Source organism: Nyctibius grandis, chromosome 1, assembly GCF_013368605.1.
Source record: "Nyctibius grandis isolate bNycGra1 chromosome 1, bNycGra1.pri, whole genome shotgun sequence".
In the NCBI taxonomy this organism is placed as follows: Eukaryota; Metazoa; Chordata; class Aves; order Nyctibiiformes; family Nyctibiidae; genus Nyctibius; species Nyctibius grandis.
Window position 1 is genome coordinate 49,929,603 of NC_090658.1, and position 144,179 is coordinate 50,073,781.

At 40.3% G+C, this 144,179-nt stretch overlaps 2 protein-coding genes across 12 annotated transcripts; one reads left to right on the forward strand and one right to left on the reverse strand.

The window, feature by feature from the left end:
* Positions 1-3,247: 3,247 nt before the first annotated feature.
* CEP43 (centrosomal protein 43) lies at positions 3,248-27,643 on the reverse strand. 8 transcript variants are annotated; one of them, XR_011048132.1, is made up of 14 exons: positions 27,403-27,643; positions 26,871-27,039; positions 21,031-21,084; positions 18,513-18,601; positions 16,505-16,639; positions 15,628-15,711; positions 11,071-11,276; positions 8,568-8,648; positions 8,240-8,349; positions 7,561-7,629; positions 6,776-6,815; positions 6,015-6,108; positions 5,181-5,557; positions 3,248-4,217 (listed from the first exon to the last, which is right to left on the reverse strand). XR_011048132.1 is itself a non-coding variant. In XM_068400098.1 (13 exons), exons 1-13 carry the CDS (start codon positions 27,490-27,492, stop codon positions 5,483-5,485), a joined length of 1,182 nt encoding a protein of 393 aa, XP_068256199.1. In that variant the 5' UTR covers positions 27,493-27,643; the 3' UTR covers positions 3,248-5,482. The 8 variants fall into 8 exon arrangements, 5 of the variants coding, with proteins under 5 accessions (XP_068256199.1, XP_068256174.1, XP_068256212.1 ...); XR_011048131.1 differs by having other exon boundaries at positions 3,248-4,358; XM_068400098.1 differs by lacking the exon at positions 26,871-27,039 and adding an exon at positions 19,236-19,290 and having other exon boundaries at positions 3,248-5,557.
* Positions 27,644-33,695: 6,052 nt separating this feature from the next.
* RNASET2 (ribonuclease T2) lies at positions 33,696-60,572 on the forward strand. Of its 4 annotated transcripts, none has more exons than XM_068405764.1 (10): positions 33,696-33,939; positions 38,043-38,147; positions 41,747-41,813; positions 46,579-46,634; positions 47,549-47,606; positions 48,404-48,474; positions 54,156-54,269; positions 56,544-56,589; positions 56,801-56,875; positions 59,431-60,572. In XM_068405764.1, the coding sequence occupies exons 2-10, from the start codon at positions 38,059-38,061 to the stop codon at positions 59,620-59,622; spliced, it is 768 nt and encodes a 255-aa protein (XP_068261865.1). In that variant the 5' UTR covers positions 33,696-33,939; positions 38,043-38,058; the 3' UTR covers positions 59,623-60,572. The 4 variants fall into 4 exon arrangements, with proteins under 4 accessions (XP_068261865.1, XP_068261874.1, XP_068261883.1 ...); XM_068405773.1 differs by having other exon boundaries at positions 33,696-33,911; XM_068405782.1 differs by lacking the exon at positions 33,696-33,939 and adding an exon at positions 34,059-34,147.
* The last annotated feature ends 83,607 nt before the right edge of the window (positions 60,573-144,179 follow it).

Sequence of the window (144,179 nt, forward strand, 5' to 3'; positions counted from 1 at the left end):
CCTCAGAGGGTCCCATAGCCATAAAAAAAACAAAGCCCTGCCCATGACACCAGCAACATACTAGAGGTGGGCTCAGGCAAGGACCAAACAGTTCTGATGGGAAGGGGGGTGCCTCCATCCCTTTGCAGAAGGAAGTCCCTGACTACTGTTACCTGTCACTTTCAGCCTCACTGGCTCTGACAGCATGGCTAGGTGCATCCCCCCAAAAAACCTACTCCCTGTCTTGTTGTCAGGGCTCTACGGTTCTCTCAGTAAGCACCTGCAGCTGGAGAAAAAGCTTTCTTGTTTTTTCCTCCATGGGAATCCCAGCCCTCCTCAGGTTAAATATTGCCTTTGGCCTCTTGCTCCTTCCATGCAATGGGGGATTGGGGTTCTTGCTTTTACAAAGGCCACAAAGTACCTTTGCTTTCCTGTTGGCATTCCTGATGCCATCCAGCCTGCTTCACCTGGCAGCTCAGTGTCCTGACCAGAGCACAGCTCCTGCAGGTGAGGCTGCTGCCACCCCCAACCTCCGAGAAGCTCCAGGCACTGCCTGCAGCCTGCATCTGGACAGCCACATCCTCCTCAGGATTGTGTTGGGGTTGAGGTCTCCAGTATGCTGTGGCAGTTGCTCTGGCTAGTGCTGAGGGCTGAGTCTTGTGGCTTGTTACCATCATTACTGTGTCCTCTACTGGTCTCAAGCACTGTCTATGGCCTTACTGTTCACTTTCTTCCATTAACTCCTTCCTCTTTGCACAAGCTTGTCCTCAGGTGTTAAGAAAGATGAACACAAGCCTGCTCTGCTCCCCTGTACTCCGTAGGCAGCTTCTCATTCTCTCAGTTCTTAGCTGCATTTCTCCCACCTTATGAATGCTGGCTACTCCCAGGCAGGCTGCTTCGTCCTTGTTAGATTTCCTGCTCAGTGTGCAACTCCTCATACTGCTTTGTGTTCCCAGCTGGGGTTCATTCAGCCCATAAGCATCAGGTCTGCATTTTTTTCTCTTGCACTGTGCTTACAAAGCTTTAAAAAGCTTTTTTTGAGGAGCTTACAAAGCTTTCTGTTCCCCTAGGTTGAATGACACAGGCAAAAAAAACTCAACACTAAAAGCAAACATTCAGCTCACTGAACAAAGCAAGTGTTCCCCAAAATAACCTTTTAATTATATGCTCAGCTTTGTTGTGATCTCGCTACTGTTCCTCAACTACTGTACCAAGACAATGCTTGAAGACTGCACTAGTAAAAAAGAATGAAGTTCCATCCTCTTTCTGTACTTAAAGGCTCGCTATTCATTTATTAATCATTTTTCCCCAAAAGATACAATGGACTTAGCTGACTAAGGCAATTAATTTCAAGGCCTGGGAAAGAATAGTTTGTGGCATTTCTTTGAACAGCAAGTTATATACTTACATTTTGCCCTCTGAAATATTAAAAAGAATAAATGATTTGGAAAAAGTTACACAAGAAGTTTTGAAATGTGATTGACTTTAAGACATCGTGGACATATTCCAAGGACGTGACATATTGTACATGCAAGGACAGCAAACCGTATTTTTTCCTATTATTCTGTATTGGGAAAAAAAACCCGAACCAAAACAAAAAAAACACAGCAACAAATTTTAGTACTCCAGCAGCCTGAAACTAGAAATTATATGCTAGAGGTCATTGGGCTTCCCCCCCCCCCATTTTTATTAGTAAAATTGAGTACTGTTCATGATATATAAACAAAGGAACTGACACTTTTTGATGTTCATTGCAGTTCTGTCAGAGATTCAATCTTTGGGTAACTCAATGACCTTGAATAGCCCAGTTCCTTTTTTTTTTGTAGAAATCGATAGTCACATGTTGCAAGTTATGTTTTTGCAATACTGCATTCATTATGGCTAGTCTGTAGAGGATTTAGCTTCAAGATGAAGGAGATCACTTACAAATCTACCAAAACTGCATCTCTTACAATTCAGTTCAACTTCTCTCTTGGCTCTACTTTACAAGGAAAGCATCAAACCAAAAAGACCTACCAAAAAAGACGCATCTGGCATGTCCTGAAGTGAACATGAAGCACTGTAGTCATCTCGACGAGATTTACTTCCTGCTGCCCAGACAATGCTAAAACTGGAAGTTTGTTAGCGTTTATCTGCAACTGAACTGAACTATTTGAGCTTTGCAGAAAGTATTTCATCAGTGGAAATTACTGTGCTAAAAAGCAAACCAAGTAGTAAACCCCTTCTTTATCATCACCATCCAATCACACTGTCAGTTACAGCAGTTTAAGTTGTCTCAAGAGCTAGATATATTGCTTAAATAAGGACTATACTGTCAAAACAGTCTAAAGCTGAGAATGGTTTTATTACAGTTGGGGAAAACATCACTTATGAGGAAATATTTGATCAGATGTGCCAGGGTTTCTCACTTTGGTTAAAAAAAAAGAAAAAAAAGAAAAAAGAGTGGAATACAGTAACTTCACTACAAAAAAAAAAAAAAGACAGGTATAGTTTTATAATCCGTCCTCATTACCACAGCCATATTAATGGTATGGAACTGTCAGCCATAGCTCAGTCCTTAATTTTTACTTCTGGAAATCACAGGATTTGTTAAACAAATTACAGAGTCTGAGTGTTTAACAGAAAAGCATGTATCTAACCTGACCTAGTTAGTACAGAACTGCACAGACCAGTCATAAGTGCCCCTCTCAGGCACTTCCTTCTCTGTTCAGAGATGTCTGGGACAAGGCAGAACCAATACAGAAGAACATTTAGACAGGAACATTCCCATCTTTTAAGACAGGGCTCTAGTTGTTAATTCTAATAGCAGACGAGGTTCAACTGCATTAGGTCCTTTAGGGAGAAGCCTAATGTAAAATACCAAACAATATGGTTTGGAATGTACAGCAAAGCAAGTATACAAGAAATCTTACCTTGTCAGTCATGTTTAAGTAACTAAAACTAACAACAGTAAACAAAAGAAAATTTTGCCAATCAAGATTGGATTTTTTTTTCCTTTGTCTGTTGAATCATAAACCGTCTGACAACTCGGACTGATACCCCGTAATCCTATTCAGTCTGGTCTTAATCAGACTTTAGGATTCACCATCAGGAACTGCAAGATTCTTTGGGCTTAGAAGAAACCTGAGCATGCACACATTCTCAATTGCAGACAGGACTAGCTCTAAAAAAAAAAAAATCATTTTTCAGGAAATCCCCCAAAACCCACAGGGTTTCCTGAATTTCTTAAATGTTAAGATTTTTGATTCAAGAAGCCTCGAAAAGACAATTTAGCCAGCACAATAGCTTTATTTTGCAATTTGAACTATTATACACCATTCAGTAAAAGCCCACAGGAGGAACAGCATGGAGATTTACCACTTTTTGGCATTTCCTTAAATTAGAGCCAAAGTGCAAGGTCTCCAATTAACCCCCAAGGTAAGAGAACACCACTTTGCCATTAACAAAAGTCACGTTAGCACTTAAAATATCTAATTAGTTACTTAAAAGGCCACATCTTCAAATGCAATTAGAAATAATTTAATAAAGTTTTTGCTTCTTTTGGTATGATAACTTGCCACATATCGTATAGATAACAGGTAACGGAACATCATGTTTTCCCAAGACATGTAAAAAAGCAACCACTACTGTCTCTACATAATTCCATACACCTTAAAAATGAATGCCAGAAATCAATTGTTCCCAGGTAGTCGAGTGGAACTTTATTTCCTTCAGACATGCTGTTGCTCTTCTCCAAAAACGAAAAAAAAAAAAAAAAAAGAAAAAAAAAAGAAAAATGAACAAACCAAACTTTTAATACATAGTATCTTGAGGCACAGATTTCCCCACACTTAAAGGAATTTTTACACAGGGAGTATCATAAGTTACAACATGGTTGCTATTTGAAGCCCATGGCACACTGACTTTTGGGGGTGAAAAAAATTCTCCTCTGTGTTCAGCTGCTACAATATGGCACAAAGTTAGAAGTTAACACCATGACTAAATATTCTGATGCTTTTTTGCTGGCTGTTTTGGGGCGCACATAAATAAAAGGCACACTTTCCCCTCTCTCTTCTCAAATCATTTATGTACTGTACAAGTCTAACTTCCCAGCACTGCTCCATTCCTGCTGGCCCAGTGCAAAAAAACGATTTAAGTCAGCATCCAATGCTAGAGCAGCTCTATATGCTTAACCAATGGCTTTAGTTTAGCATGCTACTTCCACTGTGGTGACCATTGATGAGAGGCCAACAGTGCTCCTGAAAAAAATTACGAAGCCAAAAAGAAAAAAAAAAATAAGTTATTTATATTCACTTACATGTATATTTTCCAAATGTGTTCACAATGTTCAGAAAGTGCACATTTTGAAGTCTTGTTTCAGTATTACAAATGTCCATGACCTATATATTATAGCAGCGCCATGTGAAATGGTATCGTTAAAGAACTGACAATGTTTCCATTATTAACCCTGTTTTGCAAAAGTATAATGAAAATACAAGAATTTGCTCTTAGCGAGAACTTAGTGTCCATAATGTCTTCGGTATGGTATTTTTAAATATTTGGATTTAATTCTGTACAGCAGTTAGAATCTGAAAACAGAAGGTTAGCGGTTTCACTTTTTGGCGCTCATTTATACTTAACAAGGATTTTCAAGACCAAAAGTGAGCTTAGAGCCCTCAATAACAAAAGCTCCACAAACCATTACAACACTGTTAAAAACTTATCAAAACCTAATAAGATTTAGTTAATGATTTGTGGATCCGTACAAAATTACCTTTTGTGATTTAACAACAGATAACATCGACGAAATTACCATATATTAAAACCAGCTCAGGTCTTAATATCAATGGTCTGACAAACATTTAAACAAGAATATTCGGAGTTAAGACTAGTGCTAAATTTAGCTCCTAAATTTAGCTAAACTTAGATTTGAGAGTTTAGAGACTCTCAACTTGATATGCCTTTTTAAAAAAAAAAGTCCAACTTTCAGAAGAGCCTGAAAAACAGCAGTTTCAAGTAAGTCTGGAGCAATTAGGCTAGAGTTACCATAAATATATACTACATGCTGATTTGACAAAATTGTGTTAAAAGAAGCGTGAGTTGAACCACTACCTTACCTCTGAAAGTTCTTGCTTTGGTTATCTTTAAAAAAGGTCAGACTGTTACAATAACAGTGCAAGTTCCTTATAAAGCCACATGCCTCTCTGTAGATGTTGTCTTACCGATTGGTTTTTATTATGCCCACTGCCAGCAATGGACACTCTGCTTGGAAAATCCATGTCCTGCTGTAAAAAGTTTGGCTGAATCAAATGAAGAAAATAATTCTGGTATCAGACTCAAATGGAAATGCACTATTTAACTCAGTTCTTGTTAAGAATATTTAAAAGCCTTCTCCACCTATAGTCTTTTTGAAATACAAGGCACAAATAGGGAGTGGACATTCCAGCAAACAGTGATTGTCTGAAATTAACGGTCCACAGCAGTCTTCTAGTCCAGCACAACGAAACATTTTTGCTGTCCAATTCTATGCCACGTCTTCTAGATAATCTGCAACATCACTTAACTGAGAAATGGTAAGGTCTTGAGTGATGCCTTCAAGCTAGAAAATAAATGAAATTACACACTCAGAAATCACAGAAACAGTAAGTGTTGTTTCTTTCAGTCCTTCATATAGCATCACATCCTTTTGGCCTCAAGCTCTTTCAGTGAGATTTCAACTCATTTAGGAGGTGCTCAAACAGATCTTGAGATACAGGGATAAGACTTTCCTATGCTGGATACTAAACCACTGTCAAATACATTTTACATGCCTAGAAACAGACAGTGAATTGTGCTACCAAAAAATTGTTGTGGGGTTTTTGTTTTGTTTTTTAATCAGTATAGTATCTAACTTGGCAGGAATACGAGGTGTAAAAGTACAGTACACCACAAATAATACAACTTTAACATGTACCCTAGGAACCTATGATAATGGCGCGTTCCTTCACAGAAGGTTAAAAAAAAGTCAAGACAAGATTGGAAGAATGTCAGGAAGAACAACTTTAAAAGAATCATACTTTATCACTGGCATTCGACTCTTCTGTTTCCACAGAAATTTCATCTATTTCTTCACCAATACTGATATCACTTTTTTCTGAGCGATGACTAGTACTAAAGAGAAAGAAAACCATAAACATAGAAATAAGACTTTCTTTTCTAACATCCAGGTATTACTTTCACTTTCACTTCATACCTGACATCTGATTTGGATTTCACTTCCTAGCAAGTTAAATGTGAAGTTACATAAAAACCTGTAACAACTAAAGGCTTTCTAGCTAGATGAAGCCACGATAAATACTGATAAATACTTAAGCCTCAGTCCTGCAGTTTACAACACCAATACCTTCACATCAGAATGATGAGGCTGTTAAATATTTATTACTGACTACTCATGATGCTCTATTTTTCAGTTGAATATTTCAGCATACACCATATTCGCTGTCTAATAGCATTAATTAAAAATGTTAAAACATTGCTAAGTGCATGGTTCAGGGGAAAAAAAAACGCACCTCCCACAAAAGGCAACAACTTATCATCTTAAAGTTAGCACCAAATTTTTAAGGAACTCATGACCCCCTACACAAAAGGGATCTGTTTTTTTTTAACTTTGTAACTATATGTATTAAAATAGCAAGGTGAAGTTTAAAGGAGTTCAGAGATACTGACAGACTCCAGCAACAGTGACTAGCTGAAGTATTATGAAGTAATTCAAATATGCCAATGGATATGCTTATAATGCATGAAATACTATGCTACTGCAATATCATCCTTCTCTTACCTGTTGAAGTCATCAGCATATTCATCATCATCTCCATTTCCTAAATAATTTTTAAAAGGCATTAATCATACAAGTTTTCTCTCCAGGAAATGCAAAAAAAAGAATCTATTCCTGCACCAAAATACATGGTTTGATGGCCAGCAAAAGTGGGAGCAGATCAAATTTCTTGTGCAGATTTAGGAAGAGAAGGTGAGTTTATGTTTGTCATTAATTAACCTCACTTACACAAGCTGTTTTGAAATTGAACATAACATTTTCAAGATGTTGACTACATTGCCGAAGACAAAATTCAAATACTTAGCAGATCTATTTTGAGAGACAGTTGATACTACTTATATCACATCATCTTCACATTGCTCCTAAAGCTTACAAGGCAACTTTCAAAGGTGTGGAGGGCAAGGAAATATGCCACTGGAAACCAGTAAGACAGGTCTGGCTATCTTTTTCTGCAAATATAAAACCCTTTTCTGCTTAGAAACCTAGACAACAAAATTTATCACTTGATATTAACAAACGTATGCATGGAATGAATCAAATTTTTGCTGCACGTGTAAAATACTAATCCACATACAAGTCACCAGTTTTCACTTTTCTGTATTCCTTTAGATCTGAGATTGCTCTTAATTCCAGAAAGTTTCACAATGGTGTTAAATAGAGTGACAGCAGTAAAAGCTGAAGATTTTAGTTCAATATGTGTATTTCAGTTTCTCAGATTCCTCTAAGAAGCTGGGCCAGAACTTACAGCTAAAAATATCAGATCTTACTCATGTTGAGCAGTTACTTGCCTAATTCTAGTGATCCCAGTTTTGCATTCACCAGGCGCAGGTCTTTCAAAACAGAGTTTCTATTCAAATCTGGAAGAAAACAAAAGCATTTATATCAGAAATGTAAGTTGTGACTTTTTAATAAGATCCCGCTTAAACATACCCATCAACCATCTATAACAAGTGTTCTTTTATAATAACATTATTACCATACTATACTATAAAATTATATATTATATCCAATTTTCAGGTCTCAACTCTGCTAACATTTAAAAACATGAGTAGCAAATAGGGACAATCTTCCAGTATTCAGGTCAGGTTTCAGCACGAAAAGTAAATATCCCTAAAGAACTTGTGCAAATAATGTAACATAACAATAAAAAGGAGTAAGTTAATTTCAGTTAAAAAACTGAGCAGTAGAATTTTATACTCCTGAAAACTACTTTAAATATACAAAAAAAGGAGTGTAGGTAAGTATTTCATCCTCCAAAGCATCAGATGCCCCACTGGTAGCATAACATATCAAAATCAGCATGCGATCACTCAGTGAAAAAAGCATTACTATGCAGCACATTACAGCCAGAAGGGGGCCACATACAGGCTACTTAATCATATTTGCATCTGAATGTGTATATCATTCATTACATTACAGGAAATATCTCCTACATTCATCAAAACACAAGAACATGTGAAAACTTACTATCAGACTCTTTTAGCGAAGGTGCACCAGTCAGGGAGCTTAACCCACTTTTTATAGGTGGTGCATCAGAAAGGGATGCTAGACTTCCTGCTTTATTAGCTTCAGTTTTCCTAAAACAAACCAAATAAATAAGTGCTCTGCAGAGCTGTAAAATGTGCGGTGACTTTCTTTTCTATTATTTACTAAATTGTCATAAACCTAGAACAGCAATATTTACAGCAAAAAGAGCAAGGGGAAAGGACTATTCATTCTGCAGTCTTAAAAAAAGTAGGCAGTTTACTAGCACAAGCATCAAGCAAGACATTCAGTAAGAAAGCCACTTTCTCACCTATGCAAAGACTGCTGCCTGCCTTCTTTCATAAACAGAGCTCCTGAACCTTCATCAGCACCACTATTTTTATCACGGGGCCTTTCATTATCCCCACATGTAAACGCAGCCCAAAGAAGAAAGATTCAGATATCAATCAATATTTAAATTAGTTTGGTTTACAACTAAAAGATATTATGTCTGACGAAACTATTAATCTTAAGAGCAGTCAGTTCACAGAATGAAAACCTCTCAGTTATAAGCAAGAAAGATCTCATCATCACATGTTAAAGTTCACTTGGCTACTACCTATTTCATTCATATATTTGAAGTGTTGAGTTCAAATACTACTTGCAAGTATAGGATGAAGAAACACTATTAAAAAGAGATCAAGATTTTCACATTTAGTATTATCAGAACTGTTTGTTACTGTGATTCCATTCCTGTTAGTAATGGACAACATTTGAAACATTCATTGTATCTATATCACCAAAATATCAGGTACACCATCATGTATTAAAACACTTCAAAATTTTGAACAACTGATGAAAGACCTAGGGGCAATGAGAGCTTGGATCATCTCTTACTCTGTCCTTACTAACTGCTTGCTCCCTTCCTCTCTAATGCACGTTTCTTACAGGAACAGGCAAAGCTCCTATAAGAAATTTACCTTTTTGCAAACCAAGCGACGCTGGCGCCTCTCCTACTTACTCATCCCTTGGGACTCAGGCACACCAGCACAACATACCACAAAAGGATTTCACCTGAAGAATATGTTCTTTTTTCTCCTCTAGAGGAGCTGCCAGGAGGGGTAGAAGTGAAAGACTCAGCAGAGACAGCTCAGTTACAATTAGTTTGCTAGCTCATTTATTATTAACATATTCAGCAAACCTTATTATGGAACATTACTATAATATTTACATCACAATAACATTATGAGGTACAAATTACTACTTGGTGGACTGTGACTCTACTACAGGCACACATAATTTGGAAAAAATTTTTTCTCTAGGAAGTTTCTCTACTAGGAAAAAAATCCTTATTTTACTGAATAATTAAGTCTTTTTCTTGGATAGTCTTTTTAAAGAAATCCAGTTTACCCAATTTCAAAGTAAATTTCCCTTTCTGTCATATGAAAATGCTTGAACAATAAGAAATTAGTAAATATTATTATTATTATCTAGAAGTTTTTCCAGCCTTTTCCACTTTTCCCAACTTATCATTTAAACCTATTTTATGGCAACACAACCACTTACTACAATGGTTAGACTTCGGTTAAAGGCTAGTTAAATGAGCTCTTGAGTACGGAGTAAATGCACTCAGATGCAGTTCTACTCTTGTTATTTCCAATAAGAAAAAGAGAAAAGAAATACCATAGTAGGGTCATTTGTAACACAGTATTTTCCAGAGAAAAATCACTGCTCTGAGGACAAAAAAATCTGCTCTTTATATACATCCAACTAAAACTGCATTATAAATAATCTTTCTCAAAGAGTCCATTAATTTACTAGAAAGAGACCTAGTTTACATGACATGATTGCTTTGTGCTGTACCAGAATGAACCCCTTCCAAGAGTAAGCATCTACTGTAGCTATAACACAAAAAAGTTTATACTGTTCTACCCACTATCGATGTAGTTGGGGGAAAAAGCCAACGTGAGGGGAGCTACTGCAAAACTGACTTGCAAACGCTTCTGCAACCTCTTTTGGTAAGCTCTACTAAGCTAGAGCAATTCTCCAATTAGTCGAGCACAGCAGAAGAACACCATAAAATGATCTTGCAGCATTTTTCAATAGGGATATCTTGAAGCTTAGTTTAAATAATGTGACACAACAGTTTTTTTCAGTTTTATAACAAAGCTGTTGTAAAGTCCCTAGTTCTTGTTCCAAATGGTATTTTTCAGTCATCAGACTCCATAGATGAAAAATAAAAAAATCCTTTTCAGAAGTGTCTGCAAAATTGACATATGCAGAAATAACAACACTTCACTGAAAACATAGAACTGCACACAAAAGGTGCTGCAATGAGAAAAGAAAACCCTCAGCTGTGAGAAAACTTTCCTTCTTCTCACATCTTATGGAGCCAGTTTACACATTCACCAGATTTTTTGTACTCCTTACAAAACCATACAGATATCTAAAGCACTATCCCTGTCATTGACTACTTCCTTTAGTACTGATCACCACTGCAGCTCTGCTGGAAGAAAAGACACTGATGTCTGTGCCTCATACATGTTCATTTCACCAAAGAAATAGGCTGTGGACATTATATAGTCTAACTGATGCACCTTAAAGTGATACAGGTTTTTCCACTCATGGTACATCCAAGAGATCCCAGATGACACTGTACATTTCAAAGAATAGAATCGTAGAAATACAAATTTATAAACAAAATGTTCCAGAACTGATCCAAACACTCACATTCACAAAGTGCAAATAATCAAACATCAGCTAGCTCTCAAAGGTCTGCAAGCATACTGAGGACAAAAGAAACCTGTATTAAGTAGAACATACATGCTACTTACCAGCCAAAAGTTCTTTCTGGTTTGGGTATGGGATCATCAAAAAAAGAATCTCCCTCTACATCATCTTCATCCACACCTGGATCACTTTTTTCTTTGGTATTTAAGTCTTTGTTTTCTAGTTGAGGATCATTAGGCAGAAAATGAATGCTTCTTTTGCTTGCTTCCCCTGATGAGATACTTGTATTACTTTCAGTGGTGTCAGCCACCTTGAAAGACAAAGAAAAAAGCCCTCACTGAAAGGAAGAAGTAATTTCTCTTGAAGAAAATCCATATAAACTCAATTTATGTTTTATAATAGTGTAAGTGGTAATATAAACACACGATATATAATATACACCTTACCATCACTTTTTAAAAAGTTAGCTCCAATTTATTAGTACTTCTCAGGAATTTATTAGTATCATCAGGAATCACACAAGAGAAAAAAGTTGTTTTATCACTTTAGAGAGGCAGTGTTCATTATTGTTGCTGTCATTAAAAAATTTTGTTCCATCCTCCGCATTGCTTTGCTATCTAGATCACCTCTATTATAAAAGCAATCAATTTTAAAAGATGTTGGTCATCAAATAAAGAAATCTTCATACAGACTGATTCTCACCTCCTAGCTTTGAATAAAGGAGGGGTTGTTTTACAGCCTGAAAGTTACATGATGCTTTATTAGTATTACTTTGTAACTCTTCTATAAACAAGTGTTGTTAGTTACAGCCATTGTCTTCAAAATAAATCAATTTAAACCCATGCAAATTACTCTAATTGCATATTAAATGGTAATCTCTGCAATATCATATTAGGCTTTAAAGCAGCAAGCATAAGAAGACTGCAGTTAACTACACTTTCTCCCTCCAAATACTAAAACCAAAAATGACACAAACAAGATACTTTAAAAGTACATAACTTTCAGTCTTTGTAACACGCTTATGGCTCAGTCCTGCAGATACTCAGGCTTGTAAGGACTATTCTATAAGACCAAGTAATACAGCTCAAGTTGTATCTTTCCAAAACTTCATGGCCCAAAGGACAATATTCAAATTTACCTAGATAATCAAGCTGTTGTGAAAAATCAGCTTTTTATTTTTAAACTATAGCATTTTGCTACTTAGCAAGCAGTACCGCAATTTTTATCTCCCCCTAGACTTTATAACCTATACATAGGCTGCACTGTCCCAAGTATTTCTTTATTAGTCATTAACTTGCATTCAGAAGGTTGAAGTAAAATTTTCAAACTGTAAGCCACGGAAATTGAAAAAGGTCTACCAAGGTCATTTTATCTCAGCCACAGAATCACAATCAATTGCTGGCAGCAGCTCAGTTCTTCTAGGGCACAAAAAAGTACTTATACCTGTAAGTGGTAGTAACAACAATATTTTAATTTCCTATCCTAGAGGAACAGAATTGTTGAAAATTAAGAGCTTAGTGATACCCTGACTGGAGTAAAAGAGAAATTACAGCTACTTTTCTGTTCTGGGCCCTGAGGGAGTGAGCTGCTGCTACCTCATCTGAGAAACTAGAAGCACAACAGGTAGCCTTTTCTTGAATTCATATGTTGTAAAGTTTTGCTAAACTACTTTAAAATTGTAGTGATTGGTTAACCATGGCTAAGGGTTCAAAGAGCAACATGCCTACATTGGGTTTCAGACTAATGGTGTTAGTAAGATAAGTCAGAGTGTGGTTTCACACTTGCACTTAAGCAAATGTAATTCTTTGCTGCCAAGAGCTGTGGTCTTGGTCTCTCCTAGCACACTCCCTTCTACGTTATGTCTATTGGTTGCCAAGTCACAGTCAGAGCCAGCTCAGCTCACAGGTTTGCTGAAAAAACACCAGAGCATCTCAAGTTTCAATCAGGAAGTCTAGACTTTTCAGGTAACTTCCATCTTGTGCCAGCTGGGACTGGCTAAAATCTCCTCCTCCTGTGTTATTTTTACTCCACGTATGTTGCATGACCAGAATATTCTCCTGTTCTGCCTTTGCCAAGGAGAGAGAGAACAAGGAAAAAAAAAAAATTAAGATCTGTAGTCCCATTAAGATATCTACTACTTATTCTTAGGGGAATATGTAGTCCAACCAACAGCTGTTGCTCTTTCTATGAGGATACATCCATACAGAAACCAATTTTCCCCCATTTCTGAGATAAATATACTTTCACAGAGGATTCTGCAAAACATTATGAAAAGCATTTCCAGAACATGTTCATCTATCTCCTGCTGCAATGGAATTATGATTTGCTTGCCGTAGAAGATGGGTATAAAGAATATAAAAATTATAAATTCCAAGTTTTTGGAAATCATATTCTACTTGCAACCTCATTGCATCGGAAAGAGCACGTAAATGTAAGTGTTCTTATCACCACTTCAGCTGCTGCTGCACACCATAAGTATTCAACTCTTAACTGTGGTGTTCTGACAATGCACAAAACTCTCCTCAAAAAAATGAAACCTGTTTCAATGAATGATCTCTTACCACACTTTAATGCTTCTTGCTCAGAAATATATAGTCCTATCTGGTAGTTTCTCTAAAACTTAGACCTCAGAATAAACCTCAGAATCACTTTCTTGTGTCTATATACTTATTGCAGATCAAGTATATACACACTAAAAAAATGCCACTGTTGACTGGACCAGTAACAAACACTATCATTAAGCTGAAGTCAGTCAATGAGAGAAGCTTTTACATCTATGGACTAGTGCATCTAAATAGTCAATAGCAGCCTGAAAAAGAATTCTGACAACCTCAACACATAGAAGAATACAACAAACTGCAATACAGTATCACTTCTGGAAAACAGCATTAATCTTCGGAAATCATGCAGACAGTTTATTTTCTACACAGTTTAGACAGCACTATTTGAGCTGGGTACGGGAGTTCCTGTTTTGTACAGGCCCAAACAATTGTGATAAAAGAACTAAGACTAATTTATTCTTGTTATAATCTTGAACAACAGGAATGACTGTTACTACTCCATGATACCTTCTCTAAAGCAGAGATTCCAGGCATAACTTAAAACTCATTCTTATTAATCTAGCTTCCTAAGGAAACAAGTCTTAAGATATTATACTCCTCTGTGCTTGTGTCTCTCTATCTTTCCCTAACTAATGTATTTCGGACTGCCTGGCTAAGTTCAACCACTGCAAAAAGCGTGGAAGTTTCAAAAAAAACCCTGCATAACTGCATTGCAAAAAAGCTCTGTCAAAAACAGACATAAAGGAATAAAATTCAAAGCAGACAGAGGTTAGACCAGCCTTCACATGCACACCCAGAAAAAAAACCATATGAAACCCGGTTCAATTTACAAGCTAGTGAAACTACTTTTTTCCTCCTCTAGACAACTATTCTTTTCCTGAGGAAAAGCCATATAACAAACACTTAGCTCTTCTCTTTCTGACCTACTTATTTCAAATAAAGTAATTTAAACCTTAAGATGAAAGGTGGTATATGCAAGGGAGAATGGAATACTTATGACTCCTAACTCATCATGAGTAGTTCTTCCTAGCTAATCTAGAACCACCCTAAGACAAAAGTAGGGGCTCAGGTATGAAGCAACAGTATTAGCAACAGTGATATTTAATCAGCATTCAGATCTTTTTAGTGGATTTGTTTTGTTTTAAAAGCTGGTGCCAAGCGAGAATTATCTTTTCCTAAAGCATGTCTGAAATTATTAGAATTTCCATTCAAAAGTCAGTTACAGAAATGTTAGCTTTTAAGATACTATCAACAAGCACAGCAATTAATGAAGTCACTTAATCTTGAAATGAAGCTTGTTTTTCAAATTTTTTTTTCAAATAGTTTTCTGGTTTTGAATAGCCAAAAACTAAAGAACTGGAATAAAATGAAGCAGATCCAAACTGAGCTGTCATTTTATTTTCTTTTATCCTTATCATTCCCTCTCCCAAATGAACAGACTAACAAAAAAATCCATGCAATGTTATACTTCTCAGCTTTCATTAGTAAGTTGGAAAGCTAAGTTATTTCCAGTAATTTTGAAATAAACTATTAAAACTTTTTATGTGATCAGATTACATCAATAAGTTGGACAAACTTTAGTACTTGAATCAGGGTTGGTTTGCCTTTTCTTTTTTTTTTTTTTTTTTTAAACTGGGTGCATCAGGTAGCTGGTTTCTTGTGGAAAAGAGGCTTAATGGATCATGCCCCTTTCTGTGCCCTACACTTTCCTATAATTCTCAACCTGTTGATCAGTTCCAGTCAAATGTAAAGGAGTATTAGAGGCCTGGAACACGTTAGTTAATACAGATTTTGTGCTAACAGGAAGCCATAGAGAAAAGCAAGCCACAGGCCCCAACACAAAGACAGCTGTATCCTAACACCTTATCAATCCCAAGCAGCAATCAGTCAGCTGCCCAATAAACAGATAAATTAGCTCCAACCTGTCTGTGTCTCACAGAGACACTGTGTATGTGCTTGTCACCTACCCAGTCAAAAAGGTACAGGACTTTGCAGATCATTTAAGTGAATGCCATTGTATCCGCAGTTTCATAGGAGTTCTCTCTTTTACTTATCTCATGTACGTTAAGTAGCTTTTTCATTATATATAAACAATCTTACCTTATTTGGTATAGGGTCTGTACTTGATCTTCCGTCAGATGATTTTGATGTGGGGCACAGGCTATCACTTAGAACTGGAGCCACCTAAGAAGTTTCACATAAACACTTATTAAAAACATACTGATTTTTGTCATAATACCATCAAACAAGAAACAAGGCTACCATCCTCGCTCACACAGTATGCAAACTGCGACACTGTGAGGCTATCTTAGGAAGTCTATGACAACTATTTTTGAATTTAAACTTTCGTTGGGGTACTGAACGCACCTCGGGCACAGAGAATTTTCTTTGGAGCCACAATCAAAACAGAGACTAATCAAATGCTATTGGCTGGATTTCATTCATTTAATTAACAACTTAACTATATATTCCATTAAAATATTACTGTTATTGCCTTCAGGTAGTTCAATACTTTCATATATTTTGTTTTAAATACATATGTTTTCAGAACAGCTTTAAAGCTTTTAACAAAACCAATTCTAGGCTTTTCAAGTCATACTAAAATTAGAAGTAAGCCAAAGAAAATAGGTACAGCTAAAAGGGTTATCAAACCACACTAGAAATTAGAAAATAAGTGACAAAGTGTTTTATATCATTTATCTGGGTTCACTCTGTTACTATGTTGTAGCAGAATATTAGTAAAGAGTACTAGGGTGTCATTAAAAGGAATACAATAGTAATAATCTTTATCTTTCAGCATTGTTTTCTGACAAGTTATGTTGAAGGCCTTTCCTATTATACTAACTGTAATAAAGACCTGAAACAGTATAATACTACAACATAGCCAAGTGCTCTTAATTTCAGTTTATGTTTCATCATTGAAATAAAAATAAATAATTATGAAGAAAGAAATAAATTACATGTTAACACTACTTACTTCTCCACTGCCTGAAATCTTTTTCTGCTGACATTTTCTAACGACCTCCAACAACAGGGGACCACCCACAGTACCTTCTGCTTCTGTAATTCCCAAATCTCGAGCTAAGTTTTCTCGACCATCAAGGCCATTTAGCTGAGTGGGGGCAGGGGACCATATTGAAAAAAAAAAAAAAAATCACAACACAGAAATAACTGTCAGAAAACACAATACATATTTTTTAATATAACTCCTAAAGCCTTTTGGTCTTATTTAACACAGCAATATTCTGAATAAACAGTGATTATTAAGACTTTCTGTTGCATGTGGACTAAAGCAATGACAGCTGATTGCATCAGGTACTTCTGATCTGTACCTGAACTTATCACAGACCATCCAAAGTTGTCTTAAATATGCAAGTATTCATCATTAGCACACTTCAAGATTTATATGGTCAAGTTACTTTAGCCTATCACATTCAAAAGCGGATCCTAGAACACTTAGCCAGTGGTTCCAGCAAATTCATAGATGATGGAGAGTCCCCGTTCCTGTGTATATAGAAATACACCAGCACAGGTCAACACTTACTTTCAGTTTCTGTTTCACTTTAAAAAAAGCCATGGCTTTGGACAGAAACAGGGATGAAAGCAATTCAATATCAGGCAAAAAAAAAGGTAGGAAAAAATTAAAGAAAAATGTACTTTTTAAAACTGAACTTCACATTATAGCAGAAGCAGAATGCTGCAGCAAATCCAGGTTGGTTGGCATAACCTCAGAATGACAATACTGCAAAGGGCACCAGTTCATCTTGAACTCTTATGATTATTTAGTGACACTTCCTATCAAAACACTGGTCAAGCAAATACTGAAGCAAGCCACCACTAGTCAAGCACACTGAAGCATGGAGGATAAAGAGACAATACAACAGACTGCTCAGAGACAGGGGCTCGTACAGGAAGACAAAGTAAAATCCTTCAGCGCTCTACACAGCAGTCTTGGCCAACTTGCTTAACCTTAGCCAGATTTCATATATGCACTACAATAGGTGAAAAAGATGTTTTTACTGGAAAAAGAAAGGGGGCATTTCAAAGAGCATAAGATGCCTTTACAAACATGAACAAAGCACTGCTCCTAAGAGTGAGTGGCAATATGACAGAAAGCATGACTTTCTATTTGGTAGCGTGAACATGAATCTTTGTACAGATGTGTCCTAGTGCAATAAATGCAGCTAAGGACATTTGGCAAAGGACAAGGGTGTATGGGATTTTCTTTGATTACGCCCCTAAAAAGAAACATTAACTTCTGAGAAACAGAAGTCAATTAATTGATTTAACAAAGTTGGATTTTTAATAAATTAACTATTTAAAATTACATTAAGAATAAAAATGAGTTATTGGGATGTAAAGAGAAATTATTCAGTTAAATGGAACTGTTTCAAACTCAGATTTATTATTAAAACCTTTATATCATAAAAAGAGACAAAGGGACAAACATGATAAAAACCTCTAACTCAATATCAAAAGCCTAAAAGCAATCAGTTGGGCTACATGATCATTGTAGGTCCCTTCCAACTGAACTATCCTATTCAATCACTTTTTGTCATGTGCATCTGCACGAAGTCCTTTGTTTCACTGAAATTTCTCCCGGTGTAGATTACTGACATTATTTTAATTTTCATGTAACAATACTAAGTTAATTTCATGACATAGTAAAATTACTGGCAAAAAATGTTGCCAGGAGTATTCTGTCTTATCTACTGTTACATGATTTCACAAAAATTACTAATTTTTTAATTCAAAATTAACATATTATCAAGCATTGATTTTTGATACAGAGAATACTCATATTAGTACACTTTCCTGGAATATGTGTCTTTATGGCAACAAGTACCTTTTACAGACTAAATATAAAAAAATATTTAGAATAAACACAAGCAAGAGACTTAAATAAATCTACTATAGCTTCTGTATTCATTGCCATGCACTCCAAACAATCAGCATAGCATACAGATAAAACCAGTATATCTTACCGTGCTTGATTCAGGCTGAAAAACAGCCAATGTAAAGTCAAGATTGAAAAACCGTAGAAATTCTGCAACAAGACCTGCTACCAAGCGACCTAAAAAGGAAATGAGAAGACTAAAAATACACCAGAGAGAAACAAGTCTTACTTCAGAGATTTAACATCAATATGGCTTCAGTATGAACATCTACATTGATTCAAGTCGTACAAACATGATTTAGACATTCAACAAACTACAACCACATAGCTAATTTGTATACCAATTCTCTAATTTCTAACTCAGTCATTGCATCAAAATTATTTGTCAGCAATACTGCAGGAGACTGCTTACAAAATTCAAGTGTAAGATTAACTTTTTAAACTATTCAGCTGTTTTAAAGACATCATGTTGGCATTTCTCCTGTGTGCATTCACTACTGTACCTCTACGGTGAGTTTTCACTAGTTATTGTTTCTATTGGTCTAGACTGGCTCTGAGTTAGCATAATCATAACTCATCATGAAATATTAATTTAAATGCATTAGCTCAGTTAATAATACAATTTCAGCAATACTAACTTCAGGAATTATAGACTGAATTCTATTCTGAATGAATAGTAAATATGACATTTGACAGGAACAAAAGCATCTTTTATATCATGAAGACTGTATTGTTAATAAAAGATTCAAAGATTTTATCCTTTGTTCCCTATTTTTATTATTTTGAGAAGTATACTAAGCAAAGAACTTACCATCTTTTGTACCTAAAAAACTTTTCAAGCTTTCATTTACAAGAGGTGTTTTGTTCTGTCAAAAAGCAAAAACCAAACAGTAATTAGCATCATCCTTGTACTAGCAAGAAACTGAAAACCATAGCAAGTTGGTGTTTTGGTATAGACTGTTCCACAATGATGCCTGGCACATGTAATTCACTTCTTCAAAAATCTACTTTTGTATTAATTCTACTACCTACAAGTAAAAGCTGCAGAGCCATACATTTACTTAGGCAAATTAAAATTGTCTCAGTATTTCTATTATAAAAGCTACAGAGCTAGAGTAATTTCACCAAAATTCTTAATCGCATACTGATGTTTATTTACTTAATGATTAAAAAGGTAAGTTCATCAGTTACCTTCCCAAATTGCTCCTCTAATATAGTGCCAGGTTTGTTTAAGGAAATTCAGTCCTATTTTTTAAAAAATGCAAATTTACACATCATCTAGACAGAGTGTGGACCGTGCTAATTAGTGGTTCACAAATCTATACTAATCTTCTATTAATTAAAAGACCTTCAAAGATAGCATGAAGATGGGTTTTCTCCCTTGTTAGATTTTCCCTCTTCAACTTTGATTTTTAAACAGAGATAAATCAATGTACTATGTTTGGGTTTGTCAAAATTGTTCAGGGATTTTTCAAACCAAATTCTAAATGCCATTTCTAACATATCAAAATATCCTGGGTAAGAACCCAACTCTAAGAAAAGGTTCTGTTATAGGTATTTATCACTATAGTTGTAAATGCTAACATACACAAGAAAGCGCTGCGTGAAAAAATAAATACATCTTGCTTAATATTTAAGAATTCAGATAGTGATAAGTATTAATATATTTTCAGTGTCTCTACAGAGGAAAATTAAAATACCATGATAAATTTAAGCCTTTTGAAAAAAAGTTGAGCCGAGATCATCTCTCTTCAGCCCTATTACTCTCCAGATAGTCCGGGCGGTTGTTCTCTGGGTACTCTCTAATATGCTGAAGCTTCTCATAAGAGCTGCCACCGTTCTGTTATATCACTCTTCCATTATGTCTTCTTCAGCAATCTTATGTTAGATTTCTGAAATATGGAATCTCATACCATAGAATAACTACTTCCCCTTCTTACTGTCACAATAATGTCTGTTTCAGTTGTGCAATCTTCCAGAAAGAGCACAACCATCTAACCAGTGGAGGAATAGGACAGTTTTCCATTCCTTAATATTATTCTGTTGTCAAGGTATCAGTATATAGTCCACCTCTTAATTCAGAATTCTTCCTTAAATATAACCAAATTATCCTCAAGTAAGCCTACAGCATCCTTCTGAGAAATACCAAAAGCATTAGCATACTTGGCAAGTTACTGCATTAAATCGCTTTCACAATACACTTGTCAAAAAAACCCACTATAATATTTTACATTTCAAAAGATGTTATTCCAATTTGATAAAATCTTGATCAGTCAACTAGATTTTCTTTTTAAAGAAGTATTTGATGGAAAAGGTACTTAGTTATTCTGGTCAACTGGACAGAAGCAATGTAAAACCAGCAGAGATCGTTACTTAAAGCTACAGGTTCAAAAGGCTATGTAACAATTCCTGTTCCTAAACATCAGGAAACACCCTGGTAGTCCTGTTCTTTGTTCTTTAAACTTCATGATCTTATGCAGTAATACATAATTTCTATTATTGCATTTCACAAATAGAAAGTGTTAAAGCTATTATATTTAATTCCACATGAAGAACTATCAGGATACTGATTTTTTTTTTTAAGTTTTTTTTTAAGGTTCTCTTACCTCTACTTTCTCTTGTTCTTCTAATGCCAAAAAAACAGCTGCTCGCAACTCTGCCTGTCAAAGAAAAAAACCCAAACAGTATTTCTACAAGCACCAAATAGAATGCAAAGAGCCAGCAAGTAGCTTAACAGCTATTTGTTTCTCCTCAAGCAACTTGGCATCGACTGTAATCTACATCAGTGCAATTAAGACACTTAAGATTACAGGCAGTATGACTTGAGGCTGAGAAAGAAGAGTTTTCAGCCCGAGAACAAGGCAGTGGGGGGATCTGATACAAGGCTTCCTAAATTATTTCTTCATAAACAAAGAGATTCCAAATTACCTACATTCTCTCCTATTAGTTTCTTCTGAGAGTTAAAAATCCAGCTCTTTCAGGAACTTTGAAACATCTACTCTTCATTTACAATTTGCTCGGGAAACATGAACAAATAGCTTATGATAATACATTTTTAAAAGTTAGTGTTAAGATATACAAATTCCTATGATTTCTTGTCAGATCACACTGAAAGAAACAGATTTTCTCAAGGAAAAGAGCATGATTCCAGTCATTCAAATATTCCTGTACCAGTAAGTACAGGATTACCTAATCAGTTAGGTAATCAGTTTTACCTAACTGATTTTGAATATCTTGATATTAAGGATCAGATTTCCGCTAAGGACTATTTTGATTATTTAAGCTTAAGCCTGGCCTACTTTTTAAATTTTTTTTTTAAACACTACAGTTTCTCTACTTCTTTCATTGAACACATCGAATGGACAACATACATTACATTTGATGAAGGAGTTTGCCACTTTAATCAACTCTTAATCTGACATTTTTAAGTAGCCAGAAGATAACACTGCAGGAATAAACTATAAAAGACAGTGCTACTCTGTATGCCAGTTTTCTCAAGAGCAAAGACGAAAGTTTTTAAAGAAAGACTGATTTGCATAACTAAGAAGAGTATGAAGACTGTCTGGGTTTTCTCATGTATATTACGAAAGGTAACTAAACATGGATTACCCTATAACTGTTCCCTCCCATCAAAAAAAAAATCCTTTCACGGGAAAAATAAAATAAACACTTCCTTTTTAAGCATAACCCTCTTTGGACATATTTTTAAAGGACAAAAAGAAATGCAAAAAAGTTAAAAAAGATTTCCCACCAAAAGTAGTGTAAAATGCTCACCACAATTGTATGCAATGGTCATACTGACACTGCAGTTACATTTTTTCAGGTGCTGGGGTACAGTATTCAAACAGCAAGTCCTCTTACCACCCATTTAATTTAAATATTATTCTTACAAAACCAGTTTACATTTAACTTTCGGACCAACATCTAACAACTTGTTTATTTAGTCTTATGTCACCATGAAAAACTTCAAATGGTTGCAAGGCTGACTTTCTTTTCCACTGATGCCACAGAAATCAAGCATACTTACATAAGAGGACAAGAAGAATAACCAAACATTCCTGAAACAGACTGGCTATTACAACTGTTCAAAATAAAAGACACCAGCCATTACATATGGGTAGGGGCAAACCCCCGTAAGGGTCTTGATCATGAGACTCTAGAACAAAGTTGTCTGAAAGTAGTTGCTATTACATCAGCTGATCCAGTCTGACCTGTTTGAGATTTTGGAACAATATCACAAGTGTCATTCCTTTTCACATAACTGTGATTGTTTGCCTGCTCCACTCCTCTAGGTCCAACCCAGTGGCTTTCAGATATGGACTGAGATGCTTTTCTTCCTCTTCTCATACATTTAATGACACAGTGTCAATTTCTCCCAGATGCTGCCATTCCCCATAAATAGCAGGTTCACCTTATATTTCCATTAGTGCTCAATTAATATCCTTAAGGTCAGGAGCTCATCACCAGAAGATAATGCCACTGCTATTTACTACATCTCCTTTTGGCTTACCTGCATCATCTAGAATACCACCCTGCAGCCTTTCCACAGATACGTAGCCCTCCAACTGGTCCTTCAATCCTGCGAGCATCACAGTAAGTTTGAAGGTAAGCACTCCTGTGCTATCTCCACAAGGAAGGTTCACACTATTCCAACACACTGCCCTTCGTCCTTTGAGGTGAGTACTGCTCAGATCATAGCAAGATATTCTCAAAATATTATCTAAAAAAATTCAGACGTGGAACCATACACTTCAATCTGTGTGAGGTTAAAGCAGTAATTCTCAAGTTCATGAGGAAGAATGTAAAATGCAATAAGAAAGCGGAAGCCAAAGGAAAAATCAACCCAATAGAAAGAGATTAATCATACTACACAGCAGGATGGACGTCATATAGGCTTTTCGGGACCTGAAACAAGTCACAGGAGAATTTGAACACCAGAGACTGAGACCACCATCATCAGGTACGGTCAGAGCAATTTGCTCCCACCAGCAGATATGAAGGCTTATATAACTGCATAGTTTAATCCATTTACAGTGGTGTTCTCCCTGCTCCCCACCTTTTTTTTTTTTTTTTCCAATAACTGTGAAGGGTTTGCATTTGTCTTTGCCCTAGTACCCTTTGGCAACAACCCAGTCTCTGTACATTGTTAGAAACTGCTCTTGCCATCCCCCTGTTCCACACTGCCCCATTCTGCTACCAGTTTTCAACATAATCCAAACACATTTTGAAGAATTTTATTCACAGTCTAGCACAGTAAAGCAGACCAAAGCTTGATATTCATCTTTCCCACCCATATCCTTCCTAAGTCTTCAATAAAACAGGGTTATGCCAATAAAGCCAGATGTTGATGAGTAAGGTGACAGTATGTACCTATCACTCTTGCATCCACCAAACCCACAGGCTTCTTCCTCATCCTGTGGAAGGTGCTCATTCCCTTCTATTCCTAAGAAGTTTTATCAGGCAAGAGCTCATATCAATGAGACAGCAATTTGATTTCACTGAACATAGCTAAAATGAGTAAGGCTAGCATTGTATATGACAATCACTGTCTGTACTCAGTGGGGAAATGTGTGGGCCAGTATTTTGAAACAAAAGTACATTTCCCCTTTTCCTCCCAGGCATTTACGGTTTATCAGACACACTGTCTCTTGGTGATTGCTGTTTCACTGTAAATCAGAAGCTTGTAATGCATGAAAGCATCTTTTCCGCACTGGGCTGTAGTATCCCTCTTCAGAACCTAGGTAAGTTTATCCTGTTCTAAATAACAAAGCCTTTTGCCTGTATCTCAAGTACTGTACAGGAAACCAGCTCCCTCAGTCTGCAGTTCCCTGGGAAGGGGGGAAAACAGTTCTCACTGTCTCAAGAGCTCCCCAAACACACTTTAGGTGGCAACTCAAAAATGCCAATCTGATTTGGCAATATGCTCTTAATAGCAAGATAACGAGCAACTACCTTAAAAAGGTTATCAATCTGATTTAGCACACTTGTAAAAGGCATTCACGGCAGCTTTCATCCAGATACTGGATGAAAAGTAAAAGGATAAGAGACTGTCCAGGACTGAAAGATGACCTGTGGCCTATAACTACCTCTACACACGTATGCAGCATGCCCCTGGAGTTTTCTTTTATTGTGGCATTTGTCTTTTATTGTGCTAGAACACATTTGTCCAGCACTTAAAAGAGAGCTTACTGTCCTAGGACAAAACTTGAGACAATGTTTTCCAAGAGGAAAGCACTTGGGGACTTCAAACTATGCCTCAAAGCATGTAGGCACATCAGTGGCCAAGATGACGTCTTGTAACAGGCGCTAAGCACGAACTGTGGATATGGCTTATTCGTTGCATACTGTTCTCCTTTGCATGGCTACAGAAATCACTTGCAAACATCCTGATATCGTAACACTTTCCAAAGAGATTTCAGCAAAATTATTTTTTCCTATCAAACTTTATTCATACTTTCTGCTCCCGAGGTGATATTTTAGATGAACAAGCAATGGCTTCACAACACTGATCTCAATAAGCTGTGGAATACTAGATCAAAAAGTGGTCACTTTAATTTCATAAAATGCTTTGTACAGGTAGTATAGTTGAGTATGATGTTGTCTGCTAGTTGACAAAGCCTTGCTGTCTGTTTCATGCATCTCTGAAGATCCCTTCTACAAACCCTGAGAGTCCTGCAGCTTTTGCAGAGGAAGTCCTAGGATTTTTTTGCATCAAAAGATCCATTAGCAGACAGCATAATATAAATTTCAGCTTGCCAAATACACATGCTACCACCCTTCTCAACCTGCTTAAGCAGCTGAACACATGCAGTTTTGAAGCCACATACAGGCAACTTTGTGCATTCCCTAGGAAACAAGGGGTTCAGCAAGTGTCAATAAGGGAGACATTCACTTCAGAGATCTGCAACGGGCCAGCTGGAGGTGCAAAACTCTCCTGCCAGTTTGCATTCACAGATCGTTACTAACACATGCATTAGCGGACAGTGTGGTTAATGGACATTTAGGGCAGTGAAATGATTGAAGTAATGCATAAGATTTTGCAGGGTAAAAGAATGCATTGCTGCTGAGACAAACTGTTTACAGATCTTCCAGGCAAAGCACAGGCATGTATAACTGCCATCTGCTCCAGTGCTATGAAACAACCCCATGCATGCACAAGCATAAACAATCTCTTGCATATGTAAAATTTAGTGGCACATGGGCATCTTCCTGCACAGCTTTCAACGTCTCCACTTCCTAACTCCAAAATGACTGTCTTACACCTTGGTAGATACTGAGCAAGACTGGCATAGCAATTAAGGTTTATGGCTAAGAAAAAAAAACACCACGATTTCCTCAGATGAGCAGCCTTAACCATAAGCATACCAATTATTGAACAGTAACTCCTGGTATTAAAGAGACGTAACCCAGTAAGCAGGATGCAGTTTGTATTTTTGTAAGTCACTTGCTATCTTGCCTTAAGGATACCTTATGCCATATTGGATACTACACACTTCTAGAATAGTGAAAATACAATATATTTACACAAAACTCAACGAACTGGCAACCATAGTACAAAAACTTGCATACTACACAAAGGCAGGAATTAAGAAACTACAGATTACATGCTCAATATGACCCAACTGGCTTGTGATTTTTTTATCATTTTATTATCACCATACTTTTATTGGTTAACGCTACCTGAGAGGTTAACAGGTGGCTCAAAAGGCCTGTTTGACACTTAACTAGTAAAAGGTCTCCCTACTCAAAATACAGTTATATGAGCTAGAATCTTCATCTACTTATGGAATTTAAATAAGGATTATCAATTTGAAATGCAAGAACAACATATTTTTAATAACAATATTTTGTTGAGAAGTATGACAACTAGCCCAAAATCCAGTGGACTTCAAAGTACACACATAAAGATGCTCTGGCTTCCATTAACCACTTCAGTTGTTGAACTGTTCCTGAAATATCAGCAATGATCATCCACCTTTTGAACACCTAAAACAGAGCACTGTGGATAAATGCCACCATCCTTCATCTGAAATCCAGGCTTTATTTCTCGTCTACCTTGGAAGGGAATCCAGCAGTTCTTATGCTTCCATATCTGTACAGCGCTCTGCTATACACAATAGTTATTGCTGGAAGCTTCTAACTTTAACACGAATCTATAGAACCAATTTTCATGTCCTTTCTGACACAACGTCAGGCTACACCACAGCCTTGGAAGTAGTGTATGCTCCACTAAAACACTATCTTCCGCCCGTTTTCTTAACACAGCATTATTTGTTCCCTGCAGGCAGGCAGCATCCCCAGTTTCCAGGTTTAGCAAGCCTCCACGACACAGCTCAAGCAATCCACGCTCAAGAAAAACAACGTTTAAACAGCGACCCTCCAGAACTCCTGTTTGAAATTTTCAGTAGGGGCTTTTCGTATCGAAACAGAGAGAAACTTTACCCACCCTGTCCCACACCACCCGGCGGCTGAACGTTTCCAGCAGGTTTGGCAGCAGCAGGAGAGCTCTTGCGGCCACACGGTATCTGAGGGCAAAACCGCACAGCCAGGCGCCGGGCTCCCTGCGGCGGCCGAGCGCTCTCCTCCCTCTCCCCGCCTGGGCGATCTTGCAACTCCTGCGGGCGCCGGGCAGACCTCATGCGGCGGTCAGGCCTCGGGCCCTCGGCTCCGCGTCGAGCACGTACCAGCTCTACCACGCAAGGCAGGCGCTGGACCCGAATCCTCGCCGAGCCCCAGGCCGAGCGGCCGGGGAGCACCACAGGGAAAGCAAGCGCTACCGCCACGCCGTGACGCCGACAGCGGGCCCCAGCCGGGATCACGGGCTGGAAGCGGCAGCGAGAGGGGACGCAGCCCGTGAAGCCGCAGCCCCGCCTCCCCCCCGCGCTCCGCGGGGCCGTTAACCGCCGTCGGCGCCAGCCAGCGCTGTCCCTCCCCGCTGCGCGAGGGGTGCGCGGACGAGAGGTTCTCCTGCACCCCACCTTAATTTTATTGAGCACCCCGCTGCTCTCCAGCGTCTGGACCAGCAGGTCCCGCAGCTCTGTGTCCTCCTCCGTCGCTGCGGCCGCCATCTTGTTTCTCCCTGACAACCGCCCAAACTGCGCTAGCGGTAGGACGAGCCCGGCAGATTCGCCTCCGCCGCCGGGGGAGGCACCAACCCAGCGGCGGACCCGAGGAAACGAGGCGCGGCGGGCCGGCGGCCACCCTCAGTAGCGGCCCAAAACGGGACGCAGCGAGGCCGCAGCCGCCCGCCGCCTCTGCCGTCCGCGGTGCCTGGAAACTGCGGTGGCGAATAGGCAGCGCGGCCGCCGGCGCCGCGACCGGCGGGCGGGAAGTTTAAAACGGGGGCCGAGGCTAACGGCTGAGCCGCGCGGCCGTTCGCCCCTGAGAGCTGCCCCTCAGCCCCTTCCTGTCCTCCTTTCCCCCGCGCTCCAGCCCAGCGGCCGCTAAACCAGCCCCCCTCCCCCGCACCGCTGCTCGCTGTTCGTGCTCTTTCACCCCATAGCGGGGACGTGGGGGGGCACTGAAATGGGTTTAAGGAGCGAACAACCGCCTCTCCGGAGCTGAGCTCTCTCCAGCAGCGAGGAAAACGCCGTCCCCGGCCTCTGAAGGGGGCAACGTCCTCAGGGCGGCAGTGGGCCCCGGGTGAGGTCTGCAGTGCTGCACCCACCTGCCCCGCCGTGCACAAGCGTCGAAAAGTAATAAAAGGGTTTCTAGAGTCCTTGTTTTATAATAAGCATTTTTGTTATGTTAAAAGCATAGGGTGGTGTCGTAGGTGCAGGAGGCTTCAACGTTATACTGCCTCAAAAAAAAGACATAAAGCTTTGTAAGTTGTAAGTTGTTTGTGGTCGCACTCAAAGAGCTGCAGTCAACATCTCGATGTCCAAGTGGATACCAGTGACGAGTGGCGTTCCTCGGGGGTCAGTATTGGGACCGGTTCTGTTTAACGTCTTTGTTGGCGACATGGACAATGGGATTGAGCGCGCCCTCAGCAAGTTTGCCAACGACACCAAGCTGTGTGGTGTGGTTGATACGCTGGAGGGAAGGGATGCCATCCAGAGGGACCTTGACAGGCTTGAGAGCTGGGCCTGTGCAAACCGCATGAAGTTCAACAAGGCCAAGCGCAAGGTCCTGCATGTGGGTCAGGGCAATCTGAAACACAAATACAGGCTGGGTGGAGAATGGATTGAGAGCAGCCCTGAGGAGAAAGACTTGGGGGTGATGGCTGATGAGAAGCTCAACATGAGCCGGCAATGTGTGCTTGCAGCCCAGGCAGCCAACTGTATCATGGGCTGCATCAAAAGCAGCGTGGCCAGCAGGTCAAGGGAGGTGATTCTGCCCCTCTACTCCACTCTCGTGAGACCCCACCTGGAGTAGTGCGTCCAGCTCTGGGGCCCCCAACATAAGAAGAACATGGAGCTGTTGGAGTGAGTCCAGAGGAGGACCACAAAGATGATCAGAGGGCTGGAGCACCTCTCCTAGGAGGACAGGCTGTTCAGCCTATAGAAGAGAAGGCTCCAGGGAGACCTTCTAGCAGCCTTCCTGTACCTGAAGGGGGCCTAAAGGAAAGTGGGAGGAGGGGCTTTTTACAAGGACAAGTAGTGACAGGACAAGGGGTAACGGTTTTAAACTGAAAGAGGGTAGATTTAGATTAGATATTAGGAAGAAATTCTTTACTGTGAGGGTAGTGAGACACTGGAACAGGTTGCCCAGAGAAGTTGTGGCTGCCCCCTTCCTGGCAGTGTTTAAGGCCAGGTTGGATGAGGCTTTGAGCAACCTGCTCTAGTGGAAAGGTGTCCCTGCCTGTGGCAGGGGGGTTGGAACTAGATGATCTTTAAGCTCCCTTCAAACTGAAACCATTCTATGATTCTATAATATTTAATTTGCAGCACTACATGTTGCTTTCAGACCTGTTTTCACGCTGGACTTTCTACGATTTTTCTTGAAGAGAACTAAAATATATACTAAAGAATTTCAGAAGCTACGAATATTCAAAGTGAGCAAGGTGTGTAAGACGTTGCTGGAAGTGGATTTTCAAAACCATGCAGTAGGTGGCACTGATTCTTCAGTGATGCCCTAAAGACTGTCCATCAAGCCTGAGAGGGCAGGTGTCATTCATACCGCTGTGCTTCTGCTTCTACCACGGGAGGTGCTGCTGGGTGTCTGAGCCCATTTCTAGAGCCGCTCAAAGAATTCTAGAGCCGCTTCAAAGTCCTGAAGTTTGGAAACGTTAGCAGTCTTTCACTTTAGTACAAAATTGTGTTAAAGTAAACCCACAACACTGCACTTCTTAAGCAAGACAGAAATAGTTTCCATCTAATTTTTCAAAACCCTATCAGAAACAATAAGTGCAGAAACATAATGTCTGGAATTACAATTACCATTTTTATTTGTCCACTAAATCTCTGAACTTAATGGAAAGACAAAACCCACTTGACAAAATAGAGATTGCAAAGCAAAGGAAAATAAAGCAGTAGACTTAGGAGACAGTTTATAATTTGTAAATTTCATTTTGTAATAATTTGTAAAATTCATTTCAGCATTTCAGCTACAGTGGCTTCCTGCTCTCAAATACATATAGAATACTTCGAAACCAGTTTACAGACAACCCTTTTTGAGCTCTGCAATGTACCAGAACATTACTTATCTAAATATTCATCACCTAGAGGGCAGCAAAACATTCTAATAGTCCAACTTCCCATCCAGCACACGATGTACCCTCTCAAACTGTCTCACGTTTGAAGTAAATGTTTGAATGTATATAATTCCCAAGCCTCCCTTTATGGAAATCATAGAAACTCATTGCAAAAGTTAAATCAAAACTGTTTTTACTGTCTGTACAGCAATGTAAATGTTACCACAGAAAGAAAAAGTGGTTTTCATGGGAAACCCAGTATAGCTTTAAAAGGATTCTGTAAAATTAACACTGCATTATTCAAAAAAAACCAAAAAAAACCCCAAAGAATGCAGTGGTGGCATTGCTATAGGCTCTTAACACAATTTAAATAAAATCTAAGCTTTCAAAATCATGCATGGACCAAGTCTATTGACTTAAAATTAGGACATGGGAATATACATACATTCCAAAATTTGTGCATCCGCTCAGAGTATTTTGTCTTATTAACACACAATAAAGAATAAAGTCTAGCTACATTTGTTTTTTCTATTTGTGCAATGGAAATAATCAAAGCAAAACAGCGCATTGTGTTAGGGAGACAAAATTTGAAAGTCTCTATCTTGACTCTTAAGTTCCAATCTGAATATAAACTGCTGGAAGATGGAAAAATGTATTCTTTTGAAGTGTTTCATACAAAATCTTTAAAGAAGATGAATCATGCCAACCTCATTTTGTGTTGATTTTTTTTCAGACAACACATTTCAGCATATAAACATACAAAAATCTAAGATACAACTAAATTTGTTCAGAAATTTTTAAGGAAAACATTATTTTCATGAAAAATTTAAAATAAACTTTTCAAATGTTCTGACATTCCCTCAGTTTTCCACCAATTTCTAGTCATGATTGTTAATAGGGAGCAATCAGGAGACAAAAGTCAATACTGAAATACATGAGAAATTCCCAAAATGTCTGTTATTTTTCACTACAATCCTCAGATTTAGGAGACCAACCTGTTCTCAGAATTCATTATATAGAGCATTAAAAATCCAGTTTAACTCAGTAGGTGACTGAGGCTCTAGTTCAGGAAAGCACCTCAGTACTTTTTAGTTTTATCGCAATTCAGAAGACTATTCTCAGCTTGTTGGTACATTCTCGTGTCCTAGGATCCGACTATGTGTAACTCCATGGAGCCACATCCCCATAACGCAGGACATGGATATGGTCAGGTACTGAGCTCCAAACTGGGCGGCCAGCCTGTCAGCTGGGGAAATGGCTATAGCAGACCTCGTATATGAGTTAGGATGTTGCCACACTTCTGGAAAAGTCAAAGGTCCCAACAGCTTCCATGGTCTCTATGCAAATATTCATGCATATTAATTTCTTGTCCTTTCATTATGACTTATGTGGTAAATTCTTTCTGCCTTACTCCTAATGAACAGCCTCTTATGTTGTACGTAATTCCAATGAAGTCAGTGGAGGCTACCAGTGGCATAAAGTACAGCCCAAACTGACTGAAGCCCCTAACTCTTTTGATATAACTAAGTGTCAGAACATGGAAGAAATACTAAATTCCAGGCTGTAATTACTAAATGAAGTCTTGGCACCACTTTACATCTTATAAACCTGGATATTTACATGTGCTTGTCAACAATCCCCAATATTCTGAGTTGTATTAAGATGGCCTATCTGCCAAATATTTATGAAAGAAGAATGTGGGTTTTTTTCACAAATGATTATTTGAGAAAGCAGTCTTCTTATGATTGTTTTTATTCTTTAAACAGGTGGCAACAACAGCTGTTCACATTACTGAAGTAATGAACTTCTTAAGAGCAGAACATTTCCTAATCTTAATAAAAAGATGTTGAAAGTAATGAAAGTAAAACCTGACTTTCTTTCTCATTGTAGGTGTCAGCATCCACACCCGACCCAATGTATGATTTAAAATTATTGATTTATTAACGATTCTTTTGTTTCCAGTACATAGATAAATATTAAATGGAAAGTCTTAAGGAGATAGTTATCTGAAGTAGCTCTCCATTGTCTACCTTTCTCATATTCCTCAAAAACATACTCTTTAATAATAGCCTCTATTAACATGCACTATTTTGTAATGATACAATGACATAAAAATATGGCTTCCTTGTCCTGATACCTTAAGAGCCTACATCATTTTAGAGTAGCTTTGAATCTCTCTTTAAAACTAGCTTAATGGGAAACTTGCCTTCGGGCTTAGTTTTCACAAACTGCTAAGCGTTGATTTGGCAGCCTCAGAGTGTAAACCCCTATTGCACCTCAAAACAGAACTAACGTTGGAGCCCAAGACCCTGCAAGCTCTATTATACGTGCAGTACAGCCCACTCGTTTCATCTCCAGTCTGCAGGCAAAGACAAAACCCGAGGCTGAGAGAAGAACTCTGTGTCTGTGCCTACTGACTCCTCACGGGCAGTGACAAAGACTTCAGTGCCAGATGGAGCGGTGATGCCCTCAGCAGCAGGAGGAGGAGGAGCAGCGCTGGATACATGGATCTGGAGAACTTCACTATTCTTAACTCTTCAACAAAATCTCTGAAACTTTTGATACCTCTCCAGCACTGTCAGAGACAATAGCAGATGGATCACTTGTTCCATCCAGCACGACATTTTCATATTTCTACAGAAAGGTGGGCAAAGAGATTAGTTTTGTCTCATCCTTCTTCTCACCGTGTGAATGTGTAAACATAACGAAAAAAATCTTGCCAGTGAATAATACTGTAACTTTGAACAAAGACCTTATTACACAGACTGTAATTAATCTGTTCAAAACAAATGTTTTGCTTGTGGAAGGAGATCTGCCCACATATTTCTCAAGTGTGTTAAAGGAGGATGGTTCTGACATATCCCCCCTAGTTCAAAACTATACAGTAGTAATTAATAACCACACTTCGTATTTATGCTTCATGCATCAGCAGAGAAGGAGGGGTTGGAATCTGTTTCGTGGTTTACCGTAGCGCTGAGAAAACGCGAACCAAGCCCTGCTGGGGACACTTGTGACTCATCCCCTTGGGTTCCTTCTTCCTCAGAAACTTCCTGTTGTTTCCAAACACGAGTGTTAATTTCAAACTTCCCTCATTATTTTGGAGAAGTACATCACAGACCCATGTGTCAGCATTCCTCTGTTCCCCTTACGGGGGAATCTCCATAACAGGAATCTCAATAATCAATAATACGTAAGAGGAATCTCAATAATCTCCTCTATTTGCTATTCGAGTAGATTACTTAAAATAGGGAGCGTCCTTATTGCACTCCTGAAGACCTCCGTGCTGCACAATTTTTCAGTAGGAAATCGACATAATTAAAACCTAGAATATGCTAAAGAAGAACCAACCGCACATTAGAACGAGCAAAACCGTGCCTATAAACGGTCTCCTCGGCGGCTACGCGGTGCTTCTGCCCTGCCCGCGCACGCAGGGGCCCGCTCCCCGGGGCGCCCGCCTCCAGCGGCGCCTGGCGCGGGGAAGCCGAGGAGCGCCATCGTCCACCGAACCACCGGGGCGGCGGGAGTCACCGGCCACGCCGCGGGACACCGCCGGCCTGCCGCCGGCGGGAGGCGGGGCGGCCTTACGGAGGGCCGGGGAGGGCGGGCAGGAAGGCGGGCGGGAGCGGAGGCGCGACCCAGCCACCGCCCCGCGGGGCAGGCCCGCCCTCCTGCCCGCAGGCTGCTCCGAGGCGGGGCTGTGCGAAGTCAGCCCTGCCGGGAGGGCGTCCGTGCGCAGCGCTGAGCCTGGCCCTAGAGAGAGGCCCGGGCCGCGGGGGAGCTCCTGCGGGGCAGGGCCGGCGGAGCGGGCGGAAGGGAACGCGGGTCCCGGGCAGGGCCAAGCAGCGGCGGGCTGAGGTGAGGTCTCGGGTCCGAGGCAGCGGAGGTGAGGTTTGAAAGCTCCCTGCTCCGGCGTCCCTGCTGCGCCCCCTTCCCGCGCCTCGACCCGCGTGTGGCCGCGCTGCGATGGCAGCGGTCGCGCAGGAGGGAGGGAGCGTTCGGCCTGCCCGAGGTGCTGCCGTGTGACCTTCTCTGCCTGCCGCCTCCAGTGACGGTACTGACTTGGAGGAAGTTAGGTGGGGTCTGCAGGACCGGTGAGGGCTCAAACCGTATGAAGTTTCGTTTGTTATGCCTTAAATTCCCTGTGAAGAAAATTGAAAGTCCGCCAAAGAAATTGCAGCATTTCCCAGAGCTGGAAAAACGCTGTTTATAGTTTTCCTCTGTATACTGGTCATCAGCTTTGGCATCTTATGTCACTTGCAGGCATCCTGCTTCGAGTTCTCTACTCTGTTGTATTCTTTACGGTTTATAAAAACACCCTTGTAATGTGACGATTGTTCATCTGGAGCAAGTGCTTGCTTTATGGTGTCAGGAAGTTAAATCTTACAACACTGTGCTAAAAGTAAAGCAATACGTTAATTTGTGCGTGAGGAAAGCAAAGTGCCGTCTTGCTCAAGACTTCTCCAGGAAGCCGACGAAAGCACAGCTTGGAGCCCAGCACAGAGCTCCTGCCAGGCTCACCCTAAAACCACTGCTGCACAAGTTCTGCTTTGAATTGTCCTTTGTGAGAGAAGTAGGGAGAAAGTTCTGCTAAAAAACTTGCTGTGTCAGGGGATGTGAGTATTGCATCTGAAAATCTTTAAGGTGCTTTTTGTAGTTAGGCGGCACTCAGGCTTGGGAAGAACGGTGAGCTGGGAGAGAGAGGGCTGTGGAGTTAAAATTTGCCAGAGCTAAGAGCGTTGTTATAAATTAAATTAATGTTTCGGGTGCACAGTTTTGTAATTTGGCTGTCTGACTCGTGGCAGAGGTAGTGTGCACTGCCTTGTTTGAGACTGCACCAAAACCTTAGGTGTTCATTTTTGTGCTTTTAGATGCCAGGCTACCTGCCCTAATTCTCCTCTGGCCGTTGTTGTCGACACTTACCTGCACGCGTGCTATGCTGTTAGCCGTGGGAGTCCTCTCGCTAATGCTTAAGTGCTCTTCTGGAGCCTCTTCTCTGTTTTCTAAGTCTATATGCCTGAAGTGTAAATGAGGAAATTTTGTATGTGTGGGATTTATTAGTCAAGCTAGTTGTTAAAAGCAAAAAAAAAGAAAATAAGGCAGTAGGATACTGGTAAATAATTGCTAGTGTCCGAAAGAAGCATGTGCTGTGTTGGAGCCCCCTCAACATGGTATATTAGAATTCAAACGATAGTAATGCTAACGTAGTTGAAAGTGACCTTGTGCTGGCGTGGTTACTGACAGACAGACAGACAGACACACACACACACACACACACTCTACGACTTTTTTTAAAACTAACTTTCATAATATGAAATCCCTGTTTCTTCCTATTACAGTAGAATTGCTGTAAGATTTGTTAATCTCCTCTTTCTTATATTCGTGGAATTAGTAATCCAGTGTAATTTTTAGTAAACAGAAGCAATTTTTATGCAAATTGGATATGCTTCATACATCTTAGCTGTTAATACAGTTTTTATTTGGATCTGTATTTCCTCAAATGTGCATCATTTGTGTGCTTTTCAGGTGAGACATGCGCTTTTCACTTCCCACCATCAATGTCACAGACAAATAAAAGGTCAATTTGAGTAAATCAGTCTGTCATAATAGTGTCATGATAGCTGCAATATTGTCTTTATGTATTGTTTATCAGTGGAAAAAAAAAATAATTTGTTACGTAAAAGTTACAGATCAGGGGCTTCCAGATCTGATTATGGTCTCTGTTGTCCCTATGTTCCGGTTCCAGGGTGCAGAGCAATATGGAGAATAAATCAGTACATTCCTCGTCTCTGATAGCAGCATTTTTTGAAGCCCCCTTCTGTGTCTGGTCATTATTTGATCAAACTTAAGAGTCCAATGAGAAAGAGAGATAATTGCCTTTATGCTTTTTTGTAACTTAGTCACTGGAAAAAAATGTTTCTTTGTGCCTGCCATGTTAAGTCATACCAGTTTGCAAAAGAAATGCCGTAACATTTGCTGGCTTATTTTTCTTCCATAATGACTTCCTTAAGATGTTTTTCTAGACCCTTGTACAGTGCAGCTTTTTTGGGTGATGGTGTGTGACATTATCGTCTTTTAAATGGTACTTTCTGCTCTCTGAAGAAAAATGATTTTTATAGGTAGGGCAGAATCTTACCTGAAGACTCCTTACATCTCTCAATGCTTTGTCTTGGGTAGATAGTTTATCATGCAGAAAAAATAAAATCTTGCTTGTTGGTTATCAGTTGAAAATAACAGCAGAGGAAATCATGAACAGATCTATAAGGTTGAATCTCACATCATTAATTCCTACCATTCAAGTGATGAGACTTGAGATCACTTTAAATGCAGAACTCTTGGGGAAATTGGATACCTGGCAGTTAGTTACTTATTTGCAATTTTTTGTACGTTATGTGAATATATAAATTTCTTTGATACAAGATGTACATCTTGCTTTAGCTAGCTTTTGATAAAGATTAGTTCTACATTATCTATTGCTTTTGTATACAAGTAGCACACTCCAAATTATTTGAAATGTTTTGTGGTCGTCTTGCTTGGTAATCCTTCAGGCCTTTTTTAAGAAACCAGATAATTAAATTAACAGTTGCCAGCTAAGATTTATCTAGTAATATGTTCTATTAGGCCAAGCTGTTTACCTTGGTAATATGTCCATGACGAATTAGAGAGACATTAACAGATAAGACAGATGAAGAGCTTAAAGGCCGTAGTTTCTTCACAATTTAGCAAAACCTTGTAATAAATCTAGCTGGTTAACTTTTGCAGCTGTTGCCCAAACCCCTCGCCAGTTTTGAAATCTCAACACGTTTTGCAAGCTGGGAGGCTGCCTCCTGCGTACATCAGCTCTGCCACGGCGTTTGCAGAACTGCAGGGTAGGGTGTCTTGGGGGGGCCTGCAGGCTGAGTCCGGAGCCACACCATAATGGTGGGAAAATGGACTCTCATTTATAATGAGCTGTGGATCAGAATTACACTGAATTTCCTGAAGTTAGCCTTAATGGTTGAATCGGCAATGTCTTTACTGGTGTCAAAACGGGCTTTATGTGACTGTTACAAGAAAGGATTCATTTTAAAATCTTAATAGAAAAAAGAATATGACTTGTGTAGTGAGCGATCTTAGAAGGGGCATATAGGTTACACACAGTATCTTGTAGTGCTTTTTTTTAGGGTTTTCAAAATGAGAAAGTTGGAAAGTAGGTTTGGTGAGGCGTTAATAATTGCATGTAAATACATGCATGTACATCTATTTCTAGCATCTAGGAGATAACATTTGAAATGCTGTGAAATGGCTGGCTGATACAGGAGGCAGCTGGGGTTTTTTGACATGTGCCAAGTGAAAGTCCTCCTGTTGGTGAAAGTTAAGTTGATTTGTGTTTTTCTCCCCTGATTTCTAGGGTTCACGAGGTAGTAGGCAGATCATGTGTGGTTTCATAGAGGCTGTCTCAGGTTTATAAGGAGAACAGAAACTAATCTGGTTTTAGCAGCGTTTTTTTTAACATCAGTTTAGTAGTTGACTGGCATTTAGTGACAATTTCATCCTTGGACATCATACTTCACTTCCAGTGAGTTTCTAATATCAGCCTTAGTCAATCCAACATGAACATTCAACGTTAAGTTCAAAGTTTCTTTAATGAATCACTTTGGGCATTTGAGCTGACCACAAGTAGAGTCTTACATACAGTATGGTTGCGTAGAAGATTTATGTATCTCTGTTTATTGGAAAGTGTCTCTATTGGGCCTGTGTGCAGGTAAAGAGAAAAAAAAGAAACTGTGATCTCATCTTTGATGCCATTAGTTTATGAAAATTAGCATACAAGCTGAGGAATCAGACACAGCCTCGAAAGAGATCCTCATTTTACCCGTGGTTGTAAATGTACTCTAGAGTTGGTATTACCTGCTGTTTCTGAGATAGTTGTGTTTTTCTGCATTTTAACACTTCCAATTTAGTACATTGGATGAGTAACAGATTTCTTCTTTTAATACCTTTTTACAGCTGTTTGATTAACAAAATGGAGCCTACAAAGCTGCACTATTGGATTCTGGGTTGGTTTTCCATGGCATTATGTTGTTGGTGTACTTCAGATAAATTTACTCAAAGGTAAGTTATGCTTTAAGAAGAAGTCTCTGACAGTTCTTTCTTAAGTGCAGAGCATAATAGTTTAACTTATGAGTATAAATTTTCTTGTTTTATTATGTGCTGTTTTTGATGTGTTATTCTTCCCTTAGGGGACTGGTAAAATGAGACATCTACATTAACCGAGAGAGTGGAGGTCATGCCTAAGAAAAGCTTTACATTATTAATGTGTCAGCTTGAAAAAAAAGGGAAACTTAAATTACATTCCTTGCATTTAAAAACTTTGCAATCTTGCTTCAAATGAATCATTTAGACTTGTGATGTAGTAATGACAAAAATCAGAAATAATTTTGGAACCCATAACAAAAAACTGGAGTCATCCCTATGGCATGAATTGCACCGTTACACTGTATACTTTTTTTAATACCTTTTTTTTTCCTTGCTATTTTCTGTTCCATTAATTTTAAATTCCTTTTCATACAGCATCCCAGCTGGGGCTGTATCAATGCAGCGCAGCCTTTTGGTGGTTGTTGCACTTGACAGAATCTGAGCTTGAATACCAATGGGCCGTGGGGGAACCCATGCCCCAAATCACACCTTTCACAGAATCACAGAATCACAGAATGTTAGGGATTGGAAGGGACCTCGAAAGATCATCTAGTCCAATCCCCCTGCCGGGGCAGAATTGCCTAGACCATATCACACAGGAACGCGTCCAGGCGGGTTTTGAATGTCTCCAGAGAAGGAGACTCCACAACCTCTCTGGGCAGCCTGTTCCAGTGTTCGGTCACCCTCACCATAAAGAAGTTTTTCCTCATATTTATGCGGAACCTCCTGTGTTCCAGCTTGCACCCATTGCCCCTTGTCCTGTCAAGGGATGTCACTGAGAAGAGCCTGGCTCCATCCTCATGACACTTGCCCTTTACATATTTATAAACATTAATGAGGTCACCCCTCAGTCTCCTCTTCTCTAAGCTAAAGAGACCCAGCTGCCTCAGCCTCTCCTCATAAGGGAGATGTTCCACCCCCTTAATCATCTTCGTGGCTCTGCGCTGGACTCTCTCTAGCAGTTCCCTGTCCTTCTTGAACTGAGGGGCCCAGAACTGGACACAATATTCCAGATGCGGCCTCACCAGGGCAGAGTAGAGGGGGAGGAGAACCTCTCTTCACCTGCTAACCACACCCCTTCTAATATACCTCAGGATGCCATTGGCCTTCTTGGCCACAAGGGCACACTGCTGGCTCATGGTCATCCTGCTGTCCACTAGGACCCCCAGGTCCCTTTCCCCTACGCTGCTCTCCAACAGGTCTGTCCCCAACTTGTACTCATACCTGGGGTTGTTCTTGCCCAGATGCAGGACTCTACACTTGCCCTTGTTATATTTCATTAAATTTCTCCCCGCTGAACTCTCCAGCCTGTCTAGGTCTCTCTGAAAGGCTGCGCAGCCTTCCGGCGCGTCAGCCACTCCTCCCAGTTTTGTGTCATCAGCGAACTTGCTGACAGTGCACTCTATTCCCTCATCCAAGTCATTAATGAATATATTGAATAGTACTGGTCCCAGTACCGACCCTTGAGGGACTCCGCTAGACACAGGCCTCCAACTGGACTCTGTCCCATTGACCACCACTCTCTCTGGTAAAAGCTCAAATTCCTATTGCATTATATTAGGGAATAAACTTCTCTCCTTTCTTTCAATGTTTTAGCAAGAGAATGGTTAAGGGTGCTCAGTTCAGTGCTGAACTTCATATAATGGCTACATTGCAGCTGGTTGGTACCTTAGACACTATGCTGAGGTATCTCGAATCCCCAGGACTTGGACTATGGCTTGGCTGCAGAGGCAGCTCTAGAGTCACAGTGCTGAACTGCACGGGGCAGGATAACTCAGGTCAAAAAAAGGGGAAGTACCCTGAAGCTGGATAGGTATTGAAAGTGGCTTTCCTTGGATTCCATTTCTGAGCTTAAGTTTATAAAACTTGCTCTATTTAATAACTAAAATTTTCTGACCTATTCTTAGCCAAAAAGTGTGTTCTAGGAGAACTTGTTTTGGCATGATTGTTGCAGAAGTTCAGCTGCTGTTTCAAATACAGATGAAAGATAGTATTTTTCTAAGCAAGGATTTTTTAAAGCAAGGAAGCTAACTGCTTTACAGTATTGGGGATTTCTTCTGTTCAGGTTTCCACAGCAGCAGTAAAGACCAGTTAGAGAGAGGTGTTAATAGTTTTCATTGTGGCTATGCTTGCTTTTTTCCAGAGCTATTCTGCTAAATTATTTAAAAACCACAAGTATATGTGAATGCTTAAGAGAAAATGTGGCCATTGCAAAGTAGCAAAACTAAGGAAAAAACTGAGAAGTGATATAATGTGGGAGCATCCCTACTTCCTCAGGTTGAGAAGAATTAGCTTTCTCATTTTTTTTTTTAATATAACCTCTGGCAAGCACTAATGAAGGACATGTGACTATTAGCTGCCAGAGAATAACAGTTTATTTTGACAGTACTGCATATCGTACTGCCAGTTTGAACAATGTACAGTTCTGGTTTTCTTGATTTTTCCCTGCTTGCTGTTCTATTTAATCACTTAGTGTGGTTGCTTAATAGCTAAATATATCTGCTGTAGTATCTGAAGCAACAGTCTTTTAATCTACTTCTAGTTTATCCAGAATAAGTTTGCTCCAAACTGTTGGCAAATGCCTGTGTAGAAGTGGCAAAGACATGATATAGGCTTCCAACACTTTTTATACAAAATTTTTAATCTTTTTTCTTTTTTTTTTTTTTTTTTCCCCCTGCACAGGAATAAGATAGTACTGATGCCTCTGTGAGTTAGAGATTTATTTATTCTAAGAGGCTTTGAAACACAAGTGTTTGTGTAAAATGTGGGATATTCCTTCTTTAGTTCTTCTTTAGGTAACATTAAGATTGTGCCACAGTTTGATTATTTATTAAATGTTTTAAAATTACTTAATTTATATTAAGCATTTTTAAAATGTAGTGTTTAAATTAAATGTCTATAAAATGATAAAGTCAGCATTTTTGAGATTTATGGTTTTTACTTTACAATCTGATTTTTTTTGGGGGGGTCTAAAAGGTTGGAGACACTTGCAAGATCAAGTTGCATCTCATGCAGTGTCAACTATATTGCTTGTGGTTGGTTGTAGTCTTTCTTTATTAGAAGAGTAGTTAGAGTTCCAAGAATGTTGTATACTTTCTTTTCAGCTAATATACCCATTAAGAAGAATTAGAAGATTCTTAACATCCTAAACAAAGATATCTTTTTTTTTTTAATTGTTATTGTAAAAGCTTGCCAGTAAGCACTCTCCTAAATATAAAATAGAACAACATGTTTCTTTCATATTTAAGAAATGGAAAGCATATGGAGATAGGATGCCAGGAGTGGAATTTGTTTAACAATGGGGGGGTATTAGCAGGTTCTAAATACGGTGTTTCTATGTGATTTATCAGTTTGGTCCTGCTGTATTTGGAGTTCTCAAATATTGCGATAGAAGCTATAAATAATAACCAACTCTAAAATCAATGCGTTATACTAGTAAGCATTGTTCTGCAGGCTGAAGGTGTTGCTCTTTTAAAAATACTTGAGGAAAAATAGGTTTGTCTGTCTTTCTCCAGTGACAGCCACCCTCATACCTGGAAAAAGCTGTATCTTGCTCATCATTGGCCAGTGACTGTATGTAAGGTGAGATTTTGTGTTTTGTTCTCTTTTATCCTGACAAAGGTAGCCTTGGACCATAAATGTTTGAAAACAGAATGAAAGAAGCCCATCAAGCATTTAATCTTGCTTATGCCCTTATATCTTTATAAAGGCTTTTGCCAGTCTTGGTGCAACTTTTGCTACTTCCCCTGCACTCCAGAGCAGCAGTGAATAAGACAGGATTAGGGTATGTTGCAGATATAATAGTCTGTGTAGGACATAGAGTACATTAAGCCTTAATTGCTTGTTATATATTTTGTGATGTCTTGTTAGTTGTAAACTTAGTCCTAGACTTTCACCAGACTCTGTAAGGAGACTTGCCTACCTTGTCTGACTGAAACAGCAGATTACTACTTGAACTGTCTGCTGCACAACAAGTTTTAGCTTTGTAATGTTGGCTCCAGCGTTTTAATGATAAGTCATCAAATATAGATTCATTCAGGAAAAAGCTATAAAGCTGTTACGGCAGGTGTCTCTGAGCATTTCTGTATTTGCGGGGTGGGAACCAAAAATGAACCCAACCTTCTAACATATGTCTGTCGAAAGCTGTCACGGTTTAAAGCTGGGCCGGCTATTAAACCTGCGGCAGATGCTCTCTGTTATCCCCCCCACCCCGCCCCTCCCTCCAAAGGGAAAGGGAAAGGGAAAAGGGAGAGAGACTTCCGGGTTGGAAAGTTAAAACAGTTTTAATAAACTATAATAATGGAAAAGAGTATAATAATAATAATAGAAATAATCAAATATATACAAATATATATACAAAACCAAGACTGAGCTCCCCTGAAGTCAGCCACGTCACCACCGGCACTGCAGGGCAGGCTCCGGGAAGGCCCAGGCTGGGCCTAGCGACGGTCAAGAGCTGGATTCAGGGATGCACGGATCGGGATCGGGGGCAGCAGAAAAACAGATGGAGTCCTCCTTGGACACCGGCCATAGCAGAAAGAGGGCGAGACCCTCGTGATCCCCCCGCTTTATACCGAGAATGACGTGTATGGGATGGAATACCCTCGTTGGTCAATTTTGGGTCACCTGCCCTGTCTGCTCCCCCCTGCAGCTGCGACCCCCCTTCGGCTCTTTACTCGTAAGCAGTGAGGAATTCAGCAGTGACCTTGATTTCTCTAAGACTAAGTACAGCAAGAGCCTTACTGCACAACATCCCTACCAGTGCCTCAGCGATAACTACAAACTTCGAGCGTTATCAGTCCTGGAAGCAGACACTGTCTGCACAACATGCAGTTAGTTTCAGAAAGTGCAGTTACTTAGAGGAGACTTAGCTGAAAGTAAAAATCACTGAAAGGAAAATCGGCCTGGTTTAGGCCAAACCAGGACAAAAGCACAGCTAAGAGGTGTACTACTTGCATCCCTTTTGCTTTTAAATACCTACTACCAACTGGTAAGTAGAATATTTTTGCTATGCTGGAAGTACTTGAAGGCCTATTCTCATACAGCTAAGTTAAAAATATGCTGTACTTCAAAATGGAAGACTTGATCAGATTTACTGACACAAGGATGAAGAACCCTGTGGATAATAGAGAAGCATCAGTTTCAGGCAAATGTCTCTGAAGCCAAAAAGGTCCTGATTCTGGGAGACTGAGGTTTATTACAATATTACAGTCTTATTATTTTGTGCTTTAGGTACTTTTTTATTTCTCATTCCTATTTCTGGAAATACATATAGAAGCAGTAGCAGCAAAAGTCACATACTGCATAAATTTCTGACAAAAAGTAGATGTATTTACATTAGTTAAATGTGGAGAGGAAGTATCAATAGCAAAACTCAGATGTGCGTGACTGAGACTAAGGAGTGGCCACTGTTCTGTTTTTTATTTGTTTGCCTGTTTTTGAGGGGTAATAAGGGCAGATTTGATGCAATTTCTGTCTGATTTTCTGTTGAGTAAACATCACTGTTACTGACTTCAAGCAGAGATGTTGGTGTTCGGGAGTTTGTAGTGCCTGGCACAAGCGGGCGTTCGGAGTCAGTAGCAGTGCAAACCCTTGCTTACATGAATGAGACGCAAACAGTTCATGCTGGCCACTGCTCTTAATTCCAGGGTAGTGCTATTGCTAAATTGACAAACAACCTTTATAAACTTACAGTGAAATTGTAATGAATAGTTGAAGGTATTAAGCATCAGCAAATGTAGGCTTTCTTACACTTTGTTGATTCCTTATGATCTTCTGTGGTAAGAAGTGGACAGAAGCATTGCAAAGGAGTGAAGAAAAAGTGAAATTAAAATCATATTAAGTGACTTTTTGCCCAGTTTCACATCACTGAGTCATATGAAGAAACAGAATCTCAACTGTACTCCCATAACAGCTTTCTTTTTGCTAATGTTAACGTAAGAGGAGTTCCCAAATTCAGCTGTGGGCTTTTTTTAAGTATGTAGATTCTTCTGCATCTTCAGTGTGTTTATATGATTGCTATGTTATTTCAGGGAGGAAATATTTTTAATGTCATTCTTCAGTTTAAAACTGTTGACGTGATATTGAAAGGAAAAATAGCTGGGTGAAGGAAACTGCAAAATTCATTATATCATTTATGTAAAAAACCTTTGAGACACTGCTTTTTGTGAGTACTTATTAGTTTGTTTCCTATATAAAGGAACCTAATTATAGACTACTTTGCTACATACTGTGTTCTGGATATGTGTGTGAATGACCTACATCTTAATTCCTACCTGTTTTGAATATCTGTCTTAAGTTTTTCAGGCTTTGGAAGCCTGAAAGGCCTTTGTTAAAATTTAGTGGGCGCAGTTCAGCATGCCAGAAATTTGAGAATACACATCTCCCAGCTCTTCCTGTGCTTTAAACTGTATGTGTTCAGCTGGTGCTTTTTAATACTGGAAAGTAAGTGTTTTGTAACCATATCTTCTAAACTAACCTATTAAAATAAGACAGTGAGTATCATGGAAGCAATAAGAACCCCAGGACTTAACTACTGACTGCTGCAGTGAAAGAGGAAGAGAGATGTTCTTTCTCATCATATGATTAGAAATTCCAGTACCATATAATTGACCAAAAGTGACTGTCTTCCACAAAGATATCCAAGCCAAATTCACAGACCTCAAGTGATCATGAATTTAATATTCGCTTAATAAATTGTGCCTGTGGTGCAATGTATTGAACTTCATGTGGCTAATTCATGTCACATTGGAAAAATACTATGGCTAGAATTAAAAAGGAGGATGAATGAGGCTGGCCAAAGCATGCAAAGTGTGAACTAATGTGTTGTAGGTTGCATTGACCTCACAGTTCTACCAGCACAAAGTATAACACGAAGAGCCTGATGAAATGTGTGGAAGAAACTGCTAATAAGGTTAGTGCCGTGACAGGGGAGAACCGATTCCAAATTTATAATACTCTGGGCTTTCCTTTAGCACATCTGAGAACTGCAGTTAAAGATTGGATAAGGAGCACAATTGCACTGTTCTTGTTACCACCCTTGGCTGAGCAAGCTGGTTAGCTGTCAGGTTGTTTTTCAGGGGATGATGCTGCTGGCTATTAATTTGCTGTATTTTGGGCTGGATAGCTGAACTCTTTCAGCTCCACAGAACTTGTGTCATGACAGGAGCAATATTGTTTAGGCGTTTGCACTGTGTGTTTGTTGAAAATATTCCTTTCAGAACAAAAGCTGTTGCTGAGTTTAATTGCTTCTATTATTGGTGGCAAGAGAGGAGATGAAGGAAATGGGCACAGAACAAGCAAGTCTTGCAGAGCTTGGAGTTTTTCTGCCACTGGCCTGTGGCGTGTGGAAGGCAATTAGTGAGATTACAGGCCTCTCTCTGCTCTTCTCTACACTCTGCTCTTGCTCTGGCATCACATAAAAGGCATTGTGGCATAATTAAGACAGGATGCAGACCTGAAAAGGAAAGCTATTATTATGAGGAAAGAAGGTCTGAGGAGGTTGTTATTTAATGGCGAAAAGTGTTTACTAAAAAGAGCCATAATTACTAAGCAGAATAATCAGGGAAAATACAGTAATGGTGTTCTGTGATGTGTGAACATGGATTTTTTTGGTTTTGTTCAGGAATATGTACTCTGCTCTAAACAATAATTAATGTGTAGGCTATTTCTCCTGCATTGTCAAAAGTTTTGACTGGGGGCTTTTTTTTTTTTTTTTTGGAGGAACGTATATAGTCTTTGCTCTTCTCTCCATTCCCTTGTCCCTCAAGGCAAAATATTTTAAAAATATATTCTAACCATTTTACTTGGAATAAGCAACCTATTTCACCCCTTCTTTGTATTTTTCCCTTTTAATACAACAACAAAACTACTCCTGGATGCTTCAAGATGGTTGTGTACTTGTCTAATGTTATAGTTTATTTTGATGTTTTTTATTTTAATGGATTTGCACTCCTTGAAAAGATCCAGTGATGAGGAAAATACAGAGAACTGTCACCTGGAATATGATAAATGCAGATTTAGCTCCGTTCATTTAGCATGGATCAGGCTGCTTTCTATTACCTCAGAACCTGTCCTTTGTTGTCTTTTTACACTGCCTATTCAGGATGTCCCCCGATATTCACTTGGTGTGCTTCAAAACTTTTATGCCAGTTGATCTCTGCTAAGTGGCACATGATCCATGACAGCATCAAGTAACTGGAGTTCACCAGTTCCTGATTTGGGCAAGCAAAAGTTCTCATGTCTCGCTAGAGCCTTGGACCACTGGTGAATGAGCTTTTATTTTTTTCCTCTAAACCATTATCCCTGGACACATATAACAAATATTCTGTATTTTTATTTTCCACAGATGAGCGCTAATGATTGTCAAAACCCTCCAGACTACTGGACAATCCATGGACTGTGGTATGATCATAGTGTTTTTATTTCAGCCTGAAAAGGAAAAATCAAGTTTTGTACCAGGATGTTTAGTGCTTTTTTTGAGGGCTTAATCTATCCATTTTTATGGTTCCTTGAAACAAAAGCCTTCATTTTTGGTTGGAAATCAAAACCCTATGTTTTGATATAAAACTGAAATACGCTTCTGTATCTCATGACTTGCTGAGCTCCTGAAATCCTCTTGCCACATGAGCATTTTATTTATACATCTCCTTATAAGATCAGTAATGTTCTCAAACAGAAAGGGAAGTATCGTTTCCCCTCTTTTTTTTTTTTCTCCCTGAGTACACAGAATTTGTTAATGTCTTGTGACTGCTTGTGGCTTTAAGTATCTTAACTCAGCACAAACATTGCAAAAGTACAGAAAAAACTAATTTGCTTCAAAGGAGTCAACACAATGGTGCTAATGGCAGCAATTCAAAGGTTTTCCTGACAAATACAGGGAAAAATTCAGTACAGCAGTTTAAGCTACGCGTACTGGAAAGGTCAACAGCACTGTGTTTCGATTTCCAGGAAGTGTCTTGGTGATTCTTGCAGAATCATCACTTGGTGCAGTGGTTCAGGAGGTCAGTGTCATTAGTGACATCATGTGCAAGACCCTTCCATGTTATTTACTCCCCCTGTATGTCTTTTACACAGAGTCAGAGGGACTGGAGGGCCTAACGAAGAGCCTCTGAATGGGAAATGTTTTGACCATAACGTCTGGAATTTTTACTTCTAAAATACTGTAGATGCTGATGGGTTACTTGCATTTTGAAATAAAATCTCTAGCTATAATCTTGCATATTTGAAATTCAGGCTAACAATATAGAATGGAATGCTGTTAGTTACCATTAGTGAGTTACGAGACATCTTTTTTCACTTTTATTTTGCTTCCCTAGGCCTGACAAAACTGAAGAGTGTAATAGGACATGGCATTTCAATGTCACCGAGATTAAGGTATTTATTTAAAGCTGAACCAGTCGTACCAAGCAGAGCTGCGTGCAATTACTTTTGCACATCCTATATACAAAATCTGTGGTTTATAATGTATCACTGTTAATATTTGTTGAGAGGTATGTTCTTTTAAGGACTCCACAAATTCATTAGGTGCTTCTGGTACTACTTGAAGTTGCAGTGCTTGTGTTCATCAGCAGCTGTTCCTGTTTGATTTTGTAGACATGTGGTTTGACGCATTCAGCCACATCCTCCTTAAAAATACTAGAGAATGTAGGTGGTAGATCTGCAGTGGCAAAAAGTACCTGTGAAAAAGAGGTTACAGTCAGTCTGTGTTCTCTCTTCCATTTTCTACTGCAAAGCTAGAACACAGAAAATGAGTTCAGAGTACGTTTTTCTGTGTGTGTTCTCCCAGGCCATTAGTCCTTTTCTATTCTTTTTTTTTTTTTTTAATTAAAAAAATGTGTAGTGAACAGAGATAGGAGGCTTGAGCCGACAAATGTGAAAAGCTGCATGATTGAACAACTTCTGCAGGGGCAGTTGAAGGAAAATCTTTCTTTGAGGCAGTGTGTCAGGATTAGTACATTCCAATGTTTAGATAGCTGTACCTACCTGTTACATCCAACAACAACAGCATTTTCAGAATATTGGGGAAAAAGACCTTTTCTGCGAGAAAATGTTTCAGCTGAGGATGGTGAAAGATGAGGCTTCAGTTCTAGAAAATGTATCGATGTATGTAGGCAGTGTAAGAAATAGCTTTTCAACACTGTAGGTGCATTTATTAATTGTGGTATTTTTAGGATCTTTTGTCAGACATGAGACACTATTGGCCTGATGTGCTTCATTCATCTTTGAATCGCACCCAGTTCTGGTGAGTACAGAAAAACCTCAAAAGTATTTTGGATATTATTTTCTTAAAAAATCCATCTGAGTTAGTAATTCTTCAGGTGAGACGTGCATGAGAAGCAGTGTCCAAGAGGCCACTGAAAACAGTGTGTCTTGTCAGTCTCATTTACAAAATAAATCTGTTTTCTTGTTAGAGCACCTGCAAAATGCAGCTGTTGAAGAGAAGGCTATGGCAGAGGTTTTGGAGAAATGAAACTTAGTGAAAAAGAGAGAGAGAGAATGTGTTTCCTCCCTTTGTGCCCAGGGAGGAGAAGCAGCTGCTGGTGACCCATTAAATCTGAATAGCAGTAGCACTCCTGGGATGTCACAGCTAGCTGCAAGAGCAGCCTCCAGGCCTGTTTTCCTAGCTAGCTTCCCTGTGTTGCTGGCCGTGAGAGGCCTTTCCTTTTGGGCTTTCTCACAGAGGAGGAAATGGAAAAATAGGATGCATTGGATCACCCTAGCCACTTCTCTACATAATTCTCTCTTTTTACTTACTTTCTTAGCAGCCTAAAATCAGATCTGCGAATTTATTTAGAGATGGACCTACCTGGCTGATGGGAAGGGAGAAGGAGATTTTGATCTCCCCTGACAACAGTACTTACTGTTTTCCTTCTTCTCCATGTTTCTGTTTGCTTCTGAATAAACAGACACTTGGACCAAAGAGCAGTATGGGTGGTATTTGAGTTTGCACAGGCTTCAGTTCGAGTACATTATTTTAAACTCAAATCAGTGGCCATTCAAGTTAGTCTGCTGAGCCATGAGCTGCATCAGCCAAGGTATGGATATGCAATTTGTTCTTCCAGTTCTACAGTGAAAGCGGTAACATCAGATAAGAAGCAGAGCACATCACTAGAGGCAGTAGCATTTAAAGCCATCTCAATTATAAGTGCCCATAAGTTTTCCTTTGGATTGGATGACTGTTTCCTCCCTGTGTCACTAGGGAAAAGCTTTGAAGGGAATGTGCATCTCTTCTAGTCTTGTCCTTGCTCTACAGAAGACACGTGTCCTCAGAGTCTTAAACCGATTCCACGAGTGTCTTATGGCGACCTAAACTTACCTGTAACTGTCAAAAGTGGTGGTCTCACTTTTTCCTCCCTCCACTCCTCTGTTCTTGCACTGTGCTGAGGAGAGCATGACTGCTTCTTTCTGTGGTAGCACAAGTTTATGCAACCTTAAACTGTTCCTGGAATTAGAATAAGAAAAATGTGTCATAAATCTAGCATCTCTCATGCCCTGACCACCTACCTGTTCATAAAAACAGACACATACCAGTCCTTATTTTACTAACAGATATTTTGGTAGGCAGCAGGTATGAACAGATACTATCAAAACCTTGTCCCTTTCCGTTCAAGGCTAGCAAATAGTACTTATTTCAATACCTGAAAATATAATTAGAAATATCATAAAAGCAATACAAAAATCAGGTTATAACACTGTAACTAATGCTTTGATTGACAGAGTAATTCACTCCCTTTCAGTAAGGTGACAAGTGCACAATAATTGGCAGCCCTAATTGCAGATTTTGTAAATGCAAGCTTTTAAGCCAGCTGAAAGCCAGTAAGATCCTATTGTATGTCTCTCTTCAGTTGAAATACTGTATTTACTTCAAAATTAAAAAAAAATTATCTCTATAGTGTAAAAATCCCAATACAGCAGAAATAAGAATCTCAAAGCAAAACTGACTATTCACAATTTTCACTGTTGTAGACTAAAGGCATCTTAATTGGGTAAAGAGCATGAACAGTGACAAGGAAAATGGATATTGAATAGCTTAGCATATCACATCAGCGCTTTTCCAAGACTACTATAATTGTGTAGTATGTTTCTACCTGGCTTTACCTCTAACTGTAGCCCTGGCTTAAAAGGGGAGGTGAGGAATCTTCCTGGTGATTTTATGATGTCTGGGAGTGCTTCTGTAAAGATAATTGTACACCTCTATTCGCCTTGTTAACTTACAAACTGTGATAATTGCCACTCAAGAGTTTGAATTGGACAGGATAGAATGCCTTAATACAGGACAAAAGGTTATGTGTGCTTTGTATCTCAAAATTTATTAACTGAAACCATCTGTTTTATAGTAGTTAATTTTTTGGACCAAATAAAAATTTCTAGACCAAGAGAATTCCCTTCAGGATCAGTTTATACATATGAGATGGAAGAAAGAATCAGTGATTAGCCTATAGGACAGCTGGATGACCCTAATCTTCGTTTTGTGGGCAGCACTTGCAGCTGTGCTTTACAGACCTTCTTTGTTCCTACTGTAATAATGAGCCAGTCTTTGAGCTGGGTGGTTTCTATAATCCTTTGATTCACCTGATATGCTCCTGACTTTGTCTGTCACATCTGCATGACTTTGTGCTTGGCGGAACTCTGTCCTTGTACATAACAGGAAGCAAGATCTCTTTGAGGTTCAGCTTCCTTTCCACACTGCTGAGTTGTACCAATTTCATTCCTTTCCATTTCTGCAGCCCCCTAAGACTTCCTTTGTAGACTTAGCTTTGAGGTATGCAAGTGTAAGATTTATTCTTAGCAGCACCATAGAGAAGATGGTGGAGAAGGACAAGTTATATAGTGGAACCCAATCTAGTGCTGTAAAGCCCACTCCTGTGTGCCTGCCAAAGTACTTGCGTCCTACAAGGAGGAAAAAACGTTCAGCAAAGTTCTTGACAGCTAACATACGTGCTTTGTGCTACTGCCTAGCTCATGGGTACGAGAGGTGCAGAAGGATGGGTGGCCTTCATGAATACAGGCAGCTATATTCTGTATGCACATGCCACCCAGCTGTGAGCTGAGGCTCAAGTAGAATTACCTTGTCTGATCGTGGTCTGGGTGAAGGATAATGTGTCTCGGTGAATAACACTGAGACATTAATTCTTTTACTTTCTAAATAAATTATTTTATGTTATTCCCTGGTACCTGCAGCTCCATCATTTCCTAACTGCTTCAGTTTGCATTTAAATGGAAGAGGTGAAGGTGAAATTTCATAAGCCTTTGCTGAATGGCCAGAATTAGCTGTATCATCTGCATAATTTTTTTTTTTCACATGGCTGTGCTGCAAAATAAAAGTAAGACTGTCAAGAGTGTCCTCTCAAAAGTTTTGGTAATTGTTTTGTAGTGACTCTAAAGCAATTCTCCATTCTGGAAGCTCACAGAGCTGATTAAAAAACTTGGGCCTGGTGTATGCTTGGCTTGCTGCAGCTGATGGTGCATGGGCACTGTCTGTGGGTAGCTCTGTATTTTCACTTGGGATCCCCACAGCCCCATTGCCTGGGCCCTGCGATCAGTGCGAACTGGACCAAACCGCGCCAATAGCAGTTCCATGTTAGCAATAACAGGCTTCTTGAACACCATCAGATCTTTGGCCCTCTGTTTCTGCCTTCTTTCTGGAAACAGCAGGACACTTAAATACAAGTACTATTGAAAACCTTCCAAAGACAGGCACAACACTTTACACTTACGTTTGCACACATGCATGCTTATATTCTCTGAAGAAAAATTGTCATCCTACATGCAAAGCCTTACCTCCAGCTGACTGCTGTTCCAGTAGCCCTTCGGATTTGACTATTGTCTACTTCTGGTCCAAGTTAACTGCTTAATATCTCTTGCTAACTTTACCCCTAAAAGAGCTCCTGTTTTCTTTAAAATTGTGGTCTCTCTTCTCATGAGTAGTTTCAGATCCCTTGTTGGGAAAACTGGTCTTTGGCCCACGTAAAGTGGACTCTTCCAGGCAGTAAAAAATTCACTTGACATACAGTCGAGTTGTGTGTTACAGCCAAGATGAGAACTCTCTACAAGGCTAAATTTGGGAACATGTAGCGAAAATCTTCTAGTAACGTATCTTCTCCCCTGCCTCAAATCTCTTGACACCACAGTTGCTTTATTCATTCTCTGTTCAGAAGTAGTGTACAAATTTCTCTAGATACAAACACAATTTCTTTTAAAGTGTTTTCATTCCTTAAGAAAAATCTGAAGTTTTCAATACAAATGGACGATTCAAAGGCAGGCTTTCAAGTGAATAATAGTTGTCCTTGTGCTTCTCTGCTTTTCTATGAGGTACTCAAGGCATCATAAAGTCAGGGAATGCTGTGGTAGTGGCAGCAGTTTGTGATTAGATAACTTTTTGTGTACATCTGCTGAATTGATATCTGTTTAATACAAGTGGCTCATGAAAATTTGAAAACAAAGATAAAAAAAATACACCACCTCCCCAAATCCACAGGTGGTTTTATTAAAGATTATACCGTTAAGTCTTTCAATAGACTTTAGAATTGATAGAAATATATTTTGAGCTTTGCCCCATTTTTTGTCTTATTTGAGTTTGTCTGCCATAAAATGGCAAGAATTGCTTTCTTTTGCACTCTGTTCCTTGATATTAGAAGACTCGGTGGTATAGAAGCAAGACTTGAGATCAGGCCTATGAAAATACTGCCACAGGCCGAAGTAAAATTTGAGGCAGCAGTCTTGTCTTAGCAGCTTGTACAGTTTCATTGTTCCACCCAAAATAAGTGTTACTGTCTTCAGTTCTGAAATATTTTTAGTGCTTTGAAAGTACATTTAACATAAAAGACTTCACTAAACTTATACAAAGTTTAGAAATACTTGTTTTCTAGGCAAATTTTTGCCATTGTGACCTCCGAATATCTCCTTGTAATACACTGAGAGACCTTTGTATCATAAGAACATGATACATACTTACTTCATAAATTTCTTCATTTAATTATTTGAAAACCAAGCCGATTCAAAGGAGACAGCTAAAAAAATCAAGCACACAAACTGTTTGGGCTAACTTGATCTAAAGAAGCACCTGAACAGTGCTTTTGGCTTGATAAAGTTTTGTGTCTTGTGACACAAAGTTCTCTTAGTGACCTTTGGAATGAAGTAATGGTTTATTCCACATCGATATCTGTCTTATCTCCTCACCTTGCAATGTCCAATCTTAAAAGAGCTGATAGTGGGGGTGGGAGGGGAGAAGAGTGTTATCCCTTTGGTGGGATTTTTGCACAAATCCATGTACGTAATTTATAGGGAAACAGAATACTGATTCTGAATGTCCCAGGTCCATAATAATATCCAAACCATTAGATCCTCTCCTTTACATTCTACAGCTCTTACATTAATTTGAAAAGTCTCTGTCTTGCAGCTGTCAATGTTAATGCCAACTCATTTATATATTTTTAACACGACTTATTGTCTGAAAGATTTTTTTCTTAGTCTGATGTTACAAACCATAATGAGGCTGCCCAGGGAGGTTGTGGAGTCTCCTTCTCTGGAGATATTCAAAACCCGCCTGGATGCAACCCTGTGCAGCATGCTCTAGGTGAACCTGCTTTGGCAGGGGGTTGGACTAGATGATCTCCAGAGGTCCCTTCCAACCCTTAACCATTCTGTGATTCTGTGAGGGACTTACTGGGCTTCTTCCTTACTCTCCTGATAGGTCCAAAATGATTCTGCTAAAAAAATATGTGGATGTTGCTGTAATTGAAATGGTAGGAGTGATCTTTCTTGGTTTTGCTTTTCACACGTGCAGTATTTTTTTAAGTGCAGTGTCCTACTTCACACATGTAGCCTTTCAGATACTTGTTCTAGGTATACTGGCTAGCTTGTGCAGCACATATATCTGCAAATAATGTTTTCTAAAACTTAAATTTTACTTTCCTGCTATAGGAAACATGAGTGGGAGAAACATGGCACTTGTGCAGCCACACTTCAGGTCCTTAATTCTCAGAAGAAATACTTTGGTAAAGCCTTAGAACTCTACCAGCATGTTGATCTTAACAGGTATGTAAATGAACTCAGTGGTCTGTCTCTTATTTCAAACAGTTTCTAAAAGTTTCAAATCTAGTGTAAAAAAAGAGTCTAAAAATCTGATGGTAGAGGGGAAATGAGTATTAGCATAAATTATTTTTAGTAATGGAGTTCAGAGGAAAGGTTGTCTACTCTGAGAAGCATGTCTCTGGTCACTTCAGAGTCTGGTAAGCCAGCAGCATTCTTCGCAGCATCATTTTAGACAAAGTGAGCCAGTAAATTTTGAGAAGCTGTATTGGCTTTGTCTTGCTACCAAAAGCTGTGGTACCTGTGAACTTCCAAATCAAGTGACAAAGCCCCCCAAATTTCTGAGTCATACTGAGGCCCAAACACTTCTTTTTAGAAAAGACAGTGCTGTGCTCAGAGGAAAGGACAAGCTGCAGGCAAAATCGTGCGGAACATCCTGGGGAAAGGCTGAGAGGTAACAGCAAGAGAGGATGTCCTGAAGGGTGGTGTTCAATCGCTGCAGGCAGCCCTCTGCTATCCTTTCAAACAACCCTGGTGTGACACTCTTCCTTTGTCCTAGGGGCTGATTCCTCCTCATGGTTCCAAAGCACTGTCTATTCCAGATACAAAATCTTGATGGGAATGTTGTGGCTTGTCCAAGCACTGTATGTACGCGTTCTGGCTGTGGGTAATGCCAGAAGGCCAGAGTCCTTTCCTGATCAGTGCTTGGTATGGGTGAGAGAATGTTTGACTCGGATTTGTTGACTCTGAATTGTCTCTCTGTGTAAGACAACAGTATCTGAGACAGGAAATAAGTTCTTTTGTATCTAGAAACATATCTTTTAAAAAAAAAAAAAATCCTGTTCATGTTCTGTCAGCATCTTGTCCAGGTAATCTCCTAACAAAGTCTCATTCACTTTGCATATGCACAAAGGAAATATGTCTTTCTTCCACCCCTACTCCTATTTTTATAGGTGTCTTGTAAAACTTAGTCAGATTTTTCTAGACACAGTGCTTAAAAGCATGTCGTATGTAGTGTTAAAATTAATGATGTCTGATAAGTCAATTGCCTAAGTAGCTGTGATGGTGTGACTAAAACATTTTACAGATGGCACAGTGACCAACTATGTGACCCTATATCAGCATGTGCAACACCGAAAAAGAATAGAGGCTGAAACATGTTGAAATTAATTGCTCAGAGCATATTCTCCATTGTAAAAATGAACATAATTAAATTAATCTGTACTGAAAAGAATAAAGACTGCTAATGTTCTCATTGTACTTCATTTATACTTGAATGAGAAAAAGTAGTGTTAGTGATTAAAAGATTGTTTCCAGAAAGGTAATTATTAAAAAGAGGACATCATACAGACTACTGTAAGAATGACAGAACATCATCTATTTTATTGGCCTCCTTATATCCAGTGTCAAATGATTATGACAAACAGCTATACCTTTAGTCAACTGGGTTAAATCTCCCTTGTGCAGTACCTGACCTTGGAGGGGTTGAGTATTATCAGCACTCATGGATTAAATCCTGCCAGATACTGAACATTTTCACTCCTTACGGAAGAAGCTGGGGCTTCAAGACTCGGCACCTCTTGGGTCCTGAGTCTTCTTGTCAACTTGGAAGTGTGGACTTCGGACTTCCATCAGGACTGAATCTAAAGGAAGCGGTATATAGTCTAGAGGTTCTTGAGAGTTACCTTGTTTCACTTATGTGAACAATCTTTCCTCTTCAAAAACATATTCATTAGGAAACATTACTGCACTGATGTTGATGTTGACCCAGATCCACTCACCGTACCCCTCTCCCAGTGTGCTGTGCGCCTCCCACCCCAGCACACCCACCCTGTGTTAGAACATGAGAGTGCCTAGAGCAGCCTCACAAGTCTGCCTCCATCCCCTCCAGGTGGCCGGAGCACAGGTGTGGCTCAAGACAGGGAAAAGAAGGCAATTAAACTGCATGCCCTACCTGGCATTCAACAGAGCATTCTGAAGGTCCAGCAAATAACAGTCATATTGCCTTTTCCCCTAGCTGTGTCTGAAGACTCAACTCTCCCAGCTCCTCAGATTAAGGTGAGGGAGAGAGTTCTTCCTGACCCTGCCGCATTGGATAGGAAGTGACCTTTCAGAAAAGGGGAACCTTTTCTGGGCCTTGCAGAGGATGGAGGACAAGTTTCCCTTGCTCCCCGTCACTGTAACACTTGCCAAGTTTTCACTAAGATTATCTGCTTACCTAATGATTATAAAGTTATGTTTGCATACAGAAACCACGGAAAAGTTTTATCTTTGTTTCAGTTGTCTCCTGAAAGCTGGGATAAAGCCAAGCAGTTCATATTATGAGGTAAGAGGCAATCTTTTGTAAAACAAAATCATGTGCCTGTACTTTTTTTCCGCAGGAGTCAAGTAATTTCTAGAGAATAAGTGATCATTTTTAACTGTATGATTCTTTAAGGTTGTGCTTTATCAAAAATTCTTTGTGAACTTAATAAGTGTGGGAGCTGTTGGAAGATGTGCTAGTAACATTAATTTATATAAACTTTTTAATTTTTCAGATGACTGCCATAAAGGAAGCTCTTACAAGATTTTATGGTGTGACGCCAAAGATCCAATGTCTTCCTCCAGAAGAGGTAAAAAAGCCAAACAAACACACACTCCCCAAACCCCCCAAAACCAAAAGCCAAACAAAAAAAACACCCCACCAAACAAAAAACCAGCAACTTTTTCTTTCTTAAAGAGCACTTTTTATCAAAAAACAAAAGCAAAAATAGAGTGAAAAATCTTCAGCGTGTTGAAACTTAGGTCTGGGTGTTCCTTGTGTATACATCTCTTTGCAGATTAGATATTGCTCAATTCTTGGAGGTGAGTTCATAAAAACAGTGCTTACTACTGGCACCACTGAGTTCAGCTTATGTTACTGTTGCCACAGCCTTTTCTTAATGCAGAAATATTGTTAGTGGAGGAAGGGTCCGTTCTTTACCTCGTAACTTTGCTGTTAGTATACTTACCCAGAGAGTGGGAGTGCTAGGTTTTAAAGGTTTCTTTGTCTTAAAAGATTTAAACCTGCATCTCTTGCATGAATGCTGTAACCACCACACTAGAGGTATTGCTGTAGCTGAGTACTTTCCACGCCTCCTGCTAAAGCTTAATTGCCATATAGCAAATTACTAGAACCAACAAGAGTGAGCTGAATGGAGCCAGTGACTGTTGGCCTTGATAAGGGTACTGCCTGTCAACAGCAGTCTTCACTGAGCATGGCTCGTGTTCCGCATGAAGTAGTTACTGAATGGACAGAATCCTTCTGAAATAAAGCAGCTCAGAGGCTTGTCTCTGAGGTTGTTCTCAAAACCTCCTACCTAAAGAGGTACAAAAAGGCATTTTGGGCTTCGCTGTGGTTCAGGATGACTATAGTCTTTCCTTTTGAGCCAATGGTGTCTAAAATTTCCATTTCTTCCTACTTTTCCTTGCCAACGATTGTACTGTGAATGATGATGTGGTAGAGAATGCGGTATGCAGAGACAGTGTGCTATAGAGTAGAATACAGATCGCCATATCTGAACCGTAAGTGCCTTTCAAGGAACAAAATAGTATGCTGAACAATTACATGGGTAGGCTGCATAGCTGTTTCTTTCCTTTTTTACAGCTAGGTTACTCTGCTTTTATTCAAAAAGAAAGCAAAAGAGCAAACACACAAGACAGCTTTCCCTGTTACAAGTGGTTCCTTATTATCTCAGCTTGATAAAAATGGTTTACTACAAAACACTTGACAGAGTTACTGCCCATATACAGATGACAATTTTATGAAAACTTGCCAAGATACAGTTGCTGTTGGAGTTTAATAGCTTCTGTGCTGTCAGCCCATTTGCTTTAGTAGTGCTCTGAGGTTTTTATACTCAGATGTTTCTTCATGTGAAAAAGAATTCTAAGTTACAATTATTTTTAAAGTGTATTTTTACATTACTTTAAGCAACAAAAGAATATGAGTTGAATGTGGGTTGCACACTCACCCACCTCTTGATGTTGAAGAAATACAGAGGTAACAAACCCCAGTTTCTAGCTCTGTTCACTGTAGTTCTGCCATTGCTTTTAGTACAATTGGGATACTGCTCAAATTATGTGAAAGTAATTTACAGGTTGTATCTCCTATGCTTAACAGCTGAAGCTAATGGGTAATAGAAAGGGAGAAGTACACCCCAGTTATTTAAAGATAGCCCTTTTCAGAGTTCCAGCGTTGTCAATGCCTGAAGTGCATTATGGGGGTACTTTGATGCTTAAAACATATTACACGCTTGCTGTATTCTTAGGTTTCTTTAAAAACAAAACAAAACAAACCACCACAACCCAAAAAAACCCCAACAACAAAAAACCCAAAACCAAACAAAAAAACCCCTCACAACAAAAAAAAACCCCAAAACCAAACCAAACCAACAACAACAAAAAAAACCCTCCACAGTTAATTTTGTCTCGTACATATATTTTTGTCCTCCTTAGTAGTTTCGAAACCAATTTTTTTCCACATGTACTTTGTCACACCTGAGCATTTTGGGGGGTTTTCGTATAATCTTCTTCCCCACATGAAAGGCTTCCATGCCTGCCTGCCTTATTCATGGCCAATATTTTTCTTCCTAGTCTGTCCTGTAGTCCAAAAATGACATTTCTGCTACTTTTAACATCTTGCTTCTGTATTCTTTTCAGTGAAAGCTATTATAAAACCAAGTTTCTCTTCTCCTTTTTGGAGAATTTTCTTTGCCTCAATTCCCATCCCACTATAAAAGAGTTGGTGAAAGGTAGCTTTCAGGTCGCACATGACCTTCAATATTTATAGTTCAGCCAGAGCTCATTATTAAGGTGAACAGCTTCTGTGTACTGTGCAGATTGGGTAAACACTAAGATAATCTGTGTCGCAGCATTTCATAATGAGACTTGCTAGTTAGGCTCCTAGATTCCCCAAATAGTTACTGAATTATGTTGTTGAAATGTGTTTCCTTGTCTGCTTCCTCCTTAAAGACAAGTATGTACTATAAGCTGTTCAGAGTGGATGCCTCTGGTACCTGTCTCCTTCACATTTTTCAAGTGGCGAATACACAAATAAGCACTACTGTATTCTATAGATAAGGCAATATATCTGAAGAATTGATTTATTTTCTTCTCCTCATCAAGCTGATCTCATCCCTTGTGTTTCTAGGGTGAAAAAGCACAAACAATTGGTCAGATTGAATTCTGCTTCACCAAAGAACTGCAGCTGAGAAACTGCACAGCGCTGAAGGGTGAATCCGACCCAATGCAGGCTGACTTGAAGCTTGGAACTGAGGAGCTGTCTGTCTGCAGTGATACTCTCCCAACCTATTATCCTTCAGAGGTCCAAGATCACAAATGAAGCCATAGGAGTTTGAAAAACTTTTTAAACAGCAACAAAACCCAAACCCTTAAACATTATGCCTTGGAAAGCAGTCTTGACTTGGCAATATTGCAAAGCCCTGTCCATATCACAGGCATGCTGTGAAGATTTCTGCTGGAAAACACGCTTCTTTTGCCATTAAAGGAGAATGGTCCACATTGTAATACCAGTTACACAGGCTGAAGTATTGAATTGTGGCTCTGATATTAATAGGATCAGAATCTGATTTACAGCTTTGCCTGGACTTTTTGGCTTGCTTATAGTTTGAATCAATGTTCAAAAGAAAACTGTGACTTCTTAGTTTCACTTGCAGTTAAGACTGCCACTTCAGCCACTTTTGGTTTTTGCCAGTGAGTCAGGGAAATTAAGTCATTCTTTGTTTTGAAAGGATGCTTGTCTCTCTGAGATGAGATGTCAGTTTCTTGAGAAGAAAACATTGTAAACAAAAAGAACTTAGAGACCTGTCCGGGGGTCCTTTCCCAGACATAATACCCACTGCCTTGTATAAATTTGCTCTCCAGAAGTGCTGAACAGAGGCCACGTCCTCTGAGGCATTAAATCTTTCCTCACTCAGAGATCACAGCAGACCAAAGATTATAACTGTTACGTAATTTCGTAGTGAATGAAGTAACGTTCATCAGGTTTCGGCACTTCTGCTTAAAGGACCCCGGAAGACCGTATTTGTAGCCTTACCTATTTGATTGATTTTGCTACAGTAGCTCCATACAGTCTTTAAGAACAACCAGTCTTAGAACTTGCTAGTATAGGAAAATGTTAGGCCCTAGAAATGTGTTGTTATTGATTTTTCATTGTATTTGAAAATTTAGCATTACCACAGAAGTGTGAGTGCCTGTACTTTTATTTAAAAATGAGATTGTCACGTAATCACTTTGTTCCAATAAACAGCTTTTTATAGGTGAAACAGTAAATACTACAGAATTTTCAATGAAAAGTACAAATGTTAGCAATAATGCATCTCTATCCCCTAATGATTAACAACATGCCACAAAGTTGGATATTTCCAAAGGGGACCAAATTTGGATGACATCCTCTACACAGTGCTGTGTTGATGTGTCTCAAATTGTCTTTCAAAGAAACACAATTACGACTCAAGGAACTATCTGTTAGAAGAATATTACTGTGAAAACACGAAATGTGGTATAAGAAACAAATATGTTACGTTGTTTGGGGTTTAGAAACCATTCGCATTCGCTCTCATTTTTGACTGTCCCTGTTTTTCTACCACCTTTCGTTTAAGGCTCTGTTATATTGCCATTCCAGAATGCTGTCAGTTTTTTAGTCCTTTCTTTAAAAACTCAGATATTTCTTTATTTTAACAGCTAAGAAATGAGTCTTATCAGTACTCTTGTATCTGTATTTCAGTAGAGCGAGGGCTGCTTTTTCAAAATTTGTCTTCCTTCCTGGGAGGGGGAATATACTAATCTATACTAATACTATATTAGTATACTAACGGTGATCGGATCTAGTGTTTTTATAGTAGCCATGGCATGTTCAGTTCATGTTGAACGTGACCGGAGACATGACCAGAAGATTCACAATTCTTCGTTCCTCCATTTCTTCCATCTTCTTCTAAGAAAGAAAAAGTAGGGAGACTGAACTGAAATGCTTGAAAAGACTAGAATGTACTTTTTTTTTTTTTCTAATCTTTTTGAGATCACTAGTATTTTTTTCCTTCAAATTACAAAAATTATCTTAGCCTAAAGAAAACAAATACTTGTTGGGAAAAATGCATTTCTCTGCAAAGGAGCAGCCCAAGGCTCATGTACTTTTTAAAACTCTCTCTCCAACTCTTTTAAATAGTACTCAGATGGTGCATAGGTTTTGAGTGGACTACATAGAGTACAAACAACTTACAATGAACATTAATCTACAGTTCCCATCGTAAGTGGTTTTTTTTTTAAAAGAAGCAAGACTCACCTTTTCCTCAAAGTTGTGCTATTTTTTTAATGGTTTGGATTTTTTGTCCTTTGGTCAAGTCCCTTGTTCTCCTTTTCCTTTCAAAGTTCTCAGAGTGCAGTGCCATATCCTTGCTTGTTAAGCTCATCACCAGTGAGGGAAGTGGAAACAGAGATTGGTAACTACCATCAGACCATCTCATGAACATCTTGCTCAGTGCTTTTCAGTCACCAGTTCAGTTATAATTAGAACAATAGACTTCTCAAAATCTCACTATAAATATTGCCACCTTGGATGAGCAGGTGCAGTATAAAAAATCCCATGAAATCCGCAGCAACGGCTGCTGTGTAAAAAATGACTGATGAATGTTAAGTCAAGGCCGGCTAAGAATAACTGCACAGACTCTGAAGTCCTGTTTAAAGGGACATACCTGAGGTACTGCATTTGCTTTAACAAAACCACATCCACATTCTTTTTATTTAGCCAACATTATTACACATTAAATATTTTAATTTGCTATGATTAGTTTATTATTAGTAGCAATAAAACACTATATATGACTACTATTGCTTGGTTTTTGCCAATCCCACCTGCCTAACTTCTAGGAAGATAAAAATGTCTTTTTTTTTTTATGCAGCGAAGTGACAAGACACTATAATATTTTAAGTGATACATTTAAGGGATGGTTTAAGGGCTATGTCTGGATATGGGCAACCAGGAGAGCAGATGAAAGGTAGTGCCAGTTTAGACCAACGATCATGTCCAGCCCTTTATGTTCTCTCTGTCAGTGGCTCGCAGCCGGTTACCAGCCTTGGCAACTGCTTTCCATTAGAATGTAATATCATTTCAGGAGTTGGATTAACACATTTTAAATACAAGAGGTAAACAAAGGTATACTGGGAGCCTTAAAAATCATTCCAGTTCTGAAAAGTGTCACTCACTTCCTTAAGCAAAGTAAAATCTATCAGCCTTGAAGATTCAACACAGCCTGGGGAAGATGGTGGCTATATTCTTTTCTACATCATTAAGTAAATTAACTAAATCCCAGCATGGGGGATTGTTTGTGCAGTCTCGGTGCTTTAAAACACTAGTCAGCTCCACAAAGGGACTTAGCTTGTTCACACCCTTTGTACGTGTGCTCTCTTATGCAAAACGCATAGGCATCCCTTGGCCTGTAGGTTAGAGCACGGGCTGTCTGTCCCCTTTCCAAGGACAGCCCCTCTTCCTAGACCATGGGCAGGTTCTTTTCTGTCTCTTGTTCTCTCACTCTCTTCCTGGCCCGTGCTGAGCCTTTCTTAGCTGCCCAGGAGCCCAGCTTCAGCCAGGTTTACGGTGCATGTCGGGGAAATACGAGATTGGAAAAAGCAACTTCTACTCAGTTTCTTTAGGTAGCTACCCATGCACATGTGTATTGTGCTTAAGGCCACGTCTGTCTCTCCCAGCCAGCAGATCTGCCACTGCCAACAGGAACAGGAGATGGGAGGAGCAGAGGGGACTTCTCCCCATGGCTCCTGTTCTTAGTGGGGGCAGCAACTGGTTGCCGTTGCCTGGCTGATAGGCCGAACTACCTCTGCATGCTGAAATGGAGGTGGCACAGGCCTCTGTCCTGTCCCCACTCTGCACCCTCAGTGGCTGGTGAGCGCTGTGCTGTGCTGCTGGCCTCAGCTGCTGCCCATCGGAAGGAAGAAAGTGGCAGCAGGACTGCAGTGCCCACACAGGGTGTCAATACACCGCAAAACAAGTCCCACAAATGTGGACAGCCTGGGTTTCTACAGCAGCAAAGCAGCAGGTGCTGGCTTTTACAGTGGGGAAGGGGGATTTTCACAGGGGTGGGTTCTTGAATTTGGGCACCTCAGTTCTGGTGTGGTTGCGCTTCAGGCAGCTGTGCTCTGTTTGGATCTGGCCCTGAGCACCACTAATCCAAGGCTGTAGAAGGTTAACGGCACTGCTAACAGTATTATTGCTGCCTGATGATGGTACTGATGGTGCAAAGGGAAAATGTCGGGACTTTGCAAGTCACTTTCCCAGGCATGGAGCAATCAATGATAAGGAATGTTGTATTTATTCTAAATTTAGTCTGTCTTGCTGCTCAGGCAGCTTCCTTCACAAGGCTCACTTCACACCTTCCCTTCCTGTGTGTAAGTATTCCCTGCTCCACAAAGTTGCCATAGATCATCCAGAGCTGGTTTAAATAATTCATTTTAGAAGGGATTTCAATTTGTTGTGCTTTGGAGAATAAGAGTTTTAGTACAGAGGCTAAGTGAGACCTGATGTGGGAGATGGGCTGATCATTTTATGTTTGTGTGCTGTGATCTCCATTATTCCTTACCCCAAAGTACACTGGAGTGTCACAGATTGGGTGAGGATTAGATAGACCTCAGGAGCAGCCAAGCCTGACCGTGCCCACGGATTGGTGGTGTGAATCCTATCAATATATTCAGTATGACAGTCAGAGCGCTGACATTCAGACACAGTGCTCAGTTGGGAGGACTGATGTTTCAGTAATCCTTTAGAAAAAAAGAAGCTAAAATGACCATATTTGATAAGAAAATTCTTAAGCAGGTGATAGAAAATTCTTAAGCAAGCTGAAGAATACCATGGTGCTGTCTGTAAGGAATACTTTTCCGAGTACAGCCTCACTTACCAGAAAACAGGCTGTTCACTTAAGATTTTTCTATAACTCAGACAATAGTTGTTCGCATTAAAGTCCCATGCTCTGCATGTAAATCAGAGAAGACGAGCCGAAGCAAAATTAGCAAGAACTAAAAGGACAGCAGTTACCCTGTAATAATTACAATCTCTATAAAAAAGTGTGATGCATCCCAGCAGGTACCCACCATTAGATCCCTTGCCTCTGCTTAGTATTTTTGAGTAAAACTTGCTACTGACAGCTTTGGAGAGAAGGTTCTCTCTTTCCAAAGTGCTCAGCTGAGTGTAGCGAAGCTGCACATACTTTCAGCAGAGGCTGGAAGAGCTGTCACATCGCCTGAGTGCTGTTGTTTTAGCCCATCAGCCTTCCACATGTTCATCTCCCTTACTAAGATTTCATAGGTTAGGTTATGCTCGTGAAGGCTACGTGTGTCCAGATGACTTGGGCTATCAGTTCCCAGTGCCAGCTGTTGCAGGTTTTGTTGAAAAGAATATTGTGCAGGGACTGTCCCTCCTCATAAACCCTGTTTTGCAGGTATTTGCCAAATGCCTGGGGCATGCATTTGTCATGGATTTATGAGCCAGGAGGCTGACTGACTGATGGGTGAAGTGGAAATCACTTTCTTGTCTCCTGGTCTCAAATGTTTGGGATTTATGATGCTTATATCCTACTGAGGTAGTCATTTTATACACAACAGCTGGCTCTGCCTTATTTATCCTCTGGCCCCTGGATATCTTAAGACATTTCAGTCTCCCAGTTTCTGTAGGATTCAGTGAGCAGCTTGTCATTTCTGAAGCCTACTGCAGGATGATCACTGTAACAGAATAGCTCTGGGACATAAACTACCCTCTCGTTTCCAATGCCTCATGTTGTTTTCGATTCCCTTCATTATCCTCAGTCACTTGAGGGATGAATGGACCACGCTCTTTGATCTTGCAGAGTAACCAAACCATTTATGAAGGTGTAGATATTGTAGCAGAGAAAAATCTCTTAAATCTCATGGACAAAATACACTCAAAATAAACACCAATTTTTTTCCCCTTTTTCCCCCCCTGTATTACTGTTTTGAGAGATTCTGACTGCAAGGATCACTGGAGGCCTGGAAGAAGGTAGATATATTGATGGATAGCTTTTAATCCTTTATTTGTTATCCCTTTGGGACCTGCTTTTTGGCATATCTGACTGATTAACAGGTTTGCAGCCACACACACCTGACCAAGAACAATGTCTCAAAAAATTCTGACCAAGAACAATGTCTCAAAAAATTAGTTAAAAAAGATGGCAAAAATGCATATTCATTAAATCAGTTAACAGTCTGGGACCTCCATAATTACTTAAACAGAAATACAGCGTGGATAGCCTGGTCTGTCTGGGCAGATGGGAGAACAGGGAAATTGGAGTATCTGTTTTCTTACTTGGCTCTGCCACTATCCCCCTGCAAGTGAAATTCAGCTTGAAATCTGATGACAATTTTAAGTCCAACACAAATTAAGTAAGACTTCCATGCACTTGCTGCCTGCAGGGGGCATTTCATCCTCCCTAGCCCTGGAGAAGTAATTAAAGTCTAAATACTTAAAAACATCGTGGCTTTTGGAAGCAACTAGAACATCTGGTCGCTACAATGGAACCGAAACCCTGGTTTAAGCAGCTGAGCTCCTTGTGCTTACGTGGTGGGAACTATGCCGTGCTGCAGAGGGATGACTAACGCAGTCATTGGACTGAGTCTTAAATCTGGCTCCTCCCCCGAGTGGCAAGGGGGCATGCCCTGCTGCTCTGGGGCAGCCCTCACTTAGCCTTTTGGGATAAACCAGATACAGCATTCCTGGCAGGAGCCCAGATAGCACTGGTTAGTGTAGATGCTCATTGCTGGGTCATATGGCACAGTCACTCTCCTCCAGTCACCCAGGAGAGGTTTCTGCTGCTACAGAAATGTTCTGGAGAACATGCACAAGCAGGTTTTGGAGCAGAGATGAGAACCCAGGGTTTGTCCGCGCTTTAAGCAATTGCAGTCAGTTTTCTTCACAGCTTCACAAGGAGAGATTTGGAGAAGGCCCTGTGCAAAACAGCCCCCAGTCTCGTGGTTTGGATGCTCAAAGGAAAAAAGAAGTCCTTGTCCCTGTTCTACCCTGCCAAGGGGAGAGTACAAGGGACCTCTTCTCCTGTGGCTGGGACCACTGCTTCACTTGCTGGTGTATCCTACAAACAAACAGCACCGGCACTTTCAGCTCTGTGTTAAACACAATGGCTGTTGTCTTTTGCAAGGAACTTAATCCTGTCGGTATAAGTGACATGGGGTCTTAAGAAGCTGCTCTAAAGACTGGTAGGAGAAAGAACAACCTAGCGAGGCAGGAGTGCATTGGATGCTGAACTCCTCACCCAGATGGGCCATCTTCAGCAGCACATGTCCAAGTGCTTGGGGATCGTCAGAATAAAACGAGGACCTCACAGAACTAGATGCCAGGTGAACCAGAGTTTCCCAAGGTCAGATTTTTTGATTTGCATGCCTAAATTCCCCCAAATCTCACAAGAAGCACACTGACTCTTTCTCATCCATCTCTTAAAATTTGATAAGCAGCATTTTTGCACGTTTCACCTTCTCCAGCTGAATTCTGCTGGAAGCCACCAGTGGTCAGTGGTGGAAATTTTAATTATGGGCAGCTTGTTTTATAAGCCACAGAGAGCCAGATGGAGCCAATTCCATAATCCTGAAATATAAATAATGTATTATTTAATACATTTTCTGAAGTCCCTTCAGACTTGCAAATCAGCCAGTTAATAGCTTTTTGTTTTAGACAGACTGAACACTGTAATAACCTGATGTCATTTTGAACACAGTGATTAAGTAGTCAGTATACAAGACAAATGGCGACTCATTACAGTCAGTCAGGGAGGAATTACATGAACATAAATTGCAGGTATTTATCACAGTTTCTCAAAAGAATATTTTACTAGCTATTTTGAAAGAAAAAGCTGCTGCTTAGTTATTCTGTAAAAGTACTGCCTTCTTTATGAAGAACTTCTAATGAGATCTTTCTCCAGTCCTAATGTTTTATGATAATCTGACTGCACTATGTCATCATAGGTCATTGTGAAATTCGATAGTGAGTGTGACCAATATATCTTGTACTGGCAATTTCTTAGCAATCTATTTTAAGTTTTTGCCTTTGTGATGACTAGAATGAGAGAAATGCAATAGGAATTGATTGAGCAGCCAGTGACTTCCACGACATTGGCCAGAAAAAAAAGGAAAAAAAAAAACAGCAAGAAAAAGTAATATTTGATATGCTTAGTTTTTCATGTTTGCTTAACTTGGAAAATGTTGGAAATTTTCCAGTAATTTAATGCTCAGTGACAAAAGTAATACAAACTACACTTAGTTAAATACACACAGATTCAATTTTTTATGATTGCAATTTTTAGTGATTTTAATTCCACCCATCTCTGTAAGTTTTGTACTATATTTATCTTTTTTACGAGATTGCCTAAGCTGTAATAAGGCTGCCAAAAGCCAATTACCAATATTGGGGTAATACTAATAGATTGTAGCAGAGGAATTGGAATAAAATGATTTCCATTTAGCTGAAGATTTCAGAGTGAAATACCAAGTAGCATCATGACTAGATTTAGAGAAAAAAAAACAGGCTGAGGCTGCTTTTCAGAAACTTGCTTAACCTTTTTTTTCCCCTGAAATTCTTTACAGCGCAGGATCCCAGTGCTATTGGCTCCAGCTATAGCACTAGGGGCTCCTATTGCTTTAAGGTAAAGTTTTATTGTCAGCTGAACAAATCACAGTCAGACTCTGCTGATCAATAACCTTTGCATCACGAATGACTTACAGTAAAGCTCCTGGTTTAACTCTCTGCTTTCAGTAACAGCATGTTTCTCTTCTGGGTTATTTGGCATTATTCATATTTAGGCTGAGGTTGTGTTTTGTACTCACTCTTCGTGAAGATACAATTTACACAAGCGTTCCCTGAAATGTCACGGTCAACTTCAGTTTCATTAAGAGACGTTGGTATTCCAAGACAACTGGAATTTGTTTTCAAGTACCAGAGCAGAAAGGTTTGCATAGAAAAGCATGTTAAGTAGTTTTGCCTTAGAAAATTAGTTACATTTCCACAGGAAGAAGGAAGCAGTTTTGTCTTCATTTTCTTTGTTCCACAGAGGGAATTAGATATAAAGACTCTGAGATAGTGAGCATGCCTTGATGCAGCCTGACTGCACCAGACAGTTTATTACCAAATTTTATTCTGGACTTTATATATCTACTAGAATTAACTACTATATGACCTGCTCTCAGAAGCATTTCAGGGTAGTTTATAAAATAGAGAAAATTGTACAGTTCATGTCATTTATATGAGACAATAAGCAGTTCCAGATTCTGCTAGTTGTGATTTTTTTGGAAACATTTTAGTTTTGAGAAACCTTTTCATTTGTCAGGTGAAAAGTGGGATTTAGTCAGAAGAGGAGACCATCAAACCAGCTGACTTGACAACTGTGTCCAGGTTGGACAAACAGCCAATTTGTTCCAGGACTTACCCAGAATATTTCTGAATCTCAGTTGCTCACACTGTGGTCATTGGCTACATTTTCATTTCTGTCTTGGAAGAACAACTTCCCAAGCCAACCATTTTCTGCAAGTCAATTTTATTTCCCAGTGAGCCTTTTCTAGACTTCAGCAACCACCAGAAAGCATTCCTAATGTAGCCAAGATATTTGCAGTTCTAAGAGTGTCACTATGCAGAGCTGTGCTTTATTCTGTAGCTGGATCAAAGCATCAGCATTTCAGACAATTCAATTCTGAAATTCTGGGACTACTTGTACTTCTAATCTGAACTTCTGCCCCGTTTACATCAGCCTTCTTATTCTGGTTTGTACAGAAGAGGGGAAGAAAACAAAGGACCAAGTGACTTGCTGCAGCTTACGCAGAGAAGTAAAACCAGCCATGACCAGAACCTCATTTAGTGCTGCATGTATTAGGTAAAGTTAGATCTGCAGCATTAGTTGCTCTGTTTTGTTGCATAGTATTGTAAGGGATTTGGCAGAAGGTTGGTTTATGTGACAGAGAGCCGAGTTATAAATAATAATGTTTTGTTCCTACAGGTACTGGTTTACAAATAAAATGACTGCGGGAGAAATGGAGTCTGAAAATAAAGTGCCACGTATCTGAGTTCAAAGTGTACTAATTCATAACGTCAAGGCAAGTCAGCATGCATTCTGAAATACTTCTTAGAAGACTTTCATTTCCCCCAGACAATGTGCATTGCCCATGTGCAGATGAATTTTTGCTGTCCTTGAAAACCGTGTAAACTGGAGCTGGTGGAAAGCTGTGCTGTCAGTCATCCTGAAGTGCGTGTTTCTATGAAGTACCCACCACCTAAGAACACTGGCCCCTCGGAAAACTTTCCTAAACTTCACAAAGGGTGCTGCCCTGTGGGAGACACCGTGGCAAATTTCTGTTCTGCTTGATTTGGGTTATTCAGGAATGAAAAGCTTTCCTTCTGAGCAAGCAGGATAAGCTCTCGTATGAGGCTCTCCCAAAAACTGAGATCCTGCCTACAGACTGCAAAGCCTGATGCACATTGGACGTTTTCCTTAGAGCTTTGCAAGAGGTTTGAGGTTTTCTTTGAAATAAATTCTGCACCTTGAGAGCTGCTGTGAGGCATGAGAGTGCCTTGCAACTGGAAGGGATGGGTCAGAAAGTGTCGGTCTTCCTGGAGGATGTTTTACTTCTGATTCTAGGTCTTTGAGTGTCAGACGTTTGAAAACAGGTAGCAGATTCACAGGGATTAATCCAGTCAACTAGATCCTGAGAGAAAGAAGTAAACAAACTGAAGAACTTTTCAATAGATATTTGCTTATTTTGTGAAATAAGCATAAGCGCGATGAATAGGCTGGGCCAAACTTAAAGTAGTTACTTGACTCCACTGTTGATCTGTGGTGGAGTTTGTATGTTTTGATCAGGAACAGATTTCTCTGGCTGGAACCAAGCAGAGTGGGAGCCAAAGGAGGAAAATAGTCTCTGTTAAAACTGTTTGGAGGGCGCTATCTGCGAGGTTTAGTAATTAGATACACATCTAAGTCAGGGCAGCTGTTTGCCTGGGGTTTTTTTTTCTGCTACATGACTTTTATCTACTTGGTCATGTCATATTGCAAGATAATACAGTCAGAGAAAGGGTTTAAATTGCTTTATGTAAGAAGCTTCTAGTCAACCATGTCACAGTAACATCTCAAGGCAAATTGCAGCAAAACTTGTAAAAATGTTTAGCAAATGATTTAAGATGTCATAAACAACATTTGCTTGGGTTTAGTGATACTGAGATATCATAATTATTCAGGTCAGCCTTCGCTTCTCCAGTGATAACAGACAGGTGATTAAGACACTGTTTGAAAATAATACTGTGTCTCGTTTGCCTTCTTCTCATATGCTGCTCAACAAGGATAATATTTTTTTCTTTCAGCGGGTTATTGTGAGGCTTTTTTATTGCTCATAATGAGGTTGGTGATATTAGAGTGGAAATTGTACCAGTAATTACTCAAGTCAGAATATCCTGACATGAGAAAATAACATTTTCCAAACCCCAATTAACTGAGCTGAATGAAGATTCAGAGATACATAAAGGACTTATTATTGGTGACCTATAGAAATGATAGGTGTATAATTATTTCTAGAACATTTAAGCTAGTGGTTACTTTAGCCATTTAAGCAGTGGGAGCATGTTTAGGAATACTTTTAGTAGAAGCAGTAAAAGAAAGTATTTAAAACTCCATGTTTTAAATGTCAGGTACGAACCTCAGTATTTGGAAAACAGCACATTCTAAGATAAAAAATATTTTTTACAAACAATTTAAAAGCTGAAATTGTGAAAATTCACTATTAAAGTAGCTACAGCAAATATAACTTCTTCCACGTTAAACAATACACAGGTCAGCCATCATTATGGTGTTAAAATCAGAGCATAAATTAGAGATACTTAATAACCACATATGTATCAACTTTATTGAGCAAGATGCCTAAGAACATATATCTGAATATTAAGCATTGCAGAATTGTTGTGGAAACCATTGCAAAATAACATTCACATATAATTAACTGAAAGTCTATTGTCAAAATAGCAATCATAAAGGAGGAAATGGGAGGAGAAGAGACAGAAAGATAGGAATACCCAGCACAAAGCAGGTTCCATACTTCTGGTGGCTATGGGTAATATTGAACTCCTTTTAATTCTCATTCCTTGCCTAATTTCCATCCACCTATATCCCAAACAACCATCCCCAATCAAAATAAAAAAAAAAAACAAAACATTAAGTGGAATACTTTTTAAGGAACTCTGGGGAAATGAGACAAAATCAATTTCTGAAAAACTGTTTGTGCCCTTATTTGGAAAAAGGAAAAGGGCTGGATTTCACTCTCCATTTTACCTATGCAGTTACAGCAGAACAGAATGTGTCCAGTAATTTTATAATTGGGTTTATGCCATCTGCAAAGTAATTCTGGTCCCTCTGATATTTTCTTCTCCTATAGGTCTATGGGCTGGAAATTATATATGTAGCAGCTATTAGTTGCTAGCATGAAGTATTTGTCAATGTGATTCCAGATTTGGTTTTATAGAAGTGCATGAACTGCTAAAATATTTGAAGGTTGGTTGTTTGACCAGTTCTGTTCAGCTGCAAAGCTACAATTCTCTGTTCACTACACAACACTGATTTACTAGAGAGCTTTGACCTCTCTTTCTCCACTCTTAAATGTGAGGAGTGAAACTAGCTCAGATGGTCCAGGCTGTACAGGTGACCCCTGAGGTCACTTGTATTCATTACGAGGCCATCATATGCAGGAGGTTTCCCAGAAGGCCTAATGATTATCTTGGCAAAAGTATAAGTCTTGAAGCATCTCAGCAAGGACACAGGGCTTCCTACTTTTTCAATGGTTGGCACAGAGTATCGGGTACAACAGGAAGGAAATAAAACATGAGTTTTTCATTGAGTTAGTAGCACTTCTTTTTCATGCCAAAATTTAATTATCAAAGAAGATCTTTAAGACAATATGAATCTATACCTAAATGGATTTCTAGAAGTAATGGTTCATACATCAGAACAGTCCCTCCAGCACATACATGAGTCTCTGTTCCTATTTTTAAAACTTCTAGAATTTAGAAAGACTTTTTAACAAATCTGACTTTTTCTGTAATGATACAAAATATTTATAGTAATATATTGCAGCATTTGAGGGAATCTATGCAAGATATATATACTTGTTTACATAGAAAAAAATTTATAAATAGTTTTCTGATCACAGTGATGTTAGGGTCTGTATGAAGTCAAGTAAGTCATTAAAACTAACTGCATTTCCCTTGCTGTATTTCTGACTGGCACTGAAAATGCTGAATCATCTGATAAAGGAACTTCTGACCTTCAGTTTCAAGTCCTGTTTGTAGAGTCCTCAGGCAAATCATTAAATTTAAAATCTTCTGAGGATCTTTAAGCATCATTTTCCTTTGTTGTATCTTAATGCTACTAGGAAAGGTCTAGGAAAGGTTGTGCATGTGTGAAACCAGCCCAAATCCTAAGAACATTGACACTGATTTCAGCTTGGACAAAGATGACTTACATAGCAATTTCACTTGATTGGTGTTGAACAGTGGATTTAAGAGTCCTTCTTTACTTGACAGAAATTCCTGCTTACCTTCTGTGCAGTTAACCTCATTTTGCAACCTTCTAGTTACAATATGTTCTGATCCTATGATCTTACTTCACCTTAAAGCTCATTTTCAAGGCCAAGATAGGTAGGATCTAATCCTGCTTTTACCATAAAGTAATATTGTGTGATACTGCTGCCTGAAGACTACTTAGGAAAGTTAAACAAACGCTTAAATTGGGACAACTTTGGTAGGAAGTCTGAGGATGTGTGAGACAGAGCAATACTGCTGATGCAGAGAGGTGGAAAAATACTTCAGTTAATGCCGAGTGGAAGCATAAGATCCCAATGACTTCAAAAAGTAAAAATACCCTTATAAAGATGGATATAAGGAAATGATACATTAAAAAGCAACACAAATACTAAGAAGTCCCCTATGAGGTGACACTTTGTTTTAGTTAAGGGGCTAAACACTCAGGATGTAGGGATCCTTCCTTCAGCTCCCTGTTTTCCCCAAGAGGATCCACATTTCCCACCACTCCTGAGAGTCCCTCACCTGGCAGAACAACCTGGTTGGATTGCATCAGCTGTTTGTATTGCTGGTTCCCTTTGCACAAGATCAACAGTCTTTGCTGCCAGGACTCCTATCCGTTTGCTGAATGTCTGAGACACTAAATACAGCCATGAATTGCCTCTTCTCTACTTCTCGGTGAATTTTCAGGTGTTTTATGAAAGGTTAGGCAGCTTTTTCAGCAAGACTGAGGGTATTTCTCCATCCAGAGAATAACAATTAAGGACACTTGCCAGGGTGTGGATTAAAGTGTCTCCAGGGCAAAGAGGCAGCAGCAGGTCTGCAGTGCTGAAAATGAAAGGCAAATCCTGCAATGCACTTCTTTTTGTTTGCTTCCTAGAAGACATTTTCTTATAAAAGAATGAGGCATGGGGCAAAAAATTGCTGGGAGTAAGCACTGTAGATACAGTAATAAGTACATGTCAACTAATCTGGAGACTCGTTATTTAGTTATAGGTGAACATTATTTTTCTGTCTTCCTGTGCTTTTTTTTTAATCTTACAAGGGATGTCATTCTGCAATGCAAATAATTTAGAATCCAGTTCCCCTTCACTGAACTTGATAATTGCCTCCAGAAAACTTAAAAATGCTTTATAGTTGGAAGGATGGAAAGAGACTCAATGCATCTTATTGAAAATCTTTGCAGCAATAGGCTCCATGGCCTTGGGATTGTGCAGTTGTTACAGGAGGTACCAGACAGTCCATGCCTGGCAGCCACCTGGAAGCATGAAGGTGTGAGCAGGTTCATGTGGTGTCCTTTAAGATGCCAGTTCAACGTGCACAGCCTGTAGAGGTGGAATCACAGAATCACAGACTCACAGAATCATTCAGGTTGGAAGAGACCTCTGGGATCATCGAGTCCAACCATTGCCCTGACACCACCACGTCAACTAGACCATGGCACTAAGTGCCATGTCTAGTCTTTTCTTAAACACATCCAGAGATGGTGACTCCACCACCTCCCTGGGCAGCCCATTCCAACGTCTAATGACCCTTTCTGAGAAGAAATTCTTCCTAATGAGCTCACTCTGGTCAAAGGCTGTATGCGAAAGGGATGGGTGCAGCCTGCTGCTGGAGAAGGTGGAGGGGATGTTCCCTGCGGAGAAGAGTTGATTGAACGTGGAGTTCCTGTGGTAAGGTGCACAAGACTTCTGTCAGCATTATAAAGGCCCTAAAGTCCTTACCAGAAGCATTCGTATGGATGGTCCAGGTTAGCTGAATGGCTGAACATTTAGGGTTAATTCCCAACTTTAGCCTCAGAAAATCAGCTGAAGACAATCATTCTGTGTAGGAGTTAATTAAAACCTGAAGACCCAGATAGGTGTAATGAAGCCAGAGTGGGGAAACACTAGACCTTTGAGAGAATGAATGTGAGTACGGGTATGTTAAATGAAGCTGGGGAATGAGGAAGGAATTTTTTCTTGCATTTTGTTTTACTGCTTATTGAGGATAGATGGAAACGCTGTAAGGGACTTTTACCACTCTGTTCCAGATTTGAATTGACTGAGAGCCTGTGCAATCCAGATGAACTTGAAACTTTTGGTTTTATTCTTTCTGCTATAAACTTGGTTTTATACAAGCTCGCTAAAGCTTGAAAAGCAAATTGCAGGTCTAGTGGGTAACAACAGCTCAGAGCCTGCAACATACCCCGTGTGTCTGTTTGAATGGCTCTAATGAGGCCAAGGGAGCTTTGTTTTGAAATCTAGAAGCATGACTGCTCCTGCAGAATTCTGCTATTTGCAAGGAAAATTGTGCCTCTTTTGCACAAAGCTAAGATCTTTGGTTTGCCTCTGGTCGCCATTGCCCTGCATTCTCTGGTGAGCACTGCTATGGAAGTGCTACAGCTCTGGTCCAATTTTTATCTCTTTTTGTTATGTTTTTGGCCAGCTGATGGTCAGGCTCTTTTGGTCACCTGTGTGTAAGGCCTGGAAATTTTCTTGGAAGTGGCCTTAAAAGTCATTTATGATAATAAATTCTGCTATTCTTGCAGAACAACTGTGTATCTTTTCTAATACAAGTAAGCTTTTATTGATCAGTACTCATACAGCAACTTTGGCAGGCTTTTGCTTTTCATGCCTTGCTTCACAAATTGTGCTCTGAAATTCTTTTTGAGAAATACAAAAGAAAGCTAGTGACATATAATGGTTCTTGAAGCAGAATGTGGAAATCATAATTTATAAGGGGACATCAAACATAAGCCAAATATAAAATTCTACTGCAGGCTTAATTTTATTTACAGTCAAGGAAAACAGATGAATATTGGAACAAATTTATTAGTCTATAATTGCTCCAGAGCTTTTCAAACTCTATAGATAGTGAGATAGCAAATGGATGACAAAAGCAAACCCAGGAAATCGGTAACTCAGAACATCAGATTGTTTTACTAGCCGGGATTTATTCTATTATACCCTCTTTCTCTCAGTAATTACTGTTAGCAACAAAACACCACTATAAGTTACTATTACTATAATTTAACACTCATCTGAATCAAAATAGCAGTGAGCTAGCGCACATCTGACTGACGCTCCCACAGGCCAGATCTGAGAGTCTGTAGGTGCCTGCACTCTTTGTTTCTTCCTCTACAAACGCTCTCTGCCCTTGCTCAGGGGGAGGATGTGTGTCTGACCCATAGCAAGTAGGACCACAAGTGCTGCTGATGCCGCAGGGAAGAAACAGCTCCAGCCTTCCCAGAAAACTTTGTTCCTGGAAAACTCCAGCCCAGAAAGTACTCCCAGCCCTAACACCATGAGTACTTCCCTTTCCCCCTGGAGCCTAGGAGCAGGTGGCTCTCATCCAGGTGTCCCTCACCCAGGTGGCCCTTGCTACACTAATGAGGAGCTATAAATTAGTGCAGGCTGGAAGTGCAGAAAGTTTCTTTGCTGCTTTGTTTGTGGTGTCTTTTATAGCTTGTGCTGCTTCTGTTCATGGAGGCAGTGCTTTGGGGCAAGAATGTTGCAAGTATGGTGGATATTGAAGTGTACCATCAGTACAGTGGGCTCCTGGAGCTGCTGTACTGCTGTGCCTTGATCTGTGAAGAATGGAAAGTGGCTTTGAGCAGCCACATTTACTTACTGCTTCTCAGGTGAGGGGAGAAGGGTACCTAAAGGTAGGAAGGTATGTGCTGCCAGCCTGGCTTATTCATCTTGAAAAAGTGGTAAATGGTGTGGAAAATGTATGCCCTGTGTGAGCAAGCTTGCTGCTTCTATCTGGGTTATGCAGCTGTTGTGCCGTGGGGAAGGAGGCTGGATGTGTGGCATGACTGGCTCACCTATGGGTCCCCCTATCCCAGCACTGTGTGTCCCTGTCCTGCTGGTAGGTAGGAATTCTGGTTTGGGCATGTAACTCCTCTCAGTGATGTTGCTGTGGGAAGCACTTGCTTGAGCTGTAATGTCTATTTTGGAAAGTAGTTGCTATATCGCAGCTGGTGTCTCTCTCAGCTAGTGGGCAATGCAAGTGATAACGCTTTGGTCCCTTGTGCAGCATGGTTCTAACTTGCCCATCAAGCTGCTTTTTTTTGCCTTTTTTCTTTTTCCCAGAAGCAATATGAAATGTGAGTTATGTGGGGGTGGCATACAGCTGTGCCATGTAGCCTGGCTTTCTGTTCACTCTCACAGCAAGACAGAATTGTAGCTCTGGTCTATGGCTTTCTGTCCCCAGCCCTCCTGCCTGCGCTCACCTTTGCTAATAGCAACTGGAGTGATGAGGGGTGGATTCTTCCTGGAATTGTACGGTTGATAGGTGCAGGTTGGGCGGCAATCTAAAAAGCCTTCAATCATCACCCATAATGTACTTCATTTCTGGAGCTCGGATATTCAAAGCTGTGCCTCAGTCATTTCGTATACTTGTCTGTAAAAGTAAGCAGCTGCTGTGTTATTCATTTGGGAAAAGTTATCAAAATACAGCATGTGAGACATTTTTTTTTAAAAAAAAAACCTACCAAAACTGTCACTTCTGTTCTGTGTGGTTAAAATTCAAAACACTGAAGAAATTCATTCAATTTGGGGTTTGGTTTTTTGTTTTTGTTGGGTTTTGTTTTTTGGGGTTTTTTTTGAGAATTGTATATATAACAACGTGCAATGTTTAGTAACTCTATTTTGCTTTCTCGTCTTCAAGCTAAGGTCATCTTTAAAAAGACAAATGCTAACTGGTTGAAGAGGAAGAAATCCTACTACGTATTTGGTTTTGGGTTAGAAATTCTTGATTTCCTATTTATTTTGTGTGTATGCTTTCTGTGCTCCTTATTCATTTGAATGTCGTGTTCAGTTTGAGAGGTAATCATTCCCTTTGAAACTAAGGACACTTGATATTGCAAAGCTTCTGTAATAATAGAGGATTGGTGGAGTTTACTTTGAATAGACTTTAGTACTTTCCTGACTGTAGATTAGATCCCTTGAAGAGGAATTTGTGAAGCTGAAGTATGTCACTGTTACTTCAGTCAGTGCTGCATTCGCTTCTGTTCTGAGCAGGTGAGATCATGATTTACTGAGTGAAAACCAACGAGCAAGTGCAAGCCTCCCAAGTACATTGAGAATGAAACCCTCCAATGTCCTTGTCCTTCCCTCCACTCAAGGGAGCAGCTTCCTCAACTCTGCCAAAGCCAGAAGGGCTCTATGTGAATCTTCTGAATGGGGATGTTTTGTTTCTCCACTAGTTCCTGCAAATACCATTGCAATTGCTGAAAAGCTTATGTATCTGTTGAGGTTTGGATGAGTTTTTTTTGTCTGAGTAGATGTACTAAAAGGGAAGTGGGCAGTTAGCTAATATAACGTGCTCTATTTAAATGTCATTTAGAAAGTACTTTTTCTTGACACTTTGTTATATTCCCTAATGTTGATTGAAAAATAGATCTTTTTAGCAACACTATAATCTACAGTTATTATCTTATCCCGATGCGTTTAAGCAGAATGCATCTTTAGTGGCATCTAAATGAAAGTGCCCAAAAGTGAACTGGTACCCTTGTCCTCAGTAACCTAAAGTGTGTGTGTCACAGTTATTGGGTAACTTACTGTGTAGATTTCTGTGACTCGGTGTGTAATCTTCTGTCACAATAACATTACCCTTGTTGATTTATGCTTGAGAAGTATTGCTTGCAGTCTCCTGATATTTCTCTATATATTTCTAGGCAATCTTACCTTCTTTGCTATCGCAATGTTTCCTAGGCTACTTCCTCAATTTTCTTTCTGTAATGTAAGTTTTTAGTTGTCAATTCAATTTTTTGAATTCTGAAAGTTTATATGGAAAATTTCATTCCTGAGTGTTCTGTCACTAGAATAATGTTGTTCTGTGTCTGAAATAATAACTTCGTTATGTAATTAGGTTGACAATATGCTTGTGTTTCTGAATGTAACCACTGAGAGAAAGTGACCTGTGCAAGAGTAGCCTGTTCCATCAGTACAGACTAACAAAGACCTCAATTTATATCTTGGGCTCAATTCCCTCATGTATACCCAGATGCTCTTACCCTGTTTCAGTGCAGCCACATGCGCACTGATGAGATGCAGACTTGTTGCCTTATCTCGTTGGTGTTTCTGTCCCAAATTGATCTTGGCTTCCTTTCTCCATGGTCTGATTGAGGTAGCAAAGCTGTTCCTTGTCCTTTTGGTAAGGAGGAGTTTAAGCAGTTGGAGGGGGTAGGTTGCAGCTACCATCTCTCTTCCTTGTGCCCCGTGGGCCTTGCAATGTTCCCCTACTATTATGGCATTGAGGTGACAGGCCTGAGGCTTCCCTTGGTCTTTGGGGAGGGAAGAAGGAGGGTATTTTGGGGTGGCAGTATCTCTGGATGCAGTTGAGTGTGGAAGGGCAGGGTAAGTGAAGGGAGCCCCTGGCTCAAACACTCTCCACCCACCACCTCAATTGCTCTATTGCCTCCAAGTCAGTCTTCCTGACCCCAAATTGAGATCAATGTGACTGTCATCCTTTTCCCTTCCTATGCCTTCATTTTGGTTGCAGTAGATGTTCAAGCTGTGCTGCAGCTGCTGAGAAGCCTTGATCCAGCCTGACTTGAGCTGTTGTGTTCAGCTCCCCTACCTCTGGCAGAAGGGGCTGCATGCAGCAAGCAAACAGAAGCCCCTTTGCTCAGCCAAGGTGCCACTGCTCCAATAGTAACTGGGCAGAGACAGGAGTGTGTCCTTCGTCTCTTCCCTACTGCACTGTGAGCTGCTCCTTGAAGAGTTGTAAAATTATTTTTGGGAAAACATAGTCTCTTCTGTGCTTGTGAAAAGAAAACATGAAGTCACAAAATTTACTGCAGTCTTGTGCAGCAGGAAAGGTTTCACTACAGCTAAATCTCATTGAACGTGTTTAACTGGTGTTTTTTAATGTAATGAGGAATTACCACTTTAATGGGGAATATCCCAGAAACTTGCACAAGGGATTGCTATGTAAGCGATTACTTGACTGAACGCTTCTGAAAGTCGGCATCGCTGCGCCACAGGAGTCCATTTCTTATTAGGTGCAGGAGGTAGCAGGTAAGACTACCCTGTGTTTGGCAGCTCAGCTCTACAAGTGGTTACTGTCTCACGTAGCAAGGAGGCTAACAAGCTTGAGATGTTGGGCAGACATTCAGCTCAGGCTTTCCAGCTGTGTGGGCCCACCAGTGCAAGCATGATGCAGATATCCAAATTGCTTGTGGAAAACCAGTCACCACCTGGTTTAGTGTAGGTGGCACTCAAGTGGAGCGTACAGCCGAGACAGGCCTTGGCTGATGCCATGTGATGCCACTTGATGCTGCTTTCAACCTTCTGCACTGGCTCACGAGCCCCAAGGTGCACAGACTGAAGCCAGGCCCAACATGGTACCTCAACCAAACTGATGGCACAGTGCAGGGACACAGTGGGGCCCCTGCTCTACTAGCGAGTTAACCCTATTAGGGACATCAGCTAAGCCATGTCTGTACTGAAGAAGGCTGGTCTGCTCCAGATATCTGACCTAGGTTTTCTGTTTTCCAAGGTCATTCTTCCAGCATTTAACTATTCAGTAGTATTAAGAACTGATTAATGTAGGATATGTAAAGTACCTGCAGTCTTAATGCAGATAATTAACAAGGATTGATGTGAAAAGTGTTCCTTTTCTACAGCTCCTAGTAGCCTTCATCCCTGTTCTGCAGGGGCACCAAGTTGGTTGGTAACACCAGTCTGTTGCACCCTTTAACCTGAAGGAAGGACCCTGATTACCATTGTTGCTCTCTAAGCACTGATTTTAATATTCAGTCTAGACCTCCTTGTTAAATACAGATAGGGAAGCTAGAGCATTGCAGATGTTAAAAATTAAGCTGACCTTCTCTGTGGTGTTGAGCATTTTATATTTCAGGAGACACAGCAGATGTGATTTTTATTTGAAGCTATGAGCTTCACAGGGGACAGATGCATGCTGCTTTCATACTGAAAGCCTTATTTTATCTGCCACTGTTTCCTTTTGTGTTTTTCAGGGATGACCAGGCATTTACTTCACAACTAAATAATAAATTGTTTTAGCAGCACTAGGGACACCTCTTATATTGGGAGTAAGTAACACTTCCCCTGTGCCTTGCACACTTAGCAATGTGTAAGTGTTGTTTTGTGCTTCTCTCCATGTTCTGCACAAGTGATGGTGAACATCCAAGTGCTGAACTTGAAGTAGTTAATGCTGAGGCACTGAACAAAGACAGCTTCTGCTGAGGAAATGTAGTCATATTGTTTTAGTAATGAGCTTAAAGCATTTCAACATCTGCTGTCAGGGAGAAAAAGTAGTGTGGGGGATTTTGTTTGCTTGCTTTCAATCGGGAGGAGTAGCTTTTGATAACTTTGGTATAAAAACAAGAAAGCATAGGCAACTGAGACTTCCCTCCATCAAAAAATGATGCATGGTTCCTGTGCAGTTTAAAACCTGCCCTACTTTTACTAGTTTACTTCTAGCATTTGACACTTACCAATCCACTACAGATTTCATCCATCTAATACAGTCTTGATTGCACAGATTATAGGAAACTAGTCATGCACAGCATGTTTCTTCCATACTTGGGATGGTGTAGTGACAAATTGAGGCTAATATGGGACTACGGTATTGCTTTCTACTTCCCTGCCAGAAGGCTGCATTTTATGGTAAACTAAAGGCTGTTGAAGGATCTACATGTGATAGATACTGCGATGCGTGAATCTAACATGATCACTGGGATGTGCTCGGACATCTCCACTTGCTGTTGAGGTTCTGTTTGTGCATGGTTTGTGTACGTGTTGCCTTCTGCCACTGTGGACTGACAGCAGTGTTGCCTTTATCACAGGGGGTGACCAATCCTTTAGCTGGAAGATTCTCCATTGGCATGTCTTCTGTGTTGTTTTCCTCCAGTTTGTGCCAACCGTTTACTGTCAACTGAAGTATTTTGAAGCATTCTTTAAGTGTGCCTCAGTCTTTCTGTGTTCCTCACAAATCTGTGCCTGTATGTTGGAAAGGACAATACACATGCATATTCCATAGGAACAAATATCCTACAGAATAAGGGAGCTAAAAGTTGACTTCTTGCTTGAAATCTGTGTGTGTGTGCTGCAGCACAGAGTTCTTTCTGCCTCAGGAAGTCCATCCTTTTTGGCTGCAGTATGTAGCAGGAATCATTGGAAAGGACTGAAGAAACACTTTTTCATGCCTCAGGAGACTGCAGTAATCTGCAGGAAATATTGCTAATGATCTGCTCCTCTTTTGTTCTTCTCTCTTAGGCAACCTTTGAGGAAACTTCAGCACACATTTCATTGTGCAGTCTAATTGCTTTGGAGATTAAGGGATGATCAATGATTGGGCCTCTTGTAGTTGAATTCAAGGCTTTCCAGGAGCCCTTTGGCAGCCAAAAATGGCATCAAGGTGATGCACTCAAATGGCTGGATGTTCTCTAGTGCAACATCTGAAAGGGACAGGGGACTATTACTACTTTGCCCCTAGCAATTTTCTTCTCCTCCCTTCTACAATGCTATTGACACTTCAGACACCTGACCTTTTCTCAGTGCTGGCACTTGGAGTAATCCATCCTTTAAGAAAATGTGCCCTGTAGCTGTTGTGTGGCTGGGAGATACTGACTATGAAGTTTAAGTATTGCTGGCACGGTGCTGCAGCTGAACAGACAGGTAAGTGTATGCCTTGACCCAAAAAGCTATGTGCAGGAAATGAGGCTTCACTTTGGTGAAGATCTGATGGGGCAGATGATGCTGGTGTGGCAGTGTGGCCAGCCTAATAATAGGTGATAGTTACACTGTGGCAAGCAGAGGGGGACCTTGGGAATGCCCTCGAAGGAGGGAGGATTTTTGCTGTCTTCTACTATGTCAGTAATACATGTTTCAGCCATGTTCAAGGTTCAGATAGCCTGGCAGGAAAGGTTATCTAGCTCAAGCTTTGAGTGAAGTTGTGCGTTTAGACCAATGTGTGAGTTTCAGCATGAGGTGGTGATTGCATTAAACTGAACACTGAAGTAATGAACCTAGAAGTGTGTTGAGCTACTGACAGAAAATACTTCTCTGCACCTCTTCTCTTCTGTGCATCAAATGGGAAATAGTACTTTCCTTTTTCACAAAGCAGTGGAGGTGTAAGTTATTAAAGTATCTTAATACAATTTATAGACAGTGCTCTTAAGAAATGTTCTCTGTACTTATGTATCTTCTGCTAGTGTAGGAGTTACCATAACACAGCAGAATATTGATGTGTGTAATCCCCCACTCTGCATCTGGCAGCAGCCGTTGGCTAGTACTCAGTAGACAGGTAAAAATAGGTTAAAAATCACCGTGTAAGTAGTCCAGTGATTTGTTACACAGGAGATAAAAATGCTTTTATACTCTTGAAACAAGTTGAACTAATCTTTTTGGAATTCTTGGCCTAGATAGCATATCTGCAAATATTACTTCTGCTAAACTGGAATGCAGTTAACTAATCTTTCCTTAGGAAGAAAATCCATAACTACTACTTGCTCTGACCAGATTTCTTGTGTGTCCTCAGAGACCAATTGTTTTGAAGTTCTGTCTGCTCCCTTGTGTGTTTTCTGCCTCTGCTATGTTCCATGTATGCCATCCCTCCTTTCCCTTCTATTTCTTTCTCATTCCTAATGTGGTATTTTTGGAAGTGGACTGTTCCCAATTTTGTGAAATTCAGTCCCTTTTCTGACCCAATGTCTTTGTAAGTGGATCAGAGGGAGATTTGGGGAGGGAAGTGTCGATTTTTCTGCTACTCTAGTCTTACCAAAGAATGGCGGTCCTGGTTGTCTGTTAGATGTTACTGTAATGAAAATGACTGATCACTTTTTAGTGACACAATTATTTCTAGCACTACATGATTAATCTTCTGTTTCAAATTCTTCTTAATTACATCAAATATACCCTTTTCTTATATGGGAGAAGTTCATTTGCCAAATACTTAGGAATCTGAAGCCTGTGGACATCTAAAGATGCTTTTCCTCATGAATTAATATTCTAGCAGAATACTTAAATCATTAAGAAGAAAATCAGTATTCTTATTAATGGAGACCCCGTTCTTGCAAAATCTCTAGTCAAAAATAGTTCCAGAGAGTTCAGTGGGATTACTCTAAGTAAAAGTGGCAAAATAAAGGGAAATAAATTACTGAAAACCACATTACTTGAATTTGTTTTTTAGCTGAGGTTGAAAAATTCTGCTTTTCTTTAGGTGGGGGTGAAGGATGGAATATGAAATGCATGCTTTGGTTAGTCCAATAAATTTGAACAGTTAATTTAGGTCCAGTTCATCTCCCAGTGCTGAAGGAGTGCAGTGAGACTGCTCTAGGATACATGCATTATGCTTATAACAAAAGTACATATGCTAAACCAGTAACAAGATCTCATCATTAGGTTTTCTCTGTTTCTACCTTATGCATGCTTAGACTGACCAAACAGATCTGGAAATATATATCTGGGTTTTGTAATACCTCAGTTTGGTAATTGATTAAATACTTAAGGAAGCATGTAACTGCATGTCTCAAGAGTTAGGTGAAATTGTTAGAAAAGGTGTAAAAATGTTAGATCTGCATGCATGTGGTTTTTAACTTGACTGCAGATGAATGATCCCAAACTTATTACCTTGTTTTGCCTCCTGTAGGATTACCTGGGCATGTCCCAGTTCGCCAGTTCCCTGCTGTTAAACACACTTTGCTGTTGCTCTCAGCCTGTGGCATCCAAGCTTTGTGTCCTAAAGGCTTAAATAAAATCCTCTAAACCAGATCTAAACACAGTTTTTAAAAATTAAGACAACACATATGATATAATCATGTACAACCTTTGCATATCTTTTCTGAGAACATGTGTCCATTAGATCAACGAAGGCCTCTGGATTTTTGGAAAGCAAGTGTGGCTTGTGCTCTAAATTTGTGTTAGCTTGATCTTGGCTTTGGCCTCATGGCTGTTAGTGCTACAAGGCTGGTTAGGAGAGCCTGTACATCAGGTTCAAGGTAATAAATATGTCTACTTCTGCTATGTGTTGCTGGGGGAGAAGCAGGAGCGGAGTGCAAGAGCCAGGGAGTAAGTAGCAGCCAGATACTGTAGCTTCTGATTTCAGGTATATGTCTGTATGTGATTGACATCACTCCCACTACTTTTTTTTTTTTTTTTTTGAGCAGTGAGTAAAGCCAGTAATCTAGATATTTAATTGCTCAATCTGTAAAGCAGATGAAGCTGCATAATTGGTGTTACAAGTTGTTAGTTCAGTGTTGGCACAGATGTCAAGAAAAGTGTTCATGTTCTACCACAGAAATAAAAGACTTGAGTTCTTGCCGCAGTCTCTGAATGCATGGCTCTATTTTTGGCTCTGGTTGAGGTCTGGTTTTTTTGGTGTGTGGTTTTTTTTTTTTTTTTTTCCTTTATTATGGTCAGTGAATTTGCCTCTCTCTCTCCTAACCCTGCCTGGTGTTTAGACTTACAGGACAGCTTATTCATGTTAAATATAGTTTGAGGGAGCCAAGATGGGACTGGAGGAGGAACTCTGCTTGCATATTGCTTTGTAGACTGGCAGAAGACTTTTTGTTGTTCACTAAAACTTGCCCTGAATTTGTACAGCACTGCTGCTATGGAAATAAACAACGGCTTTTTAAGTGTGGAACAGAAGAAAAATGCACATTGACTATTTGTTCTGAAATGGCTCTTTGAAGAGCAGTGACTTATTTAGCAGTAATGCCTTTCAGAACACGGTAATAAAGTTGCCTGAACAGGGTAACATGCATGTTTTAACCTCAATTTGAGAAGAATACAAATCAACATCTGCATAAATCATGGTCTCTGTAGCTGGGTATCCAGTGCTGTGTGTCATGCCTGTTATAGTAAGGTTGTAACAGGCTGCGAGAGCTGAAGGAGGAGGAAATGGCATCTGAATAGATAAGCTGTACTGCAGGCTTCATAGTAAGGAACTAAAATAATAAAGCAAGTGCTAGGTAAGATAATTCTTTTAAAGACTGGAATAATATCAGGCTTGGTAAACTTCGGATATCCTTCTGGTAGCTGCACTCCCTATCAAGATACCAACGTTTTGAATTAGGGAGAAAAATTTTTAATTTTAATTTTTTTTTTATTTCCTTCCCCCCAGCCCAGCCGTGCCCCCTCCTCCCCTCCCGGGCACACAGCGGGGTTACCGGGGCCGGCCGCGGGGCGGGGCGGGGGGCCCGTGCTGCCGTTGCCATGGCAGCGCCCGCCGCCGCCGCAGCATCCTCGGCATCAACTTTCGCCCCTCGCTCAAAAGCGAGCCAAGGCGGTGCGGGGACGGGCGGCGGGGCTCGGCCGCGGGCTGCGGAGCGGCCACCGTCGCCTTGCCCTGCCTCCGCGCCTGCGGAGCGGCCGCGCCCGCTCCCCGCCTGCGGACTCACCCGGGGCGCGGCGGCCGCGGGCAGGCGGGGAGCCATATTACCGAGCGGGCGGAGGGTCCCGGGCCGGGCTCCGCCGGGTGACCTGACGCTGAGTGGCACCTTCTTCCTCCTCTCCCGCTTTCCTCGGCGGCCGCCGCGCTTTCCGTCTGCTCGATCCCGGCTTCTGGCAGGCATCGCCCAGCATGCCGATCGCCCACCTACTGGAGCTATGGAAAGGGATAGAGGTGGAGCCCATGGAGACGGAGGTGAGCGGCGGCGGGGATGCGGGCGACCGCAGCGGTGCTGCCAGCCCCCGCCTTGCCCCCGGGGGTGCCGCCTCGGCGCTGCCCCACACCTCGCGAAAAGGGGTGTGATGAGGATCGCTCGCTACTAGGAGCGAGGAGAGAGGCTCAGCTCGGAAACCTGTTGCCCCAAACCTAGAGTGGGTTGGAGCGGAGGGGAGCGGGGTGTCCGGCGCCCCGCGCCTGTGCCGCAGCGAAGCGGCGAGCGCGGAGCCCGGCCGGGTGCGGGGCGCCGGTGGGGGCTGCCCTCCCGCCCCCTCCTGCACCGAGCTCGGGTCGGAACCGTGGTCTGGGGATGTGGGGCGGCTGTAGGGCAAGGACCATGTAAACCAGATGGAAACATGCAAAGCAGGCTGAGTAGGATTTAGGCTCACATTTAAACACGAAGTATGGGATCTCTAGTTTGAGGCTAGCATAGGTTAGTGGTCCTCGCTTCTGTTTTGATTTCCGAACTTCCCTGCGTTTGTTTCAGCATCAACACAAAATTAAAGTCAGACCCTTGTCGGTTACCTCTAAGCACAAGACTCTGCTTTCAGGACCATACTGGAAACACAACGCTGTGATAACTAGCTGGCTGCTGTGTTATATAGGTTCACGATTTGTCTTGTAGGCTTTTCATTACCTGCAATTTAAGATTGTCTTGTGTCAAGAAAGGTGTCACTTTTTTTTTTTTTTTTTTTTTTTTTTTTTTTTTTTTTTCCCCCCCAGTAATGGGCAGAGTGGATTCCTGAGTATTTCTGGGGCTTTTGAATAGTGCAATAAAAACAAAGTGGTTTTGGTCAACTGTTTCCAGCACAGGTTACATATTTGTAGCAGGTGACAGAAATAGATGAGTGAAACTTGTGAGATGAGGGGGTTTGTGTCTGTTTTGTAACACTTCCCCCCCAGTTCTTTGATTGGGGTACTGTAACAGGGTTTTGGGGAGAGGGAGAAAGGGGAGTGTAACTTAACTAGACAGGATACAAGGAACACAAAACACTTATCTCAAAAGAGGAGTTGCTCGACAGTGGAAAAGGTTTTATACAGAGTGTTAATTTATATATTTAAACAATACTACAGAAGCGATACTATAATGTATTATATCAGCATAGCTCATTCTAGAGTCCCGAGGTTAAGAATGAGTTTGGGGGGCTTGCAGAGGTTTATATCATGTAATTCACTTCGGAGTGCTGCCACTTGCTCCACTTTGCATGATACAAGGAATCCGAGTGCTAACAAACAGGTTGTATCTGGGAAACAGCATATTGTTCCTGATTTTAAGTATGCAGCTGACACCTTGTTAAGTCACTTTCCCAATAAGATGACTTGTATAACTATACTTACGGTGAACAGAGTTCTGCTGAACATCATAGAAATGATGCTTTTCTCCCCCCACCATGTGTGCCTTTCCACTGACCACAGTATTAAAAGAGCATGTACATGCTTGCTCTCTTCCCTCCTTCTCTTCCTCTTAAAATCAGTTTTTGCACGTCCAGTATTTTTCTTTCTGCCCCAGACAGAAAGCACTTCAATGGTTGTTCAGATTGCTTTTTCTACCATCAACTTCCCTAGATCATAGGGTAAGCTCCTGCACTAAGGCCCAATGTCCGTTAATTGGGACAACAGCTTTCTGCTGTTGCCTCTTCTGTTGACAGAGGACCACTTAGACCTTTCTTTCAGAAGAAATCATGTGGGTTCTTACCAAGTGTAACTGACCCATTATAAAGCTAGTTAATCAGATTTTTGGTTTTCTGGTTTGTGGTTTTGTTTTTTTTTTTTTTCTTATTTGCACTTCCTGCTGTAAGGAATACCATAGCTATGAGCTACATTGTTCTATCACTCTTGCTGAGATTTCACTTACAAAAAGTTTAGAGAGGGTTAAGGAATTACAAGCACAAACTTTTGCAGTTTAGATGAGAACAACAGATAAGGCACCATTTATTGTCTTATTGCTATCTCTGAGCACATTAAAGACATGCTGTAGCTTATAATCCTTTTAAATCATGCTGTAGATAGAATTCCTAAAGTGCTGTTTGCTCAAATATAGTTAAGGTGCATAGAAATTAATTTTGTCTCTTGTGGGCTATTGTCCATGAAGACCAGTCATCTTTTCAAACAGTGATGACATTTGGTCTTTAATGAGCTGGATGGAGCTTAAACACTAGTGACTGGACTGCTTCAAGGGAGCTGTCACAGGCTCTGATTCTGTGTGGGATAAAATGTTTTCATGACTGTCTGCAAGTTGTTCTTTTTCACGGAAGCTTTTCACAGTTAGTAGACAAGGAGGGAGACAGTTTCATTCTTTTATGCATATGGACCTCTTTCTCCTCCCTTTCCTTAATGCCAAAAAACCTTTTAAAATGGAGGCATTTATGAGTGCCTGCACATGACTCGGTGAATGACTTGCAGATATTAAAGACAGCATTTAGAGTAAATCAATGGCTTGATAAGGAAGAGTGCATTGAGGGCATGTTCTATATTATGTTTATATAAAGGAAGATCAGAGCAAAATCCTGCTTCTTTTACCTGTTGACTCAGGAGGTCATTAATTGTGTCTGACAAGTAAGCAAGAAAATCAGGATTTTTTCTGGGTCTAGAATTTCTTTGTGGGTAGGCAAAGTTATTGATCCCTCTCAAGCTGGATGGGGTAGTGAATTACAGCCTCGGGAATATTTTCCTGAGGAAGGGCTGTGTGATCAAGCTCTATGTAATCTTTCTACCTATTTTCCAAAGGGTTCATCACTTAATAGATTTCAGCTACCCACCCATTAAATGACAATGTTTAAATGGGAGTTGAGTGTTTAGAAAACTTGGTCCTGTGTTTATATATATTCTCTATTCTCAGCAAGAAATACTGTTGCAAGTCTCCAGTTTAGTTTATTCATGAACAATCTTGTTTAGTTCTTCATTCATTCTTGCACAATTTCTATGACAAGCCTGGTTTTGACCAAATTTTACTAGAGCCAGTGTGCTCTTGCTTTCTCCTATATCTCTTAGCATTTTATACATCTTGGAGAAAGCAAGTCCTCATGGATTCAAAGGTTAACTTACCTGTGCTAGGTGTGAAGAATTGAACATGCCTGATACAGTAGTATAAATTTTGGCTTAACTGACTAAAGGTAAACTAACTGTATTTTGCGCTAGAACTTGGCTTAGAATTGTGTCTTTCTCAATAACATATATTTACAAGACACTTTTTTCCTCTCTTTTTGCCTCTCTGTTCACTAGCCTGTGGTAGAAGATGCTGCCCTGGATGAAGAACCTGTAAAAGAGGTAAATGTTTATTCATGGATCACACAAATGTTAGGAAATTGTTATAATATAATCTTCTGCCTTTGTGGAAAAAAAATGTCTGTGGTACTCCTTTTCCGCATGCTTCTAGCCCTGAAGATGAAAAATCCAACCCAATTTTTGGCCTCTATTACAAGATCAAGTGAAAAAAGGAGAATAGATTTGCTCAACTAAAGGTTAGGGAATTTTATTTTACAGGTATTATCCTTGTGCTGGTTTTCCAAGAAAGAACACAAAACTTCTTGAGGCATATGGATTTCCTGCAGAGAAGATTTTGTAGTGACTTCAAAAAGAGTAGCTGTCATCATAACAATGCTTGTGTATTGTGCCTGATGAATTAACCCCAAATACTTCAAATTTTTGATTCATTTCTGTTTGTCCCCTAGGCTTGCTCTTCATCCAGAGCAAGACTGAGCTATTATTGTAGCATTGTACTATTGTGCTAGTTAAAAATTAAAAAACAAACAAACAAAACAAACCAAAACAAAAAAATCAAAACCCCAAACCTACAGAAAAACACAAGTCTTGCCTCAAAGTGTTTATATGCCAAACAGAAGAGATAGAAGGTGATATGAAGATACGCAGCGGGTGAGAACAGATCAACGTTCACCATTATCATGAGCTGAGGGCAAAGCTTGACTGTAAAAGTGGCTGCTGCTGGTCCCAGGTGTCAGTACAAGGAGCTGCTGGTTTGTGTAAAGTAAACCAAGGTGTGCTTGAAAGATCGTTAGGCATCTCCTGATCTCAGAAAGTGAAGGAGACTGAATCCCTTCAGGACTGAAGGGAGGCTGCAAAGGCACTTGTCTAAATAGCCACCTTTGAGCATGCTAAGCTTCCCAGTATTTCTTACTCCTTGAAATTTCAAACTTACCTTTGATGTGTAGTTTTCAGTGCAAAGATGTTTGTTACTTTCTGCTGTGTTAAAGGAATAGTTTCAACCCCCTTAATGATAGAAAGGAGGAAGAAGACTTAGTTTTGAGCTCTGTGAAACAGATGCAACTTCCAAATGTAATTTTTTTCCCCACCTTTTCCATTTCTTAAAAAGACAGCACTAAATTATTCTTTAAAAAGCTTGGGGCTGAAATGAAGTGCAAGTGACTGGGCTCATCACATTATCTTTGAGGATATTGCTGAAGATTAAATTTCGGGTTTGGGGGTTTGGGTTTTAGGAGGATTTTTTTTTTTGCAAAGATAGCCTTCATTTCCTAAATGAATTTAAACCTAGTTAATTTTCATTAGGGATGTATCTTATAATTCTTAAGTTTTAAATTTGGCAGAAAAAAATTGCATGTAATGACTACTTCTATAGAAACCTCAGTCCTGTGTTCTCTCATTTTCTGATGTGTTTACTGCTGTAAGTATTACAATTTGCAATTTGGTATCTGTAATTGCATTAAGTTTTCTGCATGTCTACTTTATCTCAGCAAGGCAATGGCAGTGTCTGTATTCTGAGTGGACGGATGTGCTTATGTCTGATTGAAAAACCTGCACTTTTGCATTATACAGGATCTACACAGTGACCACTAACAAATCATTGACAGTGAAATATCACTGTCCAATGTAGCAGCACCCTCACCTTTTGCTTAACTTTCCTCCATGTGCATTCATTACTACAGAAAAATACCCTCTGGAAAAACTGTGACTGTTTTTCACCCTTACTCTGCTGCTGCCGTGTTATTTCAGCCCCTTACTGGCTTAGTCTGTAAGCCTGTTCTATTTCTATGAACCTTGCATCTTACTGTAGTGGTATTGTAGGAAAGAACAATCTACTGTTCTGGCAACTTGCTTACTGACAGCTGTACTGTGCCCAAGCCCACAGCCAATATTTTCAGGAAACATTAAAGTATGGCTTAAGGGGTGAGTTTAAAGCGTGTAATGCAATGGATCACATCTGCTTGAAGGACGTTCTTGTAAATAACCTCCTTTAGGCTATGTTGGCCTTCTGCTGTTTTTCCTGCTGTGTATAGTACTGATAAAGGAGATGGTGGCAAAATGCATTATAAAATCCTGAACTTCTCATTTTTTTCTGAGATCTGATCTTGCTGTTGATGGACATGTTCTTTAAATGTCTTGAGAGGCATAAATTAGTGGGATTGCTGGATATAGCAAGCATTTCTGAGGCGCATCTTGATCCTAGAGCAGTGTGTGTCAGCTCTGCTCTAGAATTGTGTCACCTAGATTACTCAGGGTTGCAGTCATCAGGGTGTTCACCTAGGAGGTCCTCCCAAAGCTATGGACCCTGTTTGTTCTGTCACAAAGGCAAGTGGGTTAGCTGATGGGAGTTTTCTTGAGAGAGCTTCAAATTCCTGTACCAGTCCTTGCTTAGACTTGTGGGATGTAGCTTTTCCATAAAGTGATTCTTTTTGGCAAATTGACCTTTTTTTGATAGGGAATGATAAATTTGACCACACATGATCATTAGATGCCCAAACATAGTTAAACAAGGGCTATGTGCCTTGTGGTCTGGTCTAGGTCCAAGTAAGCATTGACATTCTATCTAAATCCTCCTTGAAGGTGCAGTTGGCAGCAAAGTTCTTTGTCACATCTTTGTAAAATAATGAGCATATGTGCCATACAGCTCACAGTACTTTGAAATTGCAGCATTCAGAAGCTAGATTGTAACACTGCTTTGAGCTGTTCTACCCTTTCAAGGGAATTTGTAAGCTCTAATTGAAAGCTTGCATGGGGCTCCTGGGAAAGTAAAGGAGAGATGCAGAGGAAGTGCCGATATCCAACTGGAAGCTGAACTGTGTAAATTCTCTTAAGTTTTGCTCTATGAAAATTGCATGATGAAACTTAAAATGGCAGGACCTAGGCTTACTGCTAACTGCTGTACAAAGTTTCCAAAGATACATGTAACTTCTGCTGATGCTGTGTACTTCTGCGCGAATGTGAATAATAAAATTGGAGGGAGCAAATGTGGATGCTCTGTGTGTAGTCTCATGACAAGCATACGTTGCAGGGTCTACCATTGTCCATAGAGGATATGAATTTATTGGATCTTCAATGAAAGATCAAACTTTTATAACTAATGGCAGTAACAGCTAATGTGATAGTCTTTCTTCAGCTCCTAAATGCTATGTTGAATGATCACAGTGAGGAAAGCACAAAACCTCCGTAGCAGTGAAAATTTTACATTTGTTGCTTCCATTCCTTCCCTGCCCCCTGCATTGTCTTCTCCAGGGGAAACAGTTCCATCTTTCTCAGACTTCCCTTTTAGCTCAGATCCTCTCATCTCTTAATCATTTTTGTGGTGGTCTGCCTTCACTGGGCTCACTCTAGTATATTCATGTCTCTTGTGAACTGGCAAGCTCAGAACAGGATACCACTCTAGATGTTTCAGCAGTGCTGAGTAGAAGGGAAGGATCACCTCCCTTGACCTGCTGGCAACAGCTTTTCTAATACAGCCCAGGGTGTTTTCAGCTTTCTTTGCCAAAAGGGTGCATTGCTGGTTCATGTTCATCTTGTGCACCAGAACACTCAGGTCCTTTTCTGCAAAGATGACTTCCAGCTGTTTGGCCCCTAGCCTGTAGCAGTGCATAGGGTTGTTCTTCCCTAGGTGCAGGACCTTGTATTTTGCTTTGCTGAACTTCAGGATAATCCTGTTGGCCAGTTTCTCCAATAAGTAAAGGTCCCTCTGGACAGCAGCACAACTGTCTGGCGTATCAGCTACTCCTCCCTGTTTTGTAACATCTACAAACTTGCAGAGCGTGTACTCTGTCCAATAATCCAAGTCATTAATGAAGATGTTCAATAATACTGGACCCAGTATTGACCCCTGGGATATGCCACTAGTGACTGGCCTGTAGTTGGACTTTGTGCTGATCACGACCCTTTGAATATGGCAGTTCAGTTTTTGATCCATCACACTGTCTACTTATCTAGTCAACACTTCATGAGTTTGAGATGATGATGATATGGGAGACAATGTCAAAAACCTAACTTAATCAAGATAAAACACTCACTGCTCTGCACCCATCCACCAAAAACGCTCATCTCTTCATAGAAGGCTGTCAGATTGCTTAAGCACAATTTTTGTCTTCACAAATCTATGCTGACTACTCCAAATCGTCTTCTTGTCATTCATATGTTTGGAAATCTTTCCAGAAGGATTTGCTTCATCACCTCTCCAGGGATCAAGGTGAGGCTGACTGGCTTGTAGTTCCCTGGATCCTCCCTCTTGAAGGTAGGATTTGCATTTTGCTTTCTTGAAGCTCTGCAAATTGCCTTGAACCATCAGAGTATCAAGAGTGGTCTCACAATGACATCAGCCAGCTCCCTCAGCACTCATGGATATATCTTATCAGATCTCATATTGGTTTTTTTTGTATGTCCAGTTTGTTTAAATGTTCCCTAACCTGACCCTTCTTAATCAAGGACAAGTCTTTCTTTCCCACCTGTGTCAGGGACTTGGGATTCCCAAAGACCCAGTATTACCAGTAAAGACCAAGGCAAAGAAGGCACTGAGTACCTTGGCCTTCTCGTATCCTTTGTCACTATCTCCCCTTCCCCACTCAGCAGCAGGACCAAAGGTATTCCTTTTGCTGCTGATATACAGGTAGCAGCCTGTCTTGTTGCCTTCCATGTCCCTCACCAGATTCAACTGCAGATGGGCTTTGGCTTTCCTGACACCATCACTACATGGCTGGATAGTCTCTCTATTCCTCCTGGTCACCTCTCTGCAGTTCCTCCTCTCGTATACTTTGCTTTCACCTCTGAGTTTTGTCAGAGGCTCCTTGTTCATCCATACAGGCCTCCTGCTGCCTTTGCATGATTTCCTGTTAGTCAGGGTGGCCAAATCTTGAGTGAGAAGATGATTCTTCAAAAATTAATCAACTCTGCTTCACCCCTCCTCCTTCCAGGCTCATCTTCCATGGGATTCATCCAAGCAGGTGCCTGAAGAGGATGAAGCCTGCACTATTGAAGTCCAGGGTTGTGATCCTGCTTTTTGCTTTGTTCTTTCCTCTCGGGATCTTGAGCTTCTCCTTCTCATGGCAACTGCAACCAAGACTGCCCTTGAACTTCACATTCCTGACCAGTACTTCCTTGTTTGTAAGGATCAGGTCCAGCAGAACAATTTGCCTCACTGTCTCCTTGATCACCTGTGTCAGGGAGTGCATTCATCAATGCAGAAATCTCCTGCATTGCTTGTGCACTTTCAGAAGATACCAGGGTGGATAAAGTGGATCCTTTGAGGATCAGGGCCTGCACACATAAGGCTTCTCCAGTTGTCTGAAGAAAACCTCCACTTCTTCCTGGTCAGGTTTTATGTAGTATGTACCTACCACTGCATTAAGGCACATCTGTGCTAGTGTAATGCTGAACTGCCAGTAACAGCCTCCCTTTCAAAGGTGCTAGAGTAGTATTCAACTATAGAGACAATGGAGAATGTTTCTAGGCTGTTTGTTGTGATCATAACTAGGATTATCTCAAAACAGCTTAATCTGTGTACACAAGTACTAGAATTGCTGGTGTGTCACTTAATTTCTATAACCAAAAAAAAGCAGCTAACTTAAGGCAGGTCAGAACATTCTGGTTTGCCATTCAAAGAGTTGCTTTTGTTCCAAAATTGGAGAGGTGGTTATGTTTTTTTTTTTTCAGTAGTATCCGATGAACTTTCCCTTGTTTGATAAACTAAAGTGGGAGATGTGTCTCAATATACCTAGTATGGACTGTTCAATCCATGATAAAGCTAAATGTATGTTGTGGATGACTTAATAGCAATCATAATGACTGCGTAGCAAAGCAAAAAAAAAAATCTACATCTCTGTGGTTAAGCTTACAGGTCACAGGTTAGTATGCATATTGATGGCCTATAAAATGGAATAACTGTAAATGTCTCTGCTGCTTCATGAGTTGTGTGTTTCGGTTGTCAGGAATGATCACAGAACACAAGCTTTTCCTGGAGCAGGAGGCTATTAAAGAGAAAGACTGAAGTTTCTTGGTTATTTGGATCTGTGTATATGTTTTTATACGTACACACACAAAAAAGTCTGTACCTTGTTTAAAAAACTTGGGTCATAGGAACAGCCTGTCATTTCAGGGAAAAACAAATAGGAAGCTGATCATCAAATGAGTGGTATGGCACAGAGTGTAAAAGTATAAATATATAATATGATGTAAAAACTGTTGAGGAGGGAAGCCTAGTTCAGGTGTCTAGATGATGACAGCAATATGATTACTTAACATGCTGCTTTTTTCTTCCTTTATTAAAAAAACCCCGCAGAATTAAGGAACCATGTTTAAAAGAAATTCAAAGTAACGAAAAATTGTTTTCTTATCAAGCAATGCATTATTATCACAGTAAATAAGTAACTATGAGTCCAGATTTTATGCGACACACCTCTCTTAAAACGTTGATGTATACAAGTCTCCAGGATGACTTGTTTCTTCCTATAAAAGTAGATACTTAGTGAGCTCAAATGCAGGCCTTCATCTGATTACCAGAAAATGATGACCTTGCATAGATCCTTACAAAATTACACTGGTGGTGTATTTAAGAAACAAATTATGGGTATTTTCTTGTTCCCACAGTCCTTCTCTGAGAATGTTATGTAGGTAGTGTAAGCTGGTTTACCTCAGGTAAATTAAAACCAATTTTTTTTAAAATCTCAAGTTGTCTTTGGTTGGCTCTTATGAAGGATTTGGTAGGTAATAACTCTGTAAATTGATTTTAGAAATGGATTTTTTTTTTTTTAAAATATATAAAATATATATTTGAGGAATTCATCCACAGTGCCTATCTTGTAACACTTTTTTTGTTCCTTGAAGTAAATTGTTTTGGAATGAAATTGATCAGGTAACCAACAGACTATTGGTTTCTGTTTAACTTCATGCAAAATAGTGTATATAAAAGTGTGTCCTTGATGGAGGTAAAGGGTTATTCCACTATTGATTTTGTGTGGATAAAATGTGAGAGGAGACAGCTGGGGTCGTGGAATGAATGAAATGTCTCCTTCTCCTATGGCACCCCAGAGCCTGTGTTCAGAATCCTGGCACTGGAGGGAAAGCTGACAGGACAACAGTTGTGCTGCCCTCTTTCAAAGAGAATTTTGTTACTTCTGATTCTTTATAATTTGGCTTCTTGTTGTCACTGGCCTCATCAACTGAATTTGGACAGACATAGGGGAGATATCGGTATAAAAAGAAAACCTGATTTTTTTTTTTTTTTTTGCTTTGATCTTTTCCCTTCGTCCTTTTGTACGATTCATACAGCAAACAGACACAGAAAACTTCAAATGTTTTGGGCAAAGTAGTGTGTAGAAAAAGTTATTGCACAACTGAAAGAACTGTGTCATTTGAATGGGATGTGATTAAATTTAAAATGTTTAAGTTAATGTTAAACGTTGCTTCTAGCTATTTATACTGCTCAGTCTCTGCTACTTTTTTTTAATTACTCTTACTGCTTTCAGACAGTGTGCTGTTGTGGTTCAGATGCATGAGAGAGAGAATAATAGCATTTAAAAAAACTTTTTTTTAAAAAAAAAAAGTTTTTTTTAAAAAGTCTGTGAACCTTGTTTCAGGGTTTCTCAACCCCTCTGGCCTTCTGCAGCCATTGCTAAGATGCTGATCATCTATGGTGAGTGGCAACCTGTGTTGAAACTATTCTCTCCATGGCCAAAGGGTGACAGATACTGTTTCTCGGAAAGCTTGGTCTTTAAGAACCAAAAATGAACTCAGGCTCAATATATATTGAGACCCTAGATGTGTCTCAATGGGTTTTTAGCTGGTAGAAAAGGTAGCTGATAATTATAATTGGTGGCAGAGCTTTCCTTATCTGAGATAACAGCTGAAGCTTGATCCCACTGAAGTGTGACTCTTATACATGATGGCCATGATCTTCTTGAGCCTTTACTGCATCAGGACTTTGCTGTGGCAGTGTTCTCAACTCTGTTCCTGATACTCCAAGAAATACTGACACAGTGGGATGGTGCAACCAGTGGAGTTAAGGGACAATGCATGAGGAGTGTGTGTATGTTTTGTTGGTGTGTTTTTTGGTTGTGTGTCTTGGATTTTAAGTTTGCAGTGTTTAGCTGTAGAGCAAACAGCTAACCAACCAAATTTTTTCCCAAGTGGACACCAAAATGGCCAACTCTGACTTACTCAATCTGACAGGGACTTGGATGCATAGCAATATATGTGTTCAGAAGCTTTTAAATTAAACTTTGCAAACTGGGCTGTAGCAGTACTGATCAAACATCATGCTGAATGGGGAAAAGAAGTTCTGTCAAAGTATATGCAAGATGTATAATATTTCATGGATTTAGGCTGCTTGATTTTGAACAAGGGTTATTACTTAAGACAAATGAAAGTCCATCTGTGGTAAACTCTTACCTCACGAAAATGAACTTTTTCCATAACGGCAGTTGGTGCCCAAGAGAGTGTGCTGTCTGTGAGCGAATTGTGTCATCAGGAGAGATGAGTCACTTGGCAGACCCTAGAGTCAAGGATAAATTATTACTGTAATGAGTAAGGTGCCTCCTAGAGAGCTGTATTTTTTTTTTTTAAGTGGAAAAAACCTACACATAGATGGTTACAACTCTAGGGTGAGAAAAATTCTTTTTTTTTCATCACGATGATCTGAAAGTCAATTGTTTTCCCTTCCCCCGCCCCCCCAGCTTACTCTAGTTTTCTTGCTCACTCTATGGTTGTTCTCTACTAAGAACAGTGTTTTGTGTTAAAATAAGAATTCTTCCTTTGAATCCTCTTCTCTTCTTTCCTGCTATTTCTAAGGCTTATAAATAACTTTCCCCGAAGAAAAAAGTGATGTGGCAAAGAAGCAAGATGAGCACTGCTGCTGTTCTGGAAGAAAAAGTCTTCCTCTGACTGCTTGCTTCCAAAGATTTGATTGGGGAAAAATCAGAAGGTAGCTGTACCGTCTGTGAGTTTAAAAAAAAAAAAAAAAAAAAAAAAAAAAAAAAAAAAAAAAAAAAAAAATTCTCAAAGGGACATGGTGAGAAGAATTATCATGTTGTCATTGTAGATGTCAAGGATTAAACTTCTTTTTCTAAGGAGTTACATGCTTCAGGGTGCAATTTATTTTATCTAAGACCTGACTACTTTTCCCTGTTGACTATAAAGGGAGCTTTGGGTAATAAATTAGCCTGGCTGCATTTGAACAAATGAGTCAAACCCAGAATTTCTGCAAGTTTATAGAACATCTATTCAGTACACGTGCATCTTTATTACACTTGGTTTCACAAAAATTACGCTGAACTTTACAGTGGTGTGTGAAATATGTAGTATGTTTTCTGTTGCTGCTCTAAATATATTTTGGAAGTTGAGGAAGGCCAATTACCTCTTCTTAAGCATCTGGATGCTTAAAAACTAGCAGTGTTTTGTCTCAGTTGGCCAGTTATTTCTAACAGGTGGCCAGGAAATTCATGTTGTATAAAGACCTCTATGGAGGACAGAGGGTTGTGTCAACACCAGAAAAATGTGGTGCTGAATATAAGGATTTGATGTCTAGGGTTACAGGTGGGTATTTGTACAGTATTGCCTGTGTGAAGTTAACTGCAAGTTCCCAGCTGTTCAAAACTTTCATCCAGCATCTATGTAGAATTTCTTGCATGTTTAACTTGCTTGAAGTATAGGTATCATCATCAAATGACCTCTTCATAATTAAAGGAAGTTAAAACCTTAAGTCTTCTAAAGATGATTTTTTTTTTTTTCCTGGGTGTGAGTGAAGAGCTTCATAAATGATGAATTTTGACCCTGTTTAGACTAGTCTCATCCAAAATGGGATTGTATTTCCTGATTGCAATATTTGTCTTTATTTTGTAGTTGTTTTTTCCCCTTTTTAATTGCTATGTTTGTGTGAAGTCAGTAATTAGAGTGATTACTAGGTTCTTTTAGTCTGGTCTAGGATTCTTCTTTGTTACCAAACTTTGAAAAGAAAAGGGAAAGCACAGTGTGTACTAATTGGTGATCACTCCACAACATGCCTCTAGTTTCACAGGGAGAGATTTCTTCTGGAAATGGTGTATGAGAAGCAATCTTGTTGCAAACATTGACACGTTTCTGTGGGTGACAGTCTTGTTGAGTGAATGGGAGATTAACATGGATTAAAGATCTGAATAGTGTCTGTCAGTTTGCAGTGTGTAGTTAACTGTTTACAGAAGCAAACTAAGATAAGTGATCAAATCCTTAAACATCTGAATCCAATAGCCAACAAATAAGCAGTAAAGCACAATGCTAAATAAATATGACTTGATATCCGGGCCTGATGCATACCTCGTGAAAGATCTTGTGGACATGAAGGTGAATGAGAAGGTGTAACAAGGTGACAGCCTTTCTTTTCTTGTTTACTGGTTTGAATCAGGCTTGTTTTAAGGTTGCATGAAAAGTTTTGCTATCTGATAGCTCAGTGCTGATAGCTGTGCTGACGAGTTTGGCATAGTTCAGATTTGTAGTGTGGGAATGGCTGAAGGGGGATAATCATCTGCAGAGCAGGTGTGGCTGCCTGAACCTTGAAACAAGTTAGTGGGACAGGTCTTGAAAGTCGGTATAGCCTCTACCACAAATGTCTGTCTTCTGGGCCACACGTTTAATGCTAGTGGTTTTTGACTAGGGGAGGACAGTAACTGCATCTGCCAGGACGTTTCATAATGGCTTCAGGTAGACACAGGAAGCAACTCCAAGCATGCCTGCAAAGGACCTAATCCACTGCTGTAATGGGGACCTCTAATCTTCTCTTGTTTTTGTTCTGCAGGATGTATGCACTCAGTTGGACAACTTTGCACTGAAATGGCAACAGCAACAGATCCTGACTGTTGTGTGAAGGTCATGTTTGTGGTGTGTGTTTTAAGAGAGAGGAGAAAAGCCTTTGCTCTGGAGATTGTCATACAGTAGCTAAAAAATTGCTGGTCTATGGAGTAAACAAAGCTGCTGTCTGTGCTGTGGTGACAGGGGAAGAGGTTTGTAATTCTATCTTCAGGACAGCTGTGTGAAATAGAGCTGCAATCCTGGTTGAGTGGTGGAAACAGACAGTGAGAAGGTGCTGGAGACATGGTTGGACACCATGTAAACAATGTAGAGCCGAGTGTTGTCAGTGGGAGAACTTGAGCACACTGAGTTTCTGAGCTGCTGTTCTCAGATATCTTGAAAAAAGGCAACAGCCTCTTAAAAAAAAAAAAAGTGGCTGTTCAGCACTAGTGGCAATGCACTCCATCATTCCTTGGTGTTAGTAAGAGACTTTGACAATGTTTGCTCATGTGCAGCACTAGGTAAGGCTTGCTGGCTAAGGGCAAAGTATGTAGAGCTACTTGCCTCCTTCCCAATTGTCATTTTGTTATATTGGGAAGAAGGTTACAGTGCGATTTTTTTTTATTTTTTTTTTTTTATTATTTATTTTTTTATTTTATTTTTTTTTTGGTAGCCTTCCTGTAATTTCCATCACTATATTGATCCTTTCTTTTTATAGTAGTCTTGCCAGCAGTGCAATGGAAAAGAAATAGGAACAATGTGAGAAACGTTAGTTCTCTACACTAACAGGTGTGAACATTGCCCTTACTGTGCCAAACTTGTTACTTGGACCCACATTCACATTACAAGTGGAAGTGTTTCAGTTTGCAGTTTTTGATGTTTGATAGTGCCCCTGAACTCAGGGCCCCCTTGTCAACATGGAAAGCTAGTCATCCTGCAGATCAGCACAATGATGGTAAAGAGCACACACAAATAGCACTGCGAACATGGGGGAACTTATTTCATCATGAAGTGCATTAGACATTTCAAACTGTGAGAGAGAGCAAAGGACAATGACTGTACTTTACTTCTGTTTCCTTGCAACAAACTACTGATGCGTATATGTTTTTTAACTTGTTGCTCTCAAATTTTCTAGGGCATGATGGTAAGTGGTTTATACCTTACTGTGTTACGGATGTTCTGTGAATCCTTCTAAAGTAAACATCTGTTGCACATTTTTCTGTGGTCTTGTGGGACCTCAGATGTTAGAGGTCTTTTCTCTGTATTCTTATTTACTTCAGCTGATTGTCACCAGCAGTGGGAATGGGCAACCCATGAACAACAGGATAATGTACATATTTGCATACTATTTTTTTATTTTAGCACCAGGACTATGTTGTGCAAGTTTCATCTCTTTTACTAGTAGTTTAGCTCTGTATTGCATCTTAAGGTATATTCTTTTTAAGTAAAGAATCTCAGGATACTGCTATGTCTTACAGTATGTAAAAGAAGGTCACAAATAACAGTGAGTGTGGTAACCACTGAGTAAATGCAGTGATGCATGCAACCATGACACAAAAATCGTGCTAATGGCACTACAGAATCACAGAACGGTAAGGGTTGGAAGGGACCTCTGGAGATCACCTAGTCCAACCCCCTGCCAAAGCAGGTTCCCCTAGAGCATGTTGCACAGGGTTGCATCCAGGCTGGTTTTGAATATCTCCAGAGAAGGAGACTCCAGCCTCCCAGGGCAGCCTGTTCCAGTGCTCTGTCACCCTCAAAGTAAAGAAGTTTTTCCTACTATTTAGATGGAACTTTCCATACATTACCGCTACCTCTTCCTGGTAGTTTTTGGCCTTGCTGTGCCATCCTTTCCTGGAGATAGCTATATAGAAGACACTGAAGGGAGAGCAGCAGATAAGTCTTGTGGTGTCAGTTGACAACATGCAGAGGATTAGAAGAGGGCTTGATGGCAATGCCTCTGCTAGCACTGGTCAGTGTAGTATGTGTGGTTCAAGTTATGGCATTTTTTTTCTTTTTTTTTTTCTTCCTTCCTATCCATGGTATACTTGCCTATGAAGCAGGGTGTTTCTTCTTGGATTCCTGCTGTAGTAAGTGTTGTTCAGCTACAGGAGTAAGCAGTGTTAAGTTTTTGTGTTGCTTTGCGTTTGCTCCTGTGATCTAGCTTCCATGATTCATACTCCTGCTTGCCAACTGGAGTTAGTGTAAGGCTTAATTAAATGTGTAAAACGTTTTGAACTTACTTGAGTCATTTTCCTGAAATATGGTTTGTCATGCTGCGTGTAGCTGGCAGACTTGCACACCTTTTTGGTTCTCAGAGCCAGCTTTGAATAAATAATTGGCTCTGGGCGGGGGGGTGGGTAGGATACTTGGTGTACATACTGTCAGCCTTGAAGTAACCGTGTAAAAGAATATTAAATTAATAATTTAATAGGTGTATACTTTGTGTGCAAATGAAAAACGTGTTCTTTTGTTTGCTTTGTTGTCATCATAGGATTTGAAAACGCTGCAGGCTTTGATGTCTAGGTGAAGCTTATACAATCCTATTGATGAAGATGCTAGGCAGAATCCAGCTCCCATCCCAGGAACCATGCGACTTCCCTGGATTTGAAACAGGAATTTGAAAACTGTCTTCCTTTCAGACAGGCAAACAGGAGTTCTCATGCACATCAGGAGATCAGCCAGGAGTCTCTCTAACATTGTGACTCCTGGATTCTCACTTTGACTTCTCTAACTCTTTAGTTCTACAATAAGCTTTTTTGTAAATGTAGCTTTAAGAACCTGAATATTTTAAGCTCTGTGGCAAAGAATAGAAAACTAGCTAGAATGCCTGAACTGAGAGAAAAGAAATTTTAAGTTCAGCTTCCATATAGAATGACTGTTTATCTCTTAACTTGCTGATGATTCACTGTTGTGACTGATGAGGTCAGTAGGAAATTATTATTCTTTGTTCTTCTTACAGATTTCACCAGGTTCTACTAGTCTTTCTTTTAACAGTTCTCTTAAAGCAGTCTGACTTGCCCCATCAGCTTTGGGAGAAAATTTGACCAAGCTTCTTTAAAAAGCCTGAAATATGCACTTAGTTCCCAGTCTTGTAGACTGGCTACATACTGAAGGGACCTGAGTTTTTAATCTTTAACTTTTCTAGTAGTATAGATGCTAATTAAGTAATTGTACACTGGGCTCTGATTACAGGTACAGAGTGGTTTGGCATGACAACCCTTTGCTTCTCTTGCCCATGAAATGTTTTATCTTTGCACTAGAGTTCACTTCAGGAATATCTGGAGCTATGGAAAGTGCTTGCTATATTTTTTGAAATGGCACTTCATCAGTTTGCCAGGTTTGGTGCTGGGAGTGTGGTAGTTCTTGCAAGGTTGTGTAAGGGGATAGGCACAGGAGGTTTTCTTGGGAACTATCTGACCATTAACTCCCACCTGCTGTGGCTGGAGTTGAATATCTGGCTATCGCAGAATGAGTTGAAGTAGGCTTAAGAACCAGAAATGTCTTCCAGATTTCTTCTATGCTATTGTTTTTTTTTTTCTTGTAGTGGCCTGTATGTGGTACCTGTTCTCTAAATATTCATGCATAATTGTCTGTGTTGCCTACAAGGCATTACAATGACTGCGTTGTATTTACATTAATATCTTGGTGGCCTTTAAAAGTGCATTGCAAGCATACTTACAGACAACAAGCAGACAAAACAAATGTTACCATCTGGTGACTTAAACAACTGTGAGTATCAGTGAAAACTTGTGAGACTTCTTTCCAGCTGGCTTTGCTTATGATTCAGTTATCAATGTGAGTAAAGGTGCTTCTGGATTAGCCAAGTTAACTTTTTCTTTGCTGCAGATATTAAGGGAGAGAGCTTGTTGCCCTATGTCAATCTACAGAGCTTCCAATTAAACTTGATAATTTATTCCTGGCACAGTAATTCTTGCCCTTGCTGAAGGTCTTAGCCTTCAGCTTTATTGATAGAAAGCCAGCTATACACTTGTTTATATGTCAGACTGTCCAGCAAGAAATGTTTGTGTGCAGACCAAATGTTTCCAGTGTGCTTACGCAGTCTGATTTGAGCAGAGCTTCTGATCCTTCCTGTTGAGCAGAGGTACAGTATCTCAGCTGTATATCAGTCTACAGTATATCAGTCCCAGGCCCTGGGAGAGAAATGGACCATTAAAATACTGCTTTGCCTAGCTTGCTCTTCCTGCCTATTTTTCATTCTGTAACTAATGGAAATGCACCCTGTGTGAACACTTCAAAGAGCTTCTTTCTATAAGATGCAGCAGCTCCGTATCCCTGGCTGCCAGCTGGGGGAAGCATTTAATGACACCATAAGCACTATACAAGGCAGATGCTGACTGCAGGAGAAGCTGTGTAGTACTGTTTTCCCTAGCTGCTGGATGTAATGGCTTGTGCCATTTCAAAGAGGAAACCTGACTTGGATTAGGGTGTTTCTTTCGTAGGAATAAAAGACCCTCTGGAGGATGGGGAGCACCTGCAAATCCTGTTCACTTGGTTGGTTGTGGTGGAGAATACAGGTGCTGGATGCCTCCCCTGTGGCAGCTGCAGAGTGATAAATATCTGAATTTCTGTCTGCAGCTGACAGAGGGAACTTGGGCTTTGTCTTTCTTTGCCACAGTGGACAAAGAGAAACCCTCTGAAATTCTATGCTACCATTGATTTGCTGCCAGATCATCTGGAGATGTCCTGGAAAAAGTGGGATAGCTCTTCTTGCACCTTTCTCTTAGCTCTTATTTCTTCTGCGGTTATACTTGGGCATCATGCAATGTCCAAACATACTGCTCTCGATCACTTGACTTTAGGATCACTAACTGGCATTGTTAAAACTGTCTTTCATCTCTCTGTAAAGGAAAAGTAAGATCATGTAATGGAATACTGCTAATTTTTTTCTGTTGGGCTTTTCACAGGCAAACAAGTTAAATCTTTCCAGAAAATATAATGAAAACGGGAGTTTCATGTGACCTCGTGACTCCAGAGCTTTAAAGATACAAAACAGTGGAAGACTTGCTTATGGGTGTTGGGACTGTACAGATTTTTGTACAGATTAGGTCTCCTTGCTTATGGTCTCATCAACAGCAAAACCCTTTAGCCTTTCAGTGTCTGGCCTAGGGACTGTTTCTGGGCTTGAACAGCTGATTTTCTGATGAAGCTCATGGCTGAAGACTGTATGTGTGCTGCAGCTTATTAGGGGAGAGATATTGCTGTCCTCTGTAGGAAGAAAAGAGGCCTGCCTTGGGGCCCCAGGTTTTACATGTAGATTTGAAGAACAATAAGATTTTTGATCTGGTGGGAAAAGTATTGTCCTTATGAGGCTAGAAAAAGTCGAGTTTGGCACGCTCTTTATGGAGAGTTGGATAACTGCTGATCTGGGGACCCAAATCTATCTGCATGGTGCATATGGCAAGTTATTGTAACAAAAAGAGTATCTTCAGGACTCAAATGAATAACTTCATTGTTTCTCCTTGTTTCTGAAACTTTTTTGACTTCGTATATGGCAACATAAATAGTAGATTAAATCTGTTAAAGTAGAAGCAAAAGAGCTTCCTGTGTGACTTCTCCAATTCTCACAAGAAAGTGGGTATGGGAGACCAGGATCAGCTTTCCTTGCTGCTTGAAGATGTTGAACGGGCATAACTTGCTCCCCAGGTGAGTGTCTTGCAGGGGCCTGAGTGTTCTCTGCTGCTGGGATGCAGTTCAGCCTGTGTATATGAGCAGAAATAATCAGTGAGATGGTACCAGCTGTATACAGAGGTGTTTTGATGCATCCACTTGTTTTTTTCCTCTGGTCTTTTGACTAATTTGAAGAATAAGGCTGAGGCAGCTTAAACATACAAGTAGCTTAAACACCAGAGGTTTGAGTGCTCATGGGAGAAATTGGATTAAAATAATTTTCATTATGTGTTGCTGTGGCACAACATGGAATTTCACAGGGCTACCAGACTTAGTGTTGTGATGGGTAGATATGACTTTTGTTTAAGCAAAGCAGAGATTTAATTTAGGGTTTTGAATATTAGCCTGATGAGATGGATTCAGACATGTTCTTACTCAGGCCAATGAGCATTTTATCATAACATGATACCTGGAAACATCCATAGGCAAAAGGGACAACTGAAGCAAAAAGTCTGGGTACCTCCGTCTGTGGTATGGGCAGTGTTGCCTCTTCTGTCCGGTGTCTATATTAGTAGCAAGCATCTTAAGTAACTGTGTGCCTGGTTTGTGTGTTTCCCCTGCTCCACCCGCGCCCCCCCCCCCCCCCCGCCCCCCAAAAAAACCCAAAACCAAACTATGTACACCTTGTCTTTTAAAGTTATTTGAATACGTTACTTTTGTGTAATACACACTGAAATAATTTCAGATAACATGATGTACATTTCTTACCAGGTGCTGCTCTGTAGCTGGTTGTGAGTTTTCTGCAGCTATGGCATAAAAGGTTCAGTACCAGGAGTAGCTAAGGCATGGCAGCATGAGCTTTAACTAATGAGTATGTACTCAGTGTCTGAAGACCCTAACCCATACTGCTTTGGATGTATTGTTATTTTTTTCTTGACCTAGCTAAACATAAGCTAGCAAATAAACTGCAGTTACATCTAACTGCAGTGTGGATGTGCCAGCAGTCTGTTGCCATGGGGACAAAGATAAGTCTCATTTTAAAGAATAGTACTGAAAACTCCCATACTCTGAGACTTAGTGACCTGTAAGCAAGCAATTATGCAGCAGTTTGTTGTTGAAGGATGCCAAGGTTGATAGACTTGATTAGATCATTAGCCTGTTCCTAGGGAAGCAACACTGAGCATTGCACTGATAGTACATCCCCAATAGCAACTTTTGAATGCTATGGCTGGCTTCAGTCAGACTTGAAAGAGGGGTGGGCACTTAGACCTCAAAGGTTTTGTGAATGTTGACAGAAAAGCAGAGGAGAGACTCAAAGCAGTGCCCCTACCAAGGGAAGAAAAAGCAGAACTATACTTGGCCACAAACCAGCGTGTACTATTCAACAACATAAGCAGGCCAGGAAACCTGTATGCTATGTCCCTGTCCAAAAAGGCAAGAGGAAGAAAGGAGTCTGAGGAACAATAACCTTAAATCTGAGAAACAGGTTCTGTTAGTTTTGCTTCTTGCAGAGCAACTTGGACTTACCTTTTTTTTTCTGGGAAATGTTATGTTCCCCCAAAAATATACAGAAGTCTCCCAGCTTCTTTGTTTCCCTACAGAAACCAGATTGCGCTTCTTGGGGCTACACGTTGACTTGTTTTAACCTTTCTTTGATCTAATTATAAGACTAGCTCAGCTTTGAGAGAGAATGCGTTTTAAAGACAAAACACGTCATTTCTTAATGTTTGTACATGAGAACAAAAAGCAGGTTTTATTCTTGTTATCGAGTGCTATGCAAATGTGAACCTTATTTGCCTAGGAGGAAAGCACCGTGCAGCACTACAGAAATACCTGTTTTCAGTGGGTGCCTGGGCGAGCTGAGCCCACCTGTACTGTGGGCAATGCTGGCATCTAGTGCAGGTTCAGTAAAACTGGCAAAGTTCAGTAAAACTTACTTTAAACTTAGGATGTCGCAAAGCTTTTGATATTTAACAAGTTAGCAGTTCAGACATCAGATAGCTCACTTGTATGCCTTGCTCATCCTTCTAGCAGCTAGCAGAACTGTTGCTGTAGTGAGCAGTGCAACACTGGGAGCCTGATATTTTGGAAATTGTGGTCCCTTGTTACCTGGAGTGACTTCCCAGCTGGCTGAGTTTAGGCCATCAAAGACATGTTTCCACATTATGTAAGGCAAACATTCATCCTATTTTGTACAGATGGAACTGCCTCAGTCACATTATTGTCACACTTTGGGCATTGATAATGATGCTTGTACTACTGAGGCTAATGTAATACTGTACCTTTTAATTAGTGGTAACTGTTGAGTGTCTTATTCCCTTGAAGGGGAGAGAGCAGGTCTTGGAGAGTTGAAAGAAACCCAAAAAGCAGGGTGAAACTTAACCATGGCAACTAAGTATTTCTAGTCTTGAAGTTAAGCTATTGTAGATAGTAAGCTTCCAGATAAATTTTGCATATCTGTGTTTTAAACTATTGTGATGTGTCTTGTATCCTTATAGCGTAATAAACTGGATGTGGTGTAAGTCTGTTGCAGATAACACTGAGATGCATCTTGGAGAATAAGTATCATAGCTTTAATTATTTACTTTATTGCAGCAAGACTTCATCTTAATTCTCTGTACAGCCATACCCCAGCTAAGTATTAAAAGAAACAGCTCCCCCTTACCCCAAATCCTGCCCCCAAAACAAACGCAAGCCATAATTATCCCATTTCTTCCACAGAGGCTGAGTCCACTCTAACTTGAGAGCAGCTTCTGCTTTGAGCATGAGGTTGGTTTAGATGACCTCTAGAGGCTGCTTCCAGCCTCAATGATTCTAAGAATCAGGATTTTAGCCTGTTTGCCCCCTGTTCTGGCTTTAGAGAGTGAGGAAGGATTCATTCTGTTTCTTCTTAAATCATAGTCTGCCATCTTGAATGGAAAGTGCAAGGAAAGTGCTAGTTATTTCTTAGCTGAATAAATAACCGCGTTGTCAACTCTTGCATGGTGTTGGGAACATCACCACAGGGATACAGTAGTGTTGCAGACCACAGTAACTGTGGTTCAGAGTAGGGATCTGACAGGGAGACTGGCTGTCACGGTTTAAAGCTGGGCCAGCTATTAACCAGGTGGCAGATGCTCTCTGTTAACCCTCTCCCCCCTCCAAGGGAAAGGGAAAAGGGAGAGAGACTTATGGGTTGGAAAGTTAAAACAGTTTTAATAAACTATAATAATGAAAAAGAATATAATAATAATAATAGAAATAACCAAATATATACAAATATGTACAAAACCAAGATCAAGAGCTTGGAAATCCTCCTCAGGCAGAGTTGCTCCCCCCAGTACAGGCAGAGGGGAAAAGGCAGTACCTCCCCCCAGCACAGGCAGAGGGGAAAATGCAATAGCTCCCCTGCCATCACACCTGCAGGCTTTTAACTGGAGAATTGGCAAAGCTGGTACCAATCAGTGGGAGACAGGAGGGCCCCTCCCTCCTGGGCCCCACCTCCAGGAGGCAGTGGGTTAGTGATAAATAGGAAAGTGAGAATGACGTGTGTGGGATGGAATACCTTGTTGGTCAATCTTGGGTCACCTGCCCTGTCTGCTCCCCCCTGCAGCTGCGACCCCCCTTTGGCTCTTCACTTGTAAGCAGTGAGGAATTTAGCAGTGACCTTGGTTTCTCTAAGACTAATGGGCCTGGTTTGGGCCAAACCAGGACACTGGCACTAGGTAACCTGGGTACAGATGTCAGTTTAACTTTGGCAGAGTTGGAATGCTATTTGTGATACTGTACCCGACTGGGTGACGTGTGTTAGTCCCAGTGTCATAGAGCTCAGTTTGGTCAATCTAAAGCAAGGCTGCAATGAGGCACTTTGATATTTGTGGTATATGCATTCATCTTACTCTTTTCACACTACTTAGTTTCAGCTATTCCATCTTTTAAGCCTGTTGCTTAGATCTGCAACACCTTATTTTAAGCAACCACAGCAGTGCCACAAAGGGTAGCTCATCATGAGATTCTGAGCATGTTTGTTTTTATCAGATGGCCACCTTGGGAAGAAATGTATTAGTGGGGAGGGACTCCTCACCTCATCTACTTGTGCGTGGGTACCTCTGCTATCAGGCCACCTCAGAAGTATCGTGCTAGTATGCTGCAACAAGAGCCTTGAATTGCAGTGCATAGCTATAACCTATAACTAGAGCAATGGAATTACTCTGGGGTAATGAGTAAACTTGTTGAGCTTGCAGTAACTTTGTCCAACAGTAGAGGTCAGTCTTGTCTGGAAAAACGATTTTTATCAGTTAATGAATCATTACGGGAGAACTTCAGTAGCTCTTCAGTCGTTTTAGTGGGGGGGGTGTTCTTTTTTTTTTTTTTTTTAATTCCTTCGAATACCAATGTAAACTTTTTATTTAATGATAAGAGCTGGTCTGAAAGTGCTGCAGTGCAGTTTGGTGAATCACATTTGCCAGTAGTTGGGAAATGCTGGCAGTCACAGAGCTAGTGTAAGAAGCCGTAACTGGAAGATTAAGCCTGTACCCCCTCCCCAGCCCTGGCAGCTGAGAACAAAGCTAGAAACCACTACCAGATTTTTAGAAGTGTGCACGGCTAATCACTGGGACACACCACAGCTGGGAAGTGAGCTTGTCCTTCTCTTGAACTTTCAAGTCAGACCCGAATTCCTTTCCAGAAAATAGGCTTTAACCAAACGCCAGTTATTTGACTTCAGATAAGCACAAGCAGATGAAAGTTCATGGCTAATGTTAGACAGGAATTGTTATAGTAGATGATCATAGTTGTTTCTTCTAATGTTAACTCACAAAATTACAAATCTTCTGCCAGAATTTTTATCTTTCAACCCAAATCAGCTCTAAGTATTCTCTGTATCCAATTATCTGTTAAGTCTATGAATGGAGGGACTGTACAGTTTAGAAATTGTTTCACAAGCCCCTAAATAGCACAGGTCTCCAGTGTGGGTTTTCTGTGTTACTTAAGACTCAGACCTCCTCTAGTTCTGGCATCATTATCTGTTAAAGTATGTGATAATTCTTTCTTTAACCCCTTGGTTGTACTGTCCTGGTATGATATTTCCCTTTAAGGTGTGATGCTGTATTGCATTGAGCTACTGAAAGCTTATTTTTGGTTTTGTTGAAGTTGAGTGACCTCAGCCCGAACACAGAATCTGCCATTTATGAGTCAAAACTAAGATAGTTCCTGCTAATCATCTTGCAAGTAAAGCATCCTACAACTTAGCTAACTACACAATGTACAGATAGTTCTCTTGCTCCCTCCATCCAGACTTAATGCACGTTTGCTATTAATCAATGCAGATTTCAAAATTCCTTCTCAATTTTGCAGATGAGCATTTGTGAGAGGCAAAATTTCTTCTGTAATGTCATGGCCGTAGATGAACTGGTCTCGCACATTAAGACTTGTCAAACTTGCTCTGTAATGGTAGTTCTTCGGGTACTTGTCTCTACAGAAATTTTGAAAGATAAACGCAGTGCAAAATTCTGTATAAATTAATTGGATATGTGAAAATATATCAAGTTTAGCTGAAGGCTACTGTTTGGTTTTTTTTTTGCTGTTCAGTGCAAATACAGTTCTGCATTAGCTAATCCTTAATCAAACAGATCTTGCAGTTGCCTAAATCAAACTGCAGCTTATACTATTGCTCTCTTCCCGATTTTGATTTAACTCTATGTTGTAAATATAACTTCAGAATCATCCAGTATTGACAGTGTTTCTGCTGCCTTGTTGCCTTTAAAATTCTGGATCCCCTGCCACCCCTGAAAGATGAAACATCTAGGAGAAGCTGTGAATTTTCCAAACGTTAATCCCCTTGCGCATTGTTTTCAGGTGACTTTATTTCGTAGGGTTTGTTTTACTGTAGGTTATGATCCACTGCCAAAAATACTGGAATTAGAGTATGGTCACAGAAGTCACAGAATCATTCAGGTTGGAAGAGACCTCTGGGATCATCGAGTCCAACCACTGCCCTGACACCACCATGTCAACTAGACCATGGCACTAAGTGCCATGTCTAGTCTTTTCTTAAACACATCCAGAGATGGTGACTCCACCACCTCCCTGGGCAGCCCATTCCAATGTCTAATGACCCTTTCTGAGAAGAAATTCTTCCTAATGACCAACCTGAACCTCCCCTAGCGAAGCTTGAGGCTGTGTCCTCTTGTCCTATCGCTAGTTGCCCGGGAGAAGAGGCCGACTCCCACTCCACTACAACCTCTCTTCAGGTAGTTGTAGACTGCAATAAGGTCACCTCTGAGCCTCCTCTTCTCCAGGCTAAACAACCCCAGCTCCCTCAGCCGTTCCTTGTAGGTCATACCGTCCAGACCCTTCACCAGCTTGGTTGCCCTCCTCTGGACTCACTCCAACACCTCAACATCTTTCTTGAAGTGCGGGGCCCAGAACTGGACACAGTATTCAAGGTGCGTCCTCACCAGTGCTGAGTACAGAGGAACGATCACTTCCCTAGACCGGCTGGCTACACTATTCCTAATAGGAATGTGTAGAGGCCAGGATGCCATTGGCCTTCTTGGCCACCTGGGCACACTGCTGGCTCATGTTTAGCCGGCTGTCGATCAGCACCCCCAAGTGTCTTTCCACCGGGCCGCTTTCTAACCACTCTTCCCCCAGCCTGTAGCGCTGCATGGGGTTGTTGTGGCCAAAGTATAAGACCCGGCACTTGTTCTTGTTGAACCTCATGCCGTTGGTCTCGGCCCATCTATCTAACCTGTCCAGATCCCTCTGTAGGGCCTTCCTACCCTCCAGCAGATTGACACTCCCACCCAGCTTGGTGTCATCTGCAAATTTACTGAGGGTGCACTCAATCCCTACGTCTAGATCATCTGTAAAGATATTGAACAGCACTGGCCCCAGAACTGAAATAATGAGATGATAACAAAGGCAATGGGAAGGTCTTTATATCTATGATGAAAAAATTCATTGCATTCACATTTTGGTACATCCATGTATTGTCACAATAGAAGAATAATGGCATCTTTAATCAGGAGATTAAAAAGCACTGAAGGTGAATAGAAAAAGATTTTTAAAAAATCAGTAGCATAGCTATTTCTAGAAATGTCGTTCAAAATGCTTAACAGTATGCAGGTACAGCCTTGTTGTGCCACTGTGTGTTACCTGTGGGAGATGCAGAATACAGGGGCATCAACCCTCTTTCTGCTTGTGAAGTGTACAGGAGGGTACCACAGACAGGAGGAAGCAAATGGGCTGTAACAGCAGAGCTGTGCCACTGTGCTGATTTTTCTCATATGGAACCCTGTGTTCGGTTCCCGTCATTTCCCCTTTGACCATAGTGAAACATGGTTATTGAGAACAAATAATTGGTGGACAATGATTAGAGGAATGGAGAGAAATTTATATGAGGGAATGGGAAGAATATTAAACCTTAATTAAAGGTGAAACAAATAAGAGATGGTTCTTTAGGTTTGTGTTTTGTTTTTATGTAGAGAAGTGGAGATCAACCAATTTAAGAGGCAATTTTAAACTTTTTTCTTTCCTATGTGTATGTCTAAAATGTGCAAGAATCACAAGTAAAATTAAAATGCAGGTATATTCAAATGAATGCTAATAAATGAAGAGAATACAACTAAGTATGTATTTTATCCTAAAGGAAGGATGTGACATATTTCCAGCTGTGGTCTCTCTGTCTTTCTCTGAAGTCTCTGGCTGAACCCAAGTATTACTTCTGTTTCTACATCCAGTATAGCTATGAGCAAGACATAAGGGTCACAGATATAATAAATTGTTTTTATAACTCTGAAAATATATGCTTTTAGATCATCTGTAATCTTAGAGTAATTAGACTGTCAAAAAAAAAAAAAGCCAAAGAGAGGCACACTTGTTAGAGCACTGTAAATATATGCTGAGATCTAAGTCTGAATCTGAGGGATTCACTTTGGGCCATAGGTTTTCCTGGTTCACTGTGCTAAGGAATTACCCACAATGTGAATTCATCTTTACAGTGATTACTGTAATAAGAACAGTATATGGTATAAAAGCTTATCTATTCTCATACCAACTTAACCACCTGGATTATTCACTTGGATTTACTCTGCCTATTGTAAAGGTCAGGAGAAGTTAAGAATCTGTGTTCAAAATCTGGCCTTCCACAGCTGTCAGAAGTGTTAGTTTATAGGCCAATGATAATTTACTGGCATGGCATATTTTCAGTATATCTCTAAGTTACGTATCTACCATAAAGACATGAAAAACCAGCCCAAAGTGCAGAAACCCTATGCAATTCCAGGTTGCAGTAACTGAATGATCAGTTACTCTTCCCACAGCAGTTTTGCTTATTTTTTTGCAGAAAGACACTTTTGAATGCTTTTTTTTTTTTTTTTTTCTTCCTACCTTCCTCTGCCCATCCCTTCAGGACACTGTAAAATTTATGCCCAAAACTTGAATCTGAAAGCAGAAGCATTCATGCCAAGCACTGGGTCTCCTTACATCCCTGCTTTCATTGGGTCCCTGTACATGCATCTGCATCTACAAGGTCAGGACCAGCATACTGGCAGGAAGGGGATGATTTGACCTTGTACTTCTGAGATTACTTTTTTCATGTGCTTCTAATACAGCTCACTTCGTGTTTTGGAATTACTGTCTTTTTTTTATTTACTTATTTTTATTAAAAAAAAAAAAGGATCTGAATCCTATCCCTAAGTGAAAGAAAAGGCAATGTCAAAACTCCAATATATCTTGCAAATGAGTATCTCATTTTCCAGGCAGCACCTGCTATCAGTCAGCTGCAATTGCACTGAAAACAATAGCTCATAAGAAAAGTACATGGTGCTTAAAGCTCAAGTCCAAAAACTCAATTTGCTTAAGTAGTCCTTGTTCATGAGTGGTGTTATAGAAAGCTTTTTCTGTGATCGGAGCTTAAGCATACGGTGTTATATCTCCTTTGACATGAGTGTTACCTGTTTGCATGTTTTCCTGTCCATCATAATGATAGTGGTTCATGTCTGTCTTGCAAAAATGCTGGATTTAACCTTCTTTTTATTGCTGGAAAATTAGCTTTATCTTTAAGACTATGATGAAAATTAACTATTGGGGCTCCCTAAATTGGAATTTAACTATATTATCTGTGGATAAAACAAATGCTTGAAACTTCTGTTGAAGTTGCTGAATTGCAACTTTCATTGTCTTTCAAAGAAATCTTTATCTAGAGAGAGGTTATGTCATACTGAGTACTGATCTTAAAAATTAAAAAGAAAAGAAAAATAGGAAGGCAAGAGTCAAAAAAAACCCAAAAACAACCAAACCCATCAAAAACACCACCCCCCACCCTCCCGGCCCCCCCCCCCCAAAAAAACCCAAACCCAAAACTTCTTGTCAAGGGACTACTTTGTCCTTTGCATTCTCCCAATGCAAAGAGTTAGTCTGCTAACTAGGGTCTAGTACTTACCTTAGTAGACATGGTGCATCACAATCTTGATAAGACAGTAATTGCAGAATCATGCTGTTGTGTGGCACCTCAGGAGAGCAGAGACCCTCAAGGGTGGATCTGAGCTTCAGATCTGGCAGCTTCCCTTGGGATACTGCTGGCTGGGTTCTTCAGAACTTGGCAATCTGCATGCAGCCTCATCTGGAAAGTACAGCTGCCTCTCTTCATGCCCCGGTGGCAGCTGGACCTTTGTTCCAGTCTCGTCATTGTGGGTGAGGAGTAAAACTCCTTTAAAATGTTGACTGCTCCCATGATGTTCTTTCTATTTGTGGAGAGATTCAGCATCTTTGGGTCTCATTTCTCTTCAGAGGCAGTTCTTTAAATGTCAAGGTCCTAGGTGCCAGTATTTGCAAGGTATGTACTTCTCAGAAATTAAGTTCCTTTGAAAGTTTGTTAGGCATGTGATCCTGTCCCTGAGTGATTTCCCTGAGGGTTCTTCTCTGCAGCATCATCCCATGACTTACCCTGGACCTTTACAAAGAAGCCCTGATTTCAGTTTTGGGGTTGAAAAGTCGTGGTGCAGTCAAGACTGAGCTGTTGCAGCAGTGTCCTGCTGCCTAAATCCCACCAGAGCTTCATGAGCTGTGGTATGATCACACTTTTTGATAAAACTTCTTTGGTTTTGGCATATTTGAAAGCGTGTTGGAGCGAGTCCAGAGGAGGGCGACCAAGCTGGTGAAGGGTCTGGAGGGTCTGTCCTACGAGGAACGGCTGAGGGAGCTGGGGTTGTTTAGCCTGGAGAAGAGGAGGCTCAGAGGTGACCTTATTGCAGTCTACAACTACCTGAAGGGAGGTTGTAGTGGAGTGGGAGCTGGCCTCTTCTCCCGGGCAACTAGCGATAGGACAAGAGGGCACAGCCTCAAGCTTTGCCAGGGGAGGTTCAGGTTGGACATCAGGAAGAATTTCTTTTCAGAAAGGGTTATTAGACATTGGAATGTGCTGCCCAGGGAGGTGGTGGAGTCACCATCTCTGGATGTGTTTAAGAAAAGACTAGACATGGCACTTAGTGCCATGGTCTAGTTGACAGGGTGGTGTCAGGGCAGTGGTTGGACTCGATGATCCCTGAGGTCTCTTCCAACCTGGTTGATTCTGTGATTTAGAGGAACAAATCTCTGACTTTCTGGCTATTCTACAAGAGAACTCTTTAACAAGAATATTTATTTGGGGCACTGAGTTAGGTTTCCAAATATAAGTAATTTCCATTCTGGTGTACAGTGTTACAAACATAACCTAACCAGTAGTGGTATTTGATCGCTACAGAACATGTAGTGGCATTTGTGAAAAAGAGCCAATTACTACATTAGAATATACTGAGAATACTGTTAGAATTTGTAATTTCCTTTGTTTTCACTAGTGAATGTAGTAGAAAGTACAGAGTAAAATGTGATTGGGGATCATCTTCAAAAGTGTGTGTGGCTTTTAGTAACCGGATAAACTATGCATGTATAGAAGCATGGTGTTAAGGATGTATTTATAGCCTGCAGCCTTTTGTTATCCTGTTGCTCTGTTCCTAACTTCCATTCCCTTCTGCTGCCTCCTGCAAGGGATGTTTTTAGTAGTATATATGTGAAGCTATAGGGAGACTGTGAGAAATGGCCACAGAGCTGTGTGCGACAGGACAGGAAAAATTTATGGACATGGATACTCTCCTTCCATGCACTCCTTAACCTGGTCACCTACACTGGCATGTACACAGAGGTGCCCCTCTTTGTCTTCTTCCAAACTTAAGTATAGGCCTGACTACATTAAAAATAAGGTAGAGTCATCTCATGTTTTAACTAATGTGAGTTTTGTAACCAGTATGCACAGTGTAAAGTCCTAAAAAACTCAAGCTTAGTGAGAAGCAGTCAAAATTTCAGCAGGGCCATGAATCATAATGCACCTCTTGAGGATAACCTCATTTTTGTGTTCTGAGGCGGTGGGAAAAATGAGTATGAATTATTGTGAGTTTGTGTGAAATATCCTGAAAAAGCTCTTGGCTGTTGGAAAGATTTGCAAATGGCTAAACTAAACATCTTCTTTCAATAGCTGCTATGTACTGACGTGGCTTAAAAAGGCTTGTAAATAGAAATCAACTTGAAGGTGGCTTGCTTTTATACTACAGATTTAGAGAAACTATATAGAGCTGTTTTACCCTCACAAAAGTCTGTAATAAAGAGGGGAAAGAAAAGTGTACATCAAACCTTGATCACAGTGTCCAAATTCACAGCAGAACATGGAGTGAATCCCTTAAAACCTTGGCCATAGGACTTCTTAAGCTTTGGGGTATAACAACTTTCAGGAAATAAAGTAAGCTTCTCTTTTCTTAAAAAGTTGCTCTCATTTCCCTTTACAGTATTTCTGCATCTAGAAGTTTTCCAACTGTGATGTAGCTGTGTTTCTTTTTTCTCTTTAATTGCAGAGGTATTTTTTTGTGTTCCTGGTATAAAGTTGATGCACTCATTTCTTGATTGAGAGCATCTCAAAGGGTAACTCAGGGGTCCTTAGGGCAGCAGGGAGACAAAGCAGGTTCTGTGGAGAAGCTTATTTCCTTGCTTTTATTGCATTAGTCCTTGGTATCAGTCCCCCAGGAAACTGCATTTGAGGGGGATTTACATGAGAGCTGTTTTAAGAGCTTGAGCAGGGTCTGCCAGGAAGTGATGTTCACTAATTAGAACAGGAGGGGAAAAAAATCACATGCAAATACTGCTGCCTGTAGTGGGCACTTCCAAGCCCAAACTGTTGTGAATTTTGGCATTGGTTATTTTGGAAGGGGAGTGGAATTCTGTTTTCCAAGGTCAAGGCTTTTGATTTGCTACCACGTGTTTAGTGCTAGCCAGAAAACAGGCAATATCCCCTGCGTTCTGTTTCCTCCTTTCTCCCTCAAGGTGGCTCTTGAGGAGCTGGAATTGGTGTATGGGGGCAGAAGAAGGAAAAGAAAAAGATGTCTCATACCTGTAGCCTTTTGAGGAGTGGGAGGGGAAAGAAAAGTTTTTTGCAATCCAAGCTTCCTGTTCAAATATACTCAGTTTGCATCTCTTTTTTTTTTTTTTTTAAGTACCTATTCCAAAAAATAGCCTCAAAACAGATAGTCATGCTGGAATCTTTCTTGATCTAAGTTATTAATGATATGTAAGAGAGAATATCAGTTCTTTTGCCCCCATTATCTTGAATAGATGGTCACTAGCCAGTTGTCTGGAGTGTAAGAGAAATCCTTTTTGCACCGTAAAGGAAAGAATTCACTCCTATAGAATCATAGAATGGTTTGGGTTGGAAAGGACCTTAAAGATCATCTAATTCCAACCCCTCTGCCACAGGCAGGGACACCTTTCTTCTAGACCAGGTTGCTCAAAGCCCCATCCAACCTGGCCTTAAATACTGCCAGGGAGGGGGCATCCACAGCTTCTCTGGGCAACCTCTTCCGCTGTCTCACCACCCGCATAGTAAAGGATTTCTTTCTAATATCTAATCTAAATCTACCCTCTTTCAGTTTACTCCTCTGTGTATTGACCTCAAATAATTGAGGGGGAAAACTTGATAAGAACTTCAGTTTTGTTTTTTTGAGTATGCAGATCAATAGCACTCTGAGCAAAGACCTTTGGACCCCACTGGCCGCATGTGTGTCCGTAGGTGCCACGCTGCCCTTGCTATGGGTTTGCTGGTAGGGCTGTAAGAAATGGAACTTGAGTCCTAAAGCAGCAATTTTTGTTACCACTATCACAGCTCAGTCCAGTGGCCAGACATTGGGGAAAGTTCCTCTCCTTGTTTGTAAGGGCCTTATATCAGGAATTGCGTGTCAGACAGGAAGCTTGTGACTGACAGCGGAGCTGGTAGACCTTCCCTTTGAGAATCAGGGCCTAAGTGTGTGTTCCTAATATAGACGTGCAGTGTTAGGGCTACCAGGAGTTGTGTGTTAGAAACTGCTGCTCTTAAAGGTAACGCTTATTGTTTAGGGTGTCTGACTTAATCCTGAGAAATTGAGTCTCATTTCTAAGCACAAACAAATACTGCTGGATTTGATCCAATATTTACAAATTTATTGACTAATTTTTGCAAGGGGTCAGCTAACCAGGGAAGAAACTAGCTTGTATTAAGCAATTCTCCTGGCATTTTCTAAGTTTGTGAATTTTTAAATCAAAACAGGAGGTAAAACAGAGAACTGGCAGCTACGGGGACTGACTTTTGGTTAGAATTATTGATAAAATAGTTTAACGTTATTTTTTTTCAAATTGTGCTTCCTCTTACACTGCGTTTTTACCTGTGTGAGTTAAGGTAGGAAGGTGTTTTATCTTTTCAGATTTGAGTTACCAAGGAAAGTAAAAAGGTAACTTAAATAGGTGTAGAAAAGGATATCTCTAATACCACCTATCTTTGTATGGAGCTCTTTTTAATATTGGTTCCAGTGAAGAGTAACACTAAGCTTAAAGAAAAATCTGAGCTATATTTGTCTTTAATATAAAATACTGTAATAGATGCTATATATGCAAAACTAAATACAGCCATGGAATACTTCATTTCTCCTTCAGTCTTGCAAGCTTTGCTTATGGCTAGCTAGCTTCTCTTGAGATGCTAATGCCATCTTTCCCATGAGAGTTAGTATTAGATGGGAGAAAGCTTGCGAAGAACCAACAAACAAAAAAATACTTCACTAAAAAAATGTGGTGCTTCTTCTTTGTGGTTAGGTCAGAAAGGTGAGGTAAGCATTCATCAATGAATGAAGTGTCTTTTATTTAAATTGCCCAGTCAAAGTCTGTATAGCATAAAATGGCACACAGACTTGAAAAGGGCAAGTAGCAGTGCCTGGATGTAAAGATGTTATGTATGTGGATTTTGGAGGACTTGTTTGTTCATTAAATGTTGCATTTAGCTGAAAGGATTGTGAATAAGCAGAGACTGTATGTGTTAGGTCTGACTGTCACATTTAACAAAAAGCAATTCTCTACCATAGTAACCATGACAAAATTCGGAATGTATTCAGACATACATAAATACCTAAAAATTATGCTAAGGTATGTCTTCAGACCTCCATGTGGGTATTTTATTTTTTTAAAAAACCAAAACAAAATCAGAATTATAGCTGAAAGTCTACTTTTACTTTTCTGTAATGCAGCTGTTTTCCAAAAACTGGTTGTTTTTGGCATAAAAAGAAAGTCTTTATGGTACTTCCAGTTGAAATCTAGTTGTTCAGCTAGAGCTACACTTTAAAGAACTAGGTGCATCTAGAGGCTGGGATGATGAGGTGTTATCTCAAAGGAAGGAAGTCTTTTGAATTGTCTTAAGAGGCTCTTCAAAGTATTTTAATTTGTGTATATCAAGGAAATCCTTGCAACCTTTATGAAAGTGAGTGCAGAAATAAAAATGCAGCCAAATAATTACAGTATGAAGAGCTGAAATTCTAAGTCAGTGCTGTTTGACTCTGGTAAGCTCTTAGGTGGAAGTTGAGATACTAAGAAATGATGCAAATCCGGGTGAACTGGAGTAAGAATTGTGAGTTTTAAATTAAAAGTAATATTCTTCTTGGTAATGTATACCCCAAAATCGCAGGGTCTTTTAACTGTATAACTCAAAGGGCTCCAAGTTTCAAAACCAAGATTGCCATTTTATAGCAGAAACTATTGAGAAAGATACTAGGGTTGCAATTTATATTCCTGCTGTATGTGTGCAGGTGGTTTATATGTTTTTTTCACCATCCTGTTTTTACAGGTCTCTTGGATTCTTCTCCACCTTACACAGTGCACAGTGAGACTTTTCTAAGAAATGTTCTTCTTGTCTTTTATCAAAATTGCGCCCAAAGGCTTCAAGCATATAACACACCAAAGAAATAGCCCCTAATTCACTGCTCAGGTTCCTCAGCTACCAATTTTGGAACCATTTCTTGAAATGGGAATTGGAATAATCTTCTTGGTGTTATCTTGATAGATGTCTTCTGGGTGCAGGATGCTTCTTGGAAGACTTGTCTGCAATTCTCCACCATCAGGCTGAACACCTGATGACCAGAATACCTTCTAAATGCTTTCACCAGGTCTACTGCTTACCTTCAGCTGTTGGTTTATCTCAGTGTCCTGGGTCTGTGTTTTTTCTCATGACCAATATTTTGACACAGCTTGCACTTCCATTCTGTGGCATTGTCAGTGTGCCTTTTCGGTAGGACTTGGACTTTCTTGTTGGTGCATAGTGGCATCAGTTCTCAGAGTTTGGTTCTGTGTTTTGCTGCAGCTGTGATTTGCCTGTCATGTTTGGCCCTTCCTTAAATACAAACCTCTGCAACTGAGTGTGTGCTTAACTTCAAACCTCTAATTTCCTTGGCTCACCGCAAACCTTGCCACTGCTGGAGGTTAAGTATGTGTGCCTCCATAGGAGTGGAAATTTGCAGTGGCATTTGAGAGTGTTTGTGGTACTTAAGCTCATGATGAACAGGACAACACGAAGGCAGAGGAACAAACATAGCTCTTGTGGTAAGGGAATGAGGCAAATGGCAGAAGCATGATACAGGTAGAGAAGGACTATTACAAATTTTTTTTTTAGCTGCAGCTTGTGTGAAATAATATTTAAAGTATAAAACCACAAAAGATGGAGACTTAGGAGTGACTAACAGTGGTTTGAAGAAATTCCCCTCATAATACATTTCTGTATATCCTCACACGCACTGACTCTTAGAGCACTACAGTACTGATCAGGGAGGTAGCTTGATCATGAAGTGATTTTTTTAAACTGATTCAACTAGTGGCTTCAGTGTGTGCTCCATTCTTAAATATAGGGATTATCCCATTGGTGTAATTGGGAGTGCACACTGTTTCAGATCAGGTGGTCCTACAGCACCTTGCTGGTTTAGGACACTAGTGGCCCAGGAGACGCAGCATTAGTGATGGGCTGCTGAGCCCTGTCCTTCCAAATCTGGAGCTGAAATTTGCTTGCAGATTCCCAACGGGAAGGCAGCAATGTCCATGATCTCCGGTTCCTATGGCATTGAATCAAACTCAGCATTGGTATAGTCTATAAACACCTCTGTGTGTACTGGTATATAACATCTTTGTGTGCAATCTTTTTCTTCATAGAGATGTTTCTAAAAACTATTCAAAGGAAATAAGTCTCCAAGTGATTTAAAGAAAACATAAATGACAGGCTCTTTCCTGTGCTTGGCTGAGTCACATACAATGTGCACAATTAACAGGTGCGTGGTGGCAAACTGCACTCAGCAGGCAATGCTGGGTATGTTTCAGAGTCTTGAATGTTGAGTGAGTTGCTTCTGTAGCCTGGGATTTGAAAGGATCAGCAAGATACTGAGCATCTTGATAGCTCTTTCATTCTCCTGTAAATTCTTGCTTCTGGATAAGCACCTTTTTTAACTTTGCAGGTTTTCTAGGGAAACGTGCAGACCTCATACCTGCTCTCTTCCTCCTCATGCTGAAAACACAGCTGTAGGCTTCGGCTGGAGCTGGAGTGTCTGTACGTAGCTTCCTTGTTTGAGTGAAAGATGAGATCCAGCCTAGCTCTTGCCTTTTAATCTGTTGCTGGGCTGGCGTCTGGTGACGCGTTCAGCTAAGCTGGCTGCAGCAAGTTAATAGAGAAGACGAAAGGTGTCCAACCCCTGCAGAATGGCTCAAGTACTTGCGGTGTCTGACCTGTATCCTGAATGCTGAAAAACGATGATAAAACTGCCTCACAAGAAATTACCGAAATTTTTCCTTAAAAAGGTAACAGCTTTCTTTGCTTGTTGCTTTGCTTTAATTAGGTTGATGACAAAGTTTAACAATTGCATTGTTTTTGTGCAGTCAGCCTTGTGATTTCTTTGCGCTGGGATGCTTCAAACTGTTCTCTCGATGTAATGTTATTCTTGGCTTGTGGTTTGGAACACAATGAAAATCACCAAAACCATACTCAAGCAGCATGCTACGTGGGTTAGTTTGATTACAGCTGCAGTTTATGGGTTCTGTCACCCTGTTGTGTTATGCTGCCTTTTAACCTTGCTCCTTGACTCAGTGGCACTGTTATATTCTGAATCTGTCTAGCAATTTCAGTGCTTTCTAAGTTTTTTTTGCAGTGTAAGAGAGAAAACTGCTCATTGACTGGTGTTCATTTAAAAAAAGTTGTTATTAAAGGATGATGTACATATATTTTATATGTTGGCTGTATATTTATATTCTGTTTTCAAATATACCTGTGTAACTCAGTAGAGATAGAAAACATATTAGACTTTCAGGTAGCACTCTGTTTAAAACTACCTGGGTTTTACTTTAAAGCTACCCCTAGATCATATTTTTCTATTAAGCACTATACCTAGCTAGGTATTGAATGCTGTGGTAATTAGCTATCTGAAATAGCATTCTTTAATGTCTGTACTATCTATATCTTGTTTTGGCAACATGTAAACACTTATAGGTTATGAAAATACGTATATATGCTGGTTTTTTCCCTCCCCCTCTTTCTCATCTTGGCTACTCATACACACAGTTTATTAGTGGTTGATCAGAAGCGCAGTCTGTTTATTCTGTAGCGCATCTCAGTTTCAGTGTAAGGCTCTTTCAGTTGTAGTCTGTTGGAGTTTTGCATTTTCACCATGCAGTATAATTTCACGTGTATGGGATTTCATCCTGATATCTGTAATATGCTGCTTCAAAGTAAAATATTCAACTTGGTTATATTCTAAAACAATTTTAAAGGGGTACAAGAGAAGATGGTCGCATTTCAGTGCAAGTTAGAACCTGGCACATAGTTCACTGATTTTTGGTACCTTCACAGATGCAGATGGTTGGTTGTACCTCTTAGTCTGGAGTAAATTTCCAGCATTTAAATGTTGACATCACAGTTATGCTGTTCACCTGTCCTTTTGAGATTTCTCAAGTCAACTGAAAAGAATTTTCTTTTTTGTTAGAGTGTTAGTATGCACTCCTTACTGCTGGCAATGTCTGATCAAATGGTTGTAATTCCGCTGGGATATAATAACAACTGTGGATTTTTCTTTTATACTCTTGCATGTAGGACTGAAACAACCCAATTGATTAATGTAGGTTAAACTGCAAGAGGAAGGTGAATTATGCTAAATTTTATTTTAATGTAGTTGCTGAAAATATATTTAATTGGGCTACTGGTTTGAAGTGATATAGGGAAGGTGGGTGCAACCAAGAAGGTGATGAGCATAATTTAACATGCAAATAGCAGTAGGTCATTGCTAGTCTTGGAGTCCCACAGCAACTTATGCTCTCGTAAAAAGATGTGTCGGTGTGGTGCTGCACAACAGAGATATTGAATAGGATTCACGTACTTGCCTGCATTGATACTTTATATTGTTTCTCTGGAGGTGGATGGAGTATTTTCAACAAACTGTGTTTATATTTGTGGTAATGTGTGAAACAAATTTTTTGAAAACATCTGCAATCCTTCTAAGAGTTATATGTCAGTTCAGTTTATAGAGGCCCTTACCTAAATGCTAGGAAAGGGAGGTACCACAAAGCAAGTGGCTAGACCCTGCCCTCTGCTGTGTGTGCATACCTTGGACTCAAGTGAGTGCATAAACATATTAGGACAGAAACTTGACTCAGACTGGTCTTGTGCTTTGATTTAAGTCACAGGAATCAATAGCCTATGTGATCCCAGATTACCTGGTTATACCATAGTGTTGAGAATTTTGTTTCCCTTCTTTCTTAATGACTGTTGCATGCGAGCAGGCATGTCATGGTTTTTAAAAAAAAAAAAAAAAACTCCAATAATTGTAAGAAGAATTAGGTGAACTATATCTTTGAGTGGTCGCTGGGAAGAATTAATGGATATTTTCTGGGTTTTTTTGCTATGATAGTCAGATATGGAGTTCACCTAATGATTTCTTCCTTTACTTATGTGGCCACTGTCACAGCAATATCTTTTTGAAGCAAGTTTTGAAAAGGGCCTGTAGCTCCCTTCTTACTTTTGTGACTATAATTTTACAATGGTCTACCCAATGGCTAGCCTACCTGGTTATTGTTCAGGTGTTGGTGCAATTAAGTAACGAAAAGAACAAGATTGTAATTTTGCATATGAAAAAATGTCCCAAATTGACAAGTTCATTAAAACAAACAAGTAAATCAGACCTTAGGACGGTCCTGTATTTTCTAGAAAAAAAAAAAAAAAATCTACTGAAGAATGACATCGAATTTGATGATGTCAGTGAATGTCTCCTTCAGAGCTTACTCTTCAATATTATGTTCTGAAGCAGCAGTCAAACATCTTATCAAATGTTATTCAGCTTGCTATTTGTGTAGGCACCAGCAGCTCTTAGACAAGTGAATGATTCTTTTTGTGTACATGAGGGGTGGTTTCGGAGTTAAGCTTTTAATAGCCATGTTGAAAACATGACTTCGACCTGGAGAGTGACTGAAAACTGGCATGTTGTATTTCAAGCTCACAACATTACTCAGTGGTTCCTAAAAACTTTTTTTTTTTCAGGATCAGCAAAAATTAGTTGGTAACAGTACATTTAACAACCTTGTTGCCTACTGAACTTTGAAAGAACTGTTGTCTTTCCAAGGAAAGGACAGAAGCTTAACGTGTGTGAGTGTCCTTCCATGTAAATTTATCTGTGCAACTCAGTTTCTTCTGAAACAATCATGCAAAGGCAGAGAAGTGTTCCTCCTATAGTGTAGTAATATTGAATTAGGATGCTTTATGAAATTGGTATGTGTAGAAAATTCAACATCACATAAGCTGTTTGATTTAAGGAATGGATATGAAAATCATTGCTTGTAGTAAACTATAATTCAGTAATTGAGTCAGCAGGAAAATAAAAAGCTAGTGAAAAACATTTTGATTTGAATGGCATTCTGGCAGAGAAAAATAGGTTTTATTAAAAATGGGTAATTTAGTATTTCACTGTTTAAGAGCAAGATGTAATCTCTGCTAATAGGAGAAAAGCACTTAAGCAAAACAAATTAAGACTTCAACTGATGCACTCTTTTATTGGGATTTAGTACTGTAAATGCTGATTGTATAATTTATGGAAATAGATATGTACTTTGTAGCATTAAAAGGGAGGATCTTTAATTTTTTTCAGTGTAGTGAAAAACAATTTGTTAATGACTGCAGTATTGGCAGAATATTGCTTTGTTATAGCATGTGATAAATGTCTCTGCCTTTTCCCTATTACCACCAATAGACGTTTCTGTCCTTAGGGAACGTATGACTGAGTCACTGATACAAAGGAGAGCAGAATGAAAAGATATATAGCACCAAAGGAATCTGACAGTGCAGACCTCTTGGATGTCTTTCTGTACATTCATACATATGCAAGTCATATGTATGGGCAAGATATTTTGTGATCTTTATGATATTTCTGGTTTTTTTTCATATTTTATATGAAGCAATGTATTTCATACATGTCTAGAAGATTAGCTTTCTTTGTCATAGGCGTGCTGCTTGTCTGTTGTGTTCTGAGGACCTAGGCAGCTTCTTGAGTTGAGGGACTGCTATATCTTGGTGATGCTGACTGTCCAGTTCGGGTGGGGGGCTGGAACCCTTCAGAATGGAAGGATTTTCAAGTCATTTCCCCCCATGTGCATACATCTCCTGTAATATTCAGTGTCACAGTTCCTGCCCTTCGTGATGATGATGGTCAGTACAGGGTCAACCCTTAGGAGCGTGGGGAATTTTAGTGACTTGAATATTACTAAGTGACTATTGCAGGGCCTGTGTGTTAAGGTATTGAAATGTGCCTGATATGGCAGTCTACTTCTGTCATGACTGGGACGTTGTTAGAGAAAGATGGGGATAGTCATCTCCAAATATGCTGGAGAGTGTGGAAGGCTAGAGAATTCACTTGTGGACCTGTTTTGAATAAATATGTGGGGTTTCTCTTGTGTTTTGTTTTCTAAATAACCCACTAATGATGGGGGGGGTATATATGGAGGGTTTTTCCTGTATCTGGTGCAGAGAAGGTACAGGTTGACTCAATTGTCACCTGGAAGGCAGCCTCCTCGGCTCAGTCTGCAAAGACCTAGGTGTTTGGTTCATGAGGGCTATGATTTTGTGTATGATATTGGCCCATCATGACCACTGTTGGCATTGCTTCGTCTCATAAGTAAATGCTAATGAATCTTCATTTTACTATTGTGAAGACTAAGATAGAAAAGCAAAACAACTTCAGCTGGGCAGTTGTAGGGATGCTGTTGAAACCAGGTATGGGAAAGGAGTCTTTCTGTTGATCTCGGCCTACGCTGCCTCAGGCTGTTAAGCTGCCCAGAGCTGTTGTGGTCTGGAGCCAGCAAAGTTGCTGACTGGGTAAGAAGATGACAGGTGACTCTATAAGTATAGAATCATAGAATCGTTTTGGTTGGAAAGGACCTTTAAGACCATCAAGTCCAACTGTTAAGCTAGCACTGCCAAGTCCACCACTAAGCCATGTCCCTAAGCACCACATCTTCTCGTCTTTTAAATACCTCCAGGGATGGTGACTGGACCACTTCCTTGGGCAGCCTGTTCCAATGCTTGATAACCATTTCAGTGAAGAAATTTTTCCTAGCATCCAATCTAAACTTCCCTGGCACAACTTGAGGCCATTTCCTCTTGTCCTATTGCTTGTTACTTGGGAGAAGAGACTGACACCTGCCTCGCTACAACCTCCTTTCAGAGGTTGCCTTTCACAAGGGAAGTCTTGGACCTGCCTGCATGACACTGGCAGGAATTAGGGCTCTTTCAGCTTTTGGTTTCCATATTGTTACTGCACTGAGTGGCAGGGGATGTAACTGTGTGTTTTGTTGCTAGTCTATTTTGAAAGATTGTAGGGGAAACTTTCTAAAGTATGTGAGTCTCCTGAACTTCATGAGACATTAACAAGATGATCATGCTTTTGAACATGTGTTTCCTGTAGCTTAAGTACCGTGTTCAGTTCATGGTAAGTGTTGACAAAAAAAGTGGAAACTTTCCTTCAGGTTAAGGCAAAGGCTTTTAAAAGGAGAGCAATAAAATTCTGAGTTTAGCAATGGTTACAGTTGTGTATTATAATGCATATACATATATACAACTAATATAAAGACAAGTAATATACATACATATCTATATTAATAGTGGCCTTCAATCATTTATAAAACACTACACAATACTTACGCATGTTACAACCAAAAAGTTATATCCCCATATAAAAGGAGTATTAAGGTTAACTATAAAACATTCTTGAACTTAAATTGCTTGATGATCACTTTCAAAATTACACTGGGAACTAATGTTTGCACTTAAAGGATTATATTCTGTTCTTTCCTCATGCAACAAGAGCTGCACATATTTGTTTACACCTCTGTGTTGGTGTCAGGGTTGCAAAGGAGTGTTTTATTTGGGGGAAATGGGGAAGGGTTTATTTTTGAGCTAAGCAACACAGGTATTTTTCTTCTCACGTTATTCTCAAAAATCACAGAATGTTAGGGATTGGAAGGGACCTCGAAAGATCGTCTAGTCCAATCCCCCTGCCAGAGCAGGATTACCTAGACCATATCACACAGGAACGCGTCCAGGCGGGTTTTGAATTTCTCCAGAGAAGGAGACTCCGCAACCTCTCTGGGCAGCCTGTTCCCGTGTTTGGTCACCCTCACCGTAAAGAAGTTTTTCCTCATATTTATGCGGAACCTCCTGTGTTCCAGCTTGCACCCATTGCCCGTTGTCCTGTCAAGGGATGTCACTGAGAAGAGCCTGGCTCCATCCTCACGACACTTGCCCTTTACATATTTATAAACATTAATGAGGTCACCCCTCAGTCTCCTCTTCTCTAAGCTAAAGAGACCCAGCTCCCTCAGCCTCTCCTTATAAGGGAGATGTTCCACTCCCTTAATCATTTTCGTGGCTCTGCGCTGGACTCTCTCTAGCAGTTCCCTGTCCTTCTTGAACTGAGGGGCCCAGAACTGGACACAATACTCCAGATGCGGCCTCACCAGGGCAGAGTAGAGGGGGAGGAGAACCTCTCTTGACCTGCTGACCACACCCCTTCTAATACACCCCAGGATGCCATTGGCCTTCTTGGCCACAAGGGCACACTGCTGGCTCATGGTCATCCTGCTGTCCACTAGGACCCCCAGGTCCCTTTCCCCTACGCTGCTCTCCAACAGGTCTGTCCCCAACTTGTATTCATACCTGGGGTAGTTCTTGCCCAGATGCAGGACTCTACACTTGCCCTTGTTATATTTCATTAAATTTCTCCCCGCCCAACTCTCCAGCCTGTCTAGGTCCCTCTGAATGGCTGCGCAGCCTTCCGTTGTGTCAGCCACTCCTCCCAGTTTTGTGTCATCAGCGAACTTGCTGACAGTGCACTCTATTCCCTCATCCAAGTCATTAATGAATATATTGAATAGAACTGGTCCCAGTACCGACCCTTGAGGGACTCCACTAGACACAGGCCTCCAACTGGACTCTGTCCCATTGACCACCACTCTCTGGCTTCTTTCCTTCAGCCAGTTCACAATCCACCTCACTACCCAATCATCCAGACCACACTTCCCCAGTTTAGCTGCGAGGGTGCTGTGGGAGACAGTGTCAAACGCTTTACTGAAATCGAGATAGACCACATCCACAGCTTTACCATCATCTGTCCACCGGGTAACATCCTCATAAAAGGCTATCAAGTTGGTTAAGCATGACTTCCCCTTAGTGAAGCCATGCTGAGTGCCCCTAATGATCCCCCTATCCTTGATGTGCCTAGAGACAGCATCAAGAACAAGTTGTTCCATCACCTTTCCGGGGATGGAGGTGAGGCTGACCGGTCTATAGTTCCCCGGGTCCTCCTTCTTGCCCTTTTTTGAAGACTGGAGTGACATTCGCTTTCCTCCAGTCCTCAGGCACCTCTCCCGTTGCCCACGACTTAGCAAAGATGATGGAGAGTGGCCTAGCAATGACTTCCGCCAGCTCCCTCAGCACCCGCGGGTGTATCCCATCAGGGCCCATGGATTTATGGATGTCCAGATTGCTTAATTGGTCCCTGACCCAGCCCTCATCAACCAAGACAGATTCCTCCTCTATCCTGACTTCTTCTGGGGCCTCAGGGGTCCGGGGCTCCTCAGGACAGCCTCCAGAAGTATAGACAGAGGCAAAGAAGGCATTCGGTAACTCTGCCTTCTTTTTATCCTCTGTCTCCAGGGCCCCCACCTTATTCATCAGTGGGCCTACATTGCCTCTAGTGTTGGTTTTACCTGCAATGTATTTGAAGAAGCCCTTTCTGTTGTCCTTGACCTCTCTTGCAAGGTTTAATTCCAAGGAGGCCTTAGCTTTCCTAGTTGCCTCCCTACATCCTCTGACAACAGACTTATATTCCTCCCAAGTGGCCAGCCCCTCCTTCCACGATCTGTACACCTTCTTCTTCCACTTGAGTTTGCCCAGCAGTTCCCTGTTCAACCATGCAGGTCTCCTGGTACCCTTCCTTGACTTCCTACCTGCTGGGATGCTCTGATCTTGAGCTCGGAAGAAGCAGTCCTTGAATGCTAACCAACTATCTTGGGCCCCCTTACCTTCTAGTACCCTGTCCCATGGGATTTCCCCTAGCAATTGCTTGAAAAGGCCAAAGTTGGCCCTACTGAAGCCAACTTAGCTGAACCCAACTTACTCAAGCCAACTTAGCCAAAATAGCTGAACCAGTCAAGCCTGAAAGCTTGCAGAAGAATTGAGCCTGAGGCAGTCTTCTGGTGTGGAAATCTTCAGTCTAAATAGATTTGATTTGGCAGAAATGGGAGTAATGGAAGCATAATTCTGTGATGGGGATGTGTCAGCAAATTCAACAGGAGGTGGTGCTCGTGGAGGTGGTGTGGGAGCCACAATACTGAGGGATAATGCAATTCAGTTGTTGTGGGACTGTGTCTTCACCCATCCCCCAAAAAGCTTCAGTGTCTTGAGCAATGCCATGCCTGATTCTGTGAGCACAACTCAAAAATGTCTACTTACACACACATCTACTATGTCAGTGGGACAGCTACTGCTGTCCATGGGTTGTGTAACTGGATTGCAGGTGTGATGCAAATGAAGATTAAGCCCAATCTGAGAATTAATTGTATGTGGTGAATGTGTGTCAATGCAGCCTGGGTGGAGTTGTGTTGGCATATCATTTGCTATGCGTGATACAGCAATCATTTCAAAGTCTAGAAACAACAGGGATGCGTATGGACAAGAAACTTTTTGTTCCTGTACTTGAAGTGGAGGAAAAATAGGTTGCTCTTAAACTGTCATGATGCCCCTAATGAGAGGTTTGGATGGAATAGAAGTAGTTATGTGCAACAGACTTATATGTAATGTGAAAACTCCTTGAATTTCTGATATGAATTAAGGAAGTAAAATAGCAGCTGTATTTTCCTGAGCCCAAATGCTGGATGGGGCTGATCCATGGCTCTTTATTGGCAGGCTTCCTTCTTCCCCCTGTTTAAAGAAAACACAAAACAAAACAAAACAAAAAAAACACAGAGAAACAAGTAAAAAAAAAAAAAAAAAAACCACAAACCCTAAAAATGCCAGAACAATAAAGACGCCCCCTCCCCCTAACCAAACAACAACAACAAAAAAAACCCCAAAACCTAAGTGACAGCAACTTCCCACCTCCTAGATGTACTTGCTGACCTCCTATAAAATTGCTTATGTGGAGCCTAATAGTGTCCTAATGCTTCAATAAGGTGTTGATCAAGTGTGAGACAGACCTTGGTAGCACTTTGAGAAAAGCCGGGTTGTTTTCGCCAACAAAACACCCTGGGGACTGTACCAGGAGATCTCTGCTTTCAGCCTGCTGCAACTGCTCCGTGTTCCTTGCTTGTATCACGGTTCGGTCTGTGCCGCTGGCCCATCGCCTGCCTTGCTCCACTCCACAAGGCATCTCTCCTGGTCATGACCCATCGTCACCTTCCTGGGAGTGCTGGGGAAGATGTTGGCGAGAGCAGGACTTTGCTGTGTGGGGATGTGGGTGTGCTCTCAGTGGACAGCGCTTTTGCCTCCCTGGCTGATGACGAAGGACTGCTTGATCTGTCTTCTGAAGCTTACACGTCTACAGTGTTTCACCAACAGGCTCTCATTTCGGTAGGACTGGGAAGGCTGTGGAACAAGGTCTGACTGAGGAATGCTGACTGGGGTTCCAAGATGGGAAGCAGCACTGACAGGGGCTGAAGAAAGGAATGGGGATTTTGATACTAACCTTTGTAAAATTGATGTGAATTTCCTTGCTATTGCTAGCCTAGTATGTCTATTAAGTGTGTCTTGTAATTTATTACCTTGTTTAAAGAATTGGTGGGTAAAGAGGAAGACTACCTGAAACACCATTGTAAGATTAAACAAAAGAAAATCAACAGAAAACAATTATGTGTGGTGTCACACACTTATATACTAACCTTTGTCTTATGTAGATGTGCATTAGAATAATATGAAATGTTCTTCCCAGCTCTTTCTTGCACAGGGGTGACATCTACCCTGGAGCACAGGACAGTAGTAAGATTTTTGAAGACTAGTTGCTATAACAACTACTGCCTGAGGGCCTGGTGCTGAGTGTGCAGAAAATGCAAGGCTTCACTCTTACAGGAGGCTTTCCAGTATTGTGCAGATATTTGTACTGTACAGCAATTTCTTGAAATGTGCAGTCAAACATAAATTAAAATTCAGGGGGAGGAGTATGGGTATATCACAGCTTTCTCTCTCCCTTCTCCTTTTCTGACACATTTCTCTACTTTTACTAACATGTTGCTTGACATTGTGCAGTGTTTTAGAGAGATTGTATGACTAATCCACTGTTAGTTCATGAAAGTCCTCACCTGAAATATCTTTTTCTTTTTGGCTGGAGGCAAGTGCTGCTGCTTTGTTCTCCAGGATCTTGCCACTGGCATTTGGGAGATACCTCAGGGCTTCAGATATGTCCCTGTACTCTGTGTGGTAGGGCAAATGCTAGAGTGTCATAAACCCTTTAAATAACACATTTCTTCCAAGTTTTGGAAAGGAGCTCCCTGAGCGGCTGGCTCCTGGCTGTACTCTACTGCCTGCCCCATGCCCCCAGGGGCACAGACTAGTTAACTTTTACTAGCAAAGATGCATGCATATGTGCTTTTTAAAGCAAAATCGATGCTGTTGGAGGCTTACTGCTATGAATATGCTTTGAATCTCAAATAAGAGGAACATGCAATAGCTGAGGAATGAGCAGTCTGAAAAGGGCTAATGTGCTCTGGCTGCTCAGCTGCACAGTCGGAGGAACTTGTCCCTGTCTGTGGTGGGCATGTAATGGTCTTCTGAAAGGATCTTCCTGTGTGTGATACCAAATGAAAGTACAGGGCTAAGGAAACTATTGCAAAAGTACTGTTTTTCTCCCCAGTTTACTCAGTTTTGGTAAGTTAGAACAACGGGAAAATGGGATTTCTTAGTGCTTGTGACACAGTACACTTGTCAAGTGTAACTGTACTGTAGTTGCTGGATGTATCTCTGGGAAACAGCTGACATTGCTTTCATATCAAGAAGTTTTTTTTATTTCTGTGGTACATAGTGCTGGAGACCTGATTTGTTGCAGAGGATGCCGTGCAGAATTCAGCATAGCTGATATCTCTTACTTGCCGTGCATTGGGCCTAATTCTGGACCTGTCATGGCACTTTTAGAACAGCCCTACGGCATAAAGGGCTATTCCCCTCTGTAGCTCCCATGGATACAAAGGCCAGAGGTAACTGCAGTCCATATGCTGTTAAGGATTGCTGTTCCTGTAGCTTGGCTGTGCGCTGTACACGCCCAAGCTTTTGATGCACCCCTGAATTCTCTCTTTGCTGAGCAGTGCCATGCTGTCCACTCCTGTAACACTTCACTGTGAGCTAGTGGGGACTCGTGATGAGGAGGCAGTTGAAAGGAGCACGGTGAAGGAGCAGAACTTTGCATTGGGAAATGCTCAGGCTTGGTATTCTGGAAACCGAGTCAGATTGGAGTCATCCACATATTCTGTGGCACAGGGGAGTGGAGTTTGTCCACAAAGAATTAGTAGCTCAGCAGCCTTTATGGGAACAAAGCCAGCATGAAATAATTGATGTACATTCTTCCCACTTATCCTGCACTTACCTTTTTTTCTGTAGCCTATTATCTGAGCTTAATGGGTATACTACATTTTTATCGCCTCTCAAGAAAAGCAAAATGCATTATGGCTTGGAAACACTTAGTAGAAAAGTCATCTTCAAATGATTGGGAAATCTGCAGCCCTGGCAGAGGAGTCTGAGGGAGAAAGTGGTGTTTGTGTGAAAGATACTTGAAATATATAATCTCTTTTCTAAAGCTGTAGATTTAAGGAAATACAGATTTTTTTTTTTTTTAATCAAAGATGACAATGAGCTATTTTAGGGTTTTTAGCTTTCTGATCTATTGAGTGATTTTTCTTGAGATGGTGTTTTGCCTAGTTGTGCTCATGCCTTCAAGGGAGTGCATATTTCTTCATGAGTTCTGGCAGCACTCTGTGTTCATGGTGTTGGCTTTAGTCAGTTCTCATTTTCTGCACAGATAGTATGCGAGATCCTTTGTTTTAACCAGACCTTCTGATGATAAATACCAGTTTCTTGTTCTGAAAGTCAGAGCTTTCTCCCAGATGGCTTGATGCTCAGTGGTTCCAAAACGCTACTTTTCCCTGCATGGAAATCTGTCAGGGAACATACCTGTAAGTGCTTCGCGTGCTGTGGTCATTCAGATTATTTGCCCTTTACTGAGCTGCAAAGCTCATGATGTATTTTAGAGAGGAGAATGAATTATCAGCTTCAGAAACAATTAATGAGTATCTTGTGTGAGCAAGCTTGATTTCCTTCCAGCACCACCATTTCCTTCACAGGTACCTTGCGTAGCAGTTAATGTGCTTTTTTTTTTTTTTTTAATTATTGTTCCATTTCCTAGCTGACTTTCTGACATATTTCTTTCAGTGCTTTGGACTATTGTACTCAATCTCTCTGTCTTTATCTTGATCTCTAGAAAATAATCTTCAGTTTTAGAAAGCAATAAACTGCTAATAGCATAGTTCAGTGAATTATGAATTCACATGAAAATAAAGTTATAGGTTTGTCAATGCCAGGACAGTATAAATGCTGTCAATTGTTTTTGAGCCCTTTTACTTGTGCTACCTTCTCTGCTCGTTTTCTTTTTTTTTTTTTTTTTTTTTTTTTTTTAAAAAAAACCCAAAAACTTCAGGATTACAGTCTCTATTCTAATCCGGTGGTGGTTGTGCATGATGAGTTTTATGACATAAAAGCTTCAGAGCTGCGATACCCGGCTTGTCACTGACTATGAGTTAATGGCCCAGATTCTTTCCTGATCCTTTTACTGGGATGCCAGAAAGACCTTCATGAATTTGATGGTACTTGATATGATGTATGTGAGCATTTCGATACTTTAGCCTCCTAATGTTGCACCTGAGTATACTGTACAAGCCACAGAACTATTCTTACAGAGACTTCAACTTTTTTCTTTCTGTTAATGTTCGTGTATTTCTTTAGCTATCTCTTTGGTTCTGCACATCCATCAGAAATGGACTTAAATTTGTACAGTAATCTATACTAATATTCACAGCACTTGTTGGATAAACTGGGGAGGGAAGAAGAGAAGGAACTTCAGCTACTGCAAGGTATTTAAGCATAGTCATCTTTCACATCTGCATTTAAAACTTAAGTATACACATTACTAGATGTAAGCTAAATAAAGTTTGAAGGAGAAGAATATGAACATACAGAAATTCAAAAATAAAATAAACCTGCATGGTTTAATTGAGATCTGTTGTATGCAATGTCATTTGAGTACTATCTGTAACTGTGATGTAGCAGGATGCCTACTTCTACCAAATTGCAAGTTCAGCGTAACTACTGTTGAAATTTTTAACAGTAGCTCTGCCTACTCAGTGTAGTTGGCAACATGCCTGAAAGCTCAGAGCCTTAAATACCATTGATGCCTTTGTGCTTACCCAGAAATTTTGAGATGTACAAACAGTAGAGTAATTGCTGGTCTTGCAAAGTAATGTCAAGTTCATCTATTTTTTTATAAGGCTTGTGGAAACCCAAGTTAGAGGCAAGGATTAGGATAGTGGGCTGCAAGCGAGGATATTTGGATGCTGTTGATAGCTTTGTTCTGTTATTTTGGTTGATTGTTTCTGCATCCTGGGCCGCAACATCCCTAACTTTCAGCTTGTGGTGGTTGTATTTTTGATTCTAGACTTATGGGCAAAACTGTGAAAAAATAGTTCTTGTTGTTTTAAAGTTTTCCCCTTCTTCTCAACTCCCTATTTACTTTTTCATGTCTCTTCCCTAGGTGAAATTTGGGAACACTATGTAAGCAGTATCCTCCAAAATACATTCAAAGTCAGGTCCTCTGAATGTTGTAAGGTTCAGGCTTGCTATGTGTTGCTGTTGCTGAATAAGTTACTCTTTTGGTGTGCAGTGAACACGGAGATGTTGTAGGGTTCCTACTTTGGCAAAATGTTTCTGTTAAAGTCCAAAAAACTTTCTCTTGCCATCATTCAGTACTAAAACCTTTTTACAAAGACAGGTGACACTTGACTCCTTAACTACCTTTTTGCTTGTTTTAAGATGTAGACTATTTTGGAAAAATTGTTTCTTTGGGCTTCACTTTAAGGAGAAACTTTACTCCCCTGCTGAATCTAAGGCGTCTTAAACTACCAATTTTTGCATGTGTTTCCTCTTAAGGTAAAGCATTGCATTACATCCAAAGGATGCAGTTTTGAAAAATGGAACTCTTTTCTTCACCTAAATGACTTTAACATCTTTCTTTGCGAAATACTCAAGTTGTCTCCTGTCCTCTGGCATCATCCCTGCATTCTTTGCCTTGTTTTCAAGGGATTTCCCATTTTTTTTTTTCTGTATCCAAGATTCAGCACTGTAGCTAACAGCAAAGCACACATGCTGTGCACCTTATGCTGCAGGCACAAGTCATCCTTCCTGTTAGTAGCTGCTCCAGTATTCTGAATGTCATTCAGGCCATGTTTATTTTTCTCTCTCTTTTGCCAGTGTGATCTGTCTTTGCCTTTTCATTTTAATGAATTAATTTCTTTAATTGCCTCCCTTTGAATATGGATATTAAGTATCTGCATAGCAGGTATATGCCATATATATTTCTGCTGTATTTTTTGCTTGCCATACTCAGTCCAGTAGGTATTAGCACTGACACATTCTGTCTTTTTTTTTTTTTTTGTAGTTTTCCAGGGTGATGCAGCATCTTCTTCCAGTAGTCACTGCTGACTTTCAGAAACTATTTTTAAAAGGGGAGAAACATGCAAGTATTCAGTTTTCAAACTGTCAGGAAGTATAAAACTACAAGCTTGGCACAAATCTCTTCTCAATAACTTCTGGTGCTACTATAAAAGGAAGGTATGAGTCATGCAAAGAAGGTACCTTCTGTACGTTTCCAGATACCATGCAGGTATAACTTTCTCTTCCTTTGCTTGGGGTTTTTCTCACCTGTTTTAAGCTTGATGCAGGCTACCAAACTGGGCGAGTCTTGGAGGAAATATAAGCATATGCACCATGATTTCTTAGAGTAATAAATCAACACTCTAGTTGTGAAAGTGTAGAGATAGCTTACCTATTTCTTACTAGAAGTTGTATCAGCTCAGCACTGCCTAATTTAACCTGAAAAAGTAACTCTGAAATATATCTTCATTTTCGGCTCCCTGAAGGGCATGTCTGTATTTCATCTCTAACAGGTTTCTTGTACCAAGCAGAGTAATATTCCGTCAAAACCACTAGAAATTCTTACTGATGGTGCATTTGTAACCTAGCATGTAAACTAGGATTTAGTACTTTCTTAGGAAGTACTATGTGCTATATTTCTGAGACTGCACTAGTTTCCAAAAGATACCCTCAGTGGTGAGGAATGATAAGATGTGGCTGTGAGGTCCACATTAGATCTCAAGTGGTGCTCTATATGGAAGTCATGGGATTGTTCTTTGGTGCAAGTGTAAACAGTAAGTTCCTTAGGAAGATCTGTGTCAGACAAACAGTCCCCAAAGGGTAAGGCTGGGATGGAGGGTATAAAAGAGATGTAAGACTGTTATTTTACTAGCTTGAATTCAGGATGCACCTTTCCTCATCTAATTTCCTGGTCATAGTTAAATGAGACTTGCAGCACAGACCATATATTTTATGTTTAATCTGATTACCCCCACCCTTAACAAATTTTGGTTTTAATTAGATTGTTTCAGCCTTTGACTGGAGTGGTCAGCCCACTGTGACATGTCCATAAAAGAAAAACAGTTTTCTGGTCAATTGGAAACTGAATTCTTTTCCACAGGAAATTATTTCCCTTCAGCTCTGTTCACAGGTTGGTGAGCATGGTACCATTCCCAGAGCAAACAGTGAAGCCCCTTTCATGTAGGTATCAAGTCATGCTCAACAAGATCTTCAAAAAGTCTGTGGGCTGGGATACACATTAGGATTAGGGGACAGAAGGTTACAAGTGTGTCTTTTTTTTTATTTTATTTTTTCATTATTGTATTGAAATCAGGGATGTTTATGCAATCTTTAAAACTTAAAGGGAAGTAGGCAGTGTTGAGGGGAAAAGCAAATCTTAGTATGTCTCTAATGGCCATCTCACAAGGAAATGAGTCTTAAAATGGATTGCCAGTGCTTTTCTACATTACAATAGTAGGATCTAATAAACATGTGGAAATGTTATCAAAGAAATACAATACATGTCTTTAGCTTGAACTGTAGTTAGCTTTCTCTTCTTTCACCATAAAATTTTATATTTAAGTTTATTGCTTTGCTCACAGCTCTTGGGATTCAGGTATTCCTTAGCTCTGCTTTCAGAAAAGTAAACTGTAGCAGGAGCCATATGATTATACAATATGATTTTCCCCCCACACACACTTTTCTGACTGTTGTTAAATAATAAAGGGACAATTAATGGACTTTATTGCAGCTTTTTATTTATCTCTTTCTTTGGAATTTGGACTTGCCTCAGTGTGGGGTTTTTTTTTTGTGCTAGATTAGTTATTCTCCTTCCCATTATGCTACACTATACTTCTCATTTCTGAAAAACTGCCACACTAAAAAAAGCTACAGACATCTTAACGTACATTTCTTTTCTAAGCGATCATTTCTCTGCTCTTTTTAATCCATTGCTTGATGTTGTTTGAAATGAGCCTGTACAAGCCAAGTGATAGAGTTATATAAAAAAAGGAAGTGTCTTCTGTATGAAAGTTATTCTCATCCCAAACTGGTTTAAAATTCTGTTGTATGTCCTCTGCATTATAACTATATAGATAGATTGTTGTGAATCATTCAAGCCACAGAAATGGGAAGTGAATCTAGATTTTTCAAAATAAGGCTCTTGCATGAGCTTACTCGTTTGGTGTAGTTTTTAGACATTAGCTGCAAGGTGTTGGTACTGTATTTCTGGGGAAAGCTGATGCAGCAAGCAAATCCATTCTGTTTCTTTATGACAGGATGTTGATAGGATCTCGTTCCCTTTTATTCTCCCCTTCCTATCCTGCCTTCTTGATATTCATACTCTTTTCTTCCTCCCTCAAGGATAAAAGAAAGCCCTTTTTAAAAAAAAAAAAAAAAAAAAAAGCCTTCTCAGCTGCTTGCTCAAATATAAGCAACCTGTAAGTCTGGAAAATAAAGGTGCATTTACATAGACTGAAATGGCCAAGGCAACTGCTACAGATGCTCTGGCTTTTCCTTAAGCTTCTTAATAAAAAGGAAAATGAATGCTTACTTAAATTTCATCTTGAGGGGATTACCTCTGGAGGCTTTAATGCATTGTTTAGCTCTGAAAATCAAGGAGATCGTGCAGCCATAGAAGCCCTTTTTGTTGCTTTGTTGCCTCCTCCCCAAAGAACAGCTGGTTAACGTGGGAAGGCATCCACTGTGTCTCACTTGTCAGTCTGGTGGGAGACAGAGGAATCTTAGTACAAGACTAGCAACTATTGTAATCAGAAGGAAAACTGACTAGAAACATCTAAAAATAATTTTCTGACACTGCTTCAGGGAATAGCAGTTGTTTTTGTTTAACAGAAGATGATAGAAGGTGCATGGTTGTGCAGGGAAAAATAAGCTATTCATGAAAGCATTAGAAAAGTAAAAGTGCGTATCAACTTGAAGAGCTGCAGATTGCCATGGTCCTGTGTTACCTATGTATGCACGCATTCATAACCAATGTTGTGAGTAGGTAGAATTGTACACTGAAAATTGAAACTCTAGTATTGATTTGTCTGAATTGCCTTACAGGATGGAACTGCAAATAACCTCATTTTTTTGGGAGAGATCTAGCAACCTAAGTGCACCTGAGGGACAACATCTAGTTATGAAAACAACCTTCCCTCCATAAATGAAGAAAACACGTAGCAGCAGTTAACAGGGGAGGAACAAGTGAAAATCAACCAGAAAAAAAAAAAAATCAAAACATCAAAAAAACCCCACCCCCAAACAAACAAACAAACAACAACAACAACAAAGAAAAAGGAACCTAGAAGCTCCTTTATTTTCCCTGGAAGTCCAATAATTTTCTAATGCCTCAGATTTTAGCAAAAGCTATCACTTAAATATTTCAGGTTTTGGGTAATAATAGGCTGCATTATTCACTGAATGACACAAAACCTGTGTAAGATAGCTGAAGATACCAGTAAGAGACCTGTTGATTAAAAAGAAATTGCAGAAGAAACAGTGGCAAACCTAAGGAAGCTGTTTTCTTTGTTTTGATCTTTGCCTTCCTGTTTGATGTTGGAATAGAGTGCAGGTTTAACTGTTTTCACCTTGAATGGCCTTCTGGTTTATCACATTTAATTTTACATCAAAAGAGCATTTTAAATAATGTTGTCCTGTTGAAAGTTGCAGCTAAACTCTCCAACTTAGTATCTGGCTGTAGTGAGAAAGACAGACAAATTTGACTGTAGAAAGCAACCTGCCTGATTCAAAGAGAAGCTCTGCTTCTACAGATGGTTATGCAGCTGTGTTTGTTGCCCACTTAAGTAAATCCAGGCTAACAAAACCTATGATTTTTCCCTAGCTACTAAACAGAGTACTTGCTGCCAATGTCCTCCTATTACTGAACATTTCTGAGGGGACAAATGGTCAACTGTTGCAGGTGATAGATTTGGTTACACAAGACGGATGTGTGTCTCAATCCTCACGTATAAGTGTTCCACTAAAAGTTTGACGACAGTAACTGTTTGCTAACGACTTTTACTATTTCAATGCACAACAGGTGCAGCTGGTGTTTTGTCAAGTCTCTGTGCTGAAAAGCTTGGAATTTAATTTTTGGCAAGTTGCAGTGGAAAAGGTGACAATATAGGATGGAGTTGGTTAAGGGAAGGGGAACAAACCTATGTTATTAAGGTTGTGTAATTACTTAATTTAAAAGAAAGTAAAGAAAGAAGGTAAGACTCTTCTAGTACTTTTTTTCCCCTCCCCTTTAAACTATTTAGGGGAAGAGCTTGCCTGGGGAGCTGGTTCCTGAATTGAGTAACACCAGTCTGTATTGGTGGACCTTGAAGAAAAAACATTGTTAAATTAGTAAAGAATTTCCAGACTTCCTCCTCTTCAATCAACTATGTACACAGCTTTGTTAGGAAGAAATGGAAAGTGAACTCTTTCCAATATTTCATGCTTAGCATTCAGAACTTAAAGCTTTTACTCACAATATTAATAGAAATTTTGCATGTTCATGAAACATAGGACACTTCAATTAGATATTAGGGAAATAAGAAGTGAGAAAAGATGTCAGAAAGTTTGTTGCATGTTAGTGTTTTCAGAAAATTGTTGTAAACATTCAGTTCTTATACTGTCAGCATCTTTTGGCAGGACAACATAGATTCAGTGTGGTAATAAAATCTCAACTTAGAGCTACCATGGAGAAAAGAAGAAAGCAAATGTATAGTCATAGTCCCTGATGGAAACTTTACACAAGCTCCTAATGTGGTTCAGCAGCACCCTGTCCTGAGTATTTTACCAGCTCTCCTGTTAGACTTCAGCATGTTGGTTTCTGCTTCTGATCAGGATAGATGCAGTTCTTGGGTCTGAGGTGGCATGCCGTTTCTGACACGCTGGGGAAAAAAGTAATCTTTTGTTTACCTGTTGACATATGATCCAATGGCTTATTCAGTATTAGCAGCAATGAACAGTAGTTATTCAGTATGCTGTGTGTGTGTGAATGTATGTGAATATGAAAGCGGCTCTGCAGTTCGGTGCCTATCTTTAGGAGAGAGGTTGAAAGAGCATAACAGATGTTCCCCTCAAACATCTCTGAAGCTAGCAAGGTTGCATTGGCAACCAGTCTCATGGACAGAAAAGGTGCAAAAGGCAAACAGCCTGCTGAACAAAATACGCCCGAGTCCTGGCTTTGGCCATAGTTTCCGTGACAGCGTGGGGCACCGTGGTCTCATGCAGCTGAGCAAACTGGCCTTCTCAGACCTGGATAATGACTCTCTTGCATGCTTGCCAAGGGAGTGAGAGGGAGAAGCCTCGCCACCCAGGCTCGCTGGGCAGCAGTGACTCTCATGGAAACAGCTGGAGTTTATAGAAATTAATTTAAAGTCTGTTGAAGAGGAGAAGTAGAAGACAGTGAGAACAAGCCAGGAGAGCCATCAGAGATGTGGGTGACTGACACTAAGTGTCCGTTCAAAAGACATGGGAGTTGAGAGGAAAAGGTGGAAAGCAGAGATCTCAGCAACAGTCTTCAGATGACTGAGCTGGAAAAAGCAAGCAAGGTGACTCAAGAGGGAATGGATGTCTATTTTGGGGAAAGTGAAAAGGAAGGTAGGAGGGAGCACCTGTAAGCTGTTGTGAGGAGCTGGCTCAAGTGGTGGATGTTCATGTCGCCTTCTGGCAGATACCCAGTCAGGATGCAGAGAAGAAAGGAAGCTGATGCTTTTGCTTGCTATTGCTTTGCAAGCCCTCCCAACCTGCGTCACTCTAGAAGGATCTATGTACGTATATTTTTAATTAAGAAGTTTAGTCTGGAATCCTACAAGCGGATTTGAGAACCAGTATTTACAGATGAGTGACTTTTTAAATTTTCCTCTTACATTCTCAGTGAAAGGCTTGTGAAGGGGAAAAAAAATAGGCTGTGTTTTGTAACTCAATAAAGTAATGTTATAGATGTAGGAAAAGTGCTTATGATGAAGTTTATAGTCTTCAAGGTACTCTGTTAGATTGAGACTAGCACAATTTGAAATGCGACATAATTTTGCATAAAGTTTATTTTGTGTAAACTGCTTTATAGTGACTTAATGTATGATAAGATAAAATAACTGAGTCTGCCTATTTGAGAAGACTTGCCAAAAGAAGCAGATTTAGACCTTTTATTACTAGTGAAAAACACCTACACCTTTGCAAATAACTAAAATGTAAACTCAAAGTGACCCATAGCTGCCGACAGTTAGTTGGAGGTCAGCAATGGGATAATGTTTCACATTAACCAGGTTGAACAAAGGATGAGTACAAAACCACATAAAATCCATTAATTCCTTTTAAGCCCCCACTAATCTCTATGATTGTGGATAATCCTTTGGGATAGCACCAAAATCAGTATGTGGAATGTCATAAGCACAATGCTCAGCCTTGCAGCATTGCTTGTAGCCCACTGGCGCTTTCCAGAAACTGCATTGCACATCATTTTCTTCTCTTTAGCCAAAATACAAGTGTCTTCAAATTTAGAAGTGCCCCCATCATCCTCTTCCTTCTTGTCCGCTGC

Excerpts from the sequence above, each read along its gene's own strand:
- RNASET2 (XM_068405764.1), top strand. The coding sequence starts at position 38,059 with ATGGAGCCTACAAAGCTGCACTATTGGATTCTGGGTTGGTTTTCCATG. Across the intron at positions 48,475-54,155 it reads TTGAATCGCACCCAGTTCTG|GAAACATGAGTGGGAGAAAC; the intron begins GTGAGTACAGAA and ends TTCCTGCTATAG. Across the intron at positions 54,270-56,543 it reads CAGCATGTTGATCTTAACAG|TTGTCTCCTGAAAGCTGGGA; the intron begins GTATGTAAATGA and ends TCTTTGTTTCAG.
- CEP43 (XM_068400073.1), bottom strand. The coding sequence starts at position 27,492 with ATGGCGGCCGCAGCGACGGAGGAGGACACAGAGCTGCGGGACCTGCTG. Across the intron at positions 16,640-18,512 it reads TTCAGCCTGAATCAAGCACG|CTAAATGGCCTTGATGGTCG; the intron begins GTAAGATATACT and ends GCCCCCACTCAG. Across the intron at positions 6,816-7,560 it reads ACTGGGATCACTAGAATTAG|GAAATGGAGATGATGATGAA; the intron begins GCAAGTAACTGC and ends AAAATTATTTAG.